The sequence below is a fragment of the Arachis ipaensis genome, chromosome B7 (genome assembly GCF_059453495.1).
Source record: "Arachis ipaensis isolate K30076 ecotype BB chromosome B7, ASM5945349v1, whole genome shotgun sequence".
Classification (NCBI taxonomy): Eukaryota; Viridiplantae; Streptophyta; class Magnoliopsida; order Fabales; family Fabaceae; genus Arachis; species Arachis ipaensis.
The window spans coordinates 141,480,771-141,623,043 of record NC_142442.1 but is presented as its reverse complement, the minus strand read 5'-3'; the positions used below and the strand labels follow the sequence as shown (position 1 = coordinate 141,623,043).

General features: G+C 34.6%; 14 protein-coding genes, 2 non-coding genes and 1 pseudogene across 23 annotated transcripts in view; 6 read left to right on the top strand and 11 right to left on the bottom strand.

The window, feature by feature from the left end:
• The window catches only part of APM1 (aminopeptidase M1), a 6,376-nt gene extending 4,467 nt beyond the window's left edge, over positions 1-1,909 (bottom strand). For 3 of the 4 annotated variants that reach the window (XR_015892007.1, XR_015892008.1, XM_088492587.1), the window contains exons 1-5: positions 1,535-1,897; positions 1,177-1,322; positions 650-752; positions 321-507; positions 152-245 (exon numbers count right to left, since the gene is read on the bottom strand). Coding sequence is in view for 2 of the 4 variants with exons in the window: in XM_088492587.1 (XP_088348713.1) it covers positions 152-245; positions 321-507; positions 650-752; positions 1,177-1,322; positions 1,535-1,750 (746 nt within the window). In the remaining 2 variants the exon portion in view is untranslated. Of the gene's footprint in view, positions 1-151; positions 246-320; positions 508-649; positions 753-1,176; positions 1,323-1,534 lie in introns of all 4 variants that reach the window. The other variant, XM_088492586.1, reaches the window with a different exon arrangement.
• A 29,729-nt stretch (positions 1,910-31,638) lies between these two features.
• Positions 31,639-32,987, top strand: LOC107606296 (protein phosphatase). Of its 2 annotated transcripts, none has more exons than XM_016308338.3 (4): positions 31,639-31,826; positions 31,925-32,009; positions 32,113-32,200; positions 32,810-32,987. In XM_016308338.3, exons 1-3 carry the CDS (start codon positions 31,738-31,740, stop codon positions 32,197-32,199), a joined length of 261 nt encoding a protein of 86 aa, XP_016163824.1. In that variant the 5' UTR covers positions 31,639-31,737; the 3' UTR covers position 32,200; positions 32,810-32,987. The 2 variants fall into 2 exon arrangements, with proteins under 2 accessions (XP_016163824.1, XP_016163825.1); XM_016308339.3 differs by lacking the exon at positions 32,810-32,987 and adding an exon at positions 32,666-32,789.
• A 68-nt stretch (positions 32,988-33,055) lies between these two features.
• Positions 33,056-36,021, bottom strand: LOC107606295 (S-adenosyl-L-methionine-dependent methyltransferases superfamily protein). The gene is made up of 8 exons (XM_016308337.3): positions 35,753-36,021; positions 35,554-35,662; positions 34,462-34,686; positions 34,190-34,289; positions 33,996-34,106; positions 33,796-33,879; positions 33,648-33,706; positions 33,056-33,549 (listed from the first exon to the last, which is right to left on the bottom strand). The coding sequence occupies exons 1-8, from the start codon at positions 35,943-35,945 to the stop codon at positions 33,357-33,359; spliced, it is 1,074 nt and encodes a 357-aa protein (XP_016163823.1). The 5' UTR covers positions 35,946-36,021; the 3' UTR covers positions 33,056-33,356.
• Positions 36,022-36,259: 238 nt separating this feature from the next.
• Positions 36,260-36,333, bottom strand: TRNAI-AAU (transfer RNA isoleucine (anticodon AAU)). Its single transcript has one exon. It is a non-coding gene; the product is annotated as a tRNA-Ile (tRNA).
• A 128-nt stretch (positions 36,334-36,461) lies between these two features.
• LOC107608493 (putative WRKY transcription factor 51) lies at positions 36,462-38,281 on the bottom strand. Its single transcript, XM_016310268.3, has 3 exons — positions 37,946-38,281; positions 37,325-37,463; positions 36,462-36,961 (listed from the first exon to the last, which is right to left on the bottom strand). Exons 1-3 carry the CDS (start codon positions 38,232-38,234, stop codon positions 36,841-36,843), a joined length of 549 nt encoding a protein of 182 aa, XP_016165754.2. The 5' UTR covers positions 38,235-38,281; the 3' UTR covers positions 36,462-36,840.
• Positions 38,282-43,976: 5,695 nt separating this feature from the next.
• On the top strand, positions 43,977-47,558 carry LOC107606292 (S-adenosyl-L-methionine-dependent methyltransferases superfamily protein). 3 transcript variants are annotated; one of them, XM_088493654.1, is made up of 13 exons: positions 43,977-44,362; positions 44,440-44,498; positions 44,592-44,642; positions 44,764-44,899; positions 44,996-45,081; positions 45,186-45,284; positions 45,430-45,483; positions 45,899-46,043; positions 46,269-46,330; positions 46,477-46,564; positions 46,802-46,876; positions 46,951-47,112; positions 47,205-47,558. In XM_088493654.1, the coding sequence occupies exons 1-13, from the start codon at positions 44,101-44,103 to the stop codon at positions 47,366-47,368; spliced, it is 1,443 nt and encodes a 480-aa protein (XP_088349780.1). In that variant the 5' UTR covers positions 43,977-44,100; the 3' UTR covers positions 47,369-47,558. The 3 variants fall into 3 exon arrangements, with proteins under 3 accessions (XP_088349780.1, XP_088349779.1, XP_088349781.1); XM_088493653.1 differs by having other exon boundaries at positions 44,574-44,642; XM_088493655.1 differs by lacking the exon at positions 45,430-45,483 and having other exon boundaries at positions 44,574-44,642.
• A 597-nt stretch (positions 47,559-48,155) lies between these two features.
• Positions 48,156-49,009, bottom strand: LOC107606291 (17.9 kDa class II heat shock protein). Its single transcript, XM_016308333.3, has one exon. It carries the CDS (start codon positions 48,847-48,849, stop codon positions 48,373-48,375), a length of 477 nt encoding a protein of 158 aa, XP_016163819.1. The 5' UTR covers positions 48,850-49,009; the 3' UTR covers positions 48,156-48,372.
• Positions 49,010-50,770: 1,761 nt separating this feature from the next.
• On the top strand, positions 50,771-54,539 carry LOC107606288 (uncharacterized). The gene is made up of 5 exons (XR_002350601.2): positions 50,771-51,381; positions 51,806-51,939; positions 52,278-52,396; positions 54,048-54,150; positions 54,253-54,539. It is a non-coding gene; the product is annotated as an uncharacterized LOC107606288 (transcript).
• Positions 54,540-57,808: 3,269 nt separating this feature from the next.
• On the bottom strand, positions 57,809-58,776 carry LOC107606290 (17.6 kDa class II heat shock protein-like). The gene has a single exon (XM_021106585.2). The coding sequence runs from the start codon at positions 58,560-58,562 to the stop codon at positions 58,071-58,073; it is 492 nt and encodes a 163-aa protein (XP_020962244.1). The 5' UTR covers positions 58,563-58,776; the 3' UTR covers positions 57,809-58,070.
• A 9,168-nt stretch (positions 58,777-67,944) lies between these two features.
• Positions 67,945-69,738, top strand: LOC110262336 (Mitochondrial substrate carrier family protein). The gene has a single exon (XM_088494103.1). The coding sequence runs from the start codon at positions 68,481-68,483 to the stop codon at positions 69,525-69,527; it is 1,047 nt and encodes a 348-aa protein (XP_088350229.1). The 5' UTR covers positions 67,945-68,480; the 3' UTR covers positions 69,528-69,738.
• Positions 69,739-72,172: 2,434 nt separating this feature from the next.
• Positions 72,173-75,439, bottom strand: LOC107606289 (protein SAWADEE HOMEODOMAIN HOMOLOG 1). Its single transcript, XM_016308331.3, has 9 exons — positions 75,077-75,439; positions 74,792-74,877; positions 74,640-74,685; positions 74,461-74,554; positions 73,806-73,869; positions 73,401-73,452; positions 73,140-73,283; positions 72,928-73,047; positions 72,173-72,656 (listed from the first exon to the last, which is right to left on the bottom strand). The coding sequence occupies exons 1-9, from the start codon at positions 75,131-75,133 to the stop codon at positions 72,612-72,614; spliced, it is 708 nt and encodes a 235-aa protein (XP_016163817.1). The 5' UTR covers positions 75,134-75,439; the 3' UTR covers positions 72,173-72,611.
• A 23,930-nt stretch (positions 75,440-99,369) lies between these two features.
• On the bottom strand, positions 99,370-101,190 carry LOC107607939 (protein FAR-RED IMPAIRED RESPONSE 1-like; annotated as a pseudogene).
• A 5,953-nt stretch (positions 101,191-107,143) lies between these two features.
• LOC107608492 (syntaxin-21-like) lies at positions 107,144-110,732 on the bottom strand. 2 transcript variants are annotated; one of them, XM_088492441.1, is made up of 6 exons: positions 110,589-110,732; positions 110,444-110,498; positions 110,228-110,315; positions 108,241-108,377; positions 107,968-108,042; positions 107,144-107,424 (listed from the first exon to the last, which is right to left on the bottom strand). In XM_088492441.1, the coding sequence occupies exons 4-6, from the start codon at positions 108,327-108,329 to the stop codon at positions 107,235-107,237; spliced, it is 354 nt and encodes a 117-aa protein (XP_088348567.1). In that variant the 5' UTR covers positions 108,330-108,377; positions 110,228-110,315; positions 110,444-110,498; positions 110,589-110,732; the 3' UTR covers positions 107,144-107,234. The 2 variants fall into 2 exon arrangements, with proteins under 2 accessions (XP_088348567.1, XP_020962449.1); XM_021106790.2 differs by lacking the exon at positions 110,228-110,315.
• Positions 110,733-113,920: 3,188 nt separating this feature from the next.
• On the top strand, positions 113,921-118,855 carry LOC107606286 (NADP-dependent malic enzyme). The gene is made up of 20 exons (XM_016308326.3): positions 113,921-114,140; positions 114,465-114,634; positions 115,127-115,247; positions 115,322-115,396; positions 115,476-115,627; positions 115,731-115,836; positions 115,930-115,995; positions 116,079-116,174; positions 116,274-116,345; positions 116,426-116,509; positions 116,586-116,684; positions 116,932-116,979; positions 117,085-117,138; positions 117,249-117,347; positions 117,464-117,553; positions 117,637-117,714; positions 117,809-117,883; positions 118,002-118,092; positions 118,199-118,327; positions 118,425-118,855. The coding sequence occupies exons 1-20, from the start codon at positions 114,096-114,098 to the stop codon at positions 118,511-118,513; spliced, it is 1,839 nt and encodes a 612-aa protein (XP_016163812.1). The 5' UTR covers positions 113,921-114,095; the 3' UTR covers positions 118,514-118,855.
• Positions 118,856-118,886: 31 nt separating this feature from the next.
• On the bottom strand, positions 118,887-122,123 carry LOC107606287 (uncharacterized). The gene is made up of 9 exons (XM_016308327.3): positions 121,832-122,123; positions 121,654-121,731; positions 121,230-121,342; positions 121,075-121,140; positions 120,808-120,909; positions 120,347-120,683; positions 119,735-119,940; positions 119,466-119,629; positions 118,887-119,255 (listed from the first exon to the last, which is right to left on the bottom strand). Exons 1-9 carry the CDS (start codon positions 121,986-121,988, stop codon positions 119,132-119,134), a joined length of 1,347 nt encoding a protein of 448 aa, XP_016163813.2. The 5' UTR covers positions 121,989-122,123; the 3' UTR covers positions 118,887-119,131.
• Positions 122,124-128,169: 6,046 nt separating this feature from the next.
• Positions 128,170-130,766, bottom strand: LOC148554355 (uncharacterized). The gene is made up of 3 exons (XM_088492641.1): positions 130,151-130,766; positions 129,069-130,067; positions 128,170-128,990 (listed from the first exon to the last, which is right to left on the bottom strand). Exons 1-3 carry the CDS (start codon positions 130,764-130,766, stop codon positions 128,170-128,172), a joined length of 2,436 nt encoding a protein of 811 aa, XP_088348767.1.
• Positions 130,767-131,234: 468 nt separating this feature from the next.
• Positions 131,235-136,407, top strand: OVA4 (Nucleotidylyl transferase superfamily protein). The gene is made up of 15 exons (XM_088494031.1): positions 131,235-131,462; positions 131,561-131,686; positions 131,826-131,913; positions 132,001-132,042; positions 132,424-132,513; positions 132,611-132,733; positions 133,212-133,283; positions 133,518-133,630; positions 133,762-133,783; positions 133,891-133,956; positions 134,502-134,558; positions 134,820-134,866; positions 135,011-135,092; positions 135,526-135,615; positions 135,942-136,407. Exons 1-15 carry the CDS (start codon positions 131,374-131,376, stop codon positions 136,077-136,079), a joined length of 1,245 nt encoding a protein of 414 aa, XP_088350157.1. The 5' UTR covers positions 131,235-131,373; the 3' UTR covers positions 136,080-136,407.
• The last annotated feature ends 5,866 nt before the right edge of the window (positions 136,408-142,273 follow it).

Genomic DNA, 142,273 nt, shown 5'->3' with positions numbered 1-142,273 from the left:
AAGAACACAACAACATAAATTCTTAAAAACAGTTGCATGTTTTGCACCTACAAGGTGAATTACTGGAATTTGAAAGAAATTGAATTCCGAATCATTTCTGATAACATTCCCATCTAAGAAACAAATGATTTAACGGTTCCACACTACTTACTCCTTGTATAGTTCCAAAGTTCTCGTAGCAACATGTAATGCAAATTTCCCTTGGTTTGCCTTGCCAACTTGACAATATACTCGAACTTTGACCCCTGTCAAAATGGTAGATTTCATTAAGAATAGAGAAGTCAGGGCTAACAACACCTGGGAAAAAAAAAAAGTTTTACCATCGGATGTATGATCTTCCACATAATCAAATAAACCAACAACAACTGCAACCAAATATGTAGACATGATTGGAGATTCCTGATATGAAACTGTTTTCAGACTTCCATCTACTTTTTCTTCCACAACAGGCATGTTAGACAGAGCAACAAGCTCAGAAGGCACATCCAAAGTGATCTTGAAAGTAGCCTGCAAAATCAAACATCTATGATGGAACACAGGCCAACTTCGAAAGCACACCTCAGTGTGTTGTTGCAACAATAAAATATTCTACCCTTATGAGTGCTTAGACGAAAGGTCAATTTAAGGGAGAAGATGTGCAAAGTAGGACCTTGCATGCAGGTTCATCCCAGCAAGGAAAGCATCGCCTGGCATCAGCTGGTTCAAACTGTGTGACTGCCATGTTCTTCTTCTCACCATTATGCTCATAGGTACTGCATGCATGAAAAAATAACCATAACAAATAATCATAAAAAAGAAATGAGCAATGATACATGACCAACAAAATTTATCATTTTTTTCCAACACTTGATCAACACTCTAAACACTAAGTACTAAATTCTAATTCCTAAACTCTGAACCTAAATCCTAATAGTATAAAAACAAGGTGTTGGTCTAAAGTGTTGACTAATATTGATAGAAAGTGTTCCTCTAACATTTCTCTGAAAAATATCAGGAAAACAGGACATTGACTTAAACAACGTTGCTTGTTACTACCAAGTAAGGTCATGAAACGATCAATTTCAATTTAGTCAGTGATCAAAATGCATGCAACTTAAGCATAATTCAAGTTGAATTTTTCACCCTTTGGAAACCCATGAAAAACGAAGAAAACCTAACAAGAAACAACGCACATACCTTCTGTAAAACCCTTTCATTCTATCATTCAAGGTTCCTTCAAATTGAATGGCCAACACACCCAACCCAATCGGAACCGCCTCTGCAAACTCCAGCACCAAAATCTCATCATTTTCGAACAACTCAACTCTCGAAGGCTTGATCACCTGCATACACATCCAATTTTTTTCTACATGATCAACACACTAAAATATCAGAATGAATACGAGAGTTGCGTATTTATCAACTTAAAATGCGGCAAAGGAATGAGTTTAATTATAACAAACAGGTGGTAGGCATAATCGAGAACATAACAAGAGTTGACCATTTGTTTCGTTAGTCGGGGAAAACAAGGAGAGTTAAAGAGAGATTTAAGAACCTTCGAAGAGTCACGGTGCATGAACGAAACTGAACCGTCAGCGACGGTGAGCTCGGCGGCATTGAGAACGATGAAAGAGGTGGCGGCGACGATGTCAAGGTCGACGGCAACAGAACCAGCAAAACGACAGGAAGTGAGGTCCGGTTTGAGTCTTATGTCGTAGCGTTTTGGAATGGCGAATTTGGGAAGACGAGGTTGGCCTTTGAACTGATCCATCTTCTTCTTCTTCTTCTTCTTCTCTTGCTCTGTTTCACTCTCAGATTCGGCTTCTAACTTGTGAGTGACACTTCCACTGTGAAGTGGAATGTCTATTTATACAGATGGCTTCTTCTATTGAACTTCGCTTAAACACGACGTCGTGTTGCCTTCTCTAAACGCCACCTTGCCTTCTATTTATCTCAGGATTTAAAAAAAAAAAATTCTATATTATACTTTTTAAACAAAAATAAAAATAAAATTTATATTATATATTTTTTTAATCGGGAAAAAAAAATAGCACAAATTTGTAAAATTTTAACTGAGACTATTATTTACGTGTCATCTCAATCCTTTTCCTCTATCCCTGTGTCTATCTATCTGTCTATCCATCAATACAGTTTTGAATACCTCCAAGTCTTTTCAAGTAATTGGTGTCAATTATTAAAAACAATTATTTAATAATTTAATGAGTAATAAATAAAATAATATGATTAATACATGAATAATAGATAATAAATTTAAATATTTCACTTATGATAACAATTAAATAATTAGGTCTATATTATACTTAATAGCACAAATTTTGCAGTAAGTTATCATGTATCATCTGAAATTCTAAATTCTTTATTATTTTTTCTCTATTCACACGTCTATCTATCTATTTATTAGTGTTAAATTGGTACAATACACAAATTTATATTTTAATTTGATATAATAAACTGAAAATAATATTTTTTAACTATAATTTTTTTAATTTTAGTATAATATTATTATTGTCATTATATAATAAATATATTAAATATGTTATTTTATATTAATATAAGTAAAATAAAACAATTTAAAATTTATAATATTTTTAAATCATAAAAAAATATCTAAAAAAATAAAAATATATATAATTGTATTAGGAGTTTTTTTCTATAATAAAATAAAAAAAATTATTATTTTTTAAACATGATTTTTAAACTTTAATTCCCTAAATATATTTTTTTTTGCATTTAACTCGATGAAAATTGGCAAGTGCGTCTTACCCCGGCGAACTCCACTCAAATTTCTTTAAACACGCATTTTTAATCCATATCATAGTCTAGAAAAATAGTATATAGATCTACAAATGAGTACACAAAAATACACGAACAACAAGCATGGTTTCAAAGATTTTTTTAATTATAAATTAAAAAAAATAAGCCATATTTAACAATGCAACTATGTTATCGTCTATAAAAATACACAGATACACCGGAATAAGTCATATTTAACAAGAATTTTTTTTTAATTTAAATTAAAAAATAACTATTTTCTAAAAATAATCCACTTCAAATATATCAAATTAGAAAGTTAACAATGGTAACCATTATTATCGTCTCCAGACACAAGAATAAGTCGTATTTTATTTTTGGGAAATAGTTATTTTTTTAATTTAAAATTAAAAAAATTCTTGTTAACTATGGCTTATTCCGGTGTACCTGTATAATTTTAGAGACGATAATATAGTTGCCATTGTTAAATATGGCTTATTTTTTTAATTTATAATTAAAAAAAATCCTTGAAGAAGTCATGCTTGTTGTCCGTGTATTCTTATGTACTCCTATATATTGTTTGTAGATCTATATACTATTTTCTACACAATGATATGGATTAAAAACGTATATTTTACAAAATTTTAGTGGAATTCGCCGGATAAGGCAAACTCTATAAAATTGATAGAGTTCGCGGGGTAAGGCTAACTTGCCAATTTTTATAGAGTTCGTCGGGGTCCGCGTGAACTTGCCCAAATGCAAAAAAAAAAAATTGTATTTGGGGAACTAAAGTCCAAAAATTATGTTTGGAGAAATAATAATATTTTTTATTTTATTATAGAAAAAAATTCACTGTATTAGTATCATATCAATTTTACACTAAATTTTATATCAAAATACTAACAAAAGTTTATCGACAATCTAATATTTTACTAATTTCATTAGATAAATAATTGTCATCTGATGTTGTGTTCTATATTTAAGGAGGCAACACTACCCGAATCCATGGATACCCACTCCGTTCCGCACTGGAGTGGGTTTTTGGATGGGACGGGACGGGGTCGGATTTAGGTTAAATCCATCCATACTCCGTCCCTACTCGTTAGTAAAATGATTAATAATATTGTATCGTATTTAAATTTTTACTTTAATTTATGTTATGTATATAATCATGGTTATATAAATTTTAAATTTTAATTTTATTTGTTGGATTTTAATAATTATATAGGCGGGTAGGGGTGGCAAGTGGGGAAGCCTATCCCACCCTGCTAAAAGCCCACTTTTTGGCTGGTCTGCCCTGCCTAACTGCAGACTAGCGGGTTAAACCCGCAAAATCTCCTTTTTTTTTACTATTAACTATTAAATAATATATATAATTTTTTACAATCATTTTAATAAATTTATAATTTATAAAAGCATAAAAAAATTATAATTTTTATATTTACAAACATTAAAGTCTTTGTAATTATAAATATCTAATAAACATAATTATTGTTCATACCCTATCCCAATACAACGGTCAGGCCCAATCAATACAAAAGGCCCAATCCAAAGGGTTGGCCTTCACCCGATCTTCCCAAAGAGGTCAGATTCGACAAATAATTGGCAGATAACGCTTATTCAAATAAGTAACTACCTCCTTAAACCTCTCACCCACTTCCAGAAGAGATATCCTAACAACCCTAAGATAAAGGGGCAGTTATCCACCATCAGAAGTGGAACTACACCAACGGTAGTTATTGGATCATCACCTATAAATACACTGACACACTCAGGTAAACTCAAGTCTAATATATTAAAGCCTGCTTAACCCCTTGTTGACTTAGGCATCGGAGTGTCTTTGCAGGTACCACCTCTCATTCCTTCAAACACACAACTCGGATGGCGGTTTCCAAACGTAAAGCAAGTCAGAAACCACCTTCCTCTAATGCTTGGGCCTCTCATTCAAGCCCAACCATCCAGTTCTGGGTAAGCCCTGGAACATTGGCGTCGTTGCCGGGGACCTGGAAGATCAACCCATGATGGCGGACGACTAACATGAAGACGAACACACTGCATCTGAGTCTGATCCAGAGCATCAGGATGCAGTCAACAACGATCGAGCGATAATATCTCTGCAGGGAGCGGGAGGACAGCACTGTGATGGTCTCTCGAATATCCAGGGACCAAAAAGAATCTCCTCTGAGGTGCATCAGCCTGAAAAAGATGGGCAACCCCACTCCACTGACCTAATGGAGAACTTGCATGGCCACCAAGGCCGACTTGAACAACTAGAGCAAAAGCTAGAATGACAGCGTGAGGCAGAGCGAAGCCTAAGGAGAGAGATCGAGCAATGAAGAGAGCTCGAAAAAAAACTCTCAAAGCTGGAATCCAACCTCCGAAATAAGGATTCCTGCAAAGATTGAGAAGACACCCCATGAGGAGTAGAAGACCCATTCATTGAGGATATCATGAGGGCTAAAGTTTTCAGAAACTTTAAAAGCCCCGACATGGACCTGTAAGATGGGATGATAGACCCGAAGCACCACCTCAGTAATTTCAAAAGTCGGATGTACTTAGCCTACATGTCGAATGCCACTTGTTGTAAGGCTTTTTCGACAACTCTAACAAAAGCGGCAATGAAGTGGTTTGACAGCCTCCCCCCCAGGTCGGTGACCAGCTTCGATGACCTTTCATGCAAGTTTCTCACGCGCTTCTCAATCTAGGAGGACAAAGTCAAGCATGTACCCAGCCTATTAGGAGTGAAACAGGAGGTCGGAGAACCCCGGAGAGAATACATGGAAAGATTCAATAAAGCGTGTTTGGAAATCCAAGACTTACCCACTGAAGCAGTGATAATGGGCCTAGTCAACGGACTCCGTGAAGGACCCTTCTCCCAGTCCATCTCAAAGAGACACCCGACTTCTTTAAGCGATGTATAAGAACGAGTTGAGAAGTACATCAACATGGAAGAAAATGCCAAGTTACGAGAACCGAGTTGGCGGATAGGGCATCCCTACCAATCAAAAGAAAAAGAGAATGAGTCCAAGAAAAAGGAAGAAGTCGGAACTGAAAGGCCTAGGATATATCACTCTTACACTCTCCTACGAGTTTTCCTAGTTGATGTCTACAGGGAAATTTGTCATACTGAAAAGCTTCCTCCCCCGCAACCAATTAAGAACAAAAGGGAGGGGGGCGTAATGAATACTGCGAGTACCATAAATTGTATGGACACTCCACTAATGATAGTTATGACCTGGAAAATGTGATAGAAAAGCTGGCCAAGGAAGGGCGGCTAGACAGATATCTCATGGAAAGGTCGGACTATCATGGGAAAAGAAAAAGAAATGAGAAAGGTCACGGACGAAGAAGTCCGTCTCCACAAATCCCTGAGCGACACATTCATATGATATCGGGAGGCTTTGCGGGAGGAGGGTGACCAAATCATCTCGAAAAATGCATCTAAAATAAGTCTACCAAGTCGGGAATGAAGGACCCGACATTCCAACCATTTCCTTCACCAAAGAAGACGAACAAGGTATTATGCCCGGGCACGACGACCAAGTAGTAATCACTATGATTCTCGCCAACGCTCATCTACATAGAACTCTGGTGGACCAAGGGAGCTCGGTGGACATCCTGTTCAAACCAGCATTTGATAAGTTAGGATTGGACGAGAAAGAGTTAAGGGCCTACACTGACACTCTCTTCGGGTTAGGGGACACTCCCATTAAGCCGCTGGACTTCATTTCCCTACATGCTACTTTTGGAAAGGGGGTGAAAGCCAAAACTTTAAGCATCAACTTCATTATTGTCGATGTAGCTTCTGCCTACAATGCCTTAATAGGCAGAATAACCATAAATCGGCTTGGAACAGTGGTTTCCATCCCCATCTTTGTATGAAATTCCCAACACCAGAAGGGATTGCCACCATCAGAGGAGATCAGAAGTTGACGAGAAAATGTTATAATGAAAGCCTGAAGCTAAGAGGTAAAGGCAAGGAAGTCAATACTATTGAACTCGGAGGAGTCCGAGTTAAGGAAGAGCTATGACCACAGCCTGGAGGAAAGACTGAAGAGGTGCATATCGGGCAAGAGGCCGGAAAGAGCAGAAGCTGACAGAGCTCCTACAAGAAAATTCCGATCTCTTCGCCTGGAAAGCTTCTGACATGCCTGGGATAGATCCCGAACTCATGTCACATAGATTGGTTGTTCATCCAGGATCCCGACCCATCCAATAAAGAAGACGGAAGCTAGGACCCGAACGGGCTCAAGTGGTCGAAGAGCAAGTACAAGCCCTACTAGAGGCATGCTTTATCAGAGAAGTCAAGTATCCATCCTGGCTAGCAAACGTGGTGTTTGTCAAGAAACAAAATGGCAAATGGAGGATGTGCGTCGACTACATCGACCTCAACAAGGCATGTCCAAAAGATCCATACCCTCTATCAAATATTGATACCCTAGTGGACTCCAGCTCGGGGTAATCAATAATTGTCATTCATGGACGCTTACTCGGGGTACAACCAAATCCCGATGTACAAGCCAAACCAAGAGAAGATGTCGTTCATCATGCCTAGAGCAAATTATTGCTACGTGGTCATGCCATTTGGATTAAAAAATGGAGGGGCCACCTATCAAATGCTGATGAATAAGGTGTTTGCACCTTATCTAGGAGAGTTGATGGAGGTATATGTAGATGACATGCTGGTAAAACCAAGGATGACGCCTGCCTCTTGAACGATCTCTCGAAAGTCTTAGCCATCATAAGAGCACACGGGATGAGACTAAATCCCGATAAGTGCACCTTTGCAGTGGAGGCTAGAAAATTTCTAGGATTCATGCTAACACAAAGGGAGATTGAAGCTAACCCCGACAAGTGTAGAGCAGTCCTGGAAATGAAGAGCCCGACCTACTTAAAGGAGATCCAGCAGTTGAATGGCCGACTTGCAGCTCTATCCAGGTTCTTGGCAGGATCAGCATTAAGATCCTTACCACTTTTTTTTCTACTAAGAAAATGATCCAGTTTGAATGGACTCCTGAATGCAAAGAGACATTCAAAGAGTTCAAAAGGTACCTGAGTCAACCTCCCATTCTTACCCGGCCAAAAGTGGAGGAAGAGCTCGTATTATACTTAGCTGTCGCCGAGAAAGCTATGGCGTTAGCATTAATACGGGAAGACGAGGTCGGACAACATCCTATCTACTTTACAAGCAAGGTGTTACAAGGCCCCGAATAAAGTATCAAAAACTTGAGAAGTTCGCATACACCTTGATAGTAGCATCGAGAAGGCTTCGGCCTTATTTTCAATCTCACACCATAAGAGTTCGGACGAACCAGCCCATGAAGCAAATTCTTCAGAAAGCAGATGCTGCGGGAAGAATGGTTCAATGGGCTATAGAGTTATCCAAATTTGACTTGAAATATGAAACTCAGACAACTATCAAAGCCCAATGCCTCACCGACTTCGTACCCGAATACGCAGGTGATCAAGAGGAGACCTCCACAACCTGGGAGTTGTATGTGGATGGTTCCTCCAATAAAGTCGGAAGCAGTGCAGGCATAATACTGGTTAGCCAGGAAGGAACTCAAATCGAAGTCTCCTTGAAATTTGAGTTTCCGGCCTCCAACAATTAGGTAGAATATGAAGCCCTGATTGCCGGACAAAGGTTAGCTAAAGAAGTCGGAGCAACCAAAGTACTAGTCTTCAGTGACTTTCAAGTCGTGACTTCTCAAATTAACGGAGAGTACCAGGCTAAAGACTTAAATATGAAAAGTTACTTAGAAAAAACTATGGAGTATCTTAGGCAATTTCTGGAAACCGAGGTCAGACATATAACTCGGGAGCTCAACAACAGAGCAGACGCCCTTTCCAAATTGGCAAGTACCAAGCCTGGTGGGAACAATAGAAGCCTAATTCAAGAAACTCTCCAAGAACCTTCAGTCACGAAGGCAGATACCAAGCTAGACATCTTAGAAGTTTTTGAATTAGACCTTGGTTGGATGACTCATCTAATCGAATACTTAAAATTTGACATCTTACCAGAGAAACAAAAAGAGGCCAAGAAGATTTGGAGGGAGGCATAAAACTACACATTGATGAAAAGCGTCCTCTACAGAAGGGGAATATCTACACCATTGTTAAAGTGCGTACCGACTTCTAAGACAGAGAAGTACTAGATGAAGTGCATAATGGCATCTGCGGTAACCATCTCGGGGCAAGGTCCTTAGCCAGAAAAGTTATTCGAGTTGGATTCTTCTGGCCGACCTTGCAGAAAGATGCCACCGACTTCGTAAGGAAGTGTCAACCATGCCAGATGCATGCCAACTTCCATGTCGCTCCCCCAAAAGAGTTGATCAATATAACTTCTCCATGGCCTTTTTCAAAATGGAGACTGGACATATTCGGACCTTTTCCTCAGACGCCTGGACAAGTTAAATATCTCATAGTGGAAGTAGACTATTTCACGAAGTAGATTGAAGCAGAGTTTTAGCCACCAATTTACCGACTCTATCACCACAGATAATGGTACTCAATTTACCGACTCTACATTCAGGAATTTAGTGGCCAGTATGAAAATCAAGCATCAGTTCACCTTGGTCGAGCACCCCCAAGCAAATGGATAAACCGAGGATGCTAACAAAGTTATACTAGTAGGGCTTAAGAAAAGACTTCAAGAAGCAAAGGGAGCTTAGACTGAAGAGCTTCCCCAAGTATTGTGGGCCTACCGAACTACACCTCATTCTACTACTGAAGAGACACCCTTTCGACTTGCCTATGGCATAGAAGCCATGATCCCTATTGAGATCAACGAGCAAAGTCCAAGGGTGAGATTTTACGATGAGGTCGGCAACGTTCAAGCTCACAAAGAAGAACTTGAGTTGCTCCCCGAAGTCCAAGAACAAGCCCAAATAAGAGAAGCAGCGTTGAAGCAAAGGATGACGAATAGATACAATAAAAAGGTCATTCGAAGAAGCTTCACCTCAGAAGACTTGGTTCTGATCAGAAATGACATCTGCGCAAACAAGTCGGGTGAAGGAAAGCTCGCTGCAAACTGGAAGGGACCCTACAAGATAATTGAGGTCTTAGAAAAAGGATACTATAAGGTGTCCGATCTAGGAGGATCCGATCTTCCCAGATCATGGCACGCTTGCAATATGATGAGATATTATAGCTAGAAGCGAACATCGCTCCCTGATGTACTCTTTTCCCGACTTCATGGTTTTTTTTCCCAAAAAAGAATTTTCCTGGAAGGGGTTTTAACGAGGCATCAAAGCGAAGGCTACGGGCAGGATAATCATTCCCTTAGTAGCAAAAGCATCCTTATGAAACCACATTTCATTAGTAATAATATCTCTTTTCTTACCTCTTTATTTTTATCTCTCTAAAACTTTCATTTATTATTACTACGACGCCAATCGACTTAAGTTCGATAAAGCGCGAAAATCCATCGACCGACCTATGTGGTCGGTGAGATAAAGTGACGAGGTATAAGTCGGTGTAAAGAGGTTATAAAAGTCGATGATGACAAGTCCGGATACGATATAGCCAACGACTTATAATTCGGAGAGCCCGAGCCAAATGAAATGCATCGCAAAAGTAGCCTAAGTTACCAAAATGATTCAATAGACAAAGAAAAATTTAGCGTGCGAGGTTAAAGTAACGGAAAAACAAAGAGATACGGAGGTCCCTCAAGGGATCAAAGGTAAAGGATTCCCAATAAAAAAACCTTACCAAAGGACACTTAGGGTAAGCTTTCTCAAAGACTTTATTGACGTTGTCCAAAAAGAAGGACCTTAGAAAACGTTTTAGCCTTCTCAAAAGCTTTACGAAACTAAGGCTCCAAAAAATAGTAAAAGATTTTTTCACAAAAAACCGCAACCATCCTACGAAATTTTATCAAACAAGAACATCGATAATAAGCGGTTACTTCGTTAAAAGGCCCTATTCAAAAAAGGACCATAAAAATGGATAATTGTTGTTAATGATCCTATTAAAAGGATCAAATGTCAAAAACTACCAGTAAGCACATAAAAAGCAAATTGTTCAAAAAAAGGACCCACAAGCCGGGCCTTGATAGCTAAATCACTTGGGACCAAGGAGAGAATTGATCATCAACTGGAGAGGAAGTCGGATCGGCTGCAGAAGTCAGAGGGGTCGGAGGAACTAGGGGTGGCAGTGGGGCGGGTAGGGGCAGGTTTTTGCCCTACTCGACCCCGCCCCGCCCTCCTTGCATTCCACTACTACCCGCCCCGCCACTACCCGCGGGTAGTAGGCTACTCTACCCTAACCCGCCCCCACGGGTACCCGCCCTGCCCCTACCCGCCTCTATAAAAATTAAATGACATTTTAATTATTACACATTCATATATAAATTAAGATACAAACTTAAAATTCATAACTAAATTAAAATAGAAACATAAGATTCATACAATGTCAAATAACTTGAAATTTAAAAAAGTCCATACAATGTCAAATAACTAAATTAAAATACAAACATAAAGAAATTACATCATTAAAATATTAAAAAGTCTTCAATCCTCATTCTTGATCACTTTCCACATCTTCATCATCATTAGAGGTTTGAAGGTCAAGATTTAAACCTAAAAATCAAAAGAGATAGCAATTAATAAACTAATTACTATTATGTAAAAAATTAACATAAATGAATATCAAGTAATATGTCACCTTGATTCCCTAAAGCTGCCCACAACCAAGGCCACACATCAAAGCTTCAATTATGCTTTCTTTGAGCTTTCCGCGATGAGGAGAAATCACACGACCACTTGTACTAAAAGCAGATTCAGAAGCAACAGTGGATACCGGAATGGCATATATATCCTTGGCTATTTTGTCAAAACTTTAAATTCCATTTGATTGTTCTTCCACCATTTCAAAACATTAAAGTTAGGATCATTTGGAGGATGAATTTTCTCCTCAAGATAATGATCAAACTCAACATTCACACATGAATCCCTTGTCATCTTTCTTCTTTTAAGATACACCATATAATCATCACCCCCAAATATGCTTGTATTTCCACTTTCATCAACTTCTTTTGTACCAACATTTGACACATCAGAACTCATTTTTTTATTGTATTCATTAACCAACTCATTACACAACTGATGAATTCTGTCAACTTGCTTGGAACATTCTATTGGATCAGGATACATTTTTTCAAATTGAAATTCAACTCCAACCATCTTGTACCTAGGATCTAAAACAGCAGCAACACCCATAATGCCATGAATCTCATCCCAATACTTCTCAAATTTCTTCTTCATGCTAGATGCCATATTAGGAATTAAAGAATTACTAGAAAGTTTCCATTCATCCAATGAGACTTTTATTTTACAAACCAGAGTAAAATAAAAATTGGCAGTCGAAAATTTAGAACCAGAAAACAGTTGAGTAACATCATAAAACAACTTTAATCTATCACATATTTCCTTGGCAAGTTTCCACTCCTCATTACTTGGCACAGTTTTATATTGGGGTTCCTTCTGCCTTAACCTAAGAAAGACAGCTCTATACAACAATGCAGTGTCTAACATCAAATAAGTTGAGTTCCACCTAGTCAAACAATCAAGAACCAATTTCTTAGTAAATGGAATCGCTGTTTTAGCACACCAACTCACAAAAGTTTCGTTCCTTTTCTGCGTTGCAGTCCAATACAATACACTACTACGAATCTTTTCAATACTTTCCTTAACTATACTCAAACCATCCTTCACAATCAAATTCAATATATGAGCACAACAACGCATATGCAATAATTTATCCCCCAACATCAAGAATGAAGAATCTAGCCGCCCCAACAATTCATCTATCATAGCATCATTAGTAGAACAATTATCCAATGTAATAGTAGATAGTTTTCTATCAACATTCCATTCTAACAATATTTTCATCAATGCTTGAGTAAGAACTTCACTTGTATGGGGACAAGGAACATAACAAAAGCTGAAAAATAAAACAAACATGTATGCATTTTAGATGTCAACATACAAAGATAACACTATATAGAATTTTATGAAGTTTTTGAAGTGCCTCAATAGGCGCATTTGCAACTTCCATGAACTATCGATATAGTGAGCTGTGACAACCATGTAACCTTTTTCTTGATTGGAAGTCCACATGTCGCTAGTTATTGTAACCTGCTATCATTTTCATCTAGTTGAAGAGTTAACTTCAGCTTCTCATCTCCAAGCATCTTCAAGATGTCTTTCCTAACCGTGTTGCGACTAGACATTTTAAATGTTGGTTGCATTGATGCAAACGCTCGCCTCAGTCCATGGTGGTCCACACAACTCAAAAGATACTCATGTAGGACAATCATTTCGGCGACACACTTTCTTTTCTTTGAAGGATCAAACACAAAGCCATCTTCATTTACTTTTTGCACATGTGCTTGTTTTGCTAGTGATTCAACAATTGATGATTGCCTTGAGTTCACCACTTTTATTCTTTTACAATAGCGGTCCACATGGTTTCTCAATGACTAAGTACCATTCTTCAGATTTGCATTAAACACACTCTTGTAAAATTTGCATTTTGCCTTCCATTCACCTTCAACTTTTAAACGATCAAAATACTCCCAATAAGCACTCTTAACATTAGCCTTATTGTCCTTCAACAGGAGTTGATCCTTCTATATTTGAGGCATTATTATCCGTTGGTTGTGGAGTTTCTGAAGTTGGATTAGCATTACTCTGAACTTCAACTTCATTATCGGGAGGAGCAACATCATTGCTTTGTGTGTCTTCTCTAGCATTACTAGCCATGAAATTATCTTAACAAACCTACATTAAAAACACAAATCATATAAAGTATTTTCATTATGTGAACCGAACACAAATTGACATAGAAATTGAACTAAACAGCACAAAAGTTCAAAATTTTAACCCCATCAATCCCGTAAGTTGCTAACTTTAAGCAGAAAAATGACAAATTGAGTAAATGGTATTAAAGAAAAATACAGAAACAAATCTGGTAACAGCTCTTTTTTCTTCAATTTGTAGTGGTTAGAGTGTGAAACCCACATCCCATTTGAAAAGAAAATGTCAAACAAAAATCAAAGACACACACCTCCCAACTAAAAACAAAAACAGTTTGGTGTCTGAGTTATTGACCAAAACGCAACAGTTTAAAAGGGACAACTCAAAAATTTTCCAAACACAAAATTTCAATCACAAGAGAAAACAATAAAAACTCTAACTAGTCAAACTCTAACCAAAACTATGAAATTAAAAATAATTGAAGTTACAGATATAATTTCTTCTTCGGAAACTATTCTTTGGCTTTGGGATGATTTGGGAAATGCTGAGGTACATATATCTTTTATAATAATTCCATATATAATAATTAATTTGACAAGCAATGGTATACACTAATACACATACTGCGAAGGAAAAATTCTTCATCTAAGAAAAATTATACTCATACATGCAATCTGCGAAGAAAAAAAAATTTGGTACGACTAAAACGACTACTACAATAAAAAATTGATTATACTTAACTAGTTAAAAAAATTAATTTTCTATATTTTATCTCATATATATATATATCTTTCCTGATTCATACATATTAAGCTTCTTGGATGTTGATTTAATCTGATCAAAGAGGGCAGCGCAGAGATAGGGGAACTTACGTGTTGGAGGAAGACGGTGAGAAAGAGGGGTTCACTGGCTCAGTACTCAATAGCTTTGGTAGTGCAGCAACGATGAGTAGGTTCGAGCGTTCGGCAGCGCGGCGACACGGCGTCAACAGGACGACACCGCAGCGACAGCGACTCGGCGACAGGCTCAGCAGGACGGCAGCACAGCGATGGTTACAAGCTCGGCGGAAGGCTTGACGGCGCAGTGAAGGTGAGTAGGTGACCAGATCTGAGGTTCAATGGGGAGTGGGGAGAAGAGGAAGTGACTTTCCTTCCCTCTGCTCTGCTAGGGTTGGGGTTGAAGGGACGCGTAAATGAGTATGAGGACAGTGGCTGTGAGGATTAGGAACCCTAGAAACTTAAAATTGTGTATATATATATGTACTCCGGGGCGGGTTTAGCCTGACCTCGACCCCGCCTTGCCCCGCTCATCCACCCGCCCCGATCAAAACCCGTCCCGCTCCGGGTCGGGTTTAAACCCGTCTCGACCGGGTTGGGACGGGTCGGGTGCCCGCGGGTTCGAGTACTCCTGCCACCCCTAGGAGGAACCTCTTCGGCATCAGCAGTAGGAGCCACACCCGGCTGAGAAGAAGAACTCGGCTGAGACCCCTCGGTTAGTCCAACCTCCCGAGGGGAGATTTAATAACGGCTGCCCTGACGTCTTCAACGCAGAATCCGTAACAGGGCAAGGAGGAGAAACAATGGCACCATCAATAACGACCTTGTCAAGGTGCAGAGGCGACAGATCCAAGTCAGGGGCCAAAACCTGAACGTGGTCCTTCAGCACCTCAAAAAACACCTCAGTCCCTTCAGCCACAGACTCCTCCAGTTATTGGTATCCTTCCCTGAGCCGTTCCAGTTCCTCCTTCAACTCTTTTTTTCCGAAAAAAGGCGAACATAATTCTGCTCAGCCTTCTCTTTTAAACCTTCAGCTGTGGCACATTGGCCCATCAACTTCCTCTCCCTCTCCCGGGCCTGGGCAAGCTCTTCCTTCAACTTATTGTTTTCCTCCTGCAGCCTCCTCTCATCCTCCTGATACATGGCAATCCTCCCTTGGAGATCCTCCAAAGATTTTTGGGTAGTGCTCAAAGGAGTTTTATAAAAAATATCAAGGAGGGAGGTGTAGACCTCAGCAGTTCAGATTCTCCCTCAGATTAAAATATTAAGATGATTTTGGATAGCAATATCATCCATAGCAATCTGGCTGTATGGAAGGATGTGCTTCCTAGTGAACTTCGGACCATCAAAACCAGCATCCCCAATAGTGGAGGCGCCGACTTCCATGGTCTTCCGTTTCTTCTTTTCAATCTCTGAGGTGGAATGAACTGGGTGGATAGGAGGAGAAGGAGGAGGGTGAGGAATAGGATTTACCAAGATTGGCCGGGAGGAAGAGGCACCTGGACCAGACCCATGAAGAGAGGAGTAGTAGAGGCTCCAAGTTCTTACGCAGCACCCTGAGCTCGGACATTCCTCTTCGCCTCTTGTACCTTCTGGTAAGCCGCTTTAGACCCGCTTTTCACCATTTCTGAAAAGAAGAAAAAAAATTGATTAGCATACACGTTGGAAATAAGTATATACAAGTCGGAAGTTATCGAAAATAGCTACAAAGAGACAAAAAACTACCTAGCTCGGTTCGAACAAAACTCGGAGAGCCAGGAAGAAATTTCTTAGTATCCAGGTTTGGAGCCCGCCCCCGAACCTCTCGGAAAAACTCTACCACAGCCTCCTCTACTTCATCTAAATCTACCAAACCATACTTCTCTACAGGGGAGGTCTCCAACCAGTATAGGAGAAATCGGGGCTCATTATTTTTATTCAGAAAAAAGGGATGATGGCCCTCCACAACTTGGACCTTGAAGAAGAAGTTTTAAAATCATGGAAGGACTCATCAAAGATGGAAAATACTTTCCAGCCTTGAATAGCTCGGAAAGACACCTACTGTTGCTTGTTTTGTTTGTTCGAAGCACTGAAAGGCTTAGTCAGGTGAAAAAGATAGAAAAAGATTCGTAAAGAGGTCGGAAAGTCAAACTCTCGGCTAACGAGTTGGTATATTTTCAGGAAACCCCAAGAATTGCGGTGGAGCTGGGTAGGGGCTACCTGACAATGAGATAAAACCTCTATCTTAAAGTTGGAAAAAGGAAAAGTAACCCCCAAGCGGGTGAAAAGGCAATCATACATGAAAAGGAAGTGGGGGTCAGAATCATCAATCCTCCCACAGCAAACCCAATCCTCCCACAGCAAACCTGATCCTCGGGGTCTAGAGCCACTAGTTCATATTTTGGTTCATCAGCATCAAGACTACAGACTCTATGGTATTTTCGAAGTTCGGTTATAAAAACGTTATCCACTATAGAGTTTTCAGAAAGAATGGATGCATCTACCCACTTCAAGAGGGTCTCAGGGATACGAGAAGACATTTTCAGAAAGGTAATATATAAGGAGACATACCTACATTACACAAAGAAGAAGGGTCATCATCAAAAGCCAGTCCAAAAAGCGAGTTTTTTCAAACAACAGAAAGGAAAGAACAACAGTCACAACCAAAAAAGACTTTCGCTAAAAAGCGCAGAACTTTAAAATTTCCCACTACGAACAGTAAAGATACCGCAAGAAAATCTCACTCTCAAAGCACGCAGTATACTGAGCAGGAATGGAAAATACTGTAAAAGCGAATAAAGAACGAACCTTTGTGGAGAAGAAGATGAAGAAAGAATCCCAAATACGATGCTACAGAATACCGAAGAGAAAGGGCCCAAGGGTTCGAGTAAGAAAACGAAAGAGCAGAAAGAGAAAACTTCAAAGAGAAGACAAAAGAAAATAAAGAAAGAAGAGGGAAAGGTATTTATAAGGTACTAGGGGCATTATCGTCAAAAGATCCCCTCGTTAAGAGAGCGCACCGTTACCAACGTAACCGCCCTCCACTCATAAATGCGAAAAGCCAAAGCGACGCGACGGTTGATAAGACGCAACGATTGACAATTCAAAATCACGTCGGTTTCCGACGTGATTGCAAAAGATCGACTTCGGTGCCTCCGAACTCCATCCATACTCGAATCCAACCCTTAGCAAAGAGATCGGACTCAAGTAAGGGCACTGTTCATCCCCTGGCCTAATACAATGGTCAGGCCCAATCAATACAAAAAGGCCTAATCCAAAGGGTTGGCCTTCACCATTCACCCGACCTTCCCAAAGAGGTCGGATTCGACAAATAACTGGCAGATAATACTTATTCAAATAAGTAACTGCCTCCTTAAATCTCTCACCCACTTTCAGAAGAGATATCCTAACAACCCTAAGATAAAGGGGCGGTTATCTACCATCAGAAGTGAAACTATACCAACGGTGGTTATTGGATCATCACCTATAAATACACTGACACACTCAGGTAAACTCAAGTCCAATATATTAAAGCCTGCTTAACCCCTTGCTGACTTAGGGATCAGAGTATCTTTACAGGTACTACCCCCCATTCCTTCAAACACACAACTCGAACGGCGGTTCCCAAATGTAAAGCAAGTCAGAAACCACCTTCCTCTAACGCTTGGACCTCTCATTCAAGCCCAACCATCCGGTTCTGGGTAAGCCCCGGAACAATTATAAACCAAGTTTTCATCCAAAACATAATTATAAATATTGTCTCCAAAGCAAAATAAATATAATCCAAAACATTCAATTTTCATCTTCATTCTCTTGTAAGTTGGGTTTTGGCAAAAAAATTACAAAAATACTCCCTTACTAAAAAAATGCTAAGACCGGTGGGAAAGCCCGTGTAACAACCCCGATTTTCGAGTACGCTAGATCGTTTCTGAATACACGAATTTCTCCGAAAGATCAGTAAAGGGAATACCTCTTCTGTATCATCAAGCATCTCAATCCTCATTGTCATTATATTATCTTTAACTCAGGACCTTAGTTGAGACAAGCTCGATAACGCGGTCACGAAGAACCTAATTTTTGAACCGTATCGGTTAGGGGTTTTGATTCGGTTTTTCGTAAATAGTCTCAGTTTGACAAACCAGACTCGATTTATGAGAGGAGAGAGATAATAGTATAATATATTAGTATTAGAAAATGCTTGAATGATATTATAAGGTTACCTGGTCTGTTTTAGTTAAAAACAGAAATCGGTTTAACCGGATTTACGGTTTACTGGTGCAGCTTAGCACCAGCACTCTCTGGTGACTTTAGCAATGCTAAGGCCTCATTATATATGTTCTATTCTCATAATAAATATGTTACTAGTATCATTTATGCTAGTAGCTCAGAAAATAATTTTTAGAGATGTTTTTACGAGTGTTCCGATACATCTAGTTTTAGTAGTTATACACCTGAGATATTTTAATATTATTTTAATCCACCTCCAAGCCAACCAATCACAACTCACCTTACACCCCCAAGACCTCCAAGGCTGTCTCATTTCATCATTTTGGCCGAAAATAACAAGAGAGAAAAGAGAGAAACTTTCAAGAACACTTAATCTTCAAAGCTTGATTTCTTTTGAACTAAAACTCAAATCAAAACTCCGTTTTCACCAAAATGATCCTCTCTTCTTCCTCTACATAACCATGTAACTTATCAAGGATGGAAATAAGGTGAGATGGCTGTCTCCCTCCCATTTCAATTCGGTTTTCAAGGAAAACCATGCAAAACATGTGTTTTCTTGATGTTCTTCCTTAGGAATCATGCTTAACTTGACTTGAGGGCCAAGAAATGTGAATTTTCAGCAAGTCTAAGGTGAGATATCTCTTCCTAACATACTGAGTGAGATTTGGTCAGTTGAGAGTTTTTGGATTTAAAGTTGTTCTTGATGTGATTTAGGAGGAAAAAGTGCTTAAGGACCACCTGAAAGTTTAACCGAATTAGGAGCAACAAAACCAGGTAGGGATTGACGAATTTAATCTTGATTGATTGTGTTTGAGTTGTGTGATTATGATATGGTTTGTTTATGCTTGAAATTGATTGTTTATATGAGTAATTCTTGATGAAATTTTGGTGAAAATTTGATGAAATTTGATGATATTCAACTTTGAATTTGTGTTCTTCATGGCTGCTGGAAAAACGAACCCTAGACCTTAAATTGGGGTTCAATTTGTGTTAAAATCATGTAGAAAAGATGGGGTTTTAGTGGCTGCAAATTTATTATGAATTATGGTAAAAATCGGTTGCTGAAAAGACTGAAAAACGGGTAAAAACAGAGAAAGAATCTGAAGAATTTACGAAGAACACTTTGAGTGTGGTGAAGAACAATGAAGAACACCTTTTAGATCTTAGAATGGGCAAGGAAGTAATTATTTTTGTGTTTGAGGGGTTATTTGGTAATTTCTGAAAGTTAGGGTGGTAAAAGTAGAAATATTAAAAGTTACGGGTGGTAAAAAGTGAATTTTAAAGGTTAAAGGTAAAGTTAAGGTAATTTTCGAAAATTTAATAATAAAATAATAAATAATAATAAAATATTAAATAATAATATTTAATTAAAAATAATATTTTAATAAAAATAATAAAATAATGCGGAAAAAGGCAGTTTTCTGTAAAAGCTTTAGAAAGACAACTTTAAGCGCAGAATCTCATAATTACCTTCATAAAACACTTAGGGAGTGGTAAAAACATATTAGTGAGGCAAAGATAAAGAAAAGATAAAAAGTTGAAGAAAAGATAAAAATCGAAGAAAAAGTCTGTAAAATTTTAACAACAGAGAAACAGACAGAGACTAGTGAACGAACTAGGGCAACATAGTTAGTTCTTGATTTGCGAATAGGGTTAGGTATTATATGAAAAGTAAAACTGTTTCAGTATAGACTTAATGAACCTATACTTGGGACAGACTAACTATTCATACCGAAATTTACATAAGCTTTAAATACATACGTTAAACAGAGAAATTAGAGCAGAGTAAAGAAACACAGAGAACAGAGTAACCAGAGCAGAATAAAGGGATACAGAGAAAAGAGAAATCAGAGAAAAGAGTAATGTGATAAAGAGAAATGGTTTGAATTAAGATGTTGTAAAAGTGAAAGATGTAAAGTTTGTACAGTATGATTGAACAGAGAAAGAAAGAGGTACTGCATAAGAATGTGAAAATGATGATGAATAATGAGAATGATTATGTAATGATTTGTTGCTTGAGGCAACCCAAGAGATATTTATTTGTTGCTTGAGGCAACCCAAGAGATGTGTTTATTCATTTGTTGCGTTAAGGCAACTCCAGATATACTTGTATGATCATCTGCTGCAGTGAGGCAGTCAGATAGATAATGGTGTGATCACTGAGAACGCTTTCCTACGGTACAGATCCATATTTTATTTCTGTAAGGCAGAGGGGTTATTTCCTGCTACAGAAGTACCGTGACCACCTGTTCCATTTCTGTAGTGGCAGAGGGGTTATTTCCTGTATATAGAAGGTGTGTCGGCATACATCCCTACAGTGGCAGATGTGTTATTTCCTGCGTGCAGAGGACCCTGTGGTGGCAGAGGGGTTATTTCCTGTACACAGGGGTATAGCCAATAGGAAAGCCTTATCCAGACAGAGGTTGCTGGATAACGTCGGGAGCGGGTTAGTAACCGACAGATGAGCTCATTACCTGCACTAGGACTAGACATGCATCATTCTTGTCTGCGCATCATTCTCTGTTGCATTCCTTCCTGTGTGTGATCTACTTCTTTATGTTTGTCTGCTCGTATGCTACTTCTGTGTTTTATTTTCTTGTATTCTTTTGTTTGTGTTCTGCTTTTTGTTGTCTCTACTTCCTCTTTCTATCTTTATCTTCTGTTTACTGTTTCGCTATATTATGTTACTCGTCTACTAATCGACCCCAAATAAATGAACGTAACTAATAACCCCGACCCTACTAAGAACTCGCCAGTTCTTACCCCTTCTCTCTCCCTTCCCCCTTCAGATGGAAGTAAGAGTACCTTACCATAGTTCACTGATGACCGTTCGCAAGAAGAGGATTCTGCTCTAGATAGTCTTCTGAGTCTAGGGTGAATTCCATTCTCTGTTTATATGTATATACTGTGAGACCAGCCAATGTCTGCACCCCGTTTGTATGCGAACTTTAACTTAAATCCTGTGTACGAGACTCCTGTTGTGTGGCTACTTGATGGGGTACCAGAGAGACGTCCTATGGCAATGTCTGATCGTGCAGAGGAGTAGCCGATGATGTTCTACCTTTTGATGACGTTCCACTTGACTTGAGTTTTGAAGACCTAGAACGTACATTCCCTCGCTTTAGTAGTTTAGAAGGACTAGGTGAGTATAGAGTCTAGGCTAGCCTAGGTGCCAGTTTAGGGACCTCTTGAATAGGTCAGGACCTGGGAAGTTGTATGTATGTATATGTATATAGTTATTATCTAGCTATATTTAAGGGTGTTCTAACTAAAGGTCTATACTCTAACAAAGGCTGGATCACTAAATGTTGCTCGCTACTTGTGATGTATTTATGTGTGGTTGTTTATAACTGTTTTATCTGTTATTACTTGTGAATTGATTATGAGTGATTCCGCCTATTAATCCAAACGTTTTCAAAAAAAAAATACACCAAGCAAATTAACTACGCGTTTAACAACGAATCAGGCTCATATGATAAATAATAGATAATAATTAGGAAGACAAATTGGTAGCGCTCAGTTTTCGGTATGATCTAGACATATTGAAAATTGGGTCGTTACAATTTGGTATCAGAGCGGTTCGTTCCCAGTAGAGCCTGGGGAGTGGACTGACTATGCTTCATTGCATACTCTGTTGTGTGTCTCATGCGTATAGGATATCCCAGTGATATATGTTGCATGATTGTCTCTGTGTTTTCATTTTGGGAATGTTCACACTTGACTTGAAGTGTTAAGACTGATCACCTTAACAATGATTGTTTGGTGTGAACAAGACTACAATGGGTTCACGGAGACGAGGCGTACGGGAAGGAATTCCTAATGTTAACTACGAGAGGGAACAGGAAACGTTTATGGCTACCATGAACAACGTGGCTGAAGTAGTGCGTGAAGCTGCTGTAGCAGCGGCTAGGGCTGTTGAACGTCTCGGAGTGAGAAATGGGAATGAGAATGAATACGGAGAAGATAATGGGAATGATGAGAATAACTTAGGGCATCCTGAAAGACCTATGACCCTTGTGACATTTCTGAAGGTTAATCCGCCTAAGTTTAAGGGTACACTCGTTGCGACTGACGCTGATAACTGGTTTCGAGGTATTGAATGATCACTGAGAGCACAGCATGTTCCGGAAGGACAACATGTGGAGTTTGCTACTTATATGCTCGAGGGAGAAGTTGAGTATTGGTGGCAGGGGATACAGCGACTGCTACAACGTAATGAAGGTGACATTCCTTGGGATATTTTTAAAGATGAATTCTACAAGAAATATTTCCCAAGAGCAGTGCGTGATGCTAAAGAGATAGAGCTTATGCAGCTGAGGCAATGGGGTATGACTGTTGCTGAGTATGCTCGTAATTTCAATGACTTGTGTCGTTTCTCTAAGATCTGTCAAGGGAATCCTGCTGACTTTGAAGAATGGAAGTGCTTGAAGTTTGAAGGAGGCCTTCGTGATGATCTGATGAGTTCAATAGTTCCGCTGGAGATACGTAATTTTGCTGAATTAGTCAACAAGAGTAAGTTAGTAGAAGAATGTATTAAGAAAGTGACTGTGGCCAAGGTGAGTTGCCAAGGATTTCCACCAAGGCGTCTTAGTAATCATCAGGCAGCTGGGAGAAGGGTGCATTTTAAAGCGCGTGGCATACGACAACATAAGAATCTACAAGTTGGTAACATTACTGCTCGCCGTACGGGTAAGAATGGAGGTAAAGCAAGGCAATGCAATGGTGAACGAGCCCATCAGGCTTACATAAACACTGCATGTAAGCAATGCGGAAAAGAGCATGATAACAGGTCTTGCCAGTTTGGATCACCTAACTGCTATGCTTGTGGAGAACTTGGACATATTGCCAAGGATTGTCTAAAGGGATTTACTCAAAATTCAGTTAGAACCCAGCAACAAGGACGAGTGTTTGCTATCACTATTGATGATGTTGTGCAATCGAACGCCCTCATTCAAGGTTAGGTTATGTCAAGAATCGATTTCTAACTGTACTGTATGATTCGGGTGCATCGCATTCTTAATTTCTCTAACTATTGCTCACGAGTTAGGATTATATTTCTTTAAATTGAATTTTTACTTGATTGTCCATACACCTGCATCCCAAAATGCTTTGACCAGTTTAGTGTGCCTGCAAGTACCATTCGCTATTAGGAATAGGACTTTTATACACGATCTAATCTATTTACCTCTATGTGGTTTAGAAGTTATTTTAGGATTAGATTGGTTATCTAAGTATCATGTTTTCCTTGATTATTTTAAAAGAACTGCTGTTATTCCATCTGATAGTCTATGTACTAAACCATTTCTGTCCCACACCTTATATCTGAATTCTGTAAGAGTTACCTTAGGTGGGAGTGATTATGAGGGGTACGTTCTGTTAGCGGCTAGCTCGAATGATAGTGAATTAAGCTTAGAACGAATCCGAATAGTAAAGGAATTTCCTGATGTATTCTTGGATGACATACCTAAGTTTCCTCCTCAGCAAGAGATAGAATTCAGCATTGAACTAGTACCCGAAACCGGACCGATTTCCATAGCACCACACCGGATGTCACCATTGCTTGCAGAGCTGCAGAAGCTGTGAGATAGGATCGTAGTGGCCTATGGAGGTACAAGAAAAGAATTTGTGTGCCTAACTCTAGAGAATTGTGACGAAAGATTCTTGTTGAAGCTCACCAAAGTAGATTTTCTATGCATCCTGGAGTGACAAAGATGTATCGAGATTTTAAACAAATGTTCTGGTGGCCGGGCTTAAAGAAAGAAGTAGCTGATTATGTCTCAAAATGTTTAACCTACCAGAAGATGAAGGTGGAACATCAGAAGCTGTCAGGAACCCTGCAACCCTTAGAAATACCACAATGGAAATGGGAGCAGATTACTATGGATTTTGTCACGAGATTGCCAAGAACCTCAATAGGACACGATGCCATTTGGGTAATTGTGGACAGGTTGACAAAGTCAGCGCACTTCCTTCCGATTCGAGCTGACTATACTTTAGAAAGGCTGGAACGAATATATATTCAAGAAATCGTACGACTACATGTGATACCTTCATAAATTGTCTCAGATCGAGTTTTGAGGTTTACTACTAGATTTTGGGGAGCTTTTCAGAAAGTGTTGGAAACAGAATTGCACACGAGTATAGCATACCATTCTCAGATAGACGGACAATCAGAGCAGACAATCCAGACGTTAGAAGACATGTTACGATCATGTATGATAGACAACCAAAGCAGCTGAGATAAGTATTTGCTTTTAGTCAAATTCGTCTACAACAACAGTTTCCAATAAAGTATCGGGATGGCACCATATGAAGCTCTCTATGGAAGAAGATGTCGGACACCATTGTGTTGGAATGATGACGGAGAAGCTAGTGTCTTAGGTCCAGACTTAGTGCAAGAAACTACTGAGAAGATAAAGGGGATTCGCCAGAAGATCCAGACTGCACAGAGCCGTCAAAAGAGCTATGCCGATAATAGACATAGACCCTTAGAGTTTAGTGAGGGAGATCATGTCTTTTTAGAAGTAACTTCGATTACTGGAATAGGTAGAGTCCTTAAAACTAAGAAGCTTAACCCACGATACATAGAACCTTTCCAAATACTTAACAGAGTCGGTCTAGTAGCTTATCAAATAGCCCTTCCTCCTTATTTATCAAACCTTCATGATGTTTTTTTTATGTCTCGCAACTTAAGAAATATGTTCCCGATGATAGTCACGTTTCACAACCAGAAACAGTACAGTTATAAAATGATTTGACATATCAAGCATCACCAGTTCAGATCATGGAAAGAAGTGATAAGCAGCTAAGAGGCAAGACTGTTCGCTTAGTCAAAGTAGCATGGGAACCAAGAGGAGAAGAAGAGCACACTTGGGAACTGGAAGATAAGATGAAAGATAATTACCCGCATCTATTCTCAGGTAACTGAAATTTTGAGGGCAAAATTTTCTTTTAGGAGGGTAGAATGTAACAACCCCGATTTTCGAGTACGCTAGATCGTTTCTGAATACACGGATTTCTCCGAAAGATCAGTAAAGGGAATACCTCTTCTGTATCATCAAGCATCTCAATCCTCATTGTCATTATATTATCTTTAACTCAGGACCTTAGTTGAGACAAGCTCGATAACGCGGTCACGAAGAACCTAGTTTTTGAACCGTATCGGTTAGGGGTTTTGATTCGGTTTTTCGTAAATAGTCTCAGTTTGACAAACCAGACTCGATTTATGAGAGGAGAGAGATAATAGTATAATATATTAGTATTAGAAAATGCTTGAATGATATTATAAGGTTACCTGGTCTGTTTTAGTTAAAAACAGAAATCGGTTTAACCGGATTTACGGTTTACTGGTGCAGCTTAGCACCAGCACTCTCTGGTGACTTTAGCAATGCTAAGGCCTCATTATATATGTTCTATTCTCATAATAAATATGTTACTAGTATCATTTATGCTAGTAGCTCAGAAAATAATTTTTAGAGATGTTTTTACGAGTGTTCCGATACATCTAGTTTTAGTAGTTATACACCTGAGATATTTTAATATTATTTTAATCCACCTCCAAGCCAACCAATCACAACTCACCTTACACCCCCAAGACCTCCAAGGCTGTCTCATTTCATCATTTTGGCCGAAAATAACAAGAGAGAAAAGAGAGAAACTTTCAAGAACACTTAATCTTCAAAGCTTGATTTCTTTTGAACTAAAACTCAAATCAAAACTCCGTTTTCACCAAAATGATCCTCTCTTCTTCCTCTACATAACCATGTAACTTATCAAGGATGGAAATAAGGTGAGATGGCTGTCTCCCTCCCATTTCAATTCGGTTTTCAAGGAAAACCATGCAAAACATGTGTTTTCTTGATGTTCTTCCTTAGGAATCATGCTTAACTTGACTTGAGGGCCAAGAAATGTGAATTTTCAGCAAGTCTAAGGTGAGATATCTCTTCCTAACATACTGAGTGAGATTTGGTCAGTTGAGAGTTTTTGGATTTAAAGTTGTTCTTGATGTGATTTAGGAGGAAAAAGTGCTTAAGGACCACCTGAAAGTTTAACCGAATTAGGAGCAACAAAATCAGGTAGGGATTGACGAATTTAATCTTGATTGATTGTGTTTGAGTTGTGTGATTATGATATGGTTTGGTTATGCTTGAAATTGATTGTTTATATGAGTAATTCTTGTTGAAATTTTGGTGAAAATTTGATGAAATTTGATGATATTCAACTTTGAATTTGTGTTCTTCATGGCTGCTGGAAAAACGAACCCTAGACCTTAAATTGGGGTTCAATTTGTGTTAAAATCATGTAGAAAAGATGGGGTTTTAGTGGCTGCAAATTTATTATGAATTATGGTAAAAATCGGTTGCTGAAAAGACTGAAAAACGGGTAAAAACAGAGAAAGAATCTGAAGAATTTACGAAGAACACGAAGAACACTTTGAGTGTGGTGAAGAACAATGAAGAACACCTTTTAGATCTTAGAATGGGCAAGGAAGTAATTATTTTGGTGTTTGAGGGGTTATTTGGTAATTTCTGAAAGTTAGGGTGGTAAAAGTAGAAATATTAAAAGTTACGGGTGGTAAAAAGTGAATTTTAAAGGTTAAAGGTAAAGTTAAGGTAATTTTCGAAAATTTAATAATAAAATAATAAATAATAATAAAATATTAAATAATAATATTTAATTAAAAATAATATTTTAATAAAAATAATAAAATAATGCGGAAAAAGGCAGTTTTCTGTAAAAGCTTTAGAAAGACAACTTTAAGCGCAGAATCTCATAATTACCTTCATAAAATACTTAGGGAGTGGTAAAAACATATTAGTGAGGCAAAGATAAAGAAAAGATAAAAAGTTGAAGAAAAGATAAAAATCGAAGAAAAAGTCTGTAAAATTTTAACAACAGAGAAACAGACAGAGACTAGTGAACGAACTAGGGCAACATAGTTAGTTCTTGATTTGCGAATAGGGTTAGGTATTATATGAAAAGTAAAACTGTTTTAGTATAGACTTAATGAACCTATACTTGGGACAGACTAACTATTCATACCGAAATTTACATAAGCTTTAAATACATACGTTAAACAGAGAAATTAGAGCAGAGTAAAGAAACACAGAGAACAGAGTAACCAGAGCAGAATAAAGGGATACAGAGAAAAGATAAATCAGAGAAAAGTAAAAAGACAAAGAGAAAAGAGTAATGTGATAAAGAGAAATGGTTTGAATTAAGATGTTGTAAAAGTGAAAGATGTAAAGTTTGTACAGTATGATTGAACAGAGAAAGAAAGAGGTACTGCATAAGAATGTGAAAATGATGATGAATAATGAGAATGATTATGTAATGATTTGTTGCTTGAGGCAACCCAAGAGATATTTATTTGTTGCTTGAGGCAACCCAAGAGATGTGTTTATTCATTTGTTGCGTTAAGGCAACTCCAGATATACTTGTATGATCATCTGCTGCAGTGAGGCAGTCAGATAGATAATGGTGTGATCACTGAGAACGCTTTCCTACGGTACAGATCCATATTTTATTTCTGTAAGGCAGAGGGGTTATTTCCTGCTACAGAAGTACCGTGACCACCTGTTCCATTTCTGTAGTGGCAGAGGGGTTATTTCCTGTATACAGAAGGTGTGTCGGCATACATCCCTGCAGTGGCAGATGTGTTATTTCCTGCGTGCAGAGGACCCTGTGGTGGCAGAGGGGTTATTTCCTGTACACAGGGGTATAGCCAATAGGAAAGCCTTATCCAGACAGAGGTTGCTGGATAACGTCGGGAGCGGGTTAGTAACCGACAGATGAGCTCATTACCTGCACTAGGACTAGACATGCATCATTCTTGTCTGCGCATCATTCTCTAGTCACACACAGGAAGGAATGCAACAGAGAATGATGCACAGACAAGAATGATGCATGTCTAGTCCTAGTGCAGGTAATGAGCTCATTTGTCGGTTTCTACCCGCTCCCGACGTTATCCAGCAACCTCTGTCTGGATATGGCTTTCCTGTTGGCTATACCCCTGTGTACAGGAACTAACCCCTCTGCCACCATAGGGTCCACTGCACGCAGGAAATAACACATCTGCCACTGCAGGGTTGTATGCCGACACACCTTCTGTATACAGGAAATAACCCCTCTGCCACTACAGAAATGGAACAGGTGGTCACGGTACTTCTGTAGCAGGAAATAACCCCTCTGCCTTACAGAAATAAAATATGGATCTGTACCGCAGGAAAGCGTTTCTCAGTGGTTGCACCATTATCTATCTGACTGCTACAATGCAGTAGAGGAACATATAGATATCTCTGAGGTTGCCTTAATGCAACAGATGACCTCTCAATAGGTCCTCTACTCTTTATCATATTACTCTCTTCGCTTTGTCTCTTTATTCTGCTCTGTTTGTTCCTTTCTCTGCGCTTCCTCACTTTATTCTGCTTTCTCTATTTAACGTATGTATTTAAAGCTTATTTAAATTTCGGTATGATTAGTTAGCCTGCCCCAAGTATAGGTTCATTAAGTCTATACTGAAACAGTTTAACTTTTCATATAATACCTAACCCTATTCGCAAATCAAGAACTAACTATGTTGCCCTAGTTCGTTCGCTAGTCTCTGTCTGTTTCTCTGTTGTTAAAACTTTACAGACTTTTTCTTCGATTTTTATCTTTTCTTCAACTTTTTATCTTTTATTTATCTTTGCCTCACTAATATGTTTTTACCACTCCCTAGGTGTTTTATGAAGATAATTATGAAATTCTGCGCTTAAAGTTGTCTTTCTAAAGCTTTTACAGAAAACTGCCTTTTCCGCATTATTTTATTATTTTTATTAAAATATTATTTTTAATTAAATATTATTATTTAATATTTTATTATTATTTATTATTTTATTAATATATTTTCGAAAATTAACTTTACTTTAACCTTTAACCTTTAAAATTCACTTTTTACCACCCGTAACTTTTAATATTTCTACTTTTACCACCCTAACTTCCAGAAATTACCATATAACCCCTTAAACACCAAAAATTTTACTTCCTTGCCCTTTTATGAATCAAAAAGGTGTTCTTCATTGTTCTTCACCACACTCAAAGTGTTCTTCATGTTCTTCATAAATTCTTCAGATTCTTTCTCTGTTTTTACCCGTTTTTCAGTCTTTTCAGCAACCGATTTTTACTATAATTCATAATAAATTAGCAGCCACTAAAACCCCATCTTTTCTACATGATTTCAACACAAATTGAACCTCAATTTAAGCTTAGGGTTTCGTTTTTCCAGCTGCCCAAGAACATGAACTTTAAAGCTTGAATTTCATCAAATTTCATCAAAATTTCACCAAATTTTCACTAAGAATCAATCATATATGCAACCAATTTTTAGCACAGCCAAATAATACAACATTCACACATCTCAAACACAAATAATCAAGATTAATTTCGTGGCACCCTACCTGGTCTTGCTGCTCCTAATTCAATCAAACTTTCAGGTGGTCCTTAAGCACTTTTTCCTCTTAAATCACATCAAGAAAACACATATTTAAGCATGTTTCCTTGAAACTTAATCAAAAGAGAGATGGTACAGCCAACTCACCTTGATCCCAGCCTTGATAAGTCATATGATCATGTAGAGAAAGAAGAGAGGATCATTTTGGTCGGATTGGAATTTTGATTTGAGTTTTAGTTCAGCAGAAATCAAGCTTTGAAGATTTGGAACTAAGAACTTTTTTTCTCTTTTTCTCTCTACCTATTTTCGGCCACAAAGTGAAAATGAGCCAGCCTTGGGGGTTTTGGGGGTGTAGGGTGAGTTGTGATTGGTTGGCTTGGAGGTGGATTAAAATAATATTAAAATATCTCAGATGTATATCTACTAAAACTAGGTGTATCGGAACACTTGTGAAAACATCTCTAAAAATTATTTTCTGAGCTACTAGCATAAATGACACTAGTAACATATTTATTATGAGAATGAAACATGTATAATGAGGCCTTAGCATTGCTAAAGTCATCAGAGAGTGCTGGTGCTAAGCTGCACCAGTAAATTGTGAACCCGGTTAAACCGGTTTTCTATTTTTAACTAAAACTGACCAGATAACCTTATAATATTATTCAAGAAGCTTCTAATACTAATATAATGATAATATCATCCTATTTTTAAGCACTGTGTGTTAGGCGGACTTTTGCTATTTGGCGGTCCCAATTTTTTAGTCTGGCCACTTTTTTGGCGAGTTACGTGGGCCGGCCCGGCGGGTTTAGGCCTGTTTGCCACTCCTAGGGACAGGTAGGGCAAAAATCCGCCCCTACCCGTCCCATTGCCACCCCTATCTATGTTACACATTTCATTTCAAGTCTAAAAGTATAGTTATAGATAAATTAGTTATATCTATGATAAATATTTGTACAAAAATGTAAATCATAACATGTTACTAAAATAAAAATACTATTTTGTTTACTTAAATATTACTAAAATTTCTTTGAACACAACATTTGTTGTTGATGACTTTGGATTGCTGTCTTTGTCTAGAATTAGAACGTTCAGGTTATTGCGACTCTTAACTCTTGACAAAACAACATAAAGTTGTCCACAGGTAAACACTGATTTTGACAAGTAAAGTCCTACATGTGATAATGATTTACCACATAGTGAAATACGTTGGTTTTTCAATATTTTTCTCCTCTTTATATAGTATCCGGTCAGCGAATAATATCCAAATTGCATTCCAAATACAATTTGGTTTGCCAACACTATTAGATATTAATAGCATCACAAATAGTTTTTTCAATTGCTAACTCGACCTCAATTTGGAGTTTATTTGACCTAATTTCATAAATTTACCATATTATTCGCCAATTAGAACTACTATGTATATATTGTAATATCACTTAACGTGTCATATCAACAAACTTTGACGCTGTTAGCAATCGAAGAGACATAAAGACTAAAATAACTAACTCAAAATTTTCTAATGACAAATTTTATTAAAAAATATATTTTAACAACTAATTTAAAAAATGAATAATCTTTTAAAGATTAATTTAACTATTTACTCTAATTTTGTATTTACTATTTAGAGTTTTAGACACAATACCGAAAAAAAAAAAAATTAAACCTTGAACAAGGTTTTATAATATGATGACACGTGATGTGTGCGGCGGCAGAGGGGTGTTGAAATTTTTTCGCCACCGCCGCACTGAGACAAAGACTCCACAGAGAGAGAGAGAGAGGGAGAGAGGGAGACTGCGTTGTAGCTCTAATCAATGAAATGAAAGAGAAGAAAACAAGTTCCAAATCCTCTTCTTCAACCTCTCCTTGTTCCCATCTTAGAGACGCATACAACAATTGCTTCAACAGGTTTCATCTAGATCAAATCAAGCTATTCACCAATCCTCCTTTCATTCTTATCAATCACCTTTTATTTACTATCTTAAACCCTAATTTCATTCTTGAAGGTGGTACTCGGAGAAATTCATGAAGGGTCATTGGGACAAACAAGAATGTGTTGCGGAGTGGCAAAAGTACAGAGCTTGCCTTTCTGTATGTCCTCTTCTATTCTTTTTGTTTTATTTGTTTCTTTAATTTGTCCAATGAAATGAACCATGAGGCTTTTTTTTTTCTCTTTTTCTGTAAATTTGGACAGCAACATTTGGATGATAAACTCCTCAGTCATTTCTTGGAAGCTGAACAAATTGATCAAAACCATTTGAGTAAACCTTCTAATGAGTAAGGTGATGATGATTCCTTCACTTATTAACTACCATTTTTATTCTTTAGGTTCATAGGTAGCTGTTGAATAATTAGTAATCAATCATGTTAAGTGTATAGTATGGTATACCCACCAAATATAAAATTCATTTTAAAATATAAAATACACATTCAAAATAAGGTAAACAATAAATATATGTATTTACATAAATACAGAATATCTAAGGTAGCGTTTGGTGGAGAGACAGAGACGGAAAGACTGAGACTGAAAGACAGAGACTAAGAGACAGGGATTGAAATAAATCTCAGTATTCTGTTTGGTGCAAAATGGGAAACAGGAATTGAAACAAGAATGAAACTCTAATTTAATTTGCGGGTAAATTTGGAATTAATTAATTGAAATGAAAGTATTTTAGGTATAAAATATTATTAAAGTTTCAGTCTTCATCTCTAAAAATTTCAGTCCCCTGTGTCCTTACTTTTTGAAGGTATTTCAAAGCAAACGCTACCTAATAGGCTATAACATGATGGATGGAACCAAAGTAATGCAAACACTGAGATATCAAGATACAAGATTTGCAGCTGCAGAATTTATATGTTCTACTAATTGTGGGTTTGAAAATTTGATGCAGAAAGAAGCTTATCCATGTGAAGGCCAATCTTGATGTGGTATCATGCTCCGTTACCTGTTTGTTAGGTCTTTGAACGGAGCAAGTGATCTTCGAGGCTGCAATCTATTTTCTAGACAAGAAAATGTAAAGAACAGATGAAATTTAAGGATGCAATATCCTATTTTTAACCTCGGATAAATTTGTCTCTTGGACCACATTTTCAAAATAAAATATTTATCTATTCTATATAACATTTTGGAGATGAACTTATAAATCAAAATCAGTGTAAAGATATAGTACTAGTTTAAGAGGAACCACCAGTGTTGATATTGGCATTAGGTTTCTTATTTAAAAAAAGATTGAGACATATACTACATGATGGGCAACCAAATAGAATCTAAAGATGATAAAATTACAGAACAATTAGTAAGGCATGTAAATGTTGGGGAACCAATATTTTTTCTCTTATTTGTCTTGTATTTGAGTTAACACTAGCCAACTCTCTATTTTATTCTACTAAAAATGTTGGTACCCTAGCAATCTCCTTTTTTTATTTCAGCTCTTCTGTTTATTTCTTTTTGAAAAGGAAGTGTGCAACCATCCATTCTTCACCATCATTGTATCCAAAGAGTTCTGCAACAGCTATAAAGAATGTTCTCCAATATACTGTCCACTTAACAGCTGAATCCTTGCCATAAGTTGATTCCATAATAGGCTTTATGGTGGTGATATTCTTGTCCATTCTTTTGAGCCATTCTTCGCTGCAGGATATGTTCTTGCTTCAGTTCAAATTAGCTTTAAAATCAAATTAACCATGGATGGAATATAACAAGATTGCTGTAAAATAATTTATTTTAACCTGGTCTGTGCATAGTGTTTTCCATTTACTAGCCAATGGTTGAGGACAGTAACATCATCCTGCATACATGAGTCATATGTTAGCTAAATCTGAATGCAATTTATAAGTGATTTGAACAATGATAAAAGAAGTTACATAGCAAGCTCACTTGGAAATAAAGTAGTAGATTTGCTGAAGGCATAGTTCCTCCTGTGAAGAAGTATCTAGTGATCCAGTCATCATCATTTTTGTCCTATACACACATATGAAAACCTTACTAGTTTTACTAATGTACTGTTTTATAGACAAATCAACCAAGAAATCAAGATGGTTAAGTTGTTTATCAATATTATATCAGGTTTAATTTACCTCAAAATGATAAGCAAATACTTTGTGGCAGAAATAATGAACAAATAAAAGGCTATCCTCTTTCATCCATGAGGATATCTTCTTGAGAAGATCTTTATAGTTCTTCATATGCTGCATCAAGGTCAATACTGACTTTAGAATTTGAGGGTACAGATTCAATGCAGATTATGAATTGTATGCGCTCAGATTCTAACCTCAAACATTTCTATGGAAAATATTCTGTCATAGGAACCTTCCATTTCAAACGTGCTAATATCTGCAACAATGATATCCAAATTCTGCAGCTGAAGATCCCTGACAATACAACAGATGGAATAAAGTGATCTTTTATTATCATGCAATTGAAGCTAAATGTAGAAGCCATATGTAAGAGTCATCTAGTCAAATTATTTGTGAACTATATGACACACATTAATTGCATAAAGCACATGAAATGAAAGTATATAATATCAAAAGGAATGTGTACCGGGACTGCTCATCAATATGAGCCTTTTGGGTTGCGGAATTGCATATTCCTGTAACCTTGCAGTTACTGTATTTCTTGGCAATGTAAAGAGCCAGTGAGCCCCAACCACATCCAACATCAAGGACTGTGTGACCATCTTTCAGGTTTGATCTCTCACAATAGAGTTCTAACATTGCTTCTTCAGCATCTTCCAGCGTCTGAGAGTCAGAAGAGAAGTAACAGCAACTGCACCAGTACATCCATATAGGGTATGTTATATTAACCATATAGGTTCTCTGTTTGTCAATTTTTTATGCACAAGAAGGGTAGTCCAATACACAAGCATTCCGTGTTAATGCAGAGTTCGAAAAAGGATCGCACCCAAAAAGTATAATGTAGATAGTCTCACCTGATAATTAGTTAATTACATTGGGGGATGTTTCCACCGTTTGAATCCGTGACTTTGAGGTCACACAGAGACCACTCAACCATTGCTAGAAGACTCTACTTCTTTTTCATGCAAAGGAACATGCCCTTTTATATACATTGTGCAACAAAGAGGATTCATTTATAACTAATTGTTTGCTTGGGCGCTATTATTTTGATAAAAAAAAAATTTTTTTTTTATCTTTTTTAATTTTTTAACGTGTTTGACAAATTTCTAGTAGTAAAAATAAAAGCACTAGAAAAAAAAATCTTTTTTGAGAAGCTGTAATTTATTACTTTTTTTAAAAGATCTTTTTCTCTTAAAAAACAAAAAAAAAAGATATTTTTCATCTAATAAATAAACAAAAAAGTACTTTTATATCGTTATACCCAAACATACATAATTGATAGATAAAAAGATTTTTTGCATGAGATACCAATTACTTTTACTTTTTTATAAAATCTTTTAAAAAAAGATAACTCGAAAAAAGATCTTTTCTTAGAAACTCACAAACAAACTCTAAATTTCAACGAAACAGCACCATTATGCACGTACATGTATCTTTATAAGCTAGAGTAGTCACATGGGAAAATTTGGAGTCCTAAGTTCTAACCATAATAATTGCAGTGTTCTCTTCCAAGTTTACAATTGTGTGAATTAATGAAGATTAAGATAAAAGGAATGACCTGTATTTGAGATTGGTTCCAAGGACGAGCTTGAAGAAAGAGGTTGGCAATTCATAGTGCTGAGATTTGGGCTTATCAGTGTTGACTGCAATAGGCATCTCTCGCAAAGCTGAAGGAGGGATGTGGAAAGTGAAATGCGTTAAATATGAAATGGAAGAAGTTAGTTAGTGAGTTAGAAAGAGAAGAGAAGAGAAGAGACAATGAGCAAAATGGAGAAGGTCAGAGAGCTGAAGGTGGGAGGAAGGCCTGTAGGAAGAGCGAAGGCGCGTGGACAAAAGGACGCGAGTGAGTGTCCGAATGAGTGCATCTGGGAGGAGGTTACGCTCAAGTGACGCCAGCATAAACTTCACCGTCGTATCATACGGCAGTTTCAATAACCCTTTGCCTTCCATCGCCACGCGCTCTGTTTTCTTTTCTCTTTCTTCGTAGTGATGGTAAACTGATTTGGTAGTTGCTACGTGCCCTCGTATCACGTTATCGCTTTATATTGCTCTTCGCCTCCTCCCTACGTTTCTGCCTTTTTTTTTTTAATTTTATTTTTCTGTCATTTGAAAAGATTGGGCTGGGCTCTTCCTTTTTCATTTCGGGACTAATTGCATCAAGTCCTTCTTCTACTTTCCGGCTATTAGGCAACGTAATCTATATTAACAGCCTAAATTAGCCATTAGTGCTGCCTTATTATATGTATGCGTAATTAAAAAATGAGTGGCCCATGCAGGTCTCGAACCTACGACCTTCGCGTTATTAGCACGACGCTCTAACCAACTGAGCTAATAGGCCAATCGACAACAATTGTTTCAAATATTTTATTAAAATCATACTAACTCTGCATCAAGTATTTGTGATTGTGTATATATAATTGTGATGTTATGTTCGATTTATCACCAATATTCTCGTTGAAATCAAACGGTTGATTCGAATATATATGCTAAACAAACTATATATACGTTGGTGTTTTTTGGCTGGAACTTCTTAAAATCTATATTTTTTTTTCCTTACCAAAAACATAACCAACAAAATTGCGGGTTTACCGCAAAATTCACAAACCAATTCCAATAAGAAACATTTTGCTGATGAAAACTAAGAAAAAAAATACTTAGGGAATGAACCTATCCTAGCTAGGGGATGGGGAGAATCAGCGAACATTACAAAGCATGCATATATATAGGGAATACCACAAGCAGAGGTAGTAGATATCTGAATGATGATTTTGGTTTCAAAAGCTAGATGAGTTTGCTCTGTTTGGTAATTCCATATAGTATGCAATGGTTGTTGGTTGAGATTCTTCTAAGATGTTGGGTGAGTATGGTTTCCTTCGTAGGTTGTAATTACATATGTGGGATCTTCCCTGTCTCTTTCAACTCTCTTCTTTACCCGACATCCATCCACTGTACACCTATAGTAGTTTCTGCATCATCATCATCCACATCTATATATTAACACTCTACACTTTGGAGTTTTTTACAAGTCTATGATCTTTTAAGAATATAGTCTTTAAATAAGGTGAAAATTCATGTGCAATAAGTCAATTTTACGTAAAGTTTACTGCACCTGAATTTTTACTTTTAAATAATTTGTAAGTGCGAGATATTTTTTACTCTTACTATTTGAACTAATTTTAGAGATTGAATTAAACATACTCAATTTCAATTCTAATATTATATCCAAAGCTATTTGCAAATGTTCATGCTCCAGATAATCATTTTTCAACATGCATTTTTCAATCTAAATTCTAATAGAATTTAAATAAATAAGCAAATTACCAAGATACCTTGGGTTTGGGCTGTTCTTAACCATTTTCTTTCCGTACTTCCTCCACCTGTAACCATCGTCTATGATTTCAACCTCGGACTTGGTTTTGAATGCAACTCTCTCCCTAACATCTTTCTTCTCACTTCCACTAACCTCTCCTACATGCCATAAATACAACCAAACAAGGATAAATATGTATATAATTAATACTAATTAAATAGTTTAATTACTCTATCAATCCCTATAATTTTACTAAATTTTCAATTAGGTTCTTATACTTTTTTTTTCTTTTCGATTGAGTCTCTATACCATATTAGATTTTGTAATTAAGTTTCTGACAAAAACATTTGAATTAATGAAATATTCCATTAAACAAAATGAATATACTTCATACTTGACTGAATATTCTGTATAGTTAAATCGAATATTCCGTTAGTTTCAGCGTTTTTGTCATGGTAGAGATTTAATTACAAAATCTAATATAATATAGAGACCCAATTAAAAAGAAAAAAAAAAGTATAAAAACCTAATTAAAAATTCGATAAAATGATAGGAATTGAGAGAGTAATTAAACCTAATTAAATTAAAGATACTCTGGTATATGTTCATGCATATATGATCCATCAGTTAGTTATATTACGAGCATTAGAAGACCCTTGAAGGTGGTTACTGCCGCTGCCACTTGCTCCAAAATCTCCAACTTCATTAGTATTGGGAAAAAATAATGGCTCTGCTTCTGGTAGTGGTGGTGGAACATTATCATCATCTGGCCATTGATCATCATCATCATCATTCAGCTTCAAGTAGTCAGAGAGCTCAAAGAACCACTGGTTGGTGGAATCACCGTTTTCAGGTGAATCTGCTGCTTTTTTATTCTTATCACTACTCATCTTAATTAATCGATTGCTAACATTAATCTCATAATGCATGCATATATATAATATATATAGGTAGGTAACTTCATGGTAACCTTCGTATGAATCATAGTAGGAAGCTTTAATTAGAGTGGTGGGACACATTTAAATCAAGAAATGTTGATGTTGATGTCGTTGCCAAATAAATTAATTAACTTTGGTAATAAATAATGATATTTGTAAAAGTTGAAGATGCAATCTCGTGGTTGGACCAATCCCTTTACTATGTTCACACATAGCTAATTAAGAAGAAATACAAGTCAAAACTCCAAAGTGATAGTGACTTTGTATTCTTGAAGCTTGACTCAAGTTTCTTCAAACCACAAGTTCTTCCTTCCATCCCCACGCCAATAAAGCTTCATGCTTATCTTAACTTGTGCTTGCTAATTAATAAATTGGTTTAATTATTCTGTTGGTTCTTATAGTTTTACAAAATTTTTAATTAGGACTTTATACTTTTTTTTCTTTTAATTGGTTCCTGTATCAATTTTTTTTTTCAATTAGGTCCCTCTTGGTAATAATTGGCTTAATTGTATACGAATTCAATTAAAAAAAATTGGTGCAGGGACTCAAATAAAAGGAAAAAAAAGTGTAGGGACTCAATTAAAAAAAATTTGGTACAACGACTCAATTAAAAGGAAAAAAAGTATAGGGACCTAATTAAAAATTTTGCGAAACTATAGGAACCAATAGAGTAATTAAACCTAATAAATTAAATGAATGTTTTTGCCATTAATTTAAAAGAATAATATACAATTTTAATATAAATATAGAGGAGTGTATATGTATTCAAGTACTATTGAGTATTGACATTTACAAAAATTTGTGGTGTAAAGAGTTTATTTTTTTTTAGTCATAGATTGCACATTATTATTAACAATAATAATTAGTCTCTCTATAACAAAAAGAATGCCGTTAAAATTTATTATTTTTGGATATCAGTTAATTATTAATATTTAAAAATATGAAATAAAATATGTAAAGAGTTTATTTTTTATACCTTGTGCAATTAGAGCTTTTATAGACTCATTTTTTAAACAAAAATTAGTGTACAAATATGTGTTAATTAAACGAACTATAAGATTATAAAACAAAAATAAATACAAATAACACAATAATTTAGCGATTGTTAGCTTCTTAGGGACCAGAAAAAGTTATTTTTTGCCAAATTAATTATATGGTCCCAGGAAAGGTAAAAGTCGAAGTCTATAAACATAAAATAACTGCAAATAACACAAGAATTTCGCGATTATTAACATCTAAGGGACCAGAGAGAAATTGATTTCTTACCAATTTATATGGTTCAAAAGTGATAAAACCCTATAAACAAAAAATAACTGCCAATAGCACAAGAATTTAGTACTTGTTAGCATCTTAACAACAAGAGAATAATATAAGAATCATTTAGTGATTAATAGCATTTTAAGGACTAGAGGAAGTGATTTGTCACCAAATTATATGGTCCCAAAAAGAAATGATAAAAGCCTATAAACTGTCAATATGAAACTTAAAAGTTCATCATAAGCTTTAGAAAGATTTTAAAATATGATAAAAATAACAAAAGATACCGTCTTTTTAACAATGACAAACAACTTAAGTATTTATGAGAATATTTAGATAATTATTTAAATATTATATGCAAAAATTAAAGTTAAATTTGACTTTAGACTTTATTTTAAAATGTTTTCTTTTCACACAAAAATTTTCAAAGAAATCAGTTAACTTAAACTTACCAAATTATAAAGATAAAAAACTATTTTTTTAATCATTCTAACAAAAATTACACTAAATTTTTTTTAAAAATATATATCTAATATTTAGTTATTTTATCATATTTTTAATTTTTTTAAATTATTTAATTTTATAATTTAATTTTTAACACACTGACATTGTAGAATATTTTATATAGTCATACAATTACATTTATTTGTTTGGATGATTATTCACGCAGTCAATGTGAAATATAATTATTTATACGAATATAACGTTATATAATAAAATGCACATATAAAACTATTGAGTATTTACCCATTTTGGTCCCCAGAGAATTTTGAACCAGACACTTTAGCCTCTAACTAAAATTAATTACTCGATTGGTCCCTAACAATTAACTCTGCCAGTCACTTAAGTTCTTTGCTCCGTCAACTCTAACGGATGACAAAATGGTCCATGACCCCTTCTATTCGGAAACGGTACCATTCTCCCCCAATTTCCATCATATATCGCATAACCCTAATATTTAGACTCTCCTTCTTCACCTTCACAATCTTCTTCTCCATTTTCCCTTTCTCCTCTTCATCTTCAAGATCAAGCTATGGCATGTCACACCTACCTCAACATGTCATGGACCACACACTTCTCAAATATCTATGACTGGTATACCCACCTCCTCTGCACTTCACCCACCAAAAGCATTTACCTCCACGTTCTCGATAACAGCATCACCTCCAACCCTGATAGCGTCCACCACATCCTAAAGACCAAATTCCACAACTACTCAAAGGACATGCCTTTCTCCACTCTCCAGCAAGCAATATAGATTGTTGGACATCAAGACATTATGAAAAAATTATCCTTCGACATTATATGCAAATTCTTATTTGAAATGAACCCCGAGTGCTTCATTCCTTCTCTCTCGGAGTCCAAGCTGATGAGAGGAGGTGAGATAGAAAGGAGAGAAGAAGCTAAAGGAAGCAATCGGGGTGGTGGACAATGTGGCCATGGAGATGATAGGGCAAATAAGGAGGGAAATAGTGACAATGACGACGGGTCTTAACAAATTGGATTTGCTGTCTAGATTCATGAGATCTATCGAAGATGACAAGTACTTGAGAGATATGGTCATTAGTTTTCATAGTATGAATTGGTTGAGAACAAGTTGAGAATTTTTCTTCTTGTGAACATTGAAGGTGCAGAGTATGCATTATGTAGCTTGAAGTTCCAATGTTAGACTATTAAGGTTATGCGAGATATAATAAAAATTGGGGAAAAACAGTGTCGTTTTCGAACAGAGGGATCAGAGACTATTTTGTCCCTGTTAGAATTGTTAGGGACTATTTTATCTTTCATTAGAGTTGACGGAACAAAAAACCCAAATAGCTGACGGAATTAATTATTAGGAACTAATCAGATAATTAATTTTAATTAAAAATTAAAGTGTCTAATTTAAAATTTTTTAGAAACCAAAATAGATAAATACTCAAAATTATTTTACATTTTTAAAATTAAATATTTATTTTTATTAGTTAGAAATAATAATGAAATATATACCGGGGAAAGTTCACATGTATCTTCCACTGAGTTCTATTATTTTGGAGTACCATGACGATGACGGAAGGACCTTATTTGATTCGAAAAAGTACAGCTACCAAAAATCATGAATGATGTATTTTACATCGAGTGTCTGTCGCAAGAATTTAATATTCCAACACAAAGTATGAATTTCATTGAGTTGAGGTTATGGTCTTTGTCAATTTCGCATCCTAATTAGGAAAATGTCAAATCATAAACCTTGTTTCTTGGAAGCATCCTCGCACAAATGCCTATCCTGGTGCTTGTGTGTTTGTTTCATTTTAAGGCTTAAGTGTCTCTATCTTCTAGATTTAATTTATGGTGAAAACTCAGGTACAGTCGACTTCACGTGAAGTTGATACTTCAGAGCCGTTAAATGATTTCACTGATTTGACTAAATTTTCATTTAACGGCTGAGCTTTTACCTTAATTTATACTTCCACAAATAAGATATACATACATAGGGCACTAACTAACGAATATCAATATTTCAATAACCATTTAACTTTTGTGTAAAATGACTCCGAGACTCTCCATTATTTTTCAAATATTACAATTAGACTTGTTGATCATAATCATTTCTAGGTAATGCAGAAATAGACACATCAATAAATAAATATCATAGTTGAAGTATAACAATAAAACTTTCACTACGTGGAGAAAAGAGCAACAGCATGTTGCTCGGCCAACCATATGATTTTATAATTTTACAGTCAAACATGTAGAAATATGATTTCGGTGGCCATATAAAAATGAATGATCTCCTTTCTGTCATCTTTTTCTTTAATATTAAAAAGGAAAAGTATGAGGAGTCAATGGAATATCTGTACAATACGTACAATGGAAGTTTAGGGAATATTAGAGATATAATTATTAGTGTTACCTTTTTCCATCAGCGTAAGCCTCTGGGATGAGTGGTATTATGACAATGTATTAGAGTTCGATCTTTAGTGAACTTCAAAATCAGCTTAAGTTTTTGGGATGAATAGTAATTTTATGACATGAGATGTTTATTATCCCTAATACTCAGATGGTTATTCTAAATATTAAAACGGTAATGTTAATTTTGTAACTCATAGCCATGTTCATTTTGTAACTCATATAGCCTATTGTATTCTACAGGACTCTATTAAAAAACTTTGAAATGTGTGTGTCCATTATATAAACCTTTTATCAGTTTTTTTTTTAAAGATATTTAAGAGTAAACCACAAAAATTATTTTCAAAAATTTAACGTTAACATAATTATTCTTGAAAAATCAAAGCGACAACAGTTCCTTAAAGAATATTTAAACGCATACAAAAATAACTCAATATTAGATATGTAGTATTACTAAAAAATTTTAAAAATTAAATTTTGATTTTGTTTTTTAAAAAGTATGATTAAAAAAATTTGACATTTTTATCTTTAAAATTTGATAACTTTACGCTAAAAAGTCTTTTGTATTTTTTAAATGGTTGAAATTAAAAGAAAATGAAAAGAGAGGATTAAAGGATGAATTTTGTTTTGATTTTTTGCATGCATAATCTAAATAATTAACCAGATTTTTCTACAAACTTGTGACATGAAAAAAGAAAGATTTCTTTTATTATTTTTGTCACATTTAAAAATTTTATAAAAATATTTTTGTCATTTTTATCTTTTGAAGTCCTTGGATATTTGAAGGTTATAATGTCCAAAGCAAAAGTTCAGATCTATCAGAAGAAGTATGTTAAGGGATTCAAATTCCGGACAGTTATTTAAGCAGATGAGTAAACCGACTACTCGACTAACTCTAGTTGGTCCTGTCCCCTTAATGCTACGAAGTGAAGCAGGCATAGAGACCAACCGTAAGGTCTCTATCCTGTGATCTTTCATCAACCCCCGCTCGGTATCGGTAGTCTCAGTCTTTCCCTGCCTGCCCTGGTATGAGTTGAGAGTCTCTAAGGGAGTCTTATTCTACTCTAGGCTCACTCCACCCCCTGTGTTGTCTTATTTCAGGAGTTTAGTCTTCCAAGTAAAGGTTACGAAGTAAATGGTTTGATGGACTGACTTTCTCGCCTTTCCCCAGTAACCTCTGTCTCACTTATTGCTTTCCCAGTAGCGCTGGTGACAACATGAAAGAAAGAGAAGTGGGACGGACTAAAGCAATCATATATATAAAGTAATACTAAACAGAGTGATCCCGCTACTGTGAAAAAATATACTAGACGTGCTCAATTAGGTGAAATTTTTGAATTAGATCGTGCCACTTTGAAATCAGATGGTGTTTTTAGCTCACACCAATATTACTCACACAAGTGCTACATTATCAAACTTTTTAGTACAAGAAAATTAGTAGAATCACAAAGGCCTTTTGTTTTTGTCATGAAAAATATGGGCCTGTTGGGTCATAATTTTGGGCTAACTTTATTGGACTGGACTTGAGTATCTTTTCGTGTGTTTGCAGTTGCAGGACATTAAACGACAATAAAAACTTTTGTCGTTTCACAAATGCGGTAAAACGACAACAAAAACAAAGAGGAAGCCGTTGTTCGCAAAATGCGATTACCGGTGCGGTGTTAGTCATTTGGTTGAGCTCAGCTCAAAAACCCTCGAAAAACCCTCGGGAATGGGTCGTGTTCCGACGAAGCAGCAGAAGAATAACAGATCGAAGGATGGCGGCGATGGAACTCAAGAAAAGCAGAAACCGAGTCTGAAGGGGGCAGAGAGGTCGGCGTACTTCGCTCGGAGAGAGGCGGCGAAGGTTCTCAGAGTGGTTCTGCAGGGCGACGCCAACCGCCGTGCACTGGCCTCCATCAAATCCCTCATCTACAAACCCTCCGTCAGGAACAAGAAGGCCACTTTCGCCCTCATTTGTCAGACTCTCAAACGTAACCGTTTCTCACATTTGCTTCACATTCTTCACACTCTTTCTCTCTTTCTTCAACTTTATTTGTTGTCTTCTCAGATCTTCCCATTATTAAAGATGTATTGGAAGCTTCTTCTATACTCAACACCAAGTGGAAGGTATACAAGTTAATAACCACTTTCAAGTTTCAATCACTTTTTTTTTTTTAAATAAAAAGAAACTTTAGATTTCAGCTACCGTTGATTTTGCAGAGACAACAAGAATTGGTTTACATCATTGTGTATGATATTCTTTTCGGCCAGGTTAGGGGTTTCTACTTTCTGAGTTCTCTTTGCCATTTTATTTCACAGTTTACTATTCATTCATGGTTTGATTTATATGAGGTAATTATGTGAGTAGATTTCAGTGAACATGTATTTGTAGGCAGTTGCAGTGGCTGGTGATGCAGAGAAGTATCTCATGCGACATAAGAACGCACTACAATCCACTTTGAAACAGCTTTTGTTACGGAGAAATGTGAAGAACGTTGAACAGTTGATTGCTCTGAATCAGCTTCCTGGTTTGTTGTCATATCTACAAAATGCACTCTTTTCAAATATGGTCTAATTTTCTATGGGTGCATAGTTTACTCAGGAGATTCCTTGTTCTTATGCAGATGTTTCCCTGCCTCGTTATGTTCGCGTCAATACGCTCAAGCTGGATGTCGATTCTGCCTTACTTGAGCTTAAGGAAAAGTACTCGGTAATTTCGTCAAAATCTTTTTCATAGATGAATTCATAAAATGTTAGTAGCTATACTTCATTTGTTTGAATGTATGCTCACTTAACTTTGATGTGTCAAAATAGGTTGAAAAAGATGATTTACTGCCTGACTTGCTGATACTCCCACCGGGCACTGATTTGCATGATCATCCCCTTGTCAACAATGGAAGTATCTTTATGCAAGTAGGAATTTACCCTTCCTCCCTCCCTCATTCCTTTTCTAATAAAAACATATAGTGAATAAATTCCATGGGATAAACATGGCAGTGTTTGGTATCCATTATTATTGGTAGCCCTTTAACTAACATTGGGACAAACCTATGTTAAGGGTAAGGCGAGTTCCATGGTAGCACCGGCCCTCAACCCTGAACCAGGATGGGAGGTGAGTTTCTGCATTACATACAATGATTTAAAGAAGTTTAACTTGTGATACAAATTTTAATCCACTGGTAGGTGCTCTCCACTCTATGCCCTCTCTAATCGTCTAGGCTCTAACAAAGGTTGAAGAAAGTGAAATAGGTATATTTTAATCAATGTTGACAGAAGTTTATATGGGTCAAGTCCTTTTAAGATAAGTAGCATCCCGTTGGAAATTTAGGATATCATATAAAATATCATTTTTGTTACCTAGTCAAAAAATTTTTACTAGTTAGTTTATGGTAAAACATCATCGAAGTCATATAGGGAACCCCACTCCAACCTAGTTTTTAGGAAAGACAAATGTGAATTGCATATTCGACGTTTAGGTAATACTTCTTACAATCCTATCTAATCTTGCCCTTTAAATGTATTTCAAGGTTATTGATGCATGTGCTGCTCCAGGAAACAAAACTGTCCACCTAGCCGCCCTTATGAAGAGGAAGGGTAGGATTATAGCATGTGAACTGAATAAACAAAGGATTAAGCGTTTGAAAGAGACTATCAAACTATCCGGGGCTTCTAGTATCCTTTAATGTTTCTAAAATCTGAGGCTTTTAATCTGGTAACCGGCATGGCCCTTATGATGTCATAATTGTTGACACTAATTTTACTTAATCACTTGTGCTAACTAGTCATGTGCATTGCTTTTTCCGCATTTATATCATGGTGCCTTCATGGTAGTGAGAGAATATAATTATACAAATGAATTGTCAGTGTTGCAATCGCTCAAACTTAACCCAAGTTCAGACATACATGTTCTCAATGAGGATTTCTTGAACATAGATCCCAAGGCACCTTCATATTCTAAGGTGGGGTTTTTTCCTGATCTCTAGTTTTGGGTTCTTATATTTCATTTGGCGTATAGTGGAATGACCTAACTAGTTTGACCGGTTGCTGTATTCATCTATTCATTTTCATCTGCGGACTTTAGTTATTATCATATTTATCTTTGCAGGTGAAGGCTATTCTTTTGGATCCTTCCTGTTCTGGTTCTGGTACTGCTGCTTCAAGATTAGACCATCTGCTCCCATCTAAAGCAGCAGGTTACATTTAGTTCTACCTTCTATATTTAAATTGTATCTACAGAGCTATCAACTTCTGCACATAATAATATACCTCTGAATGAGGTCAAATTCTCCAATTAGCATGCTATATTAGATTTCTAGATCATGAATAAGCTGTGCAATGGCTTGTTTGTAGCACTCCAGAACTCAGGTTTCAACTTGCTACAATTCAAGGAGAGCATTCTCTTTATAATTGTCAACTTTTGATTGCAATAGGTCAGGATACCGATATGGAAAGATTGAACAAGCTTGCAGCTTTCCAGAGAAAGGCTCTGCAGCATGCTTTAAGCTGTGAGTTAGAATCCTTCCTTGATTTCTGCCGTAGATATTAATATAGATTTTAACACCATCTTGCATGTTCCCAGTTCCAGCAGTTGAAAAAATTGTGTATAGCACATGTTCAATCAACCAAATTGAGAATGAAGATGTCATCAAATCTGTTCTTCCCATTGCCGAATCACATGGATTTGAACTTGTGAATCCCTTCGCTGAATGGCACTGTCGTGGCCTACCTGTGTTTAAAGGCTGTAAGCACACCACCCTTATGCTGTTGTTAAATGTCAACCTACTCTTGAGGTTTTAACTATCAACTCTGCTTGTTCTTCCGTACCACAAACAGCTGAAAACTTGGTTCGGACAGATCCTGCCGCAGACGGCGAGGGCTTCTTCATTGCTCTGTTTGCCAAGAAGAAAAATGTGCAAAAGAAGAAGAAACACTTCTTTCCCCGCATTCATACTGATCCTTTCAGAACCTGGTTGTATTACCGGCTCAACGGCCCTTGATCCCGTTGGTGGTTACAATTCAAGAGTTGGACAATACAGTGAAGACACAAAATGTGACATTCTTTAAGTCGATGCCAATCTCCCTAAAACAAAACATGCTGTACATACAAAATTTTGGCGATTCTGATTTCTGAGATGTTTTAGAATTGGAAACAAAACATATTTCAATGAAACTCGGTTGTTACACTTATTTCATTGCGCTGCGGTTTTAAAAATAAGCTTTCTTTTAAAACTTTGGCTCTTTAGTAGTTAATATTTTTAGAATAAAGTTACAAATTCAAACATTAATCTTTAAAAAAATATATTAATAAAGTTCTCAGAATAAAAAATACAAACATTATTTTTAAATTAATCTCAATTTAATTTAAATTAATTTATTCACATTAAAAAATTTTATTAGTACTTTGTTTTTAAAAATTAATTTATTCAAAATATAAATTTTTTTATGTACTCTTATTTTTTAGAAAACGATCTTTTTTAGTAAATTTAAAAATTTAAAAATATATTTAAATTTTTATTAAATCTAATAGACCATGTAGGATCGAAATATTCAAATTTAAAAAAAAAAATTAAAATTTAAATGTATTTTATACCTATTTGTTTTTTTTTTTTTTAAATTATCCATGTTGATGAGTACGTTCAGCATCACAGTTGATTTTGTCGTTTAGCTTATTTTATTTTATGTTTATATTCACATTCTTATCTTATTCCCTGTTCCTAATCAACTTCTAAACCGATTATTAATATCGCAAAAAGCTGGTACATTACCAAGATCGGTAAATAACAGAAGGATGTAAGAAACAAGATGGACAATCATATGCATTAACAAACATCATATAAAATGATCACATCAAATGATCATATTTCCAGTCATCACAACCAAGAGGCATACACAGAACCTAAAAAGAAAGGGGGGAAAAAAAAGCACAAAACACAAAGATGATGACGATGAGGAAGAAGGAAACCCTAGATAGTTATTTAAAATGGCCGTGAAAACCGCAGACTCAAGCAATCTTAACCTCAATAGTCTTAGGCTTCTTAGGCTCAGGAGGAGGAAGCTTCTGAACGGTGACGGTGAGAACTCCGTCTTGACACACAGCAGAAATAGCATCAGTGTTTGCATTCTCCGGTAACACAAACTTGCGCATGAATTTTCCAACCCTCCTCTCCATCCTCAAATACTTAGCACCTTCTTTCTCTTCGTCCCTCTTCCTCTCGCCGCTGATGATCAGAACGTTGTCGTCCTCCACCTGAACCTTAATGTCACCGGACTTCAGTCCCGGCATGTCGATCACGAACACGTACGACTGAGGATACTCCTTCACGTCGGCCGGAGTAGCCGCCATCGCCTTCGCGTCACGCACGTAGGTCCTTGTGGGAGCGTTGATGTTCTTGGCGTCGGCATTGTCGTCGCTCATATCCATCATGTGGTGAATGGTGCTCAGCAATGGAGAATCGAGTCCCATCAACCTGAAATCCATGGCGAATTTTGTTGTTTCTTTGAAGATTTTGTTTGTTTCTATGCAGTGAGAAGAACGTGACAGGTTTGGATATATTTATATAAGGTGAGAGAAGAAGAAAATAGGAGGTTCTGGAGACGAAAAGAAGTTCTGGGAGGTTCGTTTCGTAACTTCCCCCATGCTTCTAGTAGGATCCAGAACACAGCACTTCCTCTATGGACTCATGTGTCATGACTCATCCAAAATCCATAATTCCAATTAGATATTTATTTTTGGGTCATTTGACAATATCATATTTCTGGGATCCGATTTTTTCTATTTTAAAAGCCCATCTCCTACCTATCTGGCTGTCTCACCTATTACATAGTGGATCAAGATAATTAAAATTAACTAATTGCAAACAATTATTCATTTTGAAGGGTTTTTTTTTATTGTTTATTTATTGAATAATTGAGGTGAATAGCGAGTATGTTGTGGTGTCAAATATTTTGTATAGACATTTTAATAAATTTTAATAAAAAATTTCTCTTTCATATAACCATGAACCATCTCATGAAATGGGGCGGAACCTAGATTTGTATTGGACTTCTTTGCTTGAGAATAGAGTGGGCTATATATCCGCTCAGAGAAAGTACAGGGAGTCAATGAAATATTTGTACAATTTGTACAATAGAGATTTAAGGATATCCAATTTAGTATTAGAGATATAATTATTAGTGTTACCTTTTTCTATCGGTTGAAACTTTTGAGATGAGTGATATTGTATCAGAACTCTATATCCAAAAGATTAAGAGTATCCGATTGGTTATTTTGGATAGTATGGGTGATGTTCATTTTTTAACTCAATAGTCCATTGTACACATTGTACAAATATTTCATTGACTCTCTAGCAAGACTCATCCGCTTATTTAAAAAACAATTTCTACTTTTTTTTAGATATGATGTAATTTTATATAAAATTAAAAAGATATTAATTAAGATACTTGTTAACAATATATATAGTAACTTTTGAAAATTTAAATTCATTTCTTACATTTTTAATGTATTAAAAAATATAAAAGAATTGCTATGGAATTTTTTGTTTCATAACTTTTTTACGGTGAACGTTATGTCGACAAGACCAAAATTAAAAAAGGCAAAAATTACAAACAACATCATTTTTAAAAATATATACGAAACAAATATAATATACCATTAATTTGACAAAAATATTTTATGCACATTAAAAATCAATTATTAAATTAGTTATTATATATTTATATATATATATATATACACATTAATTTATATTTTTAATTAAATAATTAGTTATAGATTTAAATCTACTATAATAAAAAACAAATCTACAATAAAAAAAAGTAACGAAACTTATTTATAATACTATAATAATTTTTTTAAAATACTAAATACGTATTTTTTTTTTTTTGGTAAACTAAATACGTATTTTAATAAGCAATAATAACTTATGATAACTTATATTTTTTTTATCTATGATAACTTATATTTAGTATATAACATGTTGATTTATGTGAGGAAGCATTTACACCAATTATTGTTGCCACCAGAGAAACATAATAACATATATGTGAGAGTGCGTAAACAAATTATCCATAACATACGCATATATGAGACATGCACGTAGAGTATATACGCTCGAAGAAGAAATAAGAATAAGAAGAGATCAAGAAGAACAAACTGCAAGAATAATAGGACATAAATATCACGATTGAACACAAAAAAGATGTGAATAAACATCCTCATTATCGGAGGAAGCAACATGAATAGGCCTAGAGCCGAATGGTCTTGGGCTTCTTGGACTCGGGTGGCGGGTTAACTATTGTTAGAAAAAAAAGATAAATAAATTTTTTATTTTTTAATTTCTAAAATACAAAATATTTTGATGTCTCATATTTTTAAAAGTAAAAGACGCTTTTGTATTTTTAATTAGTCGAGAATTTATTTGTTTTCAAGATAAAAAATCGAAGATTTCTTTTGCGTCCTTATTGCCTCCTCTTCGTCGGTTTCTGCCTCTGATCAATAGATCTCAGTTTCAGATAGAGATACTTCAGGGAATAACATTTATTTTGGGTTTTTGGTTTATGATTTTTGGTTTATGGCTTTCAATTCTTGGTTTATTATGATGTTGTTCTATTTTTTAGTTTATAATGATGGGTTTATTATGAGTTTCTATAAGTCAAACTCTAGCTGCCTGATGCTTTTACTTTTTGGTTCTTTGCCCTTCGAAGTTTAACTCTGTCTATTCAAGCACGTTGTTGTGTTCTACTCTGTTCTATTCTACTTCTGTTAATTTCTTGCTGGTATTTATTTTTGAATTAATTTTCATGACTTCTTTCCACCCAAAGAATGTAGGAATCCTTGATATTTCTAGATAAAGTTCAATTTTTAACGGTTTTGATTTGTGGGGTGTTGCGTGATTTTGATGCAGAAAGTTTTGGAGACTCACGATGGGGCCAGCAAAGGAAAATACACTATTAGTCTTGGACAAGATTGCTTGAAATTTTGTACTGAGGTTGAAGATGTTATCTCTATGAGGTCATTTACCAATTTTTCATTGTCATATCCTATATATCAATCCTATTTATCATTAGTTTGAATTTCTTTAATAGTTTGGTTAGAGGATAATATGTTGTAATGAGATTCTAAAGAGGAAATAAATTTTATTTATTAGGAATTTCTTTTATATAAATAATACATAATTAAGAGAATTTTATTAAAAGAAATCAATCACAAATTTAACATGTTTAGGGTGATAATATTTGATATACATAAACATAGATGAGTGAAAATTAAGTATTTGTGCATCAAAAAGGGATGTTGCTTATTTCAGTTTTGATAGTTGACCAATGCTACTTTGTGAACCTGTATGATGGAGCTGCTGACTTAGCTTATAGTGATTTTATTTATTTTATTTTCTAATATTATTCTTTTTACTTTTTTTTGGGTTATTAAACTGCAGCTTGACAGCTGTATCCTCGCTTCTTCAAAAGTATAAGATTGATCCAAAACAAATTGGACGCATGGAAGTTGGTAGTGAAATTGTCATTGATAAAAGCAAATCCATTAAGAACCTTCCTTATGTAACTCTTTGAGGTATTTTTATCTCATTTTCTGTTTTGATTTTGAGTATCGACAATAAGAAACAAACATCATATTGTTGGGGACTCACTTTAAAAGATTCTAGACCTTTCTGCTTATAATATTTAAATATTAACTTATGTTAAATTTTACAAACATAAAAGCTTGCAGCAACACTACCTATGGCCCTTTTTCTTGCCCTTTTTGTCCCGATTATTGTTTTCTGAAATATAGATGAGCCAAAATTTAAAAGGATAAAAAAGAAGGAAATATATCTGTATGTGCTTATGTAATTCCTACATCTTTTATTAACTCATGTAACAATTACAAGAGTAATAATACTGACATTGAAGGTATTGATTCAACAAATGCATGCTATGCTGGAACAACAGCTTTGTTCAATTGCGTGAATTAGGTGGAGAGCAGTTCATGGGATGGTCGCTATGAACTTGTTATATGTGCAAATAGCGCGGTATGAACTTGAAACTATTTCATGGAAATCCAAGTACTTGTCACTTGTGACTAGTATTTTGTAAAAATCAATAACTAGGTTTAATTACTCAGTCGGTTCCTATAGTTTTATCAAATTTTCAATTAGGTTCTTATACTTTTTTTTTTTAATTGGGTCTCTATGCCATATCAGATTTTGTAACTAAATCCCTATCGTGACAAAAAATGTTGAAATTAACAGAATATTCAGTCAAGTATTAATTTATTTTGTTTAACAGAATATTCCGTTAATTCTAATATTTTTGTCACGGTAGGGACTTAATTATAAAATCTGATATGATATGGGGACTCAATCAAAAAGAAAAAAAATATAGAGACCTAATTGAAAATTCAGTAAAATTATAGGAATTGACAGAGTAATTAAACCCAATAATTATTTTAACATATATCAAATGATACTAACTTGAAGAAAAACATTGTTGTGAAAGAACTTAAAATTATAGAAATTCCTAGCTAATGCAAGTTAGATGTTGTATTTCTGATCTTGTAATTTTCTAGAATCACCATTTTAGGTTTGAGTTGGTTATGAAATTTTTGTGCACAACCTCAACTTATAATTCAATTCTATAATTTGCATGTTTATAAATGAATTTCACCATCTTTTGCTCATTGATGGTACAAATTAACTTCACAGGACAACGTTTTAGAAAGGTAGTATATAACCAAATTTTTTATTTAAAAGTCTTCACAGTTCAATGATAATTTAAATTGTTAACTTTACAGGACATCATATTCATAGTTTTAAATAATTGTTAACTTTTTTGCCGTGGATATTAATACTCATTTGTATATTTCTTTTTGTGTAGAATCTGCTAGTGACAATCAAATTGGCAATCATATACTATGTTTGATTAAATTGGTTTCATTTTTTCATCAATCCTTTGATTTTAGTGTAAATTTTATGACACATTTTGTGAGAATGACATAATAGAAGATTGTTTTAAAATAGATGTATTTAATTAACTTGTTTGATATTATGAATGTTTGAATCTATTCTAACTTCTTTTTTAATATTGGGTCACTAATTTGTGGGTTTTAAATTTCTGCAATTTTTTTTTTTAATTTTGACTTACCAAATTGTGGGAGTTTTAAACTGTTACAAAGTTGAAAAAAAACGTCGCTAATTGCAGGGGTCAATAACCGCCGCAATATCTCAGATAACAGCGGTTTTTTGAACCGACATAACTTTTTGCGAGAGTCAAAAACCGCTGCAAATTTGAAAAAAACCGCCGCAAATTAGCACTTTTTTGTAGTGTTTACTCCACTTGTTAATGCAATTAACTTCATATTTGCAAAATTGTCCCAAAAAAAAATTCATATCCGCAAAGAACCATTTCTATTTTTTTTTTTTTTGGTTTTGGGCTAGGCCCGAAAATCCTACTCGAACCCCCAACCCCAACCCGCCCGAACTCAAACCCCAAACTAATCATATCTCTCTCGATGTGTTGAACTTGAATCCCAGCGCCGAGAAAAAGCTCCATGGCTTCCATGAGATGCCCCTAGTTAACTTCACTTTCGGTGGTAGATCAGTGCACCACCTCTATCCCAATTGATTTGTATTTGCTAATTTTGCTATGGTATGTACTAATCGGTTCCCTTTTGTTGGAATCCAGGTGAATCCACAATTATTGAAGCTTTCTTGTAGCTCAAAAATATCTTACAAAATCGGATTAATCTCTTAGAGGCTACTCTTTGATTTATTGACCGACACCAAAGGTAAGCAATCAGACTCAATTAGTATTATATCTAGCTATAAATTTTTTGCTAAAATTAAGGTATTCCTTGTTGCTAACGCTTCTGCTACAATATTGGATACAGATTTGATTTTATCTGTAGATCCAATAAGAAATCTTCCAAAGTTGTTCCACGTATCTACTATCGTTTCTCCCTCGTCAGAAACTTTCTAAAAAGCTAAATCAACATTCATTTTTAGCCAATTTTTTGGTGGAAGTCTCTAGGTAACTAGCTTCCCTTTAAGTCTTTTATTTTCTGTTTGCTTCTGGATTGGTTGATCAATTGTTTTTCTATGTTGGTTTTCTAATGTTATGGCCTTAATAACATCCTTATTATTGAAAATGGCATGATTCATGGATTTCCAAATCTCCCATATTAGAAAAGCCATTTTCTGTATCCTTTCGTTTTTGTCAACTCATCATTCTTCCTTAATTCTCCAATTTTTTTTTGCAATAATTATTCTCCAAAACTTGCAATGTGTTTCTGAGAGGGACAATATTGGCATTGACTACTAAATCAAGTTGTCCTCGTCTATGGACATAATAATAATATATGTTCGATGGTCTTAGGTTCCTTGAAACAAATTTGACACATAGGAGAATTGACCATTTTTCTTTTAAACAACCTTTCATTTATTGATAATATATTCTATGCTACTCTCCAAATAAAACTTTTAATCCTTTAGATAGTTTGGACATTCCATATCTCTTTCCATAACTCTTCCAAATTCATACTTGATGAAGCTTCTTCCGATTTGCTACCCTAACTTTCCATTTTAGCTATGTGGTATCCAGTTCTGACACTATAGCATCCATCCTTCCTATATGGTTAGATAAGTCTATTTTCTTTTTTCAAAATGCTTGTAGGACTCTTAAGAATTTAAGACTTTGACTATATCATTAAATACCCCTTCAATCTTACCTCATATCCCACCTTTCTCCATCCTTCAACAACTCACTAAAATAATTCAACTCAGTTCCTCCTTGTGTTTGAATTTTTACCTCATCAACCACCCAATAATCATCCCAAATGTTAATCCTTGACCCATCACCCACACTCCATCTACCATGTCTTCAAATGAAGTCCCTTTCTTTGTATTATACTCTTCCAAGATGCATTACTATAGCATTTAGCCTTCCAAAATTCTCCTTTAAAAAAATAGACGATCTTCAAAATATTTACTCATATCGAATCAGAATTTTCTATTATTCTCCAAGCTTGTTTTGTCAAAAGAGTTAAATTTTGATCTTGAAGATCTTAAAGCTTAGACCTTTATTTCTTTTGTTTACATAAACTTTGTCCCAAAATTTTTAGGATATACCTCTTTCTTGTTCAGAATTTGTCCATCAAAATCTTACAGTTCCAACATTTTATTAAAGAACCATTTCTTAACCTGTTAGATTAAAAAATAATGCGAGTACAATATGCAAAACCTTGGCAGATGTGACACTCCCTTGCTTCGTTGTTATTGTTATTAGGAATAAGTATTGTTTTGATCCCTGACGTTGAGGGTCCGAATAGAAATCGTCCCCTTTGTAATTTTGGATTTAAAATCATCCTTAACGTTTTTTTTCATATTAAAATCGTCCTTTTAATTTTTTTGGACAAAAATATCCTCACCACTACCAACACAATTACCTCCTCCTCCACCACCACCACCAACACCAACACTACCACCACCAGCACCACCACCATCAACACTAACACCACCACCACCACCACCACCAACAACAACACCACCAAACAACACCAAACCAAGAAGCAGAAACAGAAAACAGGAAATAGAAAGCAAGAAAGCAGAGGCGGAGGCGGAGGCGGCGAGGTGGAGGTGGCGGCAGTGGCTCGCGTCTCCTCTCTCCCTCGCGATCCCCAACGGCAGACGGCACCACCACGACGACGGCGGCTGCAAGCTTCGCCGCCGCCGCCGTCTCCTTCCCCCTCCTCCTCCCCCTTTCCCCTTCCCCCCACACGTCCTTTCCCCTTCCCCCTTCGCCGCCACTATCCCCCTCCCCCCTTCCCCCTTCCCTTTTCCCTTCTCCCCTGCCCCTCCCGTGTTTTCTTTTTTTTTTTAATTTTATAATGTTTTTATTAATAAGGGTAATTTAGTAATAAAGTAAAAAATTTTATTAAAAATGACGATTTTAATACGAAAAAAAACATTAAGGATGATTTTAAATCCAAAATTACAATAGAGACGGTTTCGATTCGGACCCTCAATGTCAGGGACCAAAATAATACTTATCCCTTGTTATTATTATAGTAGCTATTTAATCTTTCCTAGATAATAGTTACAAATTATAAAAAAAATATGTTTAATTTAATTAAATTATTTAATATAATTCATTTAACATAAAAAATATCAAAATGTATTATTTTTTGTTATTATTTTTATCTATCAACCCAAATTCTTTAATTTAGTCATTTAACATTTTATTTTAGCCTATATTTTTAAATATTAATAAATAATTAATAACAAAAACAATAAATTCTAATAATTTTCTATCATTTCTCTTAACATAATAAATATCATCCTTTCCTAAAAGATTTGTCATGTTTAATTTAATTAAATTATTTAACAAAATCATAATACCCGAAAGACAAGAAAAACTAATTTATCTTATTTAATATTCATTAATATTAACAACAATTAATAAATATTAAATATAATAAATTTTAATTATTTTTTATTATTTTTATTAGTTACCAAACATAAAGTTAATATAATTTCACATTAACATAATAAATATCATCCTTTCCCCTAAAAACATGTGAATAACCACTTTTATTATGGTGTTCATACGAAGTAAAAAGAATTTAGTGCTTGTTTGGGCGCCATTATTTTGTTAAAAAAAGATTTTTTTTTTTAATAAAAAAAGATCTTTTTTTATTTTTTAGCGTGTTTGTCAAATTTCTAGTAGTAAAAATAAAAGTACTAGAAAAAAAAAAATTTTTTGAAAAGTTGTAATTTACATTTTTTTTAAAAGATTTTTTTTCTTTAGAAAAAAGATATTTTTCATGTAATAAATAAACAAAAAAATACTTTTATATTATTATACTTATACCCAAACATAATTGATAGATAAAAAGATCTTTTTACATAAGATATCCAAACATAAAATTACTTTTACTTCTTCCTAAGATCTTTTAAAAAAAGATAACTCAACAAAAGATATTTTCTTAGAACCTAACCCAATCAAGCCCTTAATCCGTACACTCATTTTACTGTGTGGCAGCATTTGCTATAACATATATCATCCTTGTTTATTCACAATTTTTTTCCTTAACGCGGCAACATTAATTAGGTTCATTACAAAGTGTGACCTTAGCTGCTTGATTCTTCAGTTCAAAACTTCAAATTAAATATAAGAGTAACAAGAATCGCTTGCAATTCGTTGCTTGAAATGAAAATCTTTAATTATATTAGGAAAAATCTAAGCGCAACAACTTATTAAATTTTGGCCATGTAACCAACAAAAAACAAAGAATAAATTTATAATAATAAATAAAATTTCACACTATTAAAAATATTATTAATAGTTATAAATCATAAAAGTTGTCATTCCTAACACTCCTCGTCATATTATAAAGAATTTACAACAAAACGGTTACATTCTTTAAAAAACACAACATCCGAGTGGAAGCTAAGATCACACCATATATTAACCAGTCACCATGAAGAAGCTATTGTGGAGGTAATAATAAGGATAAAAATTTAGAGAGTTAAATTTAAGTAAAATTAATAACAAAAAATTATTAAATAAAATTTAATTAAATTATTTAATAATTTTTAACTATTAATTTCAACTTCACTTAACTGCACTTGAATTTTCAACAATAATAAGGTACCACACACAAATGACAAACACATACATGCATGAAATCTTTACTTGTTGATTAGTCAATTAAGCAGACTTGACCTCAATGGTCTTGGCCTTCTTGGGTTCCGGCGGCGGAAGCTTCTGGACGGTGACGGTGAGCACGCCGTCAGTACAAAGAGCAGAAATGGTATCCTTGTTAGCGTTGTCAGGGATGGAGAATTTCCTCAAGAACTTGCCAACCCTTCTCTCCATGCTCAAGTACCTCACCCCTTCATCTTGTTGCTCCCGCTTCTTCCTCTCACCGCTCACCACCAAAACGTTTTCGTTCTCAACCTGCACCTTTATCTCGGACGCCTTGATCCCCGGCATGTCCACCACGAACACGTACCTGTTCGGGTACTCCACCACGTCCGCCGGCGTCGCCGCCATCGCCTTCGCGTCTCTTACGTATGCCCTCGAAGGGTTGTTGTTCTTGTTGCCGCCTCTCTCTCTTTCGGGTTGTTCTTCCGCGAAGTCGAGCATGTCTTCCAAGATTGAGAATATTGGGGTGTCCCAACTCATCTTCCTCAAGTCCATTATTATGGCTTTGCTTGCAATGCAACCCTCAGCTAATCTTATTTTGTCACGTTCGTTTAGTTTTGGATGAAATTAAACGATATTTATAGAAAAATGATGAAGAAAACAAGGTACGTGAGAGTTCTAGGGAGAGTGTGTGAGCTGTGAGGATCGGAAAAGTGGTGTCTAGAATGCTCTGCCCAAGAAGACTCTTGAACCTTCCAGCGTATGCCATATTCTTTTTCAAATTAGGCGCCAGCAATTTTATTAAATTTTGGTCTATGTAACTAGTAAAGAAAATTAAACCTTTAGATAAAATCTCATGATAACTATTTAATGGTAACACATTCCTCTTTTCAAATACTGTTAAATTATTGGTAAAAGTTGAGGCTTAACTTTATCTAAAGTTATAATTAAAAATTTTTAGATAAAAATTTAGTTAAATTAGTTAAATTATTCAACGTCTTTCAGCTATTAAATTCCTGTAAAATTAGCTGCAACTAAATTTTTATCTAAATTAAATATCACTCTCCCAATTTTTTTCTCTCGTACAACTCACACACACTTTAACACGTTCTATTAAAAGATTCTACCTTTTTTTTTCCTTCGCTCTTGCTCTGCTATTTTTTAATTTTTATTTTCAATTAATTATAAAAAAAATGGGCTAGGCCTTACCATGGATTATATTAATTTTTTGATGTATAAAATATTATTTTAATTTTTAATATTTTATTTTAATTTAAAATTTTTTTAAATAAATTTAATATTATTTCATTATTAAATTTGACACAAATAATTAATATATTAAAAATGTAATAACATTTGAATTTGATTTGAATATATAAATAAAATCGATTTTCTAATGATGATCAATATAAATTATTTTTTTAGATTTTAGAATAAAAGGAGAATGAAGAGAGAAAGTATGACAAGAAAATTTTTATTATATTTCTGTAATTGACAAAAATAAAAAGATATAACTTAACTAAAAATGTTATTAATACTCACGTCATTCACTTTTTTAATTATTCATACCAAATTTAAAAATAAGATAACATTGAATTTATTTAAAAAAATTTAGAATAAAAATAAAATATTAAAAATATTAAAAATTAAAATAGTATTTTATTCATTTTTTTTTTACCTTCTTAGGAAGCAATTGCAATAGCCCAAATATTTGGACAAAGAATGGTTCGTTTCATTTAACTAGTGAAATACTAAAGCCAAAACCTGAGGTACTAATGTACACGTCCAAGAGGAGTTTAAAAAGTAAATGGTAGCAGTACCAAAAACCCAAGAGTGAGTAGTGAATTTGGCCCACATACCGGGAATAAAAAAGAAAAGAAAGAAGTAAAGCTTTATTTATTTATTCAGCCTTGGTTTTGGATTTTTTTTTTAAATAAATAAGTTAAATATTTTATTTACCAAAATTTATAATGTGAGAGGTCTTTATCCAGTTATGTAATATTACTTATTTCGTTCATAATGAAAATGAGATATAATGTGAATACATAAATGATTACTTTTTTAGTGGCTAAATTTTTGGTAGCTCTTGATAATTACATGTTGGTTGACCGATAAAAAATTAATATATAGAAGTATTTATTAATGGAGTTAATTGAAATAAAATTGTTAAGTCATTTTTATCTGAAAACAACACAATCCTAATAAAAGAAAATTCAAATGTTATCTATTAAATTCATTGTCCTCAAAACAAATCATTGTATTTTTTAATACTATTAGAATTTTCGAACTTTTTTACTTTTTTTTTTTAACAAAAGAGCTCAACACAAAATAGTAAAGCGAAAAAGATATAAATAAAAATAAATAAAAAGAACATGTAGAGACTATAAACAGACAACCCTCCCTATTATCATCTGCGGCATTGTCATCAACAACAAAAGGGATCCAAACTACTCCACTCTCTAGAACTGGTTAAGGATTTCTGAAACACCTCCTCTGCACTTCCTTCCTTATTATTGAAGATCCGCCCATTCCTCTCTAACCAAACGTTCCAAATAACCGAATATATTCGACGTCTTTTTTACACAAAACGCATATGTTATCACCATGAGTAATAATTCCCAGCCTCTGCAGTCTTTCTTTAGTGTTAACTCTTCCAATCAAAGTAAACCAAATAAATAACTCCACTCGTGGCGGAACCAAACCTTTCCAAATGGTTCTGGTAAAGCTGTAACCGGTTATTTCCTCCGGGAGGGACTCTAACTGTATCACCTGTACAAAAGAGTTAGTTGAAAATATACCTTCTTTGTCGAACTTCCAAACAACTCTGTCTTGCTTATCATGAGCTAGCTTAATTGGCCTTAAGGTTTCATGTAGCCGATCCACTAATTCCAACTCCCATTGGTATAACTTTCTTCTCCACTGAAAATTTCATATCCACTCTAACCCATCCCAAAATCCGCAATCCCCTATAACAGATCCTTTTTGGTTTGAAATAGAGAATAGTCTCGGAAAACTCATCTTTAGCGGACCACTTTGTAGCTAGACATCTTCCCAAAATCGAGTCCGCCTCCCATTACCCACCTCCATAGATAACCCCGCGACCAACTTATCTCTCACATTACTATTCCTGACCTGCAACTGACAGATATCCTTCCAAGGGCCCCTCTAGTAGGTAATGTCTAAGCTGATAGCATCACATTGGGGTTCAAGTCATAGCAAGAGCAAACGACTCTCTTCCATAATGGACACTCTTCTTTGAAAAACCGCCACCACCACTTGAAAAGAAGTGCAGTATTTCTAATCACTGCATCACCCACCCCCAACCCACTCACCTTCTTAGGGGTCTGAACCATCTCCCATTTAACTAGTGCCAAACCATTTTTACCTTCCTCCTTGCTCCATAGGAATCTCCTCTGCAATGATATCAACTTTTCTGCTACTGCTTTCGCCATCTTATACAGACTCAAGTAGTACACCGGCAAGCTATTTAGTACAGATTTAATAAAGACAAGCTTACCCGCTTTGTTGAGCACTTTTGCCTTCTACAAGCTAAGCTTTTTCTCCACCTTGTCAATTATCGGTTTCCAAGTCCTAACCAATATTGGGTTTGCTTCTAAGGAAATGTCAAGATATCTGACTGGAAGACTAGCCTCCTTGCATCCCAATAAGTTATACATGTTGTAAGTCCACTGCTGTTCGCAATTTATTGGAATTAAACTTGACTTATCAAAGTTAATAGATAACCCTGACATCATCTCAAAGCACCTTAGCAATCTGGCATAGTTCCTGATGGTCTCCTCCTCTGGTGGACAGAACAATATAGTGTCATCTGCAAACTGCAAGTGAGATAACTCTATATTATCCTTTCCAATCAGTAGCGGCAAAATACGTTTGTTCCTGACTGCCTCCCCTACCATCCTATGAAGTACTTCAACAACCGGAACAAACAGAAATGGAGATAATGGATCACCTTGTCTCAAGCCTCTCTCCATCTTAAAAGGTTTAGATGGTGAGTCATTAATCAGGATCGACATAGACGCTGTACCCAGACACTCCTTCACCCATTCCCTCCATCTCCAACCAAAGCCCATCTTCTGTAGCACAATATCCACAAAGCTCCACTTAACCCGGTCATAAGCCTTCTGGAAGTCTAACTTAATGATTGCCGCTTTCTTCTTTTTTGTCTTTAACCAGTGTACTATTTCACATGCAATAAGAGCCCCATCATGTATTTTCCGTATCTTCACAAATGCGCTCTGGGTCTCCCCCACTAGACCTGGCATGACTGAACTCATCCTCCTAACCATCACTTTGAAAATTACTTTATACACACAACCTACCATGCTGATCGGTCGAAGATCCTTGATCTCCCTCGCTCCGGTGAACTTAGGTGCAAGGGCCACCCAGGTAATATTGGAATCCGAAGGCAACCTTGACGTTCGAAAGAAATCCAGGACAGCTGTCATGAACTCTGCACCAATCTCGTTCCAGTATTTCTTAATGAAATTCATGTTATACCCGTCACTCCCTGGAGCCTTGGACGATTAACAATCCCATACAACTTCTTTTATCTCTTCCATTGTCGGTATTCTCTCCAGAGCTATTGAGGTTTCTTCATCAATTCGATTTACCAGTCCGTCCCTGAAACCCACAACCGGAGATCTCTCCTGATGGTACAGTGCTTTGTAAAAATTTCTGATAGCAATCTTGATCTGAGCTTGATTTCTTATCAACCTTCCGTTGATTAACAGAGCATCAAGTTTGTTATTCCTCCTTCGTGCCGACGCCAAGTTATGAAAGTACCTAGTGTTCTTATCCATATCCTTTGCATGCCGGGAGCGTGACATCTGCTTCCAGTGTATTTCTTTCCTGACATACCACTGCTTGCAACAGCTTACTAGAGCCTTCCTTCAGCCTCCATTGTACCATCACACTCCATGTCCTACCAAGTCATCTATCTTCCTAATCTCCTCCTCAAAACGTTGTATTTTCATGTCCATGTCACCAAAATTGGCCTTGTGCCATTTTTCCAAAGGCACCGTTAAAGCCTTCAACTTCTCTGTGAACTATACTTCACCAAGATTCTTCCATTCTTCTCTGACCATTCTTAGAAACCCGTCATGTGTAAACCAGGAGTCCAAGCTGCGAAATGGTCGTGGACCGCCTCTGCAGTTGGTATCCTCCACTATAATGGGACAGTGATCCGACAGGCCTCTCGGTCCCCTTTTTAAACGAATCTCCGGGAACTCCTTCATCCATTCTACACTCACTAGAACTCTATCAATGCGACTGCAAGAGCTGCCTATAAACCATGTAAATTTCCGATCATTCAGCGGTAGATCCACTAACTGCATATCTTGTATCCAAGACTTAAAATCTTCCGCAGATCCTGTTAATCTATCCTGACCTTTCCTCTCTTCAAGCTGTGTAACCTCATTAAAATCACCCATGTAGCATATCAGAACTTGACATAGACCAGCTATAAAGCTCAGTTCCTCCCACACAGCAAGTTTTTCAACTCTTGTAATCTGACTTATCATAAAAAAATCTTCAACCATCAATTTGCCACAGCCTAAACTTCTCAACAATACCGCGATATTAAAGGCGCAATCTTCATATTCACAATTGAATCTCCACCTTTAATCGGCGTCGATCGTAAAGCTCCATGACATTGCCAAGTTGCAAATAAAAACACTAAAGTGGCAACCATACTTTAAACTTCTGCTATAGCACAACTCGAATACTCCAATGGGTCTCTAAACTGCCATAACAATAATTTCATGAAATCCTTCTTTCAGCTGTCATAGTGTTCATCCCCAATATTCCCTTCAAAATTTTAATTTAGTTCAAATTTATGTTTCATAAAAAAGTTGTTTATTTTTCTTCTTTTCTGATAATGTTAATCAAAAATAGCAACTTTACCTAGTTAGATTAATGCTTTTATTATTTTTTAAGATATCACAATGATGGTCAGCACAACAAATGCATTTATGTGTCAAAAGAAAATAAATACCACATCCCTAACCATTCTAACCACCACACTGGACATGTTTCATAAAAAAATTATTTATTTTTCTTCTCTTCTAGTAATGTTAATAAAAGGTAGCAACTTTATGCGGTTAAATTAATGCATTTACCATTTTCTAAGACGATCACAATGACGATCAGCATAATAAAATGCATCCAGGTGTCAAAAAGAGATAAATGCCTCGTCTCTAACTATTATAACCACCATATTGGCCATGTTTCATAAAAAAAAAATTGTTTATTTTTTTCTCCTCTAATAATGTTAATTAAAGGTAATAAATTTACCCAATTAGATTAATGCAATTACCATTTTCTAAACAATGACGGTCAACACAAAAAAATACATCTAGATGTCAAAAGGAGATAAATATCATGTCTCTAACCATTCTAGCCACCATATTAGTCATGTTTCATAAAAAAAAAATTGTTTATTTTCCTTTTCTTCTGATATTGTTAATCAAAGGTAGCAACTTTATTCAGTTAGATTAATGCATTTACCACTTTCTAAGACTATCACAATGACGGTCAGCACAACAAAATTTATTCAAGTGTCAAAAGGAGATAAATGCTATGTCTCTAACCATTCTGGCCACTACATTGGTCATGTTTCATAAAATAGACTTGTTTATTTTTCTTCTTCTCTGATAATGTTAATTAAAGGTAGCAACTTTATCCACTTAGATTAATTCATTTACCACTTTCTAAGATTATCACAATGACGGTCAGCAGTTCAGCACAACAAAATCTATTAGGTGTCAAAAAGAGAAAAATGTCACATCTCTAACAATTATAGTTACCACACTGACCATGTTTCATAAAAAAAAATTGTTTATTTTTCTTCTTCTCTGATAATGTTAATTAAAGGTAGTAATTTTACCTAGTTAAATTGATGTATTTACCACTTTTTAAGACTATCACAATGACGGTCAACACAACAAAATACATCCAGGTGTCAAAAGGAGATAAATACGACGTCTCTAACTATTCTAGTTACCACACTGACCATGTTTCATAAAAAAGACTTGTTTATTTTCCTTCTTCTCTGATAATGTTAATCAAAGGTATCAACTTTACCTAGTTAAATTAATGCATTTACCACTTTTTAAAATTATCACAATGACAGTCAGCACAACAAAATATATCAGGTGTCAAAAAGAGATAAATGTCGCGTCTCTAACCATTCTAGTCACCACGCTGGTCATGTTTCATAAAAAAACTTGTTTATTTTTCTTCTCCTCTGATAATGTTAATCTAAGGTAGCAAGTTTACTCAGTTACATTAATACATTTACCACTTTTTAAGACTATCACAATGACGGTTCGCACAACAAAATATATCCAGGTATCAAAAGGAGATAAATGCCATGTCTCTAACCATTCTAGCCACTACACTGGCCATGTTTCATAAAAAAGACTTGTTTATTTTCCTTCTTCTCTGATAATGTTAATCAAAGTTATTATCAACTTTACCCAATTAGATTAATGTATTGACTACTTTCTAAGACTATCACAATGACGATCACCACAACAAAATCTATTAGGTGTCAAAAAGAGATAAATATCACGTCTCTAACCATTCTAGTCACCACACTGGACATGTTTCATAAAAAAAATTTGTTTATTTTTCTTCTTCTATGATAATGTTAATCAAAGGTAGCAATTTTATCTAATTAGATTAATGCATTTACCAATTTCTAAGACTAATTAATACAATGACGGTCAGTATAACAAAATACATCCAAGTGTCAAAAAAAGATAAATGTCACGTCTCTAACCATTCTAGCCACCACACTGGCCATGTTTCATAAAAAAGACTTGTTTATTTTCCTTCTTCTCTGATAATATTAATCAAAGGTATCAACTTTACTCAGTTAGATTAATGTATTTACCATTTTCTAAGACTATCACAATGACGGTCAGCACAACAAAATCTATCAGGTGTCAAAAAGAGATAAATATCACGTCTCTAACCATTCTAGTCACCACACTAGCTATGTTTCATAAAAAAAACTTGTTTATTTTTCTTATCTTCTGATAATGTTAATCAAATGTAGCAAGTTTACCCACTTAGATTAATGTATTTACCACTTTCTAAGACTATCACAATGACGACTAGCATAACAAAATACATCCAGGTGTCAAAAAGAGATAAATGCTACGTCTCTAACCATTCTAGCCACCACACTGGCCATGTTTCATTAAAAAAACTTATTTATTTTTATTTCTCCTCTAGTAATGTTAACAAAAGGTAACAACTTTACTCAATTAGTTTAATGTATTTATCATTTTCTAAAATATCACAATGATGGTCGACGCAAAAAATTGTATTCAGATATCAAAATGAGATAAATAACACGTTTCTAACCATTCTAGCCACCATACTAGCCATATTTCATAAAAAAAAATTTTTTTTTTCCTTTGCTAATGTTAATCAAAAGTAGTAATTTTATTCAATTAAATGAATATATTTACCATTTTCTAAAACTGTCACAATAACAAACAGCACAATAAAATACATTCAGATGTCAAAAAGAAATAATGCCACGTTTCTAGTTATTTTAGCCACCGCATTGGCTTAGTCATCACATACTGCACCTACATAAATATATTTAGAATTGTTTATATTAATAAATAAAATATTTATTTTATTTTAAAGAGGGGCTGTTATTTTTATTTTACATATGTATATTTAACATTTTTCATTTTTAGTATTGGATGTTATTAATGAAAATAGAAAAAAAAGATTGTTTTTTATATCATAAAAAAAATAAATAAATAATAATAGAGATATTATTACTTGAATATTGAATATGCTGCTTAACTTACAAGGTGCAGAATAATACGGACAAGGCATAGTTTTGTAACCTTCGCCTTTTGTTGTTTAGTGATTTAAGTCGACGGTTGTGTTGGAAGATGTTTTCCTTCTCGTATGATATGGATAAGGAAGAGATTTTCGCTTCTATTTTTTACCGCATCATAAGATTTTATCCATTAATAAACAAGAGACACAATTTAGCACACCAGCACAGTATATTATAATTTGAAAACAGTGAGTTCAAATCCAGGAAATTAAGCAACCTCAACTAATACAATTTTGATAGAATTACATCAAACAAAGAACGATGTGCCTCAGCCTCCAAGTTGTTGTTTGTTTTGGATGATGGGCCCACCAGGCCAGGTGAATTAAGTGTTATAGATCATGATTATAACAGTAAAGTAATAGAAAAATTTTAAGTATACCTGAAATATCAGTATTCTAGTTATTTTAATGGTTGATTTTAATTAATATATATTATATATTTTTTATAATTTAAATTAACGGCTAAAATAATTAGAACATTGATGTTTTAGATATATTAAAATTTTTTTTATAAGGTAGTGTTTGGTAGAGAAATAGAGATAGAAAGATTGAGACTAAAAGACAGAGACTAAGAGACAGAGATTAAAATAAATCTTAATATTTTGTTTAGTATAAAATAGGAGACAGAAATTAAAACAAGAATAAAATTTTAATTTAATTTGCATAAAGGGTAAAATTAAAAATAATTAATTGAAATGAGAGTATTTTATGTATAAAATGTTATTAAAGTTTCAATTTCTATCTTTAAAAATTTTAGTTTTTTGTATTTCTACTTTTTAGAAATACTGAAATATTGAAATTTTAGAGATAAAAATAAATTTTAGTACCAGTCTCTGAACCAACAAACATAATATTAAATCAATTTTTTAATCTCTGTTTTAATATTTCAAAACAAACGCTACCTAGGTAATAAAAGGTTGATTGGGTCACGTTAATTACACAGCTAAACGTAATATAAAATTGAGTAATAGGAGTAGTGATGAGTCATGAGTGTTAAGTGAGTGTGCGTGACCACGTTCCTCTTATTTGCCATGCTTTGATTCCCGAACCCCATTTCCCAAAACAGTGAACACAGACACACTACACAGATAAAACCATAATTCCCAAAAAGGGATCACCGATATGGCAACGGACACGTGTCCATTTCTTCCATGATCCGCAAAACCCTCACTCTTCTCCTCCTCCTCCTTTTTCTTTTTCTTCGATGTCCCATCCTTCACACTCTCTTCTGTACGACCCCGCCACACCTCTGAAAATTCCCCTTACTAGGTTTTACTGTTTCAGCCACCACCACCACTTCAACCAAAACCGCCGCCATGCCGTGTCTGCTACTAACGCCCATAGTTTCCTCTACATACCAGTAACAAAATCCCTCATTATTTGACCCTTTTTCTCCGATCCGCCGCCTCAAATTCTGCCCTTTCTTGAATCTCAGCACTCTGCTGTTTTTCCCATTTCTTCTTGTGTCCTCTACTAGAATTAGAAACCCTAAAAATCTATTCTTTTTACAGCTCCAGAGGAGGAGGGTGTTGTTCTGCCGAAGCGGTTGGTGCTTGGTGAGTTGGTTCATTGTTCAAAGTGGCGAAGATGAGTTTGAGTGCCGCAGAGGACGATTCTTCCTCGTCGGAGATTCATCTTCCGGCGGAGATAGACTGGCACATGCTGGACAAGTCCAAGTTCTTCTTCCTCGGCGCCGCCTTATTCTCCGGCGTGTCCGCCGCACTTTACCCCATGGTTGTCCTGAAAACTCGGCAGCAAGTTTCTTCTGCAAAATACTCGTGCCTGAACATGTCCTGCGCCATTATGCGCTACGAAGGTTTCAGAGGCTTCTACAAAGGTTTCGGAACTTCTCTGATGGGAACTATCCCAGCTCGCGCACTCTACATGGCGGCACTCGAAGCCACAAAGAGCAATGTCGGAACCGGCCTCATGGAATTGGGTTTCTCCGACACCACAGCCACCGCCATGTCTAACGCCGCCGCAGGTGTTACCTCTGCTATGGCGGCGCAACTTGTGTGGACCCCAATCGATGTTGTGAGCCAGAGACTCATGGTTCAAGGATGCAGCAGCAGCAATGGCGGTAGCAACAACAGCATGCTGAGAAACCTCAACTCAGAGAATTACAGGAACGGCATTGATGCTTTCAGGAAGATTCTGTGTGCTGATGGAGCCAGAGGGTTCTACAGAGGATTCGGTATTTCGATATTAACATACGCGCCTTCCAATGCAGTTTGGTGGACTTCATATTCAATGGTGCATAGAGTTATATGGAGTGCATTTGGTTCTTACATGTGTGACAATAACTGCAATCATTTTAGGCCTGATTCAAGGGCCATGCTTGGAGTGCAAGGTTTGAGTGCGGTTCTAGCAAGTGGGGTGTCGGCGATTGTCACAATGCCGCTTGACACCATCAAGACCAGGTTGCAGGTTTTGGATGCCGACGACAATGGAAGAAGGAGGCCGTTGACTTTTGGTCAAACCATAAGGAACTTGGTTAAGGAAGGTGGTCTTTTAGCTTGTTACAGAGGCTTGGCTCCAAGGTGGGCTTCCATGTCCATGTCTGCTACAACCATGATCACTACCTACGAGTTCTTGAAACGCTTGTCTACTAAGTCTCAAGAAAAATTTACTTGATTTCATTTCCTCAAAAACACTATAGATCAGGAATCAGCCTCCTTTCTTTTATTTTGCTCTTTTTTTTTTCCTTTTTAGAAAACAAAAAAAATAAAAATGTAATAGTCTGTATGAGTTAGTTAGTCATCACCAAGATATGATGAGAGATTATTGTATATATTCAACTCTTGTGTTTTCCATTTCCTCTAATCCTACAAACTTTACCTACAAATTTGTTTAATTTCTTATCAAAATTTTATAAAAGGATTAATTTTGTCTAAAAAAAATTTAAAACTAATTTAATGATTCCGATTTATTGAAAATAAAGTGTCTGATGACTGATGGTGTCATTCTACTTAAAAACCGTTGAAAAGTACTTGTTTTTCATGTCATAGATATATATGGAGAAAATACTCAGTTTGGTCTTTATTACATTCGAGTCTCAATTTAGTCTTTGAAGTTTCAATTGCCTTAATTTAGTTCTTAAATTTTTCAAATTTTAATCACGTTAGTCCCTATATAGATTTTCATCACAGAATCAATTGAAAAATTTGGGGACTAAATTGAGGTAATTAAAATTTTAAAAATTAAATTAAGGTTCGAGTATAACTTTAGGACCAAATTGAGTATTATCTCGATATATATTGTTATTCTACCTTTTGGTTTCTCTTTTGGTCAATTATGATTTGTCCTTGGACTTGGCAAGTGTTGCTATGCTATAATGCTATTTACTTTAGTTTACTGAAATATTGGGACTTAAGGCTAAATTGGCTATGGCCCTTGCGTCCTTCAAAAGACGGTAAGAGTTGAGGAGACCATTGACAACAGAGACATGAATGCAGGGTCGCGTTTAAAGGACAAAATTCGTTTATTAACCCACGATTGCCCCAAATCCACTTAAGAAACCAACACTTTTCTTTCAAATTTAATATGTATTCTTCCCATGTTTTGCTAGCTTATTTCATTTGTAGCTTCCTCAAACTCATTATTCTTTATTTCATGGTATCTTCAAATCTAACATGTCAAAGACTAATCGTTATGGATTTAAACTCTATTTAAGAATTTATTATTAACTAATGTACAAAACGAAATTCAAATTTTCAATACTGAAGAGACTAGTGAGAGATTAGTAAGTTAACTATTAGACCAATCAAATTGGTTTTCCAAACTCATCACTGATCAATAGAATATAAAGGTGAAAAAAAAGGTTTGATACTTACAGAAATACACTCAAGACGGAGACTCATACGATTTATTATTATAGGTCATAAAATTTTCTAATATAACCACTTTCTTATTTATATGAAGCCACTTAAATCAAAGAAATGTTAAGATTTTGTTGACGGAAGGAGTAGCATCCATAGAATGATAAAAAAAAAAGGGGGTGGTAATTGGTGGGAGAGAGAAATCCCACATTAATTGGCGGTGGCAAGGGAACGAGAATGGAGTATATATGCCAATGAGGTGCATGCAAGTTCTGAATATATTGTCCTTTGTTGAATGTTGAAACCAGGTGCCCAACACTGATGAGGAAAATACCATTTTTGAATTTAACCAAACATCATGGGTAGCTGTTTTGTTTCTGCCCATGCACTGCACTGATCCAAATAAATAAATAATTAAATTGCATTTTCTATGGACCATCGATCTGCCAAAACGGTGGGCATCATCTTCTATCTGCAACTGCAACGTCTCTTGCAAAAGCTACAATTTTTCCGAGGCCAAATTCTTGCACCTTTATGAACCCACCACATATTGCGGCGTCAGACTTTGGATAAGGTAACTATTTACCACTCAGTAAAAAATGATGGTCAAAACAAATATATTCAAATGGCAGTTACAATTGGTACTAACAGCATGACACTTTTAGTAGATTAGTACAATAGTACTACTTTGTACTAATAATTTAAGATGGATTAGTTTAAACATTAATATTCTTGCAAAATAATCAACTTCTATTTCTGTGGGCTACATTACACTGCATCGCTTTGTATCAATTATTGAGAATGCTCATTAAGCAATTAATATGGCTATGCTAATTATACTAATAGCATCGCTCTTAAGAATTTTCGGTTGGAAAATAATTTTCTAATGAATTTTTCATCCCCATAACAAAATTGAATCTAGCTCAACTGATTATTTCTCTGTAGTTTCAACATGAATGCTAGAATATGAATGCTAGATTAATCAAGCACTCAACAACAATCAAGTTAGAAAAAACGTAATTAAATATACTAATTTTAGATAGAATAAACGAAAACTTAATAACTTAGCAGTCATATGATTGGTACTTTGGTAAGATATTGGATATAGAACAATCACCGTATTAGACACCATTTAAGAATACCAATTTTGTTAGAATTTGGAGAAACCTGTAATTTGATAAATTCCCAACATTTTTGTTAAATGCTATCTAGACACTAAAATAAAATCCCATCATAATAAAACTAAGGTATAAAAAATCTGTTGTGACTTGATTTACTGTCAGACAAGTTAACAGATGCACCAAAGTAAATACTAGTATACTACACATATAATCAAGTAACTTCAAAGTTCAAAGCACTAATCTGGAAAAAAGGAAAAGAGAAAAAAAATTAAAAAGATTATTTTTACATGTAATATTATTATAAACTTAGAATTCTTATCTTGTGCAATTTAAAAAAATAAAATAAAATTGTATCCTTAAAGATGACATTTAAGACAAACCAATAAATGACTACAATATTTTTACATATATTGAATGTTCTTATATTAGTTTAAATGGGATGAGTTCAAGAAGAAACAGTCCAGCTCGTTCACTTCCACTCACATCTACAAGCTCAACTCAACAGTGACAGAATGTAAACTGTTTCCAACCAACTTAGTATTGGTTTGGATTGGCTTTTTTGAGTTAAAAGAGTACCCTAAAAAAGAGCAGAAGCAAAAGACGTTTTTAATACTTCAAATATTTTTTAAAAAAGCCTATCCAAATGTGAAATAGTTTTTGTCTATTAAAAAAATATCCTTTTAAAAAAGATGAAAAAAATAAGTATTTTTTTCAAAAGCCAATCCAAATGACCCTTAATAAGATATTAGTTGTCAAAAGTGAATTGATATTTTATACACCTAAGATCTTGGTCTTCTGCAAAGTCTTCTTAACCGAACAGATTCCTGAAAGGTGAGTTATATGGTAAAGATGTAAGTTTACAGATTTTTCTTGTAATAGAATGAAAGAGAGATTAATAAAGGTAGGACCTACATTTTAAATAATAATAAAATAATAAAAAATAACTATAAAAGGAATTATACTCTCTCTCTATACCACTCCAATATGTACAGTAGAGTGCCCTTTCCTGAAAATACAAAATGTAAATTGCATTCTACTTCTATCACACACAAAATGGTGACAAACATATGCAGGAAAAAAAAAAAAAAGTCCCACCTCACTGTTGTCATGATCATACCGAACCAAAATCTGACACCTGCATCCTCTTATATCATGTATTCTCCTTTGGATCTCTAGAATGTGAGCATCATAGTAAATTGCTTGGTCTTTCCTCTCCTGAATTCCAATTGAAACTTTCAAAGTTATAATGCAAGTTATGTTTTGTTGTAGGAACACTTTTTGGTAAGCTAAACTTCAGATTGAATTACCTGGAAGCACAGCACATGGTCTCCAACATTCAGGTTGCAACATTCTGTGTTTTCCAAGGGAACAGAACGTTTCCTAACTGAATTTTTCATAGTGATCCATTCATCTTCATCACCCCCGAACCCAATAAATCTGACAAGGACTTCCTTTTAACAAAGGGCAGAGTTGTATCAGATGGCAAGATAATGTGTGTAAACTGATCAATCAAATATTAGATTTTGCAGAAGTATGCATTGAACATAATTACGACAATTATCTCTTACAGCTTCCCCATTACTGTTAAATCTGTGAGCTAGAAATGTCTCAACATCGTACCTGTAAAAATTATATTTGATATGGGACAAATTAAACTTGTGGACATTGCGTAATAGAATGAAACACTAATTGTCTCAAATATATGTTCATGTTTGTCAATACACACAGAAGATTGCAAATTGTACAAACTTAATGATACCAGTAACAAAATGTATTGAACACCAATCATTATCCATATAAATATCATTCTTTTCTTTTCAATTTCAGCTTGAGAAGTGCAACTGAACATTTAAAAATAAACGACCCACAAGTGGATAGGCAAGAAATTAGTTACTGGACACTGCATGATTAATGAATTGGGCCAACCACAGTTGTTAACGTTAGATTAACTGCAATACCACATATGTTCTCACCATGCTCCATCTTTGGATGACTTTGCTTCGAATTCCAATTCTGATAAGTCTCTAACAATTTCTCCTGCAAAGCAATCCTTTCAGGCACAATCTAACAATGCAAATTCATGCTTTATATTATAATTCACAGGCTGACACCAAATTTCTGTAGCCACAAGTATAACAGGTAACGATAGAAAAAGAAAAAGAATCCATATTAGCACATAATGGGCCATGTCAAGTTTTCATATTTCCTTCATTGCTGCCAATTACTTCGTCGCTTTCAGTCTCATTGTTATTTGTTTCCTTCTACTGAAGACATCCCAGGATCATAAAGCAGCCTTAACATAAAAGTTTTATTAACACGTTGCACGTAAGACATTTTCTTTTGGTTTCTGGAATAGTCATAAACTTCAGGCTGGACATAATTATCATTCAAATCACTAACATTTTAGGTAAAGCTTGCTTTAAGTCACAATCTATTTCCACTGCAACTAACCAAATTTCAGTTTTTATGAGCCATTTTAAAGCAATAAAATAGTAAAAAAAAAAAAAAAAGAAATCTTAACAGAAACTACATCGGCTACAGTATACTTAAGCAGCAGTGATAGGCACTGCTCGAGCAAAGCACAAGCACAAGCTACACTAAGAACCTTAGGCATTCAAGAGAGCTCACCTTCCTTATTACATTCAGGGTCTTTGGGAATCATCAATTCATTATTAGGGTCATCTGGTAAGTCTTGGAGCCTATCCTCAAACCAACTTTGTATCTGAAATCTCCCCGAAAATAAAGGATTAATAAAGAAAGAAACGATATCAGAAACAAAAATTCATCAGCTAAGAAAATGTGTGAACCTCAGTCCATCTAACCGCAGGTTTCCCGGCACGGCCAGCAGAGCGGCTGCACAAAACACACGACATTTTGAAACACAAAAATATACAAGCTTGAAGCTTGGTTCTTTAACTTGAGATAAAACTTAACAATAACTGAAACAGGTGAAACTCACTTGAAGGCTATAGCAAGCTTATGGCAAAACTCCTTATCCAACGATTTTTCTCTTGCCTCCCTTACCAATCTCTCCAATTTCTCAATCTGTTTGCAAATCACACATTCAAACCCAATACTCTAATCTACAGAATAGAAAACCTTGTTTCCACAATCAATGCTGTTTCTGATGCCTAATAATAACTCCACTTATCAGTAAATTCCCTTAAACTCCTATCTATTCCATCTCAAACGAGCTCAAAAGATAAAAACAGAATCAAAAATTGAATGCAAAGGATGATAATACCTCGGAATTTGTAAACCCAGAAAAGAGGGGTCTGTTGCGGGGACGCAAGCGGTCCATGAACCGAAAAACGAGTCCCTTTTCGATCAGCAAAATACTAAAAAGTAAAAACCCGCTACTAATCTCTCTAAAATTTAGTTTCCTTCTTCAATGCAGCTATAAAGTAAAACCCTAGCTGTAGTTTAATTTGTCGGTGTCTTTATGGGCGGTTAAACCCAAAAAACAGAAACAGAATCCTAACCCATCCAGAAACCCGACCCATACACCCGCCCCAAAAACCCCCTCTCCCAACCCATCTGACCAGCTTCGAGCCTCCCTTCCCACTGCAACTCGACGCCCGAACTCTGAAGAACTACAATGTACAATGACAGATTATGAGGTCTTTTTTTTTTTTTTTTGGGACCTACACACCAAATTCAGCTATTGTTGGGAGCGAAAATCTATCTCTAATGTGATTTAGCGGCAGTTTGAATAAGCAGGTTAATTAAAATCCTTTAGTTTTAAAAGTGTTTATATTTTATAGAAATAAGATAAAAAATAATATTATTATAAAATAAGTTATTTTTTTAATTTTTCTATAAACTTTTAAATAACTTTTTAAAAAGTTACTTTTCATATTAGCAGCTGTTACGAAGTCTTTTTTTTTTTTTTTACTAATAAATTTTGATAATTTTTAATTATAGGCATTACACACACTCATACATATCATGCTAGACATATAAAATATCTCTTTTTTTAAGTCAAATTTGCATATGCCATTTTTTTTTTTTGTTTACCCAAACAGTATCCCCCAACCCGACAGGTTAAGAACTAATCCGTTGCGGATCTGAGCTCCATTTAAGGGTCTGTCATTGGCCAATGAGTTGCTGCATACACAAGGCGGGATTCGAACTCCCGTCACTTGCTTAAGCAGACGAGTGAGCTGACCACTCGACCAACCCAAATTGGTTAAGACATATGCCATTTAAATTAAGATTTATTGACACAAGTTATGAAGTCTTTTTTTTTTTTTTGGACTGAGAAGTTATGAAGTCTGAACTCTAATAAAAAGCACAGCACCTTGAGACACATGGGCTTTTTCTATGGGCCACAACTTCTTTTATTTGGCCCAATTTTCCTGCGTTCTCCTCATATTTTTTGATAATTGTTTTGGTGAAGATACAAAAGTTTTGATCGAGTGGTAATGTTATGGAAGAAAATCTGGAGTAAGATAGAAAAATCAAAGAAAAAGATTTTATTTTAATTTAATTTTTTGATGCAACAAATAAGAGAATTATTTTATCTTTTTTCTTTACACTCAAATATTTTAGAGAAATTTAAAAAAAAAAAAATTATTCATAAAAAACTAAAAAAAATGCCACTAAATTTTAGAAGATTTTTATACTTCTTAAATTTAAAATCCTAAATCAAAATTCACTAAAATGAAAAAGAGTCAAATCATAATTGGACCTAAAATAAACAAAATAAAATAAAATAAATACTAAAAATGATGCCTATTTAATTTAACTTGACTAACGAGGGTCTTCAATGTAACTTGTAAATAGTAAGACGTTTGGCTTTCTATAATCGTTAATCATTGTCTTGTCTAATTCTTAATGTATTTCCTGAACAAATGATTTAACCATGTTTGCAAAACATTCCTTTATTCTCTTAGTTATTACTTTTGTAATTGAATTAATTGGCATATGATAGTTTTCAGTTTGTCTTACAGAACTCGTATCAAGTAAAATATAGCAACTCTTAATATATTATACCCAAATTTAAACTTTGACAATAGTCAGGTAGTTGATAAAATTTTTAAACGTATGTTATCAATCCATAAATATTAAAGTAATAATAAGTAGTTGAGAGTTAGTAGTTAGTAGATGAATATTTATGAAGTTAGTTAATAATATTCCTATATATATATATATATATATATAGTTTAGCTCTTTACTTTTTTAACATGGTATCCTCTTTGAAGAGGATATGATATTGTAAAACTCACAAAATTAGTAGATAATTAATTAAAGAAAATAAAAATATAAATTTGATAGTTTAATAAGATAGAGCTAATTAAAATAAGAATTTTGACACCAACTATAAAGAATTTGGCCCAAAATTGAGCCGAACGAACCAAACCAAACGAACCGAGCCCAAAATGGGCCCAAAAGCCCAACCCAACCCACCTAATTAAGAGAGCTCAACCATTCTTCTCTTCTCCAAATGAAGAACACGCTGAAGCATGTCCAAGGAGAGAAGAGAGCTTCCAAAAACACAAACCCTCACTCAATAATTCAACCTCACATAACTTTTGATTCGGAGCTCCAATCGCCACACCGTTTGCGATCACGCATCTGCGGCGTCGAGCTCTACAAAGTCCAAGGCATGATTTGGTAAGGAACCTTCATTCTCGTTCTCAGCCTCACTTTTTCCCAAATTTTCGAAATTAAATAGAGTGGTGTTGAGATGTTGGTTCTTTAATGTTATAGGGTCCGATTAGCTTGAGAAAATCGCTCACTCTTGCTTTTTTGGCGCTTGGTTAAGGTGAGAATTCTAAAACTCTAGCTAATTCCTTGGTTTAACGTGTTGGGTATTGAATTTTGGGTATGTATATATAATTATGTGTATTAGGTGTGTAAATATATAAATTGGAAGCTTGGTTTGGATCTTGGTTGCAGAATTTTGGAGTTGAAGGCTTGCAATTTCACCTAAGTGGGTTGTCTTGGGATATACGAAGAAATTGACCAAGGTATGGTTTTGGTTTTTCGTATTTAATATATAATGTCTTGTGAAAACTTAGTTTAGAGAACCATAGGATAGGTTGAAATGATTAAGTATATTGTATACTTAATACTTGTAAGAATTATTGATGATATGGATTGAGCATGTGTTGGAGATCATTGTTATGGTGGAAATAGGATGCTAAATGGTGATTGAATAATGATTTACTAGATGATATTGAATTATGCAAGTAAGATAGATTGTTGACAATCTTGTTGATTAAAGTGAGAACTTTAGGTGTGAAATTGAGTAATATTGAAGTATGATTGATTGTGGTATAATGTGAGGATTTTAGTGCTGTGTTGGTATGTTAGGATATGTTGCTGTGCTAAATATATGTATAGGAGGTTGGATTTGAGTTTGGTTTTTAATGAAAATTGAGGTTTGAGGTTTTTGTGTAAAATAGATTTTTGGCCGAACTTCGGCGAGCCATAACTCGACTTCCAGACCTTCAAATTGTTTCTGTTTCATAGAAAAATTAGGTCCGTGAAGTTTACGCCGTTCGAAGAACGAATGAAAAAAATTTTAAAACGAAAAAGTTATGCGCATCGAAAGTTTAGAGGGCAAAACTGAAAATTCTGCAGCATTCAGCATTTTAGCTGTTCTGCATAGCTTGCGTACGCGACCACCTGCACGGAACGCGACCAACCTTTCTAGGTTGGGCATCTTGTGTACGCGAGCAAGGTGCGTGCGTACACAAGCATGGCAAAATGCACGCCCATGCGTACGCATGACCTCTGTTTCAACAAATATGAATTTTGTGTTTTAAGCATAGTTATTAGAACCGAACCGGTAATCAACCCGGTCATATGACTGGGTCACCGGGTCACTAGTTCAACCGATGGGTCACTGATTCACCCGGTTAACCTGGTCATAATTAAAAAAATATAAAATTATATAGATAAAATTAAAATAATGTTTTAAAACTTAAAATACAAGTCTTTACAAATATTAATAATCTAATATCAATTCTTAGATATAATAAACTAATCTCTAGTACAAAATATTCTCATAATTTAAATGAACAAGGGCGATCAACATATTACACATTTTTAAAATACAAGTCTTTGCTGATGATGCTTGTTTCTGAGATGGTGGTGTTTCTGATAGTGTTTGAGATGAAGACATTTTTAAAATTCTAGTAAAAGAAACAAAAACTTTTCAGCAATGAAAGATTTAGCCAAGCAATTTTTTAATCAACACAGCAACAACCACCAAAGTTCACTAAGGATAATTAATAACAAATTCAACTATTCAAGTATTCACCTCTATTATCCAGCAACAAAATTCAATCCAATGATGTCATCCAACAACAAAAAAAAATTGCTCAGGTTCAGCAACAATTGTGAAAAATCAAATACAGTAGCAACAACCACTAGATTCAACAAAAATTATAATTAAAATTTGCTAAAGTTCAACAACAATTCTAATTTATTCAAGTACTCAACTTTGTTATCTAGCAACAAAATTCAATCCAATGATGTTATCTAACAACAACAAAAATTGCTTAGGTTTAGCAACAATTGTAAAAAATCAAATATAGTAGCAACAACTACCAGATTCAACAAAAATTATAATTAAAATTTACTCAGGTTCAACAACAATTCTAATTTATTCAAGTATTCAACTCTGTTATCCAGCAACAAAATTCAATCCAATGATGTTATCCAGCAACACAAAAATATGCTCAGGTTCAGCAATTGTAAAAAATCAAACACACAGCAATAATCACCATATTCAACAACAATTCTAATTAAAATTTGCTTAGGTTCAATAACAATTCTAATTTATTCAAATATTCAACTCTGATATCCAGCAACAAAATTCAATCCAATTATGTTATCTAGCAACAAAAAATTTGCTCAGGTTCAGCAACAATGGTGAAAAATCAAATACAATAGCAACAACCACCAGATTCAACAATAATTCTAATTAAAATTTGCTCAGGTTCAACAACAATTCTAATTTATTCAAATTTGACACTGAAACCAGTGAAAGAACAGGATCGAAAATTCGAACAGAGCTCACCCGTAACTGGTTGCGAACTTCCGAGACCGCGACGAAACAAGAAGACGACCACCACCACCACCATCCAACGGAGCAGATGCTGCTTGACTGGTTTCGTCTGCTTCTTCCGCCGACGAAGCGAATGCAGGAGCACGAGACCGCAACGACGAGCTTATGAGTGCGAGACTGAGAGAGTGACGAGGTGAGGCTGTGAGAGACTGAGAATGACGACTGACTAGGTGAGGGGAGAGACGAGAGAGTGACGTGGTGAGGGTAAGGCTGTGGAGGGTCGAGACAGAAGAGAGATGAGGCTGGGGGTGGAGGGTTCCATTCAGATTAGGTTTAATTTTAACAAAAGGGGGGGGGGGGAGAGGCATCTGAAACGACGCCGTTTGCAGGTAAAGAAAGAAAAATAATAAAAAAACACAACCCGGACCGGGTTGCATTAACCGGCCAGGTCGAACCAGTTTTCCCCAGGTCTCATGCTTATCCGGTTCAATAAGTGACTGGACCCGGTCAGATGACCAGGTGACCGGGTTTCTGGTTGAACCGATCGGGTTGAGCCGAGTTTGATAACTATGGTTTTAAGGCTCAACTTTAACCTCTAAACATCTATTTTTACTCCTTTAGCCCCTAGACCTTAGTGGTATGCCTAGTGATAAGGTGAAGCTAGGGAGGGATGATAACTTGGGGGTGAAGTAAGCTCGGAAAATGACAAATTAAGAATGAAAAGTGGGAAGATGGGACTGAATTGAGGGATGAATGTTGAGACTGACAATAATTGGGTATGGTCGGAATGGTCGAGTTGGCAAGGTTGGGTTGCGAAACCGCTTGCGTGTTAGCTTGAAAATGTGTTCGGATGGCAAGTTGCGGACGGAGGATTCTCTCTCTTGTCGTGATGGGGATGTGGGGAAGGTGGAAAGGCACTCTCCTTCGTATTATTTCCCCTACATTCTTCTCTGGTTGCAAGGTGAAAATGCACTATCCTTCCTGAAACCTCCAAGAGAAGGTGGAAAGGAACTCTCCTTCCTTAAAGTTCCTCCTAAGAATGCGCAACCTAGAGACAAATGTCTAGGTTAGCTACCAGATGTATCGGGTTCTGGCAAAGTAACCGACACATGAGCTCATGGCCAGTAGGATAGACATTCATCATATGCATATGTATGCTTTGTTTGCTTGTGCATTAATTGGGCTTGCCTATGTGATTATTATACTTACTTTGCTACATGTTGTATCTGTATTCTACTTGTGTTTGCTTTATCTGCTTTGTTTGTCTGTGTGGATCTACTGGTGTTTTGGAGGATGTTGGAGGAAGGAGAAATAGTTGAGGATTTTAGTTAGAATTTGGTTAAGTTTAAGAACCTTAGAGAACCACCCTAATTTTATGGTTTCTATTTTAGTTCTTTAAGATATATAATTTGAGTATTGGAGTTCTAGGATTGCCTCTGGCTTTTCCGGGACCTTATATCTTATGTGCGTGGCACCTTTACCATGCTAAGAACCTCCAGTTCTCATTCCATACGGATATTTTGTGTTTTCAGATGCAGGTCGGGAAGCATCTCGCTAGGCGTCTGGAGCTCTACAGCGAAGTGGACCTTTTGGGACTTTATTTTGTATAGTTTATATATTATCATATGTATAGAACTCTCCTGATAACTTGTTTTACTTTTGTACCTCTTAGAGGTGTATGGAGAACTAGGATTTTATTTATGCATTTTGGACTTTGGGTTATATATATATGTATGTAAATATTCTCTTGCCAGCCTTAACTTCGCAGGCTGAGTTAGGAGCTTGTTATTTTGTACTCTTAACCCTCTACTCTTGCTTTTATATACATATATTTATGAACCTTAGTTTTCTTTGTTTGAAAGTAACCTTACATCCCGAGCGTTGCGTTTTTAATTTTGCGATTTTGTTTTACCTATTATTCAAGGCTCCTAGTATACTACATTCTTTCGACTATTATACGTATTTATATTTTATTTTTAGAGGTCGTAGCGCCTCGCCACCTTTGTTTTACATCCTAGGTGCAAAACTTTGTGTTGTAGGGTGTTACAGATATCATTTTTCCGATGAAACTACCATCATTTCTTTCACAAAGTTCCTCTCTCTCTCTGCAGTCGCTGCAGCAGACCAAACATAAACACTAACCGTCAACACTCTCCTTCTTCACTCATCTTTCTCTTTCTTTGCAACAATAGAAGAAGCAAAACTCAAGAAGGCGGCCATCCTCTCATTCATGGCCTTCTTCCTTTGCATCACCGTGCCGCACATGTCTTCCTTCTTTCTCTGCATCAACACGCCGCACGCGTCCTCCCTTGTGTCACCACGTGCCACACGCGTCTTCCTCTGTGCCACCACGCGTGTCTTCCTCTGCGTGACCGCGCCGTACTCGTCCTCCTTTGCGTCACTGCGCTGCACATGTCCCCTTTAACTGCGGTTCTCTAATATCTAACCCGTTTTTTGAACCACTATCTCTCTGATCGTTTGCCACCTACCTGACAGTCCGCTGTTTTCCTTTCAGTTCGTCATCTTTTCGACAGTATTTTAACAATTCATCACTCTTCCAGCAGTTTTCTCTGTATTTTTTTTCCAACAGTTCTATCTGCGCTTCATTCCAATTATTTTGTTTGCCCTATTTTTGGCGGTTTCTTTCTTTTATTATGTTGTTTTCACTAAGTTTCAAACCCAAATAGACATTTGAATTTGAAGGGCATATTAAAGTAATAACAAGTAGTTAAAAATTAATAGTTAGTAAATAAATATTTATAAAATTAATTGGTAATATCCCTATATATATAACTTAACTCTTATATAATGCAAAGACAAAACAATCTATGAAATTTACTACCATTTTTCATCTATAATATATCTACTTTCTTAACAATAAATTTGTTTAGTTATAAAAATAGAAACAGAAACTACAACTATCAAAGCAATTAATTAGGTCAAAAAAATGCGTCATTTGATCATTGGTATAACAAGGATTATTGGTCAACAGTCTTTGATCCAATTATAATTAATAAAAAAATATTTTTATGTCAATATTTTTAGTAAAAAAATAAAAATTAATTAATAATAACTCAAATATAAGATAAATATATATAAAAAAAATTGGTCATCTAATACTTTTCATTTCTAATTTATATGCCCATCTTTTCATTATTTCATATTTTCTCAACTACAAGTATAGCCAAATTCGGTATGTGAGTACTTTGTGGTTGAATTTATTCTTAAATTTTATTATTAAGTAAGGAATATAAATATTTTTTAAAATAAAATATATTTTTTGTCTCTAACATTTACAATTTTTTTTTAGTATTCCGACGTTTAGTCTCATTCAATTATGTCTCTAATATTTTCGAGTTATGTCAAAATTATTCTTAAATATTAATTTTATATAAAATGTTAGGAGCAAAATTAAAATTTTTTGGGAATAATTTTAATACAAATAAAAAACGTTAAGAATAAAATCAAATGAATGAAGAAATTAGGTATAAAATTAAATGAAAGTAAATATTAGGAATATGTTTAAAAAAAATCGAAAATGTTAATAACAAAAAGTATACTTTACCTAATTTTTTATTAATTAAATAAATTTTAATTCTCAATTTTATTATATTTTATACGAATAATTTACGTTAAAATAGTAACCTATTAGTTAGGATAACTTGGTAATCTTGCTATTGGAATTAATTAGGTCAAGAAATGCGTCGTCGTTTGATCTAGTTTTAATAGGGATTATTTGTTAATCATCTTGGATCCGATTATAATTAAATAAAAAAAATTTGGTGTTAATATTTTTAGTAAAAAAAAATAATTAATAATAACTCAAATATAAGATAAATATAAAAAAAAATTAGTCATCTAACATTTTTCATTTTTAATTTATATGTTTATCTTTTTAAATATGAGGTAGTCCATTGTTAGATGTAGTATGTTGGAACTTGGAAGTTATGTGAATTGAATATTTGGAACACTTTGCACTTTTAGCACTTTGAAACTCGCCATCTTAATGTCTTTTTCGCCAATCTATTCTTTTCTACCACCACATTTATTATTACTTGAGCAATGGTGTCTTGGTTTTCACTGGGTTTAGCATTTCTAGGATTTCTGACTTCCTGATCTTCATCATCGTTATGCTGTCGAGATGGCCTAACGTGTTGAACGATCTCGAAAAACTTTCTATCCTGAATAGCATGTTTTAAAGTATCCTTCAAATCTATACAGTCCTTCATCCTATGATTATAGGACTTGTGATAATCTTATTATTGTGATTTGTTTAAGGAAGTCCTTGGTCGTATTTATCTTGCATTGGGAAGTATGCTCCTATGTGATACTTATTGATAAACTTCTGCCAATGATGCAACTAGAGGGATATACGAGGAGAACTTCCCTACACGAAAAACTGATGATTTCAAAGTAGTTTGACCCGAGCTCCCAGTCTTATTAGGTGAGGGGGCTAAATTCTTTCGTTTCGTCGAAACTACTCTAGAAACATCTTCATCCCTCATGTATTCCAGAGTAATTTGATGAATTTCTTCTGTGAATTTGACATTTTTAGAAGTGAGATGCCTTCTAAAATCTCCCTCAAGTAATTCAGACACACGACTTCAGGAGTTCGTGTGTTAACCTCCAAGAGTGCTTTATTAAAGTGATCTAAGTAATCTCGTATGCTTTCACTGGTTCTTTGCTCCACACCTAGTAATGAAATGGGGTGCTTGGCTTGAATTCGCCTTGTGGTGAAATGAGCAAGGAACTTTATCTTGATATCATGAAACGAAAAGATTGAACCAGAAAGTAAAGTATTAAACCAAACCATCGTTGGTCTAGACAGAGTAACTGGGAATGCCTTGCACCTTATCGCATCTCCTTCACCTTCTAAGTTCATTCGTGCCTCAAAGGCATCATTGTGTTATTGAGGATCTGATTTGCCTTCGTACTTGAAGTCTATTGGCTTATCAAAATGCATGTTTGGGCAGTTTGACCTGAAGGACATGCAAGGCGAATGGAGTTTGCCCCATAATAACGTGTTCCCAAGAATCCCTGCGCCTTCTAAGACTCGGACTCCTTTGTGGAGTTCGCTTCCTTTTAGACTGAGCGGACTGGGAATTAGTCCTTCCTTGTCTCTCATAATCCCAATGTACTTCTTCACACTGGGGGACTCTCTTCTATCCCTCCATGGTGAATAAGAACGTTGGTGACCGTCCTCATGTTGGCAATCTCGGGATTTCTCTGGGGTTTTTCTTTCTCGGCTGTTACGCCACCCTCTTATCATTCGACTCCGAGACCGGGATCGCCAAGAATGTGAGCGTTCTTCAAGTCTTCACTCTAACTCATGCATCTTATGACGCATATCTTGCATCGCATGAACGTAATCTGCCAGACCCAAGCCAATGAAATGCCGAACTCCGGCATTGTGGTCCTGATACTGCCCAAAACCTGGAGGGACTTGATGTTCATCCATGGTATTAGGATCAGTTTCGTGTCCGTCCTCATGAAGCATTTTCTTATGAGGTGTGTTTGGGTTGATGGTTTATTGTATTTTATGTTCAGCCATGATGCTAAGCATCTTAAGGTCCTCATAGATGGCATACCTTTAGTTGGTTACGAGCTTATGAGTTTTTGGGACTCTGACGTAAGCTATTTGGACACCAAGTTGAGAGGACAACCTGCGAAGGCATTCCGAAATTTAAACTATTAGTGCACTAAGGATGGTTTCAGTGATAAAATATATCTTACCTTGAGTTCCCCTTTTCCTCTATATATTGCCACTATGAGACCGTTAGACCTTTTCTAGGTCTTGGGTATACATTTCGATATCGTGATTTTTCATATTCCCAAATGATGATGTTATTTATTTCTAATATGCGTTACCTTCGTGTCGAACATTGAATAAATTTTTATCCAAATTCTTGGTATACCATTTTTGTCCATAATATTTTTAATAATGGTTTTAATATTTATTAAATAAAAAAATTTAATATAAATAGAGGGAGTACACAGCAGTTAAATCAAATCTCTAATGGTTTTTGCTTAATTATGTGTATCCAACAACGTCACTTGCTGTTATAAATTGTTTCATTGAATTTCTGCAAGCTGACAATTATGACAAAAGGAATTTTTAAGCATAAATTCATTGTTGTTTTTAATTTTATACTTAAATTTCAAAATAAAGGCTATTACATTAAAACGTATAATTGAACAAATATCGTATCCTTTTTTTCTTTTTTGGTGTCTAAACATCCTATCCTTTAATTATACTTGTTTACATTCTTAATTGAAAACGCACTTTTAATGCACACAAGTTACTGTCTTCTACCAAAAGAATAAATTAAACTCACAGGTATATATAGGCCGTATATATAATTATATATATTTTTAAAAAAAGAGAATTTCAATCATATACACCAGGCCGGGTCCACGCGTACACTTGTTTCGATTATTATTCATACTACTTTATTTTGGTCATACATTATAATATTGTATGAAAGCGAAATAAATGTGGCCTCAAGTAACATAATCTTATTTTAAAAAGGAATTTGAAACCAAAATGTGGTTCAAAGTCAGATAGTTCTGGAATGTGGACATTACAAAGTTTACTTTGAATAAGAAATACTAATCGGCTTGAACACATACATACTTGTGTGTAACAAACTAACAATTCCTACCACTTTGTCAAGGTTAAGTGTCCGTCCATTTATAGTCACTTATCATAACACTATTCGAATTTGTTAGTATTCATTTCGTTTTTATTTGTTCGAGGTAAATTTTTAACTAGATAAAATTTTGGATGAGGCAAAACAAAATTGAATTTAGATATATATATATATATATATATATATATATATATATATATATAAAATAATTAATAATATTATATTATATTTAAATTTTACTTTAATTTATGTTATGTATATAATGATGGTTATATAAATTTTGAAATTTAATTTTATTTGTTAGATTTTAATAATTATAAGGACGGATAGGGACGAAACGAAAACTCGCAGAAACATATTATTGTTTAACTTTTTACTACCTGCGGGTAAAAGTGAAGATGGATTCTATACGAATTATTATAAGAAAATGGAGTCGGATAAGGTAAAATCCGTCCCTACCCATCTAATTGACACTCATATTCATAGTCTCTTTTTTAGTGCTTTGCTAGGGTTTAGTAGAATAATTTTTATTTTTCAAAATTCAACATTCTGAATATCTAGATTGGATCTACTATGTCCATACTTGTAATAAGAGTGAACGTAGGAGATAGAAGGAAAATGGAAGAAGAGGAGATAGAAGGAAAATGGAAAGAATAGGTGATAAATTTCTCTACTGACTCTAACGTGAAGGAGGGATTGGACATTGTTCATGTAGCTTAGTAAGAAAGCTTTTGGTGGACAGAAGTTTTAATGCAGGAACGCTGGAAGCAGCCATATACGCCATTTGAAGGCAACCATATGGATTTAAGGTTAAAGATTTGGGAGGTAATTTGTTTCAATTTTTTTTTTTAAAAAGAAATAGATTTGATAAGAATTGAGAAAGGAATTCCATGGACCTTTAAGAACTATATTTTAAACCTAAAAAGGTGGCATGCAAAATTCATAATCTCTAATATTTTTCTTATGTGCCAATTTGGATTTAATTGTGGGATTTATCAAAGTGTTACAAGAAAAAAGAGTTGGGTAAGAATGTGGAAGATACAATGGGAGAGATTTTAGAAGTAGGTTTTTATGATGTTCGTAAAAAAAAAGAGAAAATTATAAAGATAAATATCAATCTAGACATCACTAAACTTCTAAGGAGGATTCTCAAGATTGTCGGGACTAATAAAAGGTGATAGAATTACAGGTCCGATATGAGAAGATAGGAACTTCTGTAACTATTGCGGACATATAGGACATGAAGTTAGAGATTGTAATATGTTTTCTGAGGATTCGATCAAGGAGGATGCTCCCATAAAGATGCGTAAAATGTCTTTTTGTAAAGTCACTTATGTGTCGCATTATCATTGGACGTATTAATGAACTGATTATTTTTTGAATTTCTTAACAAATTAGAATAAAACCAATTTTTTTATAACAATAACAATAAACTCAATTGTTATCATATCCGATCGAACCGATCAATTTACATAATCCACTAAATCATAGATTTTTAAAAAAAAAAAAATCAGAGATATATTTGTCTTTTTATCAAAAAATTTAAACATGATTCGATTTAAACTGTGTAAATTGGTCGGATCAAATTGGGTCTAATAATTATAGTGTTGGGTTTATTATTGTTGTTATAATAAATCGATTTTGTTTTGATTTATTAAAAAATAAATTATTAATTGGTTTAATAAAGATGTCCAATAATATCATGAGACATATAAACATCTTAAAAAAAAAAGACATTTTTAATATCTTTATCGAAGTAGTCTTTGGATCAAAGGTGAAACAGTGGTGGACCGGTGGAAACTGTGGTTAAGAGCTAAACAATTTGGGAGAAAAATAGAAAAATTGAAGAAAAATCAAAATCCAAACAATTCAAATAGAAAAAGGAGATGGAAGGAGAAAAACAATAAACCAACCCCAGCCATCAGTTTGATTAAAGGCTTTGCTGGACTATTGGTTTAGGAAGGTAACTATAAAACTAGAGCGGAACAAGAAGAGGCTCAAAGTAAAGACAGGAGGAATGAAGTGCTGTTGGAACATGGTGCTATAGTGATACAACAACAATTATTAAACTACTCTTCTACTTTAGCCCATGACAACAATAAAGAAGTATCGTGGCCCACAAATTCAGCCCAACAGGATACAAAAAATTCAATTTTAATTTTAGTCTTTATTATCTTATCTTTATCTTATCTTTAATTGTTCTTATCTTATCTTTATTTGCTTTTATCTTTCATAGGACAATACTCTATATATATTTAGTTTTACCTTCATAGTTTACAACACACTTCAGTACAATTCAATCAATCAACAATCAATAAAAGTTCTTTTCTTTGCTTTTCCTATTCTTTCACAATTTTATCATGGTATCAGAGCCATGGTATCCTCCTTGAAGAGGATATATAAGTTATCATCTTTTCAGTGAGAAATCACCATACTTCTTTTTCAACCTCCTCCCACAATAATCAATCTCCCAATTTAGCTCGAAATCCAACCAATCCTTATTACTGCCATTCAAGTAAAAAATTCAACATCAGTCTTGGTTACACCTGTTCTAACAGGAAACAACTATCATTCATGGAATAGTCACTATGGCCAGTGTGCGTTTCATCTGCTCCTTCTTCTGGGAGTTTCATCTGCATCTATTCTAGCAGTTCAATCAGCATTCTGGTTCAGCAGTTCAACCTGCATCTGTTCTAGCAGTTCCATCTGCACTCTTATTGCGCTCCACGCGCCCTTTTTCTTTATTGCGCTCTACGCGCTTATTTTTTTATTTTTTATTTTTTCATTCTTTTTTTTTATGAAGATCGCTGCTTGCTCTCTCTCCCTCAAGCACAACATCTCCTTTTATGTATTTTTGCCGTCGGCAGCTTAAGCTCCGCCGCACGCAATTGTTTAAAGATCGCTGCTCAAGCACAGCATCTCCTTTTATGTATTTTTTGTCGTCGGCAGCTCAAGCTCCGCCGCACGCAATTGTTTAAAGATCGCTGCTCAAGCACAGCATCTCCTTTTATGTATTTTTGTCGTCGGCAGCTCAAGCTCCGCCGCACGCAATTGTTTAAAGATCGCTGCTCAAGCACAGCATCTCCTTTTATGTTTTTGCCACCGGCAGCTCAAGCTCCACCGCACGCAGTTTTTGAAGATCGCTGCTCAAGCACAGCATCTCCTTTTATATTTTTGCAGTAGGCAGCTCAAGCTCTGCCGTACGCATCTTCCTCTGCGTCACCACGTCAGACGCGCTTTTCTCAACAATTTCATCGGAACTTATCCAAGCTGTGGATTATTGACATCTTCTATCCACCAGCTTGCGGGGGCGTATTAAACTACTCTTCTACTTTAGCCCATGACAACAATAAAGAAGTATCGTGGCCCACAAATTCAGCCCAACAGGATACAAAAAATTCAATTTTAATTTTAGTCTTTATTATCTTATCTTTATCTTATCTTTAATTGTTCTTATCTTATCTTTATTTGCTTTTATCTTTCATAGGACAATACTCTATATATATTTAGTTTTACCTTCATAGTTTACAACACACTTCAGTACAATTCAATCAATCAACAATCAATAAAAGTTCTTTTCTTTGCTTTTCCTATTCTTTCACAATTTTATCAACAATCTAATATTCAATGGAAAAAAGAAGAATCAATGCTGATGTTGGAAATGCTCTCCTTTCCCTCCAAATAAAAAGAACATTTTCCATTGGTGCTAGTAGAGGGAATAAAAGTTCTAGGAGAGGAAAGCTGAAACTGAAGCAACTGGCAAAGAAAGAAAGTTCTAACAAGTCGACTGTAGGAAGTAAACGAAGATCAAAGGGAGAGAAGGAGAAGTTGGAAGTCAAGAAGCAATGCCAAAAGAAGTCACCATGAAAGCTGAGGGAGAGGGTGTCACCCAACAATTGGCAGCCCAGGAGATATGAAGATGATGGTGTGAAATTGTCAGAATTTGAGGAAAATGATGATGAAGAAAAAGAAGAGGAGGAGATAGAGTTTTAAATTGTGCATAATTTATTATAAAAATAAAAGTGAAACTTTTTAATTGTGACATAGAAATTTTTTTAATTTTGACACCAAAATTTTGTAACCATACATAGGTTCTTGTTAAGAAGAAGACAAGGAGGAAGAGGAGGTAGAGATGGTGATGATGATGATGATGATGATGATGATGATGATGATGATGATGATGATGATGATGATGAGGAGGAGGAGGAGGAGGAGGAGGAGGAGGAGGAGGAGGAGGAGGAGGAGGAGGAGGGAGGTTTTGAATTATACAAATTTATCAGAAAAATAGCACCAAAATTTTTTAATTGTGACATAAGAAGTTTCTTAATTTTGACACTGAAATTTCTTAATCATGACACAAGAATTTCTTAATCATGTCATTTTCAAATAAATAATGTATTTTCTTATCATTGAATTAGTTGAGTGATATTAAACTCATATATAAGAGGTCTAGCCGTTTCTGAGTCATTTGTAACAAATTGATGTACTTTTTTTGTTCTAATACATATTTAAATGTAGGACGATTCTACTATGCTGAACCCATATACCTTCTTTACATGCTGATGACAAATGGAGTGGCTGCCGCAATGACACGCGTTGAGAGAGACTGCCCAAGAAAGGTAGCTTTCTGCGTTGCAACAGAATATGGGTCCCACACACTTTTATTTGTCGGTTACTTTTCAGGTGTTTATGTTTCTAACGTTGGATTAAATAAGGTGTTAATATTTTTTGTAATTAAGGTTGGAAGTTGTAGCAAAAATGAGATGGGTTATTTTACAAAAAAAGGGTTTGGGTTTAGCCAAAAAAGCCTTTGTCTTATTACTAATAGTGGATTGTAAGACCACCAAAAAAAAGGATTGGATTAGATTGACCCAAAAAAAAAAAAAAGAGGTATGTTTATCATGTTACAAGATTTTTTGTTTTGCTTAAAAGTATTAAGTAAAAAAAAAAAATATCATAAATAAAAAGCCTATAATAATGTATAATTTAATAATTAAAGTTGTGACCATATTTGTTGGCAAAGATAAAAGATAGTGATAATATAATTTTTGAATTGAAAATGAATTGTTAATTTTTTTTTATGAAATTAAAGAGCATTTTTTAAAAATGAATTGTCAATAACAATCACCTTTATTTACTTGTATCGTAGAGAGTACGGTACTCCCAGTTATTTTATTACTCGGTTTTCTTATCGCTATATTTATAATTTTTATTTTTTTTAAATTGTTAATAATTTCACTCAACATAAATAGGTGAATGAAAATACAAATAAAAATAAGAAACATAAATATGAGGGGAAAAAAGTAAAAAAAAATATTATAAAAATAAATTAGAATAAAAATACGAAAGCTATGAAAATAAATAATCATAAAATTAAATAATCAGTAAAAATTATTGATATACATAATATGGCCTATAACAGAAACAATAATTATGGTATTAAATGTTATTGTTCAATAATTTAATTTTGCAAACAGTCTATAATTTTAGAATATAATTTTTTATTGTATTTATGAAAGACCAACAGAAATAATGAATAATGATATTCCTAGTTATGTTGTTCCTGAGACCTATTTTTTCTTTTTTCCATTAAGACATTAAAAACCGAATTTTTTTTCCCAAATTTTAGGTGGTCATTTTTTTTCCCTCTTTTTATCTCCTATTTTTTCATCTTTTATGTAAACAAAATTTTAAATCAACCTGCCAACATTTGTCTTAGTGACAGAATATGTTGGTGTGATGTAAATATTGTAATTGTTAGAGAAAAAATGTTTAAAATTTTTATTTTTATTCATGATGGTTATTAGTAAGACAATTATTTACTAATAATGTTGTTATAGTTATTATTTATGTTACTTGTTATTATTATTAGTATTATTGTTATTATTATTATTATTTTCTTTGGAATGAACTTTTAGGTGGCCTATAAAATGCTCTCCTTATGTGTTCTACGAATTAGTGTTAGCTGAGAAAAAAGATATTAGTGGTGTCAGGGGTGCTTTCTGTCTACTTGCTCTACGAAACACATTTTCTTTTGTATACTTAAGTGATAATGAGCACTGATGGTGGCCGTTTTCCGTTCTACGCGGTGCGAAGGGGTCGGGTTCCGGCGTTTATCGCTCATGGCAGGAGTGTGAGCAACAAGTCAATGGCTATCGAAACAGCGAACATCGTGGGTTCCGTGATTTGGCTGAGGCCGTGGCTTGGCTGCGCAGCGCCGCAGCTTCTCCCGCCCGACAGCCAACACCGCCTGTTCAAACAGTGAGAAGAAAACCTTCCAAGTTGTTAGAGGGGGCCTTCTGTTCAATGTCTTCATCGCAGCTAGTATCTTCCGGAATGTTAGATGTATAACCATTAATGTTGCCTTCTCCCATCAGCTTAAGCTTTTGGGATGAGTGGTTTCATAACATGGTATCAGAGCTCTATGTCCGAAAGGTCAAGAGTTCGATCCTTGGTGAACCCCAAAAGTGGCATAAGGCAAATAAAAGAGAAAAGAAGGCCTATGCAAAATCAAACAAACCCAAAAGAGGCTCTTGTTTGAGGGGGAGTGTTAGATGTATAACCATTAATGTTGCCTTCTCCCATCAGCTTAAGCTTTTGGGATGAGTGGTTTACAGGGAGGTGAGATGCAAAAACTTTACTTTTAAAACTTTTATCTAAGTTTTCATTTAGCAAGCTTTTAATGCCAGAGTGAGTGTGATGTTGATGTGCAGTGGTAGAGCCAGCAAGTGAGAGGGCGTTCATGCATGTAGAAGACATGGAATTAATGTTGTTGAGAGCGTGTTCGTTCTTTCAAATTGGTCTCCCAATTTTTGTCCCCCGCGAGATCAACCCGAAGGATGATAATGTGCTTTTTGGTTTCACGGTGGTGCTCCCCCACAATGGAAGAGGACTCGATCTTGTAGCTCACGGTCCGTTGTGCTACAGCGAACGCTTTGCTCGTCAAGAAGTTTCGTTCACAATGTTGGATAAGATTCTTTCTACTACGGGTTATACTATTCGTGATTACAATCATTGCATTGTTGTACGTGTCACGGCCCAGTTGAATCAGGAGAAGAAGGAAGAAGTTGGCCGATTGAACGACCAAATTCGTAAACTTGAGCTTGAGAACGAGGAGCTTAGGGGACAAGTTGAAATGTTTGGGGAAATGTTAGAGGAATAGATTATGCCTAATAGTCTTCCTGTGGTTCTTTTTTAAAGGTTCTTTTTGATTTGATAAGATGAGAGACCTGCCTTTATGGGGTTGTAAGGGACGATGAAGATGGTGCTTTGGTTGGGGTTTTGACCACAAAGAAACTTAATTTGGGTCCTAATGGAATAGGGTTTTCTGTTGGGTTCCCTCTAGGTTTAATGAAGTAATTGTTAAGTTTTATTTATCAACTGGCTGTATGAAATATGTAAGTTTGTTAATCTTAATTAGATGGATGTTGATCAGTGTATTGAAAACGATTCTCGGCTCCAAAGAGCTTTTAAAATTTATTTTCTCAAAAATTTGTTTTACCAAAAAAAAAAAAGAGATGCAACAAACTAAATTAAGAAGCTAATATTGTCCAAATAAACTGATAGAATAATAAGCTAAGACAATTAACCGCTTAAGTTTGTAATCAGTGTGATGACTGGTCTTTCTTTCAAATTTGTACTTGCACCAAATTGGAATAAATTTCTAATTCGATGATTAATAACTAAAATTAAGAATCCGTTGGTGCATCAAAAAATCAGTATTAGCAATCTTTCTAACTATCAGTGAAAGAAATAATTGTTATAATAATTTTTTATTTGACAGTCACTTATAAAGTTTTTGATAATGAAATTTAAAAAATCAACAAACCTAAGTACACTAATGTGTGACCAGTCCGTATTTTTTGGTGGAATTGTTTTGCATGGAATAATAAAAGTTTGTCTAACTTTTAAACAGATTAACTTTGTAAAAGAACGTTGTATTTAAAATTTTTGTACATGAATAGTAACGATTAAATTTAATGTTTGTATTTTTAAGATTTGAGTACATGAATAATATAATTTTTTTGAAATTTTTAAACTATTAATGTTGTAGATGATTGTTGCATTTGACATGCCATTTAATGTATTTTTGAATAAATTTTGTCAATTAATTTATTTAAGATATATCAAAAAAATTAAACAGACAACACTGAAAACTAAAAAACAATATTCATCTACAATTATAATTGGAATTTATTTAAACATATTTATTATTCTTAAGAGAAAAAGTGATAGGATTTATTAGTTATTAAATCAAATAGTCATTACCAAAGAAAAATTTTGAAAATTATCTTCTAGTGAGAGTGGCGTGTACTTAAGCAAATGTCAGTAGTCATGTCAACGGTCTTGTCGCCGTTACCCTAAGGCCTATGACTGCATACATGGGGAAAATGCATAGCAGGTTGTGATCGAAAGAGTCATTCCAGTGTGGTTGCTTCTTCTATAAGCCTCTTTGGTAAATAAAAAAATATATTTCTTTTGGGAATAATATATATTTAGAAATGTAAGAGTAACTTTTTTTTAAAAGGAATAATGATGGAGTTGTGTCTGTTCAGTTGGGCTAGGTCACTAATGGGCCATGATATGATATGAGCCCATTTCATGGTTTCATATAACACATGTGGAACTATTCATAACCATAGTCCATGCAAGTTTCGGCAATGGAGACATGTGCTACTGTGGAAGAGATACTTGGAAAAATGAACGAACAAGTTGATACACTGAAGGAGAAAAATGACAATGTCTCTCTCGCAAGGTGAGTAATGCAATCCCAGTAATAAACCTTTGTGATTCTTGTTATGTGGTGTGTGTTATTTTTCCTCTGACAAGTTAACACATGGTTGTGTTTCGAGCAGTGAGGTCGCTAAAGGGACGGACGGTGGTGACGGGACAATCGACGACGATCATAACATCAGGTTTATCCGCATGTTCCAGGAGGTCGGTTTTCTGCACTACATGTTGTTGCCATAGGTTTGAATTAGGTGTATAGTTGTTAGTAAGTCTAGCTTACGTAAGTGGCTATATGGATATTGCAGATAATAAACCAGAATGAAATGACCAGGGAGGTGATGAAGACCCTAAATGAAGACATTAGGACTATCTCCGGGATCCTAGTGGAACATGGGAAGATTCTCCAATCTCTGATTGCTGCGGTTGGTCCTCTGGCCGACCTAAAGAAAGAAGGCGTGCAAGGCAACGCACGGATGGTCGCGTGTAGGAAGACGCGGGCAAAGGTGGCAGATGAACCAGAGGCGACTTTGGTTAGCAAGAAATCTGTGGGAGTTAAACGTGGTGCCGTAAAGATCTCACCGCCACTGAAGCCCACAACTAGAAGGGACACAGCCCGCCAGAGGCAGACATAAAAGAACCGAAATAGTGGCCCCACTAAATCCGCTAAGCTAAAAGTAAAGAAGTTTTTTTTGTTTTGGCAATTTACATCCAAAAGTATCAAGTTAGTTGCTTCATCATGTACTGTTGGTGCAGCAGAAGTTAACATATAAAAACCAGGATTCTGGGTCAACTGAAGGTAGTGACGTCCGCCAAACTGAGCATGGGTCGCCGTTCACATATCACACACACCCCGCCTTCCATGTTGCATCTGAGATGCCGCAAGTAATGAGTTTAATGTTTGGGTATTTAGTAATATTTATCTCCTATGTGAATTTTCCTGGTCTTAGTCCTACTGGAATTTGCTTACACGGATTTTGTGTTGCTTTGCTTGGGTAGTGTCTTGAGTTGGCATTTCGGCCACCAGACGGAATGCATTTTCAGGGGTCGGAGTTTGCCGTGGCCGCTTACATTTTTTCGAAGAATCTGGATGAACGGTACGTATGTATGCGGCATGGCTTGGTGAATGTGACTTGTCGTAATGTTACACTTGAGATGTATTCATGTATTGGAGCGTGACCATGCTTGTTTACCGTTTCTTGTGGTAAGGAGATTCTAGTTGCGGATGAGCACGCACAGGGTGATCGGCGTGCATTATGGAGCTTGATCCCGGGGCAGCAAGTTGTTGACGACGTAAGTAGTGGTTCACATACGTTGTTGTTATATGTTGGTGTATGGGAAGCCTTACTTGCAGTCTTGAATAACCGTCTTTGTGGCAACAGGTTATCAACATGGTGGCCTCCATGCTCAGCTTCGACAACATGTCTCCTAAGTGGTTTTTGCCAACCACCTTTGCGGTAAAATTATGTCCCCATATCCAGTAAATTGTGCTAACGATTCTTCTTTTCATGAGAAGTTTGAAATGAATTTGTCGTTACAGAAAAGGATGTGGAAAATTTGTAACTTTATGATTAGAATTATGACCACTTTTCCTTCTCGGGATGAAAGATAGCGATAAAATAATTCCAGTTTGATAATTGAAATAATAGTCTGATTACGTATGGAATAAGTAAAAAAAAACATTGAATATAGGTTCCAAGAAGCTATGCTACGTAGTGATTCTTGATTTCTTATCCATGGTTAATTACATTATGCGTATGTAGTGGTGTCCGGTGTTGTGCAATTTATTTTAAGCAATATTGGAATGTTAAAAATTTGCTAACATTTATAAATTTTGAAATTAAATTTTAATTTTCATTATTTATTATGAAATTAGAGGTTTTCTGAAAATTATTTGTGAACTGCAATCTCTTTTTTCCACTTGTGACATAGAGAGTACGTCACCGTTAGCAAAACCATAGGCGGTTGACTCGTCTATGTGTCTGATCTAAAATTGTGTTTTCATGTCCAGCAAATTGCGCTAAGTCCTGTGAATCATAGCATTGACACTTTCGAGTTCATCCGGTCTAACTTCATGGGCTATGCGGATAACTTGCATCGGGTAACAACTTATTTCTGCATTTTTATTGACAATATTCCTTTGCCGTTACGTTAGTGTTGTGTTAGAGTATTGGATAAACTCAACTTGTCATGTGCCTTGTACGTTCTTGCTGTCTCGTAACTTATTTACTTCATTTGTGTAGATATATGTTCCAATGTACAGGGAGCAACATTGGTACCTGATGATTGTGGATCTAGTGTTCCGCAGGCTAATTTACCTGGATTCTGCGAAGAATGCGTCGGAATATGAAGCCAGGATTGCTCAAATGAAATATGTGGTGAGTACACAGCACGTGACCCTTATCAACTCCTCATGCATTTCAGGCATTAATAAACGTTTCCACCTTAGTAGCTTTGAGTACAACTAATAAATTGAGACCTTTCCAGGCCTTCTTCATAGAGAATATGTTACAAGATACGAGGTTCTGGAGTGATAAGGGACATTATAAACCACATCCCTCCACGTTCGACCTCGACGAGCCGGAGGTTGGCCACCAAATTGAGGGCTCGTATGTACCATACTAATCCATGTTTTTGTTTGTTGAACCCTAAAATAATAATGTAACAACAACAGCTGTGACTTTACTTTCCCGTGTAGAAACGACTGCGGAGTGTGGGTTGTTCAGTGGATGATGCAATCTTGGGTGTTTAGAGATTTCATGTTAGAGGTAACAAACACTCCCAAATTCAAATGATGCTTTAATTGACATTGTTAGATGCCATTGTTGTTACGTTGCAAACCTATCTTACCTACATACTACTTCAGTTGACACCGTAGTTGTCATTGCTTGAAATCGTTATTGCTACTGTCCGGAATTAGCTAAACCAATTAAATGATGGCTATTGTAGGATGTCACCAGTCAGACTAGGATGCGGCTTGCTCTTGATTTAGTCATGGGTAGACATAACCCAATTGCTCGCGAGGTAGGTCGGAGGGCCATGGCTGATTGGGACAGAAATATGTCCCGTTCCAAGCGTCGTCACAATGGCAACAATACACCGGCCGATGCAGGTCCATCCCGTAGTGGCAGCTTGACGTTCTAGGTGGTATCGTGAAAATTTTGTTGCGGTGGATATTTTGCTATGATGAATTGTGCACCTAGTTGCATATTTTGCTATGATGCATTGCGCACCAAGTTGCGTGAACCTCACGTGTGTCGTTGGGATATACTTGGGGCCTCACTTTTGTCAATATGAGGCCCTGTGCCATCGCAAATGAATCTTTCTTATGCTAATGACTCAACTATTATAATAGGTTATTCCATTCAAACCATCTATGAAAGTAAATGTATCAACATCCAAAAGAACAATTAAGTGGCCTATCAAGGTGCTTCTTAAGCGAGTATTATAAATACGATAGCAACTAGGAGTAACAACAACTACGTCAAGCACAAAAATCCTAAACACACTATAATACACCAAACATACACCAACAACTAAGCAGACTCAACTAACTCTGGACATAATATGCTTCTCGATGCCATGCCAGTGAGAAGGGAACCATACATTGTTTAGCGGGATAGCATCTGTTAGTGACCGGTATTCCCCCAACCTTTGCGTGATCCTTTCTGTATTCTTCCGAGAAAGACCCTAACCTGCATCATTATGGAAGCAAATGTTCATAACAATTTTTTCGCAGTCAACAGTTATTTGCATACAACATGACCATAAATACTTGGATCATCGAAAGCTTTTAACGATGATACATATACACATGCAGGCAGCCTAACCTCGTTTGCCCATTCGTCATTGAAGGTGCATCCTGCCTTCACATTGTTTCCTACGTGGCTGCCGGAGGTCGAATCAGCGAACTGTCTCCTTAAGTCATCTAGGTTCCGTGCATAATTTCCAGCATTTCCATGGCTAGGTTCCCACTGAAGGACGGAATTTAGTTGAATGACATTGCTAATACGTAAAGAACACACGATAACTACCATGTGAAGTGAATACCTTGAAACTAGCAGGTGTCATCCTAGATGAATCATCTTGGCATTCTGCTCCGGCCACACCGTGCTGGTCCGCATCGTTAGCTGCTGACGACTACTTCCCCCTATCCTGGGGACATTTTCTTTTCGTATGGCCTACGTGCTTGCAATTAGCACATCGCCTTCTCTTGCCTAATTGCCTTTCTTTGGCCAGTCGAGGGGCGCCCTTAGGGTTCGCAACCTTGGGATCCCGCACCACCTTCTTTGTCCCCCTTGTGTCCCGTTCATATCCTAACCCCCGACATGCAGATTCCAGAGTATTGCACAAATTAACTATGCCATCGATTGCTTTTCGAAACAAATTTTCATCTTGTGAACCAAGGTAAACAAGCCATTGAGCCTTTGTGTGGAGCGCCCCATGTCTAACCAAAAAACCTCTTTGGGTGGGATCGTCCACCTTGTCACCGTATTGATCTGTATCTTTGGCATCTTTTCTCCATCGTCACAGGACCAATCTTTCAGGTATTTCCCGCAGGTGCTCTGCTTTCATCACAAAGAACATATGCCTGCACGGGTACCCGTTCTTTTCCCAAAAGAAGCATTGACAGTTGAGTTTTCCAGTACCTCTCCCGAAGGCGGCCATTACCTGAACATCAGGTTTCTCATATTCCTCTAGATAATAAACGGTTGTATTCAAGCACCGTTTTTTCGTAAGTAGATTAACTGCTCCAGCTCCTTCAATCTCTTTCCTAACATCTGCGAAAAACTCTCGAGTATAAACACTAGCAGCAGCTATCTCTATTGACCTCAAACATGTGGTCATAACCGGAGTGGTGTAAATGGAGTTAAACTGTAGCAACATCTCTTTGTTCCGATATTCACGGACGACTAGCTCTAGATTTTGCACTAACTCGAGGATAGTATGGCTTGACTTCGAAAATTTGTTAACCACAGCATTTATTCCCTCACATCGCGACGTAGTCCGGAATCCGGCGCAAAACTTGTCACGCAAATACGCGTTTGCCCATAGCTTTCGCTTCTCATGCATGTGCCTTGCCCAACTACTGTCTTGCAGCCCAAACTCTTCAATTGCTGCAGCCCAATCCTCTTCGAATTCATTAACCTCCATGTCCATGTACAACCAACGCTTGAACAAACTGCGGAGGCGTTCGTCTTTTACATTTGATGTCACGTTTTTTTCCACATGCCACGCACACAAACGATGGGTTGCCTCAGGTAAAACCGACTTCACAGCTTTTATCATTGCTTTGTCCCCGTCAGTAACAACTACACAAGGTTTCTTTTGGCACATAACCTCTAGCAAATTCTGTAACATCCACGTATACGACGAGACTGTTTCATCAATCAACAACCCAAAACCAAAAATAGTAGTTTGCTTATGGTTGTTTGAGCCTGAAAAAATCACTACTGGACGTTTGTATCTATTTTTTCTATAAGTGGAGTCAAACGCTAAGACATCTCCAAAACACTGAAAATCAGACCGGCTATTCCCATCAGCCCAAACCATGTTACCAAGCCTTTCATCTTTTGTGAGGTTGTAGCGTGCAACATACATAGGGTCAACAGCAGCCTTTCCCTCAAGGTAAACCAACGTTGCATTCGCATCACCATCAGCTATTCGTGACCGCCTCATCTTGTCCGCGTAGTTGTACGCATCCTTTTTCAAAAATCCTAACAAAGAGTATCCACCTGACATACCATCCATGTGACCCAAGATTTTCGACGTCCCAATTCCATACGCATGCATCCCGTCAATGTGAGCCTTTGCCGCGTCCGTCATTTTGTGATGACTGCGAATCAGGTAGGACATCCCAACAGGTGCTAGGTCATGGTTGTGATCCAGTACTACCTTCCTAACCTTCCACTTCTGCTCACTCTTCTCCAAGTATATTGACAGCATTGCTTTGCATCCAGTCCGTGTTTCTGCTTTGTGTCCCCGCTGCCTATCAATCCTGTTATAGTGCTTGATTTCCCTCAATCCTTCCTTGTTACAAAAAAATCGATATCTCACAACATTACCGTGGCTATCTTTATCTGAGTCCCCTTTCCGTACCCCAAATCCGTTGACTCTTCCATACCTTCGATAAAACTCATATGCATCTTCCACACTGTTCCAAACTTGGTTCAAAATATCATCCGCGCCCAAGTCAAACCCTGGTTCTCCTTCAGGCAAATGTTCCTCCTGAACCTCATCACCACCAACCTCTTCCGCATTCATCTCCTCGTTCACGTCACTTACACCACCCCCGCACTCCCCTATCGCCTCACCTCCATTCGCATCCATCTGCAACTCGAAACATTACATAAACTGAATACTCATAAAAACCTCATTACTCTACAATTTCCTACAATACCTGTTCTATCTAAACTATACATGCATGAACCAAGTACCCCTAGTTGAGTGCAAATTAGAAACTCGCTACCTTGGAAGGAAAGAAATTGAAGCATTTCCAGCTATTATCCCATTAAACCAAAAGGTTGTAAAAAGAGTCTAAACTATACATGCATGAACCAAGTACCCCTATTTGAGTGCAAATTAGAAACTCCCTACTTGGGAAGGAAAGAAATTGAAGCATTTCCAGCTATCATCCCATTAAACCAAGGTTGTAAAAAGAAATGAACACAAGGTCAAATCAATTTCACATATCAATAGTCAGAACATTAACAAAGAGCAACCTAGCAACATTAACTGCTCATATGAATACGTTAACAACATCAAAACCGTTATGTCCTCTTCAATTAATTACTCAACTTTATAGCCGGGATCAAAAACAGCAACCTAAAAAAAAGTGCAAAGAACATCGCCTCACAAACAGTTCATCAAATTGCCAGCTCGTGACGACCAACAAACTCGAACTAAGATCAAACTCAATACTTACGTTACCAATTTCGCAAAAAATTCAGCTGCCTGACACACACTCGAAGAACAGATCCTCAAGAACAATTTTATTTAATATCAAATTAATAATAAGAAAATCATTAACTTTCAAAACCACCTGAACAATATTTTAAACACTTCAACAAATAACATGAACGAGGACCAGCCATGAACATAAATACCTGGAATACTCAACTCTGACAGAAATCCTATGACGGTTGAACGGCGGACTAAGCACGGCAATACCTGGAACACTCAACTCAACGACGGTGACGGTGCAGGCCTCCACGACAGACCTTGAAATCCTCAGGCGACCAGAGTGGGATCACCGTCGGGGTCAGCACGTGGGCGACGCGCGACAAACAGCCGTTTGACACGGTCCGGCGGTGGACGAAGAAGGCTTCTTCAGGTTCGGCAGCGTCGAAGATGTGGGGACCTAGTCACTGCCTCACAAATGACACCTCCGTAGAAGCTAGGGTTTTCTTTGTCATTCAGGATATCCCTTTCTTGGCCCTCTACTAAAATTTCGTTTTCTATTTCTTAGTATTGTTGTCTCCTCCCTTTTTTTTTTTAAAAAAAAAATCCACTTCAACAAAATTAGAGAAATTACAATCAACATTCTGATATCCTTTGTTTCTGTTATAGGCCATATTATGTATATCAATAATTTTTATTGATTATTTAATTTTATGATTATTTATTTTCATAGCCTTCGTATTTTTATTCTAATTTATTTTTATAATATTTTTTTTATTTTTTTCCCCCTCATATTTATGTTTCTTATTTTTATTTGTATTTTCATTCACTTATTTATGTTGATTGAAATTATTAACAATTTAAAAAAAATAAAAATTATAAATATAGCGATAAGAAAACCAAGTAATAAAATAACTGGGAGTACAGTACTCTCTACGATACAAGTAAATAAAGGTGATTGTTATTGACAATTCATTTTTAAAAAATGCTCTTTAATTTAAAAAAAAAAAATAACCATTCATTTTCAATTCAAAAATTATATTATCACTATCTTTTATCTTGCCAACAAATATGGTCACAATTTTAATTATTAAATTATACATTATTATAGGCTTTTATTTATGATATTTTTTTTTTAATTTAAGACTTTTCAGCAAAACAAAAAATTTTGTAACATGAAAAACATACCTCTTTTTTTTTTTGGGTCAATTTAATCCAATCCTTTTTTGGCTAAACCCAAACCCTTTTTTTTGTAAAATAACCCATCTCATTTTTGCTACAACTTCCAACCTTAATTACAAAAAATATTAACACCTTACTTAATCCAACGTTAGAAACATAAACACCTGAAAAGTAACCGACAAATAAAAGTGTGTGGGACCCATATTCTGTTGCAAAGCAGAAAGCTAGCTTTCCTGGGCAGTCTCTCTCAACGCGTGTCATTGCGGCAGCCACTCCATTTGTCATCAGCATGTAAAGAAGGTATATGGGTTCAGCATAGTAGAATCGTCCTTAAATGTATTTTGTTGGTTGAGTTTATTTAGGTTTTGGACTTGTAATTCTTTAAAGATTTATTATGTCAATTACCAAAAATTTCTATATTATTTTTAACTAAATGGTGTATTTTTGTTATCACTAAATTGAGTCTAATATTAAATTAATATATAAGAGATTTAGCCATTCATGTGTCATTTGCAATAATTTGATGTGTTTTTTTGTTAATTGAGTGAATTGATTTTAGACTTGTGGCTCTTTAAAGATTTTTTATGTTATTTACCAAAATTCTTAGTGTCATTGACCAAAAATTTTTTTGCCATTCATAAATTTTTTTTGTGTCATTTATAACTAAATTATGTATTTTTATTATTATTAAACTATTTGTGTGATATTTAACTAAGAAGAAGAAGATGATGATGAAAGATGATGAGAAAAAAGAAGAATGCCGAGGAGGAGAAAGAGGTAGTGATAGTGGTGACGACGACGCGATAACAAAGGAGAAAAATGAAGAAAAAAAAGGAGGAAAAAAAAAGAAACAACAAAAATGCACATATGAAGAAGAAAAATGTGTGAACAACTATTCAGTTGGACTTGGTTAAAAATTACTTGGTTGTTTAACTTTCTCTATTTTTAATATATATATATAATTTTAGTACGACTATGTTATGGTGGCTATGATATTTTAAAAAGTGTTGTTAAAATTAAAGTAACGTTTTTTTATTGTTAAACAACGCTTTTAAAAAGTGTTATTTAAAAAAGTATTACCAAAATATAAAAAGATATAAGTTTAATTTTAACAATATAGGGTTAATAGTCAAATTAGTTCTTAAAAGATGGCTCGTTCTTTAAATTCGTCCTTAAAAGATTTTATCAATGAAATTGGTCCTTTAAATATTATAAATTAATCATTTTCGTGCTTCAGTCACTCAAATAATAGTTTTCGACTTTTCGTAAATGATTGATGATATGAAATGTTAACTCACATCATACATGACACCTATCTATCTAATTAGACGTTGAACAAATATATTTATGAAAATTTATCAATTTAGTGTCGTTAGGTTATATTAAGATTATGATTTATATAATTGGAAAAATAGACTAAATTGATAGATTTTCATAAATATATTTATTCAGCGTTCAATTAGACATGCTAGGTGTCATGTATGCTATCAGTTAATGTTTTATATTATCAATCATTGACGAAAATTATTAATTGAATGACGGAAGGACAAAAAGGATTAATTTGTAATATTTGAAAGACTAATTTGATTGATAAAATTTTTCAAAAAAGAATTTGGATAATAACTCATCTTTCAGGCACTAATTTGACCATTAACTCAACATTTACATAATCACCATAGTCATTGTAGCATAATAATATTAGAATTCACCATATATATAATATTTTTTTATGTTTCTATATCTTAATATTAGCATTTTTTTTCCTTCAAAAAGTTAAGACGCTCACTTCTAACAGAAGAGAACACCAGAAAATGAGTAATTACGCATATTAGTCCCTACAATTTTTAAAATTAGACACTTTAGTTCCTCAGGTTTCAAAACACACAAAATAGTCTCCAACGTTTATGTCCGTTAGACAATACAATTTTTTTCATTAGTTATTAACGGTGATTGTTGACGTGAAACGTTGACTCACACACGTGACCTTAAGTGTCCACATGTGTGATCTAGATAAATCAGTTCCGAGAATGAAGTACAAAACAGTCCCTGAAGAGTTTAAAAAATCTCAAAACAGTCACTAAAAATTTTTAAAAAATCCAAAATAGTCCATTCGAATTAATTATATATAATTATTTCTAAATTAATAAATTTTAATTTTTAAATTTTTTCTATTTATTTCAAATTTGATTCTTTATATATACAAAAAAAATATGCATTTTCAAATTCTAAATTATAATTAATTTAATTTGTACATACCATATTCTATAATCATTCTTTAATAATGAAGAAGAGAATGAGGTAGTAGAGAATTTTCATTTAGCATTAAATTTTCACATAAACAATTGAGAATATTTGTGTAAATGCTTATGAAGGTAATGTAACACCCTACCACACTGAGCTTTACGCTTAAGCCGTAAAATAGAGGTGGTATGGTATTACGACCTCTAAAATAAAATGTGTATATATAATAGCAGAAAGATTATAATATACTAGGAGCCTTGAAGAACAGATGAAATAAAAGCGCAACGCTCAAGAAACGAGTTATCTTGCATACTAAGAAAGCTATGGCTGTTAAGTATAAGGTAATAGAAATAGGAACAAAGGGCTAAAGATACAAAATAACAAGCTCCTAATTCAGCCCGCGAAGTCAAGGCTGGCCGGAGAATATATACACACATATATACATATCCAAAACCCAAATTTACATAAACAAAATCCTGTCTCTCTATAAGCCTCTAAGAGGGTCAAAAGGATCAAGTCATGCAGAGAGGAAACTAAGTACATATATATACATAACTATACAACAAAATAACTCGATAACCACTTCGCTTGAGAAGTCCAGACGCCTAACGAGGTGCCTCTCGACCTGCATCTAAAAAAACAACGTATTATGGGATGAGAACCAGAGGTTCTCAGTATGGTAAAGGTGCCACACATATAAGATATAAGGTCTTGGAAATGTTAGAGGCAATCCTAGAATGCCGACACTCAGATTATAAAGCTTAAAGTATTAAACAGAAGCCATAAAAAGTGGTTTTCTAAGAGTATCTAAGCCTAACTTAACTTAATCTTGAATTTAGTCTTACTGCCTTTCCTCCATACCTCCATCCGACAACATGTCACTGACAAATAAGCAGATAAAGGTAAGCACGGGAAAGTTACAAGTACTGCAGGTAACAAATATACATTTAACATAATAAGTACACTTAAGTATACCCAGTTAAAGCACAAACAAGTAATTCAAGTAATATGCACATGATGCATACCTGTCCTATGGCTGATGAGTCTCATCTGTCGGTTATCAAGCCAACTCGATAAGTCCGGTTTGCTAAATCCTTGAACTGTCCCTCGACGTGCATCCCAAGAGTCTATGCATAGTTTTTCTCAAACAAATAATATTGCTCAATGGGGGTAAATATTTCTGGAAATTTATAAGTGTCCGGTCACCCTTACGTCGTAGGGTCAACAGAGTATCGAGTTTTCGACCTGGTACACGTGGTGGCAAGCTACGGTACTTTACCCAGGGAATCTCGTAGGGGTGTTATCGGTTCGATTTGGTTCGGTTTTGAACCAAAAATTAACCGAACCGATATGTTCGGTTCCTACAAACACACAACCGTTCGGTTTGCTGCTTTTACAACAACCGAACCGAACTAATAGCGATTTAGTTCGGTCGGTTTTTTCGGTTTTTAATTCCTGATGAACTGAATAAGAATCACAATAACTAGAGATTTAAAATAGTTAATAAACTGAAATAACAAGGGTACATCACATCCAAATTCAATACATTTTCAATCCATTCTAATAACTAAACATAAAACAAACACACAAATAAACATAAAACAAACACACTTAAAAATGTCTAACAAATACAATCTTAAAACCAAACAAACCAACAAACACACTTAGCAACTAAATAACAACTAAACCATAGGATGAGAAATAACAACTAAACCATTCATAGTTCCTTGTTCATGCACAAGCACATCAAGGTCTTTAAAAATTTCATTTACTTCACCAATTTGCTGCTGAATTGCTTGAATGCCATGCTCTCTTTCTTCAATGATAGCCTCATTGAAGGCAATCTCATTGTATAAAAACAAGACCTCCTGCCTGCAGCAAGATAATGTAATAGCTGAGATACTAAATATTGCATCAGGTCAAATCTAAAATTGTCAAAATACATTTTGGTTCATGACAAAATTGGAATTCAATATTAGTCCCTAAAATAATTTGCTAATACCTTCAACCCTAAAATAAAAAATGCTATAACAAGTTAGTACTTCCATTTGGTAGCTTGGGCATTCATTATATAATCATTGAAATGCAGTGTGTTTCAATTAATTACAGATTAGAATTTTGAAATAATTAAATTCTTACAACGTATCTTTACTTAGGAAAATAATAAAGAAAAAAGAAGCATTTTAGCATCAACGTGATTATAGCATAATTTCCGACGACAAATAGGTTACATTTAAGAAGTAATCTGATATACATTAATTCATGTTAAGGTTTTTAGATTTTCATCAAATCTACATAGTCTTATCTGTCATTTATAATGTAAATTCCTCCACAGCACCAGAAGAAAAAAGAAAAAAACGAATGTTCTTTTCACTATCAATTGTATTTTAGTTTCATGTAATATACTAAAATTACCTTCTGGATTCCACAAGAAGGGCACGCTGTTCTGGAGTCTTACCAGAATTAGCATCTGCTTCATTAGCTGTATAGCTGCAAAAAGAAAAGCCCAAATAATAAGTGTTATGTGCATAGATGACAGCCAGTAGAGAAGCAAAATTAATAATCAACAGTAACATATTCTTCTTTAAGAATGAGTTCAATATATAAAATCATATCAACATAAGCATTACGCCACACAAATAAACACAGTCTTCCACTGTTAGATTCCATTAATGGTTGATTAGTCACCTAGATGGAGCAGCTTGTGGAACAAATGGGGTGTAAGCAGTTTCCCTCTCTGCTGCAGGACACTGTGCCTTCTGAAATTCTTTCAACATTGCCTGAAAATCTTTCGTGAGTTTAGCATCTGCTATCTTCTTGCTTGCCTGCAAACACACACAATAAAGACATTAAATGCCTGTTTTATTTTATTCTGGTCAATGTAAAAGAACTCAAGGTCATAGCAACCATTAACATATAATTATAACTAAAACTATCCCAAAAATTTCCAGCAAAAACATTCATTCAAAAACGAATCCTAGCGAAACCATCCCCCTAAACAATATGGGAAATAAAAAGCACAATATCCAGAGAAACTTATGAAAACAAAATAATTGAGAATTCCTACTTGAAAAAAGAAGGGGGGGAAGACAATATAAAAATGAAGAAAACATAACTGAAGCTAACCACCCAAAGCATGAAGTTTGCAAGACTAGACATTTGTAGATAGAAACAAGCTTGCTCAAAATAATTGAGATTTAATTAAGAAACTTTATCAGCCAATCTTTGTACTGGAGCTTCCCTGCATTGTGCCTCTTCAACAAGGTGCTGCGGATGAGGGAGGGTTGGACTGACGGAGGGAGGCGGCGAGGCGGTATGGATGGAGGAGCCGAGCAGGGAAATGGAGAATAGAGAACTCAGAAGCAAAAAATGAGGGATTAGGGTTAGGGGAGGTGCTGAGTGCTTGAGATGGTGAGTGATTTGGGCCTTGGGGGAGGGTTGGGTAAATACCCAAAAAGAAAAAGAGATGTATGTATATCTTCGGTTCGGTTTGGTCGAAAAAAAAAACAAAAAAAATCGGTTTTTTTGGTTTTCAAGTCGGTTGTTGTATTTTTTGGTTCGATAACTTACACCCGTAGAATCTCGTATCTCATATTGTTTGATTATTCAAGCCAAGTATCATACATGATCATCCATAACATTTCATAATCAATTCATCACTTTTTCAGCTTTACTTCACATCCAAATTATCCCCATTTCCTAACTTCATATTATTATCAGGTTTAATACTATTATTTATTACTAAAGGAATAAAAATAGAGGTTTAGAAGTCTAAAATAGGGTTTAAAACTCAGAAAACCATGTTTGCTGAAATAGGGGCCACGCGTACGTGTGGGAGTATAAAAAGACAGCTCGCGCGCACATCCCCTTATCATGCGTACGCGTAGGTGAATACTTCATGTCACGCATATGCGTGGGTCATGCGTACGCGTGGACATGCATGCTGGTTCACTACGCATACGCATAGGATCACTTGCGTACGCACAGTCAAAAATTTCATGCCACGCGTGGACGTACGTTTTTCCAAAAAAAAAAAAATCAGATCAACCAGAAAGCTGCATAATTACATATTTCACACCAAAATGTCCGACGTGCATAACTTAATCGTTTTAAATCGTTTTTCTTCTGTTTCTTCGAATGGCATAAACTTCACGAACCCAATTTTCATTTAAAACACGTTGGAAACAAATTGAGGGTCCGGAAGCCAAATTTTAGCTCGCCGAAGTTCGGCCCAAAACCAAATTTTGCAAAATTTCCAAACCTCATTTTCATTCAAAAACTCCATTCTTTTCATCACCAAACCTACATTTTTCAATACAATTTACCCTTTCTCATCATCACAACCATCACCACAATAAACCTACTTCAAATCAACATCAAAACACATATATTATTCAAATCCATCAACCAAAACCAACTAAAAATCATAGTTTACAAATCCTAGGCTTATAACACAATATGCCCTTCCTCCTCATGACAACAACCACCACAATTATCATACCTCAAATCAACAATTCACCAAATCATCAAGTAATCAACAAGCACCAAACCAAACATGTTTCTCACAAGCATACTAAACAATAAATATACACATGCATTCCAACTTATCCTATGGTCATCTAGCCTGAGTTTTCACAGAACATTATATATTAAATGCAAGAAACCTAAACCATACCTTGGCCGATTTTTCGCGTATTGTCCAAGGCAACTTACTAAAATAAATACAGCCCCCAAAAGTCCAATAAAACAACTTCCTCCAAGTTCTGATATTCACAATTTCAAGCTCCAATTATTTATTCACAATCTAATACATATTCATAATACATATATACCCACTTTAATACCCAAAGCATAAATTCAGTAAATTAAATAGGATTTATGGTATCCTCACCTTACCCAAGCTTCGTATAAGTAAGAGTGAACGTTTTTCTCAAGCTAATTGGATCCTAAAACATCAAAAAGCAAAGAAATTGTATACCTCCACATAATTTTCGAAAATTAGGGAAGAAGAGGCTAAGAGTGAATAAGCGGGTTACCTATGAAATTGTTCCGGTAGAAACGTAGAGCTCGACGCGGTGGTCGCGTGGCCGCAAGCAATGCGGCGATCGGAGTTCGGATGGAGGAGATACGGGATTTTGAAATTAGCGTAAGGGTTAATCTTCTTCTCCCCTTCCCTGCTGTTTCAGCGTTCTTTGCTGAATGGGGAGGAAGAAGATGAGCTTTGGTTCTTTTAAATGCTGGGCCAGTTGGGCCGGTTCGGTCTGTTCGGTCTAATTTTAGGTCGAATTTCTTGAAATTAGTGTCAAAATTTTCGTTTGACGAACTCTATTCTAATTTAATATAATATTCACATTTCTAATTTTCTTTATTAAAAATTAATTTATTAACTAATTATTTACTAATTTAACATAATTTACAAGTAACACTTTAAAACTTGCATGTAATGCAAATTAAGTCATGTGTAAAGTTAAATTTGTAAGTTTTGGTAAATTACAAGGTCAATATGGATGATTTACAAAATTTCAATGCAATATGAAAACCCCTAATACTTTACAGCACTTTGAAAAAAAAAATGTCTTAGCAAATTCATATGTTTTGTTCATTTTTTTTAAGTTTTGGATTTAGTTGTAAAGTTGTATAAAATAAGCTTGCAGTTAAAGCTATTTGTGCTATTACAATTAACAATTATATCAAGAAAAAAAATTTTCACTTATAAATATTTTTCTAACTTTAATTGGTGCCATATTTTAGGAGTTTAGGTATATAAATGATGACCTTTATGATACAACGATCTCTTAAATTTAATTGTTATTATTATTATTATGATTTTTACATCACCTCGATGTAAGTATCATATATTAATAATTAAATAATATTATTTCTTATGATATTTTAGTGTTAATGAATAAAATTATCTTTTTATTTGTATTTTGTTATTTTTTGTATTTTTTATGTATTATATATATTTTTAATAATATTTTATTATTCTAATTAATAAAAATATTATAAGACATTAACTTTTAAAAAATGATTAAAAATATTCAAAGAGACTATTTTAGAATTTTAAAATTTTTTCAAGGCTGTTTTGAAATTTTTCAAAATTTTCGAGAACTATTTTATATTTTACCTTGGAGAATGATTTGTCCAACTTATACACGTGAACACTTAACAATCATGTGTACAAGTTAAAGTTTTCCGTCAGTAGTTATAGTTAGTGAATAATAGAAGAGGACTATATTATCTAACAAAAAAATATTAAGAACTATTTTATGTATTTTAAAATTTAAAAAATTAAAGTATTTGTTTTCAAAAGCTTTGAGGACTAATTTAGATAATTACTTGAAAAAAAATTATTTTTATAATTTTACATATTTGTATAATTATATTCATTTTTTTATAACTATTTACACTATTAATATAAAAAATAATTATTTTTATCGATATAATATTATGTCATTAGATACATGTGTAAAATTATTTTACGTTAATATTATATTAAAATTAAATTCATATTTATATAAAAAAATATTTAAAAAAGTCTTGATCTAGGAGTGTAACTATACAAATTCATGTCTCTTTTGTCATAAATGGCAAATAGACATTACAAAACTTATTAACAATATATATTAACATATACATCACTATTAATTTATTGAAATTGAGATACATAGATCCGATCGAGCTACATGAAGAGAAGATGTTAAAAAGAAATACAACCACAAGTATAGGGTACAAATGAATTATATAGTAATGTATCATTCTCAATGTAATTATAATAATTAGCATGTGAAATATCAATCATTTTATCTTCCGAATGAAGATGTAAAATCCTTAAAATGAGTTTCCACCGACATTGAATTGGTAGTTTCATTATGAATGAATATTTCCGTAATCACCAAAGCTCAATGGCGTAATGCCTACGTTCTCAGAGAAAAAAGAAATAAATTAAATAAATTCAAGGATGCATAATGTATAAAAAATAACATAGAAATTTAGAAAGAAAAAACAAAATTAAAGGAGGCATATATATATATATATATATATATATATATATATATATATATATATATATATATATATATATATATATATATATATATATTACTCGTGTTGAAAATAACACTTGTAGTAGCTTTCAAACATTTCCAATTCGGTTCTTTGTTAATTTGTGGAGAATCAAACTTCAGATGTACCTCAAATTCAACAAAAATCTTAAAAGAACTAATATACTAGTAGATTCTTATTTTTTTTTTTTTGGTCGTGATGTGTCTTTGTTTGAGTTGTTTTATTTGATTTATTTTTTTGTAAATTTAATACGTCATTTAAAATTTCTACTAATCGAGATAAAGCCAGTTGTATAGTGGTTATATTTGTGATGATTATCATAACCATGGTTTGACCTTATATTTTGCTATTTGATATTTTTGTAGACTAATAAATAAACAAGTTAGGTAAACAGTTAAGACACATATTAAGTTACAATTGAAATTTTTTATGAAAAATATATAAAATCAAATTTTCAATGTGTTTATTAAAAGAAAAATTTTAAACTTTCTATTGATAATAATTTTAATATATGTATTAATAATATATTTTAGCTAAATCTTTAGAATAATAATTAAATAATCAAAAATGAAAAAATAGAAATAAGGAATACTCAATATATGATTAGCAAAAACATTAGACAAAAAAACTGAAATTTTACCTATAGCATGTATCATTATCACAGCCATTAATCTTATTTTAGTAAAGATTTACCTATACCTGTTTATATATGAAGTTGATAGTTAAAAATATTAAATAATAATTTAATCAAATTTATTAAATCATCTAACAATTCTTAAATATTAATTTCACATAAAAATAACTGTACGTAAATTTTTACCTTATATTTTTTTGTGTTTATTATATTCCATAAACCAAAAAAATATGGCTTGGAAAGAAAAATATCAAAAAGAGAGCAAGTAAAGACTTAAGGTACATGTTACAGTCAAAAAGAAATATAATAAAAAAATGAATTTTTTTATTATTTTATTTTTATTTACTTTTAAAATAAAATTAAACAATAATTTTTTTATACTAAAATTTGTTATAAAAATTAAAAATTTACGTACAGTTATATTTATATAAAATTAATATTTAAAAATTATTTATATAAAGACAAGTAAGTATAGATGTATTTTTACCCTCATTAAATTGGGCAAAAGTCAAATGATGAATTGATAATGGTAAAAACTCAACTGCAGTCGATTTCACGTGAAATGAATAACTGAGAGTTATTAAATAATTTGACTGATCTGACTAAATTTTTATTTAAAAACTCTTAACTATCAATTTCACGTGAAGTGTATTGTAACTGAATGTGTACGGTTGATGATGGGTCCCGTCCCTTTGAATCCCCAAATGAATCGAGAAAGAAAGGAGGCCATGGGAGGCAGTTGGCAGTTGAATATTGAGTTATTGACTTTCACAATACGCGGAGAATCTACATACATTCCCTCCTTCCCTTCTTTTCTTTTTCTTTTACCAATAACACCGTCACCATGATCTGCCTCAATAGATACAGTCTTCTGGAACCAACTACCACGGTAATCATTTCTATTTCTATTCCCCTTTTCTTAAAATTAATGCAATTTAATTTTAAGAAAAAGAGAATGTAACTGTTATGAATATTATTTGACAACACGTGCTGCTCCTCTATTCTAATTTCTACCAATCACGTTGAAATCTAACTCCATTTTTTATTCTTCTTTTTCCACCTCATACACTACCAAACCAAGCAAAGAGGAACACCATAATATCTATCTATATAAGAAGACCACATACCTCGTTTTAAGGAACAATAACAAACGTAACATTTTTTGGTCTCTTGTAAGTTATTCTTACTGTTACTTGTTCATAATCTTGTGTAGAGGGTGGTGTTGGGAGTGAGAAAGTTGTTAGCAGTGATGTCAAGCACATTGATGAACGGTGGTGTTGAAGCTGCTGCTGGTAGTGGTGGTGGTGGTGTTAGAGACTTGTATGGTGAAGACAGAGCCACGGAGGATCAGCTTATCACCCCTTGGTCCTTCTCTGTCTCAAGGTGAAATACATAAGACAAAACATCATAATTTAGTAACTTGTCTTGTCTCTCTTCATTCTTTGGATCTATGCTGCATTACTCTATCTCTACCTCGTCTTGTTATATATATAAGATCAAAAATGGATCATATCTTAATTCACATGAAGTCTTCTTTGTACAAAAAGATGGTATTGTGAACTGTTAAATGATTTGAAATGTTTAACTGAATATTATTGACTGAACTATCTAATAGTTCGCAATATCATCTTCACATAAAGATCCACCTTTTCTCTAAGGCTCTTAATTTGAGTATTGTGTGCTAATTTTCAATGAGGAGTGCTAGGGCCAGCAGAATTTGTGACGTGTAGCCATCAATTAGTTATCATCAATAACTTTAAGGGTGTGAGATGACATCTAATGGTGTAGAATTACTCATTTTTCTTTTGATTGTTAAGTGTTGGCCAGATTTCAATAAAAGTGCTGGACGTTCTCATTTTGAATTGTGTTTAACAGTGGCTGCACTTTGCTGCGCGATCCGCGCTACAACAAAGGCCTCGCCTTCACCGAGAGAGAAAGAGATGCTCATTACCTGCGAGGCCTTTTGCCACCAGCAGTATTCAATCAAGAACTTCAGGTGATTAATTACCAAGAATCTTAGATTGAATCCTGTCACATTTACTTACATCAATTGTTATTATGGATCTTCAGGAGAAGAGGTTGATGCATAACCTTCGCCAGTATGAAGTTCCTCTGCATAGGTACATGGCCATGATGGATCTTCAGGTACTTTCTGAGTTCCTAACAAGCTCCATGTTTATTGTAATCATTTTACATGAAACACTTCACTGACTGCATTTTTCAGGAGAGGAATGAGAGGCTGTTTTACAAGATTCTGATTGATAACGTTGAGGAACTGCTTCCTGTTGTTTACACTCCAACAGTGGGAGAAGCCTGCCAGAAATATGGAAGCATTTTCCGTCGTCCGCAGGGTCTATACATCAGCTTGAAAGAGAAGTATGCTTTCTTATTTCTATTCACTGTTCTTGTTTTCACAATTTAGCCTTTGAGGTGAAAAAGAAAAGAAGATACTAAAAGTGTTTGAATTGAAACTCTGCAGAGGTAAGATCCTTGAAGTACTGAAAAACTGGCCAGAGAAGAACATTCAAGTTATTGTTGTCACTGATGGCGAGCGTATATTAGGACTCGGAGATCTTGGCTGCCAGGTAAATAGATACTGATTGTGGTTTCTACCTTAATCTAATCAGCATTACACTTGCAGATGAGTTTGTTGACATAATTCTTTTGGTTTATGTTAGGGAATGGGGATTCCTGTTGGGAAGCTTTCGCTCTATACTGCATTGGGAGGGGTTCGCCCTTCATCAGTAAGGACTACTGAATGATCTTTTAGCTCTTTGCTCATAATTAACCAAATTGATGGATTGTAATCTGGATTCTATGGTTTCAGTGCTTGCCTATAACCATTGATGTTGGCACAAACAATGAGAAGTTGCTGAATGATGAGTTTTACATTGGTCTCAGACAAAAGCGTGCAACTGGGAAGGTTTGATCTTGAATGAATGCAGATTCATCCTTTTTCTTTTTTCTTTGTTGAGTGTGAAATTTCTAGTGTTGACATAAATTTTTGTTCATTGTGATATAGGAATATGCTGAGCTTCTAGATGAGTTCATGCGCGCTGTTAAGCAGAACTATGGGGAGAAAGTTCTTATTCAGGTAAGTAACATATCAGATTCAACACTCCAATCTCTGGATTCTTTTCAAATGTTTTCCTGATTTTCCTCGTTCTTCTTCAGTTTGAAGACTTCGCGAATCATAATGCGTTCGATCTGCTTGCAAAATACAGTTCATCTCATCTTGTTTTCAATGATGATATTCAGGTAGCAATAGCATGCTTGAAAGCTTTTGAATTGCTTATTCTAATTTGAGGTTACTTAATGACTAATCTTCTTTCAGGGTACAGCATCTGTGGTATTAGCAGGATTGCTTGCTTCTTTAAAATTAGTTAGGGGAACCTTAGCTGATCATACCTTCTTATTTTTGGGTGCTGGAGAGGTTAGTGTCTTGGGAAAATTTGTTTCATTATTTCTATCTTTCACAAAGTCATGTTACTGTTTCAGAAGGGAAAAAAAGATTATGTATTATTATCAGTGTAAAAACTTTTATACCTTCCCTTGAGGCTCTATTCATTTTACCTTAGAAATATATAACTTTATGAGAATGCATGAATATACAATGTCTATGAAATAAAATGAAATGATATCAATGATCCTTTCTTACTTTAATCTTTTGGTTGATGAAGGCTGGAACTGGTATTGCAGAGTTGATAGCACTTGAAATATCAAAACAGGTAAAAAAAAATCTGATAGAGTTGTATTCTTCATTTCTATGGCATTTTATTTTATGAAATTTATATACTTATGTATATATTTCTGAACACTATCTTAATGGACAGACAAAAGCTCCAGTGGAAGAAACCCGCAAGAAGATTTGGCTTGTCGACTCCAAGGTATAAACCGTGAAGCTTGAGTTTCTTGGAAAACAAGAAAGCATGACTTTTCTTGGATCGCAAGATCTTCTTTTCGTCAAAGCTCTCAAAATAGCATGTTCTTTTTCCAGGGTCTTATTGTTAGCTCTCGCCTCGGATCGCTTCAGCACTTCAAAAAGCCTTGGGCACATGAGCATGAACCTGTAAAGGAGCTTGTTGGTGCTATCAAGGTGACTCACCTTATTATATTTCCTAATTCCTAAACAAGGAAGGGGGAAAAAAATCAGTGTGTACTTTATTTGTTAAGAGAATAAATCATTTTTTTACATACATTTGATTCCATCAGGCAATCAAGCCAACAGTATTGATTGGATCATCTGGAGTAGGGAAGACATTTACCAAAGAAGTGATTGAAGCCATGGCATCATTGAATAAGGTTCTTCCTCTCTTTCTCTAATACTACTTTTTCTTCCTGATATGTACATGATTATATCTCTAATAAATGTATGATTTTTGTAGAAACCGCTCATTCTTGCTCTCTCCAATCCAACATCTCAATCTGAGTGCACTGCTGAAGAAGCTTATACATGGAGCAAGGTAAATAACTGCTTATATAATTAGCCTCAGAAATTCAGAATAGATTACACACATCATTGTATGTTAATGTTGTTTATCTTAATTTAATTTGCAGGGTCAAGCAATCTTTGCTAGTGGTAGCCCATTTGATCATGTTGAATATGAAGGAAAAGTCTTTGTTCCTGGACAGGTTTCATTTGACCCTTGCTACCTACACATTTTGTTATTCAATATAAACATCTCAGTGGCTGATCTTTATATATTTATTTTTTCTTTTTTTTTTTTGCGCTTCCTGCAATGCTGTTCAGGCCAACAATGCTTACATATTCCCTGGTTTCGGCTTGGGTTTGATCATCTCCGGTGCAATCCGCGTACGCGATGAGATGCTCTTGGCAGCCTGTGAGTTCACTCAAACTAAGAGAGATTAAATACACTAAAATCAATTCGATCTAAATTCCAAGAAGGTGAACCAAGAACTCACTAACGGTTTCTTCTTATGCAACAGCTGAAGCTTTGGCTGCACAAGTGTCACAGGAGAACTATGATAAAGGACTGATTTACCCTCCATTCTCAAATATCAGAAAGATATCAGCACATATTGCTGCTAATGTGGCAGCCAAGGCATATGAACTTGGTTAGTTTCATGAAATGTTTTGAGTTTCAGACAACTCTGCTCTATTTTCTCTTCATGTTCAATACTTTTATCTTTTGTGCTGTGTTTGGTAAAACAGGTCTTGCTTCTCATCTACCTCGACCTAAGGATCTTGTCAAATATGCAGAAAGTTGCATGTACAGCCCAGGCTACAGAAACTACCGTTGAGATTTTTGAACCATATTATATCATGTTTTGTTTAGTTTAGTTTCAAAGGCTACAAACTATGATTCAGACCAAAGCTTTTGGCGGCTTCATGAACTAAACCAAGCAGAACATATTAGTAGTGTGCTCTCTGCGGTTTTCCAGTTATGAGATACTTGTTAGGAACAGATTCATTTTATTGCTAAGATAGATTGTTGTATAAGGCATCGCCATAGGAACTTAAATTCTTCAACCAGTTGTGAGAGAAGTTTGCTAATTCTTTCAAATTGTTACCCTTTGTTAAGGATTACCATCTCTATTATCTGTATTACAATTTATGCTGAATGAAGCTTTTTTTTCTTGTTCTTTTTTTTCTTTTTGGCATCAGCATTTGCTGTTTGTTTGGAATACAATATAATAATAATGAAAACAAATTGCAAACAAGAGTTGCAAGAAGTTGATACTTATAATTTTACCCTAACCGTGCTGTTAATTCCAAACTATATAACTAAAACTAGAATTCTAGATAAACATGGCATTAGATACACACACTAGCACCAAAGTGCTGTCATATACATATATCAAACTTATAAACTGTATGGCCATATTGCATAAACAAGATTGAAGGTTTTGGCCCATTTCTTATGCAACTTGACAACTTCGTATCCCCCAAAACGACCTAGGTTTCAGTTTCTTGGTGGTGGCTGTAAAAAGCCACCCCATTTGAGTTCTGCATGAGGCACAACGAGTGATCGTCCATGCATACCTGCCAAGAGTAGCACATTAAGATGTTAGCAGCTCTTTTTTCTTCTCTATTTTCCCCCTAATTTTTGCGCGGGGAACATGCATGACTGCTAGCAATTATCTTATCCGTGAGACCGTGAGCGTGTGTATACATTATTAGCCTCTTGTTAATTGATCAATAACATGGTACTTGAAAGTTGAAGTTACTAATATGAAAGTGGACAAAACTCACCCAGGAAACCAACTATATTCTGTAGCCGGTGGCCCGTCGAGGTCTAAGCCATTTGCCTTGTGAAGAGTCATTATTTCATGTACATAACCACCGGGGTTCACATAAGCACCAAGAGGGCCCTCACTTGACATCACCAACATATCACTTCGTTTTGCAATTATAGTCTGCAGATTTTAAGATGTTAAGTCAGGGAAATTCTCGCAATCTATATTTAAACAGGGCAATATGATGTGCAACATTGTAGAGCTATGGTGAGGTAACAATTATACCTGGCAGCTTTTACATTGGATAATATCAATACTCTCTAGTAATTCAATTTCCTTGCGCAATCTATATGCAATGCCATCAATGTCCAAAAGCTCCTGCCTTGTAGATTCAGAGACAGGTATTTTACTAGCAATATAAAATGATAAAATATCAGGCTTCTTAACGAGATTATCCATGCTAGGCACGCCAATTATCTTCCTCCACATATCTACAGATGATCAAAACAACCATTAGTTGTTATTCTGAGACCAACATATCACTTACACACTTAGGTTTGAATTCAATATTCAGTACCAAGGTTTTCATGAAAAAACCAACAACAAATAACGAGATGTAGCATCTAATTTATGTCAACAAAGAATAAACCAATATATGGATAAAACCATATATCAATATATTACTAACACATGGGTTATGCAAACCTATTTGGGTAAATTATAGACACACACGATGACATCTTCATGAATTTTCCACTGAAGTCCCTATTTGAATTCAAAAATACCGAACCAGCCAGAAGAAAATCAAGATGTAATTCAGAACAATAGTGATATTGATAAAAAGAAAAAAAAAAGAAAAAACAATTAAATACACTCGCATGAAACATAGCAAAATACCTGCAGCCCTTTGTGCAAGCGAATGGGAGTCAAACATACGATATACCCAGTGAGGCCAGAATGCCGTTGATATTTTATTTGATGGGTAGGCATATCTATTTTCAAAAGAGTCATTAAGCTCTTCTCCTATGCATGACTGATTTCCGGAAGTTGAACAGCTATCAATTCTTGAATCCTTTGTTTCAGCTTCATTTAGATTTGATCTAATTTCCTGATATGACTTCCCTGTGACTTTATCACCACTGCTCCTGGCCGATGATGGTCCTAATTCCCCAAACACATCCCTTGGTGTTTTCAATGGTAGACCTTCCTCGATAATTTCAATCTCTCCATAAGGCTAAGAAGAACCATCACAACCAAACGAACAAAAGGGTAGTCATCAGCCTCTAGTTACATGGTTGATGCCAAAATAGATAAAAATTTAAAAGGAAAAGCAGTAAAAGTATTAATATCTTTCTAACCACTCCATCTGCATCATTCCAACACCTTCTTAGGCGAAATCGTTGTTGTCCGCGGGTCACCACATTCAACGAACCATCCTGTAGACGTCCATATTGTCGAATCTGTAGATATGAAAGAGTTAAGCAATAATACATGTTGACAGTGATATCTAACTCTAGCAAGAACTGTAATTTATATCTGAAGAGTTATATGTGGCAAAAAACATCTATAGCATGTATTATTTGTTATGAAAATATTATAACACATCAGTTGACAGGTAATAATACCTCTGCAGTTGTCCCAATGCTAGCTGATTTCATCCTCCAATTTGCAGTATCCCTGTGAATTCGAATCTAAAAGGAAAACACATGCGTTGAAAAGACTAAAACACAATCACGATCACAAATCAAACATGAGAAGCCACCCTATGGTGTTAACGTACCACGCCGATGGTGTAAGGAACATCGACCTGACTTAGAGCTCTCTCAACAGCAGCCACCATACGAGGTTCAATAACTCTTAGGGGAAGAGTAGCCCCGGGAAAGAGTACAACTCCTGAACATTGCCAGAATTAGTCAAAGTTATTCACATAAAGTTAAAAATTGCATAAGGACACAAAGTTATTTCAAGAACATAATCAACAAAACTTTCATAGGATCAAAGGAAAAGATGAACAAGCCAACAGAACCCAAAACCTGTGGAAACTTTAAAATATCCCATAACAGAGTGACAATGCAACATTATGCAAACATGATGACAACCCTGAAAGTACAAAACTCTAATTCCACAATAATTCCCACTATTTCCTTGATTGTGTACAACAATGAAGAGCAGAAGCAGCATAAACACAGATAATAATGATATACCTTGAAGGCGAAACAGAGGAAGGTTCACAACAGAATCACCATCCAAGAAAGCTGTTCTGTGGCGAGTGTCTTCAATTTCTGTGGCATGCAAGTATTATTATTTAGGTTAAACAGAAATGCATTCCTCTTCATAGAAAACTAATGTATATAAATGAAATGGAAAAAAAAAAAAACGTACCACCGAGATATGTGTGCAAAGATGGTTCAGCTAAGTGAACAACACCATCACCATCGTCATCCTCGAGGTGCTCTTCCAAATATTGACGAAGAAAGTAGGTGTAGTCTTGTTCCACCTCATCTTCTTCCAACAAAAGGTCCTGATCCACCAGATCCATGGCTATTGTGCTAGGGTTTAGGATTTTGTGGGAGGGTAATTGAGCATAAATTTCTGTGTGTAGTTTGGAATTGGAGCTCACTGGTAACTGCTATGCCGTGCAGAGTTTAATGTACACTTGAAAAAGTGTAAACTTTATGAGGTTCAGTTTAATTAACTTTAAAAAAAAATTAAATAATAAATATTTATATTAAAAATAATTTATTTTTAATTTTTTAATTTTTAAAGTATTTATTTTTAAAAAATATGATAAAAAAAATTTTTATGACGAAAAAATAAATTTTTTAACTTTTTCATAAATATTTAAATAATTTTTTAAAAAATTATAATTTAATTTTAAAAATTATACTAAATATTAATATTATTATTTTTTATAAGTCAAAAATTTAGAAAAATAATTTTTAAAATTTTTCAAATAAATCCTGAATCATTTAATACCATCTTTCTACTTCTTAAAATCGTTTACTTTTTTTTAAAAAATAATACAATAAGAAGAGTTTTATTTGGGTGCCCTAGTAGTCATTTTACACTGTTGTTTGATTATGTTTGTTTTTTTTTTTTAAAATATTTACAAATTTATTATAAAATAGAGTTATTTTTGTTAATATAAAAATATATAATTAAATATATTTATAAAATAAATTTAGATGGCTAGTGTATCAAAGATAAATTCAAATAGTCACAAAAAAAAAAAAGATAAATTCAAATAAGAATTTTTTTTTTTACAATATTTTTTAATTCAGCAAATTAAGAATCAATTTGTCGCGATTAGAATTTTGGTTAAGGATTTGTCTCTAATTAATGGGTTGTTGCATGCATAAGTGGGATTTAAATTTCGACACTTATTTAAGTGAACTAATAAATTAATTAGATCAATTCAACTTAATTTCATGCTAAACCAAATTGGGTTGATCTAATAGTTAGCTCATACATTGTTAAAGTAGTTTTACCTATATATCAAATTATATAATACCATATTAGTAAAATTAATTATCTTTTATATTTATCATATAGATTATTTAGGGATGACAATGGGTACCGTCAACAGACTCCGCCCCCATTCCTGTTTAAAAAATGCTAGTGTCCTCGTCTTATTCTTGTCGCAAGTCTTCATGTAATTGTCTTTGCGAAAAAGGCGAATACATGTGAGTATTTATAGATATTTTAAAAAACATAATCTCATATAATTGAATACAATTTAACATTATATATTCTAGTATTTTTATCAATCAAATTTAACTAAGTTGGTCAAAATCCAACAAAATTCACTCACACAAACATGAATCACATACTTCTTCTTCTTCTTGATTTTTCTTTGCGCATTTTCTTTTTATTGTGGTTCTTTTAATGTTATTGTTGTTGTTACTTTTCTTTTTAATTTCTCCTCATCCTCTTCGTGCTCGTGGTTATTGCAACCTTTTTTATTATTTTTTTTTCTTTGTTTAATTTTTTTTATTTTTATTTTTATTAAGAAGGTGAAACAAAAAGAATTATGAAAAAGTAAAATAAGAAGGAGAATATAAAGAAGAAAAAGAAAAAGGTGATGAAGAAGAAAAAAAGAGGAGGAGAATTTTAAATTGTGTAGAATTTATTAGAAAAATAGCACCAAAATTTTTAATTGTGACATAAAAAGTTCTATAATTTTCACACTGACACAAATTTTTGTCAAAAGAGTGAAATAAAAATTATAAGAATGTAAAAAAATAAAAAAACAAAAAGGAGAAAGAAAAAAGAGAATTTTAAATTGTGTAAAATGTATGAAAAAATAGAACCAAACTTTTTAACCATAATACAGGAAGTTTCTTAATTTTAACACTAAAATTTTTAAAAAATTTTTGATGTCATTTTATAAAAAAATCATACGTTGTTTCTAACAAATTGTGTTATTAACCAAAAATTTATGTGTTACTCATTAAACTAATTATGTGATATTGAATTAAAAAAAAGAAAATGATAATAATGATGATGATAAAAATAGAAAAAAAAACAGAAAAAAAATCAAACAGAAAAAAAATCAAACAGCAAAAAAAAAAAACATAATAAAAAGGAAAAAAAAAAGAAGAACGAAAATAAAAATGAAAATAAAAACTAAAACGTGTGTACATAAATTTGATTTGGTTTAATTAAGCTAAAAAAAATTTGACTGTCCGGCATTTTTACTCTCGCATACAGATTTAAAAAAATGTTTAGTAGCTCTGTTGGCGGAAATTAATTTAGTTATGGAGAGAATAATGGTGATAACGTTAAATATGGATGCATGGTGAGTTTTCCATCAATGTGGACCTGGGTGATTCAGAGAGATGCAAAACGCAGGTAACGTTTTGCAGTGGCATAAAAAACAAAAATCTGCATACCTGCAAAACGCAGGATGCGATTGGACTGGGCAACGAAACCAGGAAACGAAACGTGGCCTGCATGCTAAGAGGGGCATTGTTGACTAACATAGGGCTAAGCAAAACGCAGGTTGCGTTTGTCAGACCTACACAGCCAAACGTGGGTTGCGTTTTGCAGCGTTCCTAGTTGCATGCGTGCCACGTGTTGGAGAAAATTGTTGCGGGAGTGTTTAAAATGCAAAACGCAGAGTAAGTTTACTGAAGAGGAGAGAGTTACTGAAGAGTAAGTATTATGTGAGTGAAGAGTGAAGAGTGTTGTTGTGTGAGGAAGGGTTGTGGGAGGAAGAAGAAGAGTGAAAAGCATAGCTGCATTTGGTTATAAAATAAAAAATGGTTCAAGATTTTACTAAACCTGAAGATCACATTATTGAGTACTTAGATCATCCTCAATGGGTAAGTTAAATTTTTTTTTTAAATTTTATGAGAATAATGTTTAATAAGAATAATGTTTATGAGTACTTGGATCATATAATACTGTTTAAATTTTATGAGTACTTAGATCATATAATACAATTTAATAAGAAGAATGGTTATCGTTATGTTTTTGAAAGAAAAAATAAATAATATTTAATTATTTTTAGTTACCGTTATTATTATTATTGTTATTATTATTATTATTATAAAATACTGTATAGTATTTATAATTAACTTTTAATAATAAAAATTAAATAAATATTTTTTAATATTTATAATTAATTTTTAAGATAATAATAGTAATAATATTGTTTAGTCATTATAGAGTACTATATAATGTTTATTATTATTTTCGAAAGACGATAAATAAATTATTTTTTTTAATAATTTATTATTAATTTTTAAGATAATAATAGTAATAATGTCGTTTAGTTACCGGTTTTATTATTATTACTATTATTATTATTATTATTATTATTATTATTATTATTATTATTATAGAAATGTATAATATTTATTATTATGTTATGATAATAAATAGTAAATAAATATTTATTATTTTTTAATAATTTATTATTATTTAATAAGTGGTAAATAAATATTGTATAGTTGCTGTTTTGATATTATTATTATTATTATTATTATTATTATTATTATTATTATTATTTAGAATTTAATAATTATCATTTTTTTTGCAGGCTAATAGGAATTTGTTGCCTAGAAAACTCGATCCGCCCGATATGTTGCCTAGAAAACTCGATCCGCCCGATACTTTTAACGAGGTAGCTGCAGCGGCACTGGAGTTTACTGGGTTTCAACATGTTTCTCGAGTAGGCGAAATGAGAGGTCATTCTGCATTACTGAGTGCCTTGGTAGAACGTTGACGGCCGGAGACTCACACTTTTCATCTTCCGGTCGGTGAAGTCACGGTAACGCTGGAAGATGTGGCCTATATTCTTGGTCTCCCGATTAATGGGGAGGCCGTTACGGGTAGATCAGACAGCAGTCACCAGTTTTTGGTGGAGAACTGCATTGCGTGTTTTGGTCATGAGCCCGGACCGCAAGATCACGTATTGGGGAAGGTTAATATTGCATGGGTCCGGCGGTGCAGAGATAGCGAGCCGTGTGATACTCAGGAGTCGGTTGAGCGGTACGTCCGGGCGCACATTTTCTGCGTGCTCGGAACAATTGTGTTTACGGATAAGTCGACCACTTCATTAAACTCGAAGTTTCTACCGCTACTTCGGGATTTCCACCGGATATCATCATACAGTTGGGGGGCAGCCAGTCTGGCACACCTGTACAGATCGTTGTGTCGTGCATCACGATACAAATGTAAAGAGATGGATGGCCCACTGACACTGCTTTTTGTTTGGGCGTGGGAGCGTATGCCGCTCCTGGCACCTATACCCCGCAATCAGCTCGGCGATGTTCGTATTCCACTTGCACGACGGTATTGGTTTTTATTGTTATTGTTATTATTATTATTGTTAACATTATTATTATTTTTAGTTATTATTATTATTATTATTGTAATTATTTTAGTTATTATTATTATTAATTTGTTATTCTATTATTCTGTTTTTTGTTAGGTGGAGTCATTGGCGCCGACATACAAGATATATACGGAGGCCTACTGTATATTTTAGGCGAGGACTCGACGACATGGGACTTGACGATGTAAGTTGTAACCAGTAACGTTCAATATTTTTATTCAGAAGAATAATTTTTCTAATCGGCCTGTTCGTAACTAATGTGCAGTTCATATGGCGGCCGTATATGGGAGTGGGGGTTCCTGATGTGCTCGCCTCCCATTTGGTTATCTGCTCTACTCAGTCGCCGCTAGTGTCATTCGAGTGCATAGAATGGCACCCAGCAGACCGAGTTAGACGACAGTTCGGGATGCAACAGCATCCACCAGGCCCCGCGTTCGACCTTGGTCGTGATCATTGCAAGCGGTTGACAGGAGCACAGAACCATGACTGGGGACAGATTTACAGTGAATGGGTTAACAGGTGGAGCTCTGACCGCTATAACACATTACAGTTAGGTGAAGAGATTGTTGACTTTCATCCTCTCCCATTATACTACGAGTGGTACACACAACAGTATGGAGTTCACCTGCGACTGTCAGATAGAGTTCCAGGTGAAGAGGTCGGCGCTGATGAACCACAACAGCAACAGGAAGAACCACCTGGCCCTCAGCCTCAAGCCCCGCCTCATGAGCAGCAGTTTCAGGTATGTTTATTAGTTACCAGTTGTATTATTATTAATGTTTATCAGTAATTACTATTAATTGTAATTAATTGTTAATCAGGTTCCGGTTTATCAGCACCACTATCAGGTCCCGGTATATGAGCAGCAGTATCAGATGCCGGCATATGCCCAGCAGTTTCAGGATCCGGCATATGCCCAGCAGTTTCCGGATCCGGCATATGCTCAGCAGTGGCCTGCATATCAGCAGCAGGCACCGTATATACCAGAACCACAACCAACTCAGGCACCATATATACCGGAACCACAGCCAACTCCGGCACCTGAGCCTTACATACCACATCTGGTAATTCCAGCTGAGGGTCACTTTAGTCCGTTGGGTGGATCTGACACTATCAGCTTCTCTCAGGTCCTGAGAGATTCAGATTATCTATTTCCGACGGCACCACAGGAAGGGCCTGCTACATCTCAGCAGTCTGCGGGTCGTCGCGCCACTTCAGGTCATGCCAGTGACTTCGACTGTGATCAGTCGACGGGTCATGTAGATCCGCCCGGTCCTTCCGCACCACCATGCTCTCAATTGTTTGATTTGAATGAGTATCCGCAGCAGGAAGAGGGGGATTTGGGATACGACTTGCAGCACTGGTATGATCTTGGTGGAGCGAGTGGTCCGGGGATGAGTGATTCCGGTTTGTATGACATTGGTGGTGCGAGCATGACAGATTTCAGTGCAAGCAGTGAGCTGGATGCCGGTGTGTCTCAGGGTCATCCATATAACTTACGGACACAGACTGCGCCTCCGAACAAATACACCCCATCCTTGTATTCGAAGAAGGCACCGAGGAAGTAGTCCGTTGTATTTGATCTTGCATTCTATGTTGTATTCAGATTTGTATTCACTGTCGTACCGAGTATTTAGATGATTCCACTCAGTATTATTATTATGACATATTTAGCCTTGTTCTCGTATAACTCTGTTTGAGATTATCATGTTGTACTTTTGGAACGAAATGTTTATTTATTAAAAAGTTAAATAACGAGGTTAAATATTTCAATCATTATAAATTGTTAACTAGGTTAAAATCAATGACGAGGTTACATAAAAAGTAACACATAATTGTGAAGTACCTCATAACAAAGTTACATTGAAAAGCTTAATCACTAATGACCTCCAACGGAGCTTGGACCTGCGCGCTGAGGACATCGGCTGCGGCTATGTCCCTCGCGTCCACATATAGTGCACTTGCGAGGACCACGCATATCTCGCGAATCCATCTCATTTAAGTAGCGGGTTGACTTCGGTCTTCCTTTCGTTGCGCGCCTCAATGTCCAATTGGCAATCACCTTCGCTCCTTCATATCTATCCCATGTAGATGGGTCACCCATAGGAACAAACTCGCCTCTGTATACCTTGCAAATTTCAGACATCTTGTACACGTCGTGCACGTACACCTGCCAATCAAGACGCTGGTTGGCGCAACATGCAAGCACGTGGCGACATGGGAGTCGCTCGACCTGGAAATGGCCACAGTCGCAGTGTCGTTGCGCAAGGTTAACTGTGTAAATGGTACCATCTTGCATCTCGCGAACCTCAAACATCTCGTTGCGCCTGTCGAACCGGTTGACCACAATGTTTCCTGCACGTCGGAAGCTTTCTTCAACTCTCTTCGTTGCAAATTCTGAATACGTGAATCCGTTGCGGAGACGCTCATGAGCCTCGGTACTCTTCCGAGTAAACAATTCATTCAGCCGATAGAAAGTTGACCGGACAAGGGCAGTCACTGGAAGGTTACGTGCACCCTTCAGGACAGAATTTATGCACTCTACCAAGTTTGTCGTCATATGTCCCCAACGATGACCACCATCGAATGCCAACACCCATCTCTCAACACCGATCTCATCGCACCATTGAGTATATGCCTCACCCCGCTCTTTAAGCCTTTGGTAGTTTTTGTTGTACTCCTGCTCCGTCCTAGAATAGCCTGTAGAACAAACCATTTAATCATAAGCAGATGCCAGAAATTTACTATGAATAGAACCATAACAGTGAGTTAAAATACCTGTGTTCACCACGAGTTTATGTAAATATGGAGCCTTGAACCTCCTTAAGAAGTTGGACCCGATGTGCCTGATGCAGTACATGTGCCACGCCCTTGGTGGTGACCATGCACCGTTACTGCGAGCTATTGCAGCGTCGATGGAGGTATGGCGGTCTGAAATAATACCCACACCATCAATGGTAACAACATATCTCCGCAAATTGGTTAGGAAAAACTCCCATGCGTCTGCTGTCTCGCCCTCGACAATCGCAAATGCAATAGGCACAATGTTTTGATTCCCATCTTGTGCAACCGCTACCAGAAGTGCACCTTTATATTTTCCGTACAGGTGCGTGCCATCAACTTGCACCAGTGGCTTGCAGTGTCTGAATGCTACAATACACGGATAGAAGCTCCAAAAAACGCGGTGCAGAACTCTTACACCCAGAATCTCCTCACTCTCACGATAAACGGGGAGTGTTTTAATTTGAACACGAGACCTTGGCATCTTCACTGTCATTGCTTTCAACCATACTGGCAGAGTCTGGTAAGAAACTTCCCAATCACCGAAAACTTTTGCGACAGCTTTCTGCTTTGCCAACCAAGCCTTCCGGTAACTCACAGTGTAGTTGAACCTGCCTTGGACTTCTGCAATAATAGACTTCACCTTTATCGAGGGGTCTGCTTCAACCAACGGCCTAATGGCATCTGCAATTGTGTCCGAGTCCAACTTGGCATGATCTTGTGAAATCATGCCCACGGTGCACGTGTGCTTGCCATTGTATCTCCTGATCTCCCAACAAGCCTTTTTTCGAATCAAACTAGCTCGGATAAGCCAGTCGCACCCTACACCATACCCCTTGCATTTCGCATAGAATGTCTGCGGCTCAGACTCATACACAGTGTAATCAACTCCTCTAGAGATGGTGTAGCTTTTGATTGCAGATATCACCGACTCTCTCGAACCAAATTCCATTCCGACCCTAAACTCGCCATCTTCCACCGCAGCGTTGCCTTCGCCTACGACATGCGCACCACCATCAGTCAGACAAGGCAAATAAAATAAGCACTATATAAAACTTGAGTTAATAATCAAAACATACCCGTATTCGCATACTCAGGAAATTCCGGGGCATGCATGGCTTCGAGATCTAGAGTCCGCATAAAAGACGGAACACCAAACGGGTGCTGGCTTACAATCGCATTTGCTTCATTTTGCACCGCCGGATTGCCTACCAAGTCTCCGTCATCGTTTTCGTCATCGACTTCATAGTTAGCTTCGAATTCCTCTTCACTGTCATTATTATCTTCTTCCCAACCTATATCTCCGAGCTCATCAACATTGACACCCTCCTCGACCGCGCCCAACTCTGACTGTTGTTCGAACTCAACGTACAGCTCTATCATCGGCACATGAAATCGGGTTTGTTGATAAGTACATAACATCTGCTGCATACTGGCATCATCAGTGATGGGCATCATTTGAAACTGTATCAGCCCACCAAATACTTGTACAGGATTCCTGTATAAAATGTTGCTCACCCTTTTCGAAATGTGGCTTTGAATGTTATTACAAAGTCCATTTTGCAACTCTACAAAACTCATGGTACATGGAATAGCAAATGACAACGGACATTCACAAACAAAAGTTACTCCCTCATGTGTGTTTGGTATAACCTCACCGCTATAATATACTCGCAAATTTGTAATATTTTCCATAACTGCAACCTCACCTAATCCGATTTTTTTGATACACTTGACTGCCAAAAAAACTCAGAACTACGACATATGTGTAAGAAAGAAGAATACAATGAGTAGAAATGGAGCAAGGCAAGCTGAATGAGAGTGTTGCTTCGTATTTATAGGCTGGACCCTTCTTTAAATTATTATTTTTTAAACAAAACGCAACCTGCGTTTATTAAAAAGCTGCCACCAAAAAGTAAAACGCAACATGCGTTTGGTTACTTTTAAAAATTTTTTTTTTTTATATCAACAACAAAACGTGGCCTACGATTGAGTTAAAAGAAATTAAAAAAAAATTAAAACGTTATCAAAAAACAAAACGCATGATGCGTTTGTCCTTTTCTCTCAAAACAATAAAATAAAATAAATTAAAACAAACCTAAACGTAACCCACGTTTTGATCAACCTCCATAGCAGTGAAAATATTTCTCATGCATCCATTTTATTAGACAACACCTATACTAAATCCATAATGAAAAAAATGAGCCCTCTGTTGGTTTCTATAATTTTCAAAAGCGCGAGTGTGGTGGGTAGCACTCTACTATTACAGTAGGAGATAGGCGTTGTGAGCGAAAAATCAAACATGGGTGGCACTGGCACCGTTGTTTCTCACTTCCTCAATCTATCATCATCTTCTTCTTCTTATTCTCCACGCTTGCTTGCTCCTTCACTGTACAAACAAACACACACTCTCTTTTCTTCCTTTTTTTTTTTTAACTTATATATTTCTGTGTCTCACAGTTTGTTCTCATTTTCATTTCAACAAACAGGTCGTGTGCTGCTTCAACCCTCCTTCATTCTCGCTTCTCACTCCCTTCTATTCGCTCTTGCACTTCCTCTGCCACCGCCGCACCTTCTACTTCTTCAGACCCGATCACTCCTCCAACCCCTCTCAAGTAAAAATCACTCTTTTTTTCTTCTCTTTTTAGTTTCATTATTTTAATGCTCAATTGAGTTCAAATATCTGTTTTTTCTTCTGTTTGCCTCTTTAATTGGGTGATGTCAAAATGTGGTTTTGTTGTTTCTCTCTCACAGGAAAAGGGTAGTCTCGGGAGTGCAGCCAACTGGGTCAATTCACCTTGGAAACTATTTTGGAGCCATCAAGAATTGGGTTGCACTTCAGGTTATATATGTTCCATTCGGTTGTTGTGTAATTATTCATAGATTTACTTGGGTTTTTTGTGACATTCTGTTTATTTGTTTTTTGCAGAATACATATGATACACTTTTCTTCATTGTAGACCTCCACGCGGTATGTAATCTGCTGCTAAGTTAACTTGCTAAGCTTCCTAATGGAGCTGTTATTGTGCCTTTTTTATTATTGTTAGAGCTAAACTCTGGTCTCATAGTGCTACAATTGTTGGTGTGTAATAATTATTTTTATGGAAAAAGAATGGACAGTGTAATTAGTGAATTTTCTATTTATTTTTTTTCCCACTTTTATCTGTGTTGCTTCTGAGGCTTAGTGAGTTTAGCATTGGCTTCATAAATAGATCAATTAGTTTAAGGCAACTTCCTACGGAGATAATAACATTTGTAATCAAGTGTCATCAATAACACTCCAGTGTCCTGTTTTTTAGGATTTGGAGTGTTATCTTCCCCATTTCTCATTGTTTCAGATCTAATCCTACAGATTACATTACCTTATGAAGCACAACAATTATCTAAGGCTTCAAGGTCAACTGCAGCTATTTATCTGGCATGTGGAGTGGATCCTTCTAAGGTAAATTGCAACTTTTGCTTGCTGCTTTTTGGTAATTAATATTTTGCTGGAAATTTCTGTCCAGTTGTGAATGAATGGCATTTATTCGCGAATACAGGCTTCTGTTTTTGTACAGTCTCATGTTCGGGCACATGTAGAATTGATGTGGTTGCTAAGTTCTGCAACACCAATTGGTTGGCTGAACAAAATGATACAGTTCAAAGAGAAATCTCGCAAGGCGGTGCGTTTTAGCTGTATGAATTCCTAAGTTCCATTTTGAATATTTCTCGTTTTTTCCTGTTCTATGTATCTAATCTTCTAAAAGTAAGATAGTTTAATTCGATTACTTTTGTTGTCACCTAAGCATGTAATTTTAGTGACTATTAGGGAAAGAAAAAAAAATTTAAAAATTTGTCATATACCATTTTGTTTTCCAATCAGGAGATGGCAGCTTACAGTCATGAATAACAAATTTGTCATATCTCTACTGTGCAAACTACAGCCTTTTTTAGTCTTGACATTGCTACAGTTTTTGTTGCCGCCAACTATTTGATGTTTTGGTCAATGATCTCTAAACAATGGAAGTATCATATACCTTGTCTTTTGCAAATGTAAATCTACTAAAGCAGATCATGGTTTTCTTATTGGTTCTCCTATTGCAGGCTGGTATGTTTTCATTGATGCAATTAACAGTGATTCTTTTGGAATTGGATTTGTAGGGTGATGAAGAAGTTGGAGTTGCCCTTTTGACTTATCCTGTTCTGATGGCTTCTGATATACTTCTATATCAGGTGGTTTTTTACACACTACCATTTGGAAATTCTATGATGTCACTCTTTCCCCAGCCCAATTTATTACCTAGTTCATTGTAGTCATGAAGTTAAAACTTATAATACTTGGTAAACATGTTAATGTTAATTTCTGCAATCACTATTATCATTGCCAAATTTTATTTGAATATGTGGTGTTAGATTAATTTTACATTGAATATGAATGATTCTTATAATTGCAGCATGCTTCTGCAGTCTGATTTTGTCCCTGTTGGTGAAGATCAAAAGCAGCACTTGGAGTTGACTCGTGACTTAGCAGAACGGGTTAATTACTTATATGGAGGAAGAAAGTGGAAAAAATTAGGAGGGTAGGGAACTATTTTAAAATTGGATATAAGAACCATCTATACAAAGGTTGCTGAATTATTTAACTCTTTTTTATTAAAAAATAAAAAATTCACATTTGATTTAACCCTTTTATTTTTTATGTATTTGACAGTCGAGGTGGTGCAATATTTAAAGTAAGTTGTTCTTCACCCCCCCCCCCCCCAAACAACCAATCAAAAGGGACAATGAATCAACATTTAAAAATGCAATTTTCTCATTAGCTGCACTTTCCTGGATGTAGGTTCCGGAGCCCCTTATACCTCCAGCTGGAGCCCGAATTATGTCCCTAACAGATGGCCTTTCTAAGGTTTTCTATTTCGACCTTTTCTCTTGTCTTTGTATGTACATCATGCTGGTATTCAGTTATACTTTTTTTAGTCAGCTTTCAAAGAAAGCATAATCTTAGATGATATTAGTTAAAGGAGGTTGGTAGCCTACTTTCAATATCAATTGAACTGTGGAACAATGTTTATTTGTTATCTAGACGAGTATGCAAATTTGATAACTTTGTTTGATTGTCTCCTGTTCTTTTTACCAGGCCTTACTTTTTGTTATTCATTCACTCCCAAACTTTAGTCAACAAGAAAACTTACTTGGATCCATTTTAAAGTACTCTTTAATTAGATGTGAAGATTTAGCTAAATAAAAATAGGGAGAGGAGAGAATTAAGGAGATTGTTAGAGATTGAGTGTTGTTTTGGATAGTAAAGAAGCTTCTCTTGATAAACACGTTTCTTGAGTTTAGGGTTTTTATTTTTATTTTTATCTAGTTCTAACAAGTAGCAAATGAGATTATTTATTGATTTGGATTTACAAGCTTGTTCTGATTTTTCCTGTGGGTTCAATTTTATAGATGTCAAAGTCTGCACCTTCTGATCAATCGAGAATCAATTTGCTTGATCCTAAAGATGTAAGTTGCCATATTCCTAAGACAAATTTCACTTGTTCTGTTGTTTTTTTCTATGCTTATCTTCATACTGCTTAATGTACGATTCTTTTCTCACCTGCTTGCATTAATATATGAGGGAATTTCATGTGTTGTGGAATTGATGAGCATGACTTGCATATTGCAAATGGAATATGATCAGATGTTATATCTATATAAGCATGTTCTAATAGGCTGTATCGTTCAAGATCTTTGTTTCCTGAGTTTGCTTATTTTCTTATGTAGCTTATAGCAAACAAGATCAAACGTTGCAAAACTGATGCATTTCCAGGGTTAGTATTGTTAATATCCTGTTTTATGATATGATAATCTTCCCCCTCGATGTTGTCTGTCAGTGCTTCCTTTTTTCATCCTTGGTTGTACATCTTTTATAATCTGATCTGCTACTCCTTGTGAAACATGTGCAAATCTTTTAGATTGGAGTTTGATAATCCTGAGAGGCCAGAATGTAACAATCTTCTTTCCATATACCAGCTCATTTCGGGAAAGACAAAAGAGGTCAGAAGTTAGAAATGCACTATATTTTATTTCATTTTTAATGATTTCAGTTGGTAATATCTTCTTAGTGGTTCTGGTATCTGCCTATTTTAATTAAGACTCCGTAATCTTTCCACATGGCTATAACTTGGTCTGGTAATGCAATCAAGTTTGTGCTTGTGAACTTCTATTAGCAGAAGAGTTTGGCTCAATTAGAAAAGAAAGCTCAGATGAAGTGCATATTCTGTTGTTTTTGTTCCTATATATATATATTCCTGGGAATTAGTTTGTAACAGAATTCCTCCTATTATGCAGTTAAGTTATAAACCAGATTATGAGATGAGAAATTGAAGTTATATTTTACTTCTTCCGTGTAAAGTGTTGTATTTATTACAAATGTTTTCTAACGGTGTAGTAATTAGTGACTTTCAAAACTTGTTGCGATTATATACAGGAAGTTGTTCAGGAGTGCCAAAACATGAACTGGGGCACATTCAAAACTCTCTTAACAGATGCCTTGATTGATCATTTGCATCCAATTCAGGTTTAACCTATTAAAAGTTGCCTTTGCTAATATTCTACTATGGCTTCCACAATGATTGTTAAGTGTTTACCACTGGAAGCCACTGGTTTCCTCACTTTTATTAGTTGACTTCTAATCTCCAAGTTGGATTTCAATGTGACTCCACGAGAATAAGTTGTCTGGATAACATCATATAAAGGTTTTAAATGAATAATGTTATTTTTAAAGTAGGAGTTGTTTATTGAGGTGTTCCTATGAGGGGTAATCCTAGATCTTCGTCTTCTAGTGATATATGTTCATGTTAACCAGAATTTACTCGTTGGCATTTGGTTTCCCAACTTTTACAGGTTCGCTATGATGAAATCATGTCCGAATCGGGTTACTTAGATGAAGTTTTAGCAGAAGGTGCTAGAAATGCATCAGAAATAGCAGATGCCACTGTCAATAATGTTTACCAAGCAATGGGATTTTTGGGGAGAAGGTGATAATTGATGCTCAGCAAAAACATAAAAAAAAATTACAGAGAGACTGGCATGACAGCAACTTAAATAGCTTACTTTTTGATGATTCACGATTGGCTTCAAAATTTTGGAGTAATGTTATGAGAATATATACCTGACTACTAGAATTGGAAAAAAGATGACTGGATGCAAAGCCTTAAAGATCCTCGTATTCTTTGCATTCTCAGTGAATTCTGTTGTTACATTCATTGCATTACTATTTCATTTTCTTCCAATCCCTTCCATTATTTATTTGTGTTGTGTAATCATTTCACAAATTAATAAATGGTTTTGCTATTGTATTGGATGGAGACTTTTGGCTTAGTCACCTTAATTCCGTCTCCACTATAGTCTGATGATGGTGACACACACCCCATTTAGTTTTCAATATTCTGCCACATTTTGATTCATGAATTTTTCTCCCATTCTCTTCCAAATCTCTTGTTTTGCAATTCAATTTTGGCTTACAATGATCATAGCAACCAAATCATCTCCCTAGATAGGATCAATTATATATTTAAAAGGGTTTACTATAGCTGCTTAAAGGTTTTGAATAAAGTGACTATTAGGTTTCTGAAATTTTTGACTTCGGACTAATCAATCCCTAAAGAAAAAAGTACCAATTTGGTCCTCCATGATAATAAACGGTGGACATGTGATGTCTTTCTTTCAATTCATCATTTAAAATCTAATGGTAGTGTTTATATGTATTGAGACATGTTTATTTATGAAAGATCGTCGTACAGGTAATAACTTTTGGAGCAAAACTTTACATGTTTTGATAGGATTCGTGATAAATAGAAAGCAATTGATAAATGTTATATGAAAATTCAAAAGATAATAAATGCTTCATTTTTTAAAACTACATTGTTTCGATGCTCATGTGGCAACAATAACAGAATACGCACCATTGTAGATAACAAAATACATGGATAATTCCATTTCATTTCGCACTATCTATTGATGAAAGGACATACATATCCATTATTCGTTATCGTAGAGGACTTAATTGATATTTTTTTTCCTTCAAGAATTAATTAGTTCAAAGTCAAAATTCTCAAAAATCTAATTGTTATTTTACTCAAAGGATTAAAAATGAGTTTTAAAAACTTGAGCATATTACAGTGATATTATATATATTTTTATGAGTTTAATTTTGATATATTAATAATATAAATTATGTTACATAGTTGTTCAATTATATTTATTTTTTTCGATAAATATTCACAAACAGACAAAAAATGGTTTTTTTTTATGAGATGACAATTCATAATTTGATATACATATAAAATTACTTTATACTGTTAGTATACTCAAAATTAAATTTATATTTTCATTTGTTAAAGTATATACATAAAATATGATACTAACTATAGAGATGTGACAATTAATTAACCAGAAAAGCATATTGTTATGAAGTTTTAAGTGCCTTAGTTAACAAAACCTGTTGTTAAATGATGTCATTAAAGAATGACGACATGATACCCATCACCAATCACCAGAGTAGAACAATGGAAGATGCTGGAAGTAACATTTGATGACGCCATGTTGGTAGTATTCTTATCAATTTGGAATACTTACTCTTATAAGGCAAAGAATATTATTTGATATTTATACCTTCCAATCCAATCACAAATGCAAAGCATATAGAATGTATATTCTCATCCACATAGTGCTTTGACACACACACATTAAGAATTGGTTCCACACAAATAGATGTGAATGTGATGGAGCATCATTGCAAAGAACACACAAACATCAAATTGCATTGCAAATATAAAAAACTTCATAGAATAAACATGTGTCTATTTTAATTTGTAAGTTACTACTTTAAACAGTTTAATGTCCTAATGTCTTTAATTGGAAAAGACATGTCAGGGTCCACCATTTATTGTTGAGATTCTCACACGTTGGTTTCATGTCTTATGGCTATTCAACATGCATGTGATTGATTATTCTCCCTCTAATCTAAGGAAGTTTATTCAACATTTGTACAAGGTGGAAACTCAGGTGCAGTTGACTTCACGTGAAGTTGATAGTTGAGAGCCGTTAGATGGTTTGACTGATTTGACTAAATTTTCATCTAACAACTTTTATTTATCAACTTCACGTAAAATTGACTGCACCTGAATTTTCACCTTTATATAATCAAACCATTACTAGAACCTAAGCAAGAATCCATACTTAACATTTTTCACAATCATCGCTTTACCCATGGTTTGGTGGTTCAATTAGTATCGAAAAAGTTTTTAAATTTTGACACTATTTCTTGGATTTAATGTTTAAATTAGTCTTTAAAATTATGCTCGCATCTCAATTTGATTTTTAAAGTACTCAATTTAGTTTTTAATTTGACATCTGTGACTTATTAATTTCTAATCATGTTTTCGTCACAAAATCATTAACGACGGATAGGTTGAACTTCTTAACGATTATTTCACGTGGTCATTGAAATTTTTTACTTCAATTTATTTTTTAAAAGTTTTTTAAAATTTTTAAGTGAAATCAGGATTAAAATTTTAATTATCACTTTAAATAGTCATTAGAAAGTATATGGATAGTCATAAATCTTTTTCAGTGATTTTATGACAAAAACAAGAATAGAGACTAACATAAATCACAAATACTATGTTAAAAAATTAAATTGAATAAATAAAAATTTTAAAAATTAAATTGAAATGTAAATAATATAATTTCACGAACCAATATAAGTATTAAGTCCTATTTCTTGCGTAGAAACTAATGAAGAATTAATGGCATCGTGTTTGACATATATATATTGTGGACAAAAAGTAAAATACCCAGATGAATTATATGTGATGTCATGTTTATAAATTTTTAGAAAAATTATTATAAAGCATCGTTAAAAAGATTTAATTATTAAAAAAATTAATATTAAAATTATTTAAAAGTATTAATTTTTATAATAATTAGACAGAACGATTAAATTATTTTTATAAAGAGATAAATATATTTTTAGATTATTATTTTTTGTAAATATATATTTTTTTAATTATCTATCATACTCAAAGCCGTATTGATACACTTTTATTTTATTAAGAAATATTTATTCATAGTTCATAATAAAAATTGGATACGACACGTTGTGAATTAAAATTTAAATAATATATTAAATTAATAAAATATCATATTGTAAATATAAGAGTAAATATAGTTGCATAAAAGTCTTAAAATTATGCAATTATTAAAAAAAATAAAAAATTTTAAGCTAGTGAGTAAGTAAGCTACCAAAGACAAACGGTAAGTAAATTTAGGTTTTGATTTATTAATTATTTTATTTTTAAATTTAAATTTTGATTTGTTTTAATTTTAGAATATTTTAAAATTAGAAAGAAAAAATTGGTTAATCGGCCATAAAATCACAAAATCAATTGAAGATTTGCAATCCAACAGAAAGATCCGTCTCATGAACATCTGAATCGAGTCGGACTCATTCAAATTCGTGACAACTCTACCAAAATTCTGCACCGCAAGAAGATACGCCGCTGATACACTCGTTTAAAGTATCCATCACGTGTCGGCGTCAGATTCGCGTTCGACACGGATACGCCGGCACCATGAAAAAATCCGTGCTTCATAGATAGAAACAACAGTAGAGCAACATCACAGTAATTAGGGTTACAAATAATAAGAAACACAGCAATAGACTGATGGATGTCACATCCAATAATACTAGTGAGCTGTAAATTTTTTTTTAAAAATAGCTAATAAGGTTACTAATAATATATGGAGAGTATAACTCCTTTTTTGGTTTCATTAACTAGTTCTTCTCAAACTTCAAGGCTATAATATTCATATAAAATTCTTTGATTTATTAGTCAAAGTTACAGTATTCATATAAAACTCAACGCTACAGTATTCATATAAATTGTCAAAGCATAAAACAATTAGGACACATTTATTAGTCTTCCAGCTTTTTATTTGATTCACAGCAACAAATCTCTATTATGACTTATGAGTTATAAATTAAAGTGCGTCAATAAGATAAAGGTGTATCAATAAAAATTTGATTATGATAAATAATTAGAGATAAGATATGGTTATAAAAAAAATAAATAAAAAATAATCTAAAAATATATTTGTTTTTTTATAAAAAAATTTGGTCTTTTCTCTAATTATTATAAAAATTAACACTTCTAAATAATTTTAATATTAAAAGTCTTTTTTAATAATAAAATTTTTTTAATGATCCTTTGTAATAATTTTTTCAAAATTTTTTGTATTATATATTTTTTTACTTGACATTTTTCATATGATAAAGGACTTCAAGTTTCACACAGGAATGACAAAAAAAAAATTGCAAAAATATGTATTTGCAGAGATTATCTCAACATAAAATTAAAGTAAATGGGAACTCACAAAATTTTTATGAAAATAGGAATTCATTATGTGAATAAATAGAAATAGAGGTACTTATTTTATGGAGACTCGTTAAATTTTACAAAGATAAATTTACTTAAATATTCTCATTGACAAAAATGAATTATGATATTTAGAGCAACTCTAATAAAATATTTTTTGGGTATTATTTTTTATATTTATAATAATTAAATTTATTTAAAATTAAAATTTGTATTGAATAAAATATTTAAAATGAGACCAGTATTAATAAAGACCGTATCATTTTAAAAAAAGATCAATTAAATACTATCACTTGTATAATATACTAAATGAAATAATTAAAAATAATATATAAAATTTAAATTAAATTGAGATTAAATATTAGAGTAACAAATTTCATATTAAATCTTAAATCAATTTTTATGATATATGATCTCACAAATACTTATATGGTATTTTGTGGGACCTAAAATAAAATCAAACTAAAATTAAATATTAGAAATGTTCTTATATATTGAAAGTTATTTTTATTTTTTATTTTTTCTAATGTGTATATTAGATATTTAATGTTTATGTTGGATTATATTAAATTGTGTTTAGATTATAGTTGAAAAAAAATTAAAAATAATATCCACGTATACTCATATATTTTTTTTGCCGAGACAATTAAACGGAGATTCATGACAAAAACGAGATAAAAAAAATATTTTCGTAAATTGGAATGGGATGAAAAAAAAATATCCGTCTTCATAGATGCCTATTTTCATCCCTAATTACATTATTGTTTTTATGTAATCTTATGAATGTATAATGGAGATTATATTTATGAATTCAACTATTTTTTAATTAATATTAATTAATTTTTTAAATTATTATTTTATCTAAATTTAAATATTAATTTTTAAGTTTTATAAATATTTAAATTTAAATTTTAAATTTTTTTAAAAACTCCCAAAAATTTTAAAAAAATAATTTTATAGTAAAAAATATTAATTAATATTAACTAATTAAAAAATTAGTTCTTTATATTCATTCTAGATTTATATATTTGATCTTGAATTATTATTCGGCTTGGGTTTCTATGTAATTTAGCAATTCCAAACGAAAATAAAACATAGCAAAATGGATGTAGTGACGACTTGTCTTAAAAAGACAAATTCATGTTTCGATGATAAGAATAGTTGAATATATATTATTCTTTTTTCACACCTAGTGACTAGTGTGAACTGCGATGAAATTTTATGTAAGCATAATTGAAGATATTCTTTTAACAACGCAAAAAGGAAAAAAGAAAAAAAGAAAAAACACAATGAAGATATTCTTTTACTCATAATCCTCAGGCTCGTATCCCTTATCCACTTTCTTGTATTTCAATTTTCATAATTATATGAAATAATCATCATTGCATGCCAGTTCAATATATTCTTTAATTATCTTTTATTAATCAAATATATATATATGAAAAATATTATGAGACAAATATTTTTAATGAAAAATAAAAAAAATTGATTAATATTGATTCAAATATATAATAAATATAAAAGAAAATATTAATCACATGTGTGTATATATATATCCTTGTAATAAGGTGTTAACATGATTTCAAAATTTAAAATTTTATTGTTTTTTTTATTTCTGTTATATATTTGTTTAAATTTAATGGACTATTGTTATAAAAGAGTTTCATAAAATTATTTTATTATATATTTCTGAATTTTTTTATTTAAATTAAATAAATATAAAATTTACGAAAATACATAAAGTATAGCATAATTACATAAATACATAATCAAAAATTAAACATATCTCAAATATTG

Excerpts from the sequence above, each read along its gene's own strand:
- LOC148554355 (XM_088492641.1), bottom strand. The coding sequence starts at position 130,766 with ATGGAAAATATTACAAATTTGCGAGTATATTATAGCGGTGAGGTTATA. Across the intron at positions 130,068-130,150 it reads TCCTGAGTATGCGAATACGG|GCGAAGGCAACGCTGCGGTG; the intron begins GTATGTTTTGAT and ends CGCATGTCGTAG. Across the intron at positions 128,991-129,068 it reads TAAACTCGTGGTGAACACAG|GCTATTCTAGGACGGAGCAG; the intron begins GTATTTTAACTC and ends TTTGTTCTACAG.
- LOC110262336 (XM_088494103.1), top strand. The coding sequence starts at position 68,481 with ATGAGTTTGAGTGCCGCAGAGGACGATTCTTCCTCGTCGGAGATTCAT.
- LOC107606287 (XM_016308327.3), bottom strand. The coding sequence starts at position 121,988 with ATGGATCTGGTGGATCAGGACCTTTTGTTGGAAGAAGATGAGGTGGAA. Across the intron at positions 121,732-121,831 it reads TTTGCACACATATCTCGGTG|AAATTGAAGACACTCGCCAC; the intron begins GTACGTTTTTTT and ends TGCATGCCACAG. Across the intron at positions 121,141-121,229 it reads TTCCTTACACCATCGGCGTG|ATTCGAATTCACAGGGATAC; the intron begins GTACGTTAACAC and ends TTTTCCTTTTAG.
- LOC107606292 (XM_088493653.1), top strand. The coding sequence starts at position 44,101 with ATGGGTCGTGTTCCGACGAAGCAGCAGAAGAATAACAGATCGAAGGAT. Across the intron at positions 44,363-44,439 it reads CATTTGTCAGACTCTCAAAC|ATCTTCCCATTATTAAAGAT; the intron begins GTAACCGTTTCT and ends TTGTCTTCTCAG. Across the intron at positions 44,643-44,763 it reads ATGATATTCTTTTCGGCCAG|GCAGTTGCAGTGGCTGGTGA; the intron begins GTTAGGGGTTTC and ends ATGTATTTGTAG.
- LOC107606295 (XM_016308337.3), bottom strand. The coding sequence starts at position 35,945 with ATGGAAGGCAAAGGGTTATTGAAACTGCCGTATGATACGACGGTGAAG. Across the intron at positions 33,707-33,795 it reads ATCTACTACTTTATTTCCAA|GATGATGTTACTGTCCTCAA; the intron begins GTGAGCTTGCTA and ends TCATGTATGCAG. Across the intron at positions 33,550-33,647 it reads AAACACTATGCACAGACCAG|CGAAGAATGGCTCAAAAGAA; the intron begins GTTAAAATAAAT and ends CATATCCTGCAG.
- LOC107606290 (XM_021106585.2), bottom strand. The coding sequence starts at position 58,562 with ATGGACTTGAGGAAGATGAGTTGGGACACCCCAATATTCTCAATCTTG.
- LOC107608492 (XM_088492441.1), bottom strand. The coding sequence starts at position 108,329 with ATGTTGAAAGAATTTCAGAAGGCACAGTGTCCTGCAGCAGAGAGGGAA. Across the intron at positions 108,043-108,240 it reads CCACAAGCTGCTCCATCTAG|CTATACAGCTAATGAAGCAG; the intron begins GTGACTAATCAA and ends TTCTTTTTGCAG. Across the intron at positions 107,425-107,967 it reads CTTCTTGTGGAATCCAGAAG|GCAGGAGGTCTTGTTTTTAT; the intron begins GTAATTTTAGTA and ends ATCTTGCTGCAG.
- LOC107608493 (XM_016310268.3), bottom strand. The coding sequence starts at position 38,234 with ATGCATTATGAGATTAATGTTAGCAATCGATTAATTAAGATGAGTAGT. Across the intron at positions 37,464-37,945 it reads TCAAGGGTCTTCTAATGCTC|GAGAGGTTAGTGGAAGTGAG; the intron begins GTAATATAACTA and ends TATGGCATGTAG. Across the intron at positions 36,962-37,324 it reads AAGAACAGCCCAAACCCAAG|AAACTACTATAGGTGTACAG; the intron begins GTATCTTGGTAA and ends ATGATGATGCAG.
- LOC107606286 (XM_016308326.3), top strand. The coding sequence starts at position 114,096 with ATGATCTGCCTCAATAGATACAGTCTTCTGGAACCAACTACCACG. Across the intron at positions 114,635-115,126 it reads TGGTCCTTCTCTGTCTCAAG|TGGCTGCACTTTGCTGCGCG; the intron begins GTGAAATACATA and ends TGTGTTTAACAG. Across the intron at positions 117,554-117,636 it reads CCATGGCATCATTGAATAAG|AAACCGCTCATTCTTGCTCT; the intron begins GTTCTTCCTCTC and ends TGATTTTTGTAG.
- LOC107606289 (XM_016308331.3), bottom strand. The coding sequence starts at position 75,133 with ATGGACCGCTTGCGTCCCCGCAACAGACCCCTCTTTTCTGGGTTTACA. Across the intron at positions 74,878-75,076 it reads CTGGGTTTACAAATTCCGAG|ATTGAGAAATTGGAGAGATT; the intron begins GTATTATCATCC and ends ATTTGCAAACAG. Across the intron at positions 72,657-72,927 it reads ATGATCATGACAACAGTGAG|GAATCTGTTCGGTTAAGAAG; the intron begins GTGGGACTTTTT and ends CTCACCTTTCAG.
- LOC107606296 (XM_016308338.3), top strand. The coding sequence starts at position 31,738 with ATGAAAGAGAAGAAAACAAGTTCCAAATCCTCTTCTTCAACCTCTCCT. Across the intron at positions 31,827-31,924 it reads TACAACAATTGCTTCAACAG|GTGGTACTCGGAGAAATTCA; the intron begins GTTTCATCTAGA and ends TCATTCTTGAAG. Across the intron at positions 32,010-32,112 it reads AGTACAGAGCTTGCCTTTCT|CAACATTTGGATGATAAACT; the intron begins GTATGTCCTCTT and ends AAATTTGGACAG.
- LOC107606291 (XM_016308333.3), bottom strand. The coding sequence starts at position 48,849 with ATGGATTTCAGGTTGATGGGACTCGATTCTCCATTGCTGAGCACCATT.
- OVA4 (XM_088494031.1), top strand. The coding sequence starts at position 131,374 with ATGGGTGGCACTGGCACCGTTGTTTCTCACTTCCTCAATCTATCATCA. Across the intron at positions 131,914-132,000 it reads AGAATTGGGTTGCACTTCAG|AATACATATGATACACTTTT; the intron begins GTTATATATGTT and ends TGTTTTTTGCAG. Across the intron at positions 133,957-134,501 it reads TAACAGATGGCCTTTCTAAG|ATGTCAAAGTCTGCACCTTC; the intron begins GTTTTCTATTTC and ends TCAATTTTATAG.